This window comes from Harpia harpyja, chromosome Z, assembly GCF_026419915.1.
Source record: "Harpia harpyja isolate bHarHar1 chromosome Z, bHarHar1 primary haplotype, whole genome shotgun sequence".
NCBI lineage: Eukaryota > Metazoa > Chordata > Aves > Accipitriformes > Accipitridae > Harpia > Harpia harpyja.
In genome coordinates, this window is record NC_068969.1 from 72,580,008 (window position 1) to 72,707,438 (window position 127,431).

The window sequence follows — 127,431 nt, forward strand, 5'->3', positions numbered from 1 at the left end:
CTCACTACAGGAAAGACATTGAGGTGCTGGAGCGTGTCCAGAGAAGGGCAACGAAGCTGGTGAGGGGGCTGGAGCACAAGTCTTATGAGGAGCGGCTGAGGGAACTGGGGTTGTTTAGCCTGGAGAAAAGGAGGCTGAGGGGAGACCTTATCGCTCTCTACAACTACCTGAAAGGGGGTTGTAGCGAGGTGGGTGTTGGTCTTTTCTCCCAAGTACCAAGTGATAGGACAAGAGGAAATGGCCTCAAGTTGTGCCAGGGGAGGTTTAGATTGGATATTAGGAAAAAATTCTTCAGCGAAAGGGTTGTCAAGCACTGGAACAGGCTGCCCAGGGAAGCGGTTGAGTCACTATCCCTGGAGGTATTTAAAAGACGTGTAGATGTGGTGCTTAGGAACATGGTTTAGTGGTGGACTTGGTAGTGTTAGGTTAATGGTTGGACTCTATGATCTTAACGGTCTTTTCCAACCTAAATGATTCCATGATTCTGTGATTCTTAGTAAAATGTTGCTTTATGTTTTGTACCGTGATATACTTAGAAGGTCCAAATGAGAGCAGGACCAAAAATATTAGACACTTAATAAATATGTAATTAAAAAAATAGTATAAATCCTAATGAACTTGTATTTCAAGAAAACAAAACATAAAGAATAGGAGAAAAAAAGCGTGAGCAGTATATACAACAGGAAAGTGAGAAACTGTAAGACAGCATTAAATTATTGGTAAGGCTTCTGTGTGATTGAGTTACTTGTTCTTAGCAATATATCTACTTCTGTATATTTATTTCTCTAACCTAATGAAGATTTTCCTTAGAATGGTTCTATCTACCCTTACTGCAGTTAACAGTTGTCAAAAAGGTCTTTCAAAATAATACTATTATTACCATTTCATGTAGCATTGCTATGAATTCCAAACAATTATTAATTCATATTATGATCATTAATCGAATGCTACTTGTAAATGTTTAGTTAGTGTTTTAAATTAGCTGGTTTTCATGCTTAGACAGATTAACTTGTGTGGAGGCTTTGGTTGTTCTTGGGTTTTTGGGGGGTTGCTTTTACAGTTTTAAGAAATACTACTGATATGGGGATTATGGCATTAACTGTACTTCTGTTAGTGACTGTGAGCATACCAGATTTTTCAAAACACATTATCCTGAATAAGGCCTGTGTTGCAACAGAAAGGGATAGCAATGTCAGCAAACTAGGAATCATCTTATATTGACAAAATATTTGTTCTTTGAATGTAAGTTTTGCAGTCCTTGAATCAGAGATGGTATACAAGAATCACATTTTTAGCCAATATCTTATATTCACCAAACCTTCTGGTATAGGTGTAGTCCAGTTGTTGCATTTTCTTGATTTCCACCAGGGACTATTAAGTGCAAAGGCACAACTGCTGGCTGAGGGGGTCCACGAGCCCAAGACTGCTGAAAGAATCAGAGAGGTTGCACTATATGCTTTCCATGCTACCCTCTGCAACCAGTACGAGACATTTTCAGGGACAAAATACTGAATTACATGGGCTGTTGATGTCAACCTTTACAGGCTTCCTGTATTTTTGTTTATAGAAAAAAATTATTAAAAATTTCATGTAGTTGCCCTAGTATTCCAACATAAGTTAATATTTGAATTCTTGTGTATGAGTTTATTTTGTTTACAAATGGTTTTCTACACACTGGAGGTGTGGAAAACTATATTTCATGTTTACCATATCATTTATATATTTTTAGTAATGTATTCTGAGAACTCATTAGGACACATGGGTGGAAAATTCTCATTTAAAGTAGAATAGTTGTTAAGCAACTTTAAAATTTAATTAGAACCCTTTACTGCATTTCATTATGAGGTTATTTCATAATTGCTCAGCAGGTCCTAAGTATTTACTAATGCAAGAGTGACAGTACATGATACTGCTGAATTATAACTGCACAGCTGGAGAAGATACTTAGAGAAATAAAGAACAGATAAATGCATCATTTAAAAAGCATCAGGGGAAAATTCAGCATTGAGCATCCTTTCCCCCACCCCTGCCCTTCACAGTTGTAAATAATGCTACAAAATCAGCATCGTCTGTCTTGTAATGACTTTACGAGCCAACCAAATAAAACCAGTTGGTTCTTTACTTACACAACTTACAGGAATTGGGATATTACTACCTAGAAGAAAGCTATACTCCTAACCAGTGGAGAGATGGGCAAACTGCTACAACTGGCCCTGTATTCACTGCGTTGAATTTAGTGCAGCATGTCAACAGGATGGGGTAGAATTGGGTTCAAAATATGCTGAGACACACTACTTGTTTTCTTGGGAAAAAAATTCTAAACCTACAATTCCTTTTGCTTGAGTAATACCTGCATTGCACACCCTTCCAAATTCTGCTGTGAAAAATGAAGTTACTACCATTTTTCAAGACTGTTCAAAGAAAACAGTAATATGTTACTGCCTCTCAGAGAGATGAAGACATTATTATTATGCAGACATTATTTGTGCACTCATTCACAGAAGTACAGTTTATATTTTAACACTTCCAGACATAAGAAATTAAAGTTTAATGAAATACCTATGAGAAAATAATGATTTGCTGTGCCTTCCTTTTTCTTTTGACTAGGAAAATTCCAACAGGAAACACAGCGTAAATACTAAAGCCTCTCAAATCAAGCAATTTCTTCCAATTATTTTGCATATCTTCACTGGTATCTTTAGTCAGTATAAATACGTATGTTTTTCAATTTTAGCTTCTCCTGCAGTTGAATTGGGCTTTCTGCAATCACTTACTCTTTTTCAATGTTCTGGACAGCTTTGAATTTCTGTTTTTTCCCTCCTCCTTTGTTTATTATTCTTTACTGGTCCTAACAAAGCCATTGTTTGATTCATGAAAGAAAACAGAGGATACAGTAAGCTTTTTCTCATTGTGACATTCAGAGCTCAACTTCTTAGCTTCCTTCCCTTCTGTTCTTTACCTGGCCTCTTCCTGTATTTTCATCCTGTTTTCCTCCTGCTGGTTCCAAAGGAGGCCTGTTGCTATCCATCAGCAGAATTGCAGCTGTGCCTGGGGTTTCACATGCGTTAAACTAGCATATGCAGCTCTCCATGACCCTCCCCTGCTTCTTTCCACCCCTGCATCATTTCCTCCTTTGTACCTCAGGGAATTGATTCAGGCTAAAACCCAACCCAGCAACTAAAGAGAATTTTTAACTCAGCAGCATTATGGTGATGTTTTTCATGGTTTTTAAACCAGCACAAAGAAGATGGTGTGCAAGCATGAAAACAGGGGCAGGAAAGGTCTAATAGCTTCTTTTAATGGCCAAGCTGGTTGATATAGATCTAAACCAAATGCAGAACTACTGTATGAAATAATCAGTTCCTTAATTTTTTTCAGTCAGCTAAATTCCACCTAAATCTTAAGGCACAATATGGTCAGTATTTTATTAACTGGGGTTATTACACAGCTTCTGCAAACTGGCACAAATTCTACCAGTTTAAGCATCTTTATACCAATAACACAAGTCCAACAATTGTCAGTCTGTGTCAATTGTATCACAGGTAATGTAGTTGCACTGAACCCATCCGCCATAAAAAAACCACAAATTCACTTTCTGTCCCTGAAAGGCATCAGGTTACCCCAGACATCTGAATGGTTTGTAGACTTCTTCCATCGAACAAACATATAAGTTTTTGCTTCCAACAATATGCAGGATGAGACAGTACTGTCAAAAAAACCACAGTAGCCTTAAGCATGACACACAAAGTTTTTAAGTACTATGGGAAATTAATTTTTGTGTGTATTAAGGAGTAATTCTTGTAGATGAGTTGTGCTATGAGAGGGTCCAATGAAAATTTTGCTACTGATTGCTCTGTGCAGACCACTAGCGCAACATCAAATACACTGTATGTGTTAATAACATTGCTTCCTTGCCTAGAACAGCAACCTTAGTTTAAATATATTTTTTTACAGAAACTGATTTAAATTAAAACCAGCAAATGATGCTTGTTTTTTTAATGTTGTTTTATTTAATCTTTTACTTTTTTTCTCTACTTAAGGAAACATCTTGCTAGAATAAATACACTTCCTTTAAGATACCTTTCTCATCAACTACCCCTTCCTTTTCCACTAACAAATTCTCCTCCTCTAACAATCTCTTACACTCCCCAAATGAAGTCAGAAATGCAGACACACAATTACCCAGTATTAGACCAACACAAAATCTTAGCTGACAAAATACTAAAACATGCCTTCATTGTGATAAAAATTTGGTTTGCTTACTTCCATCACAGAACATCTTACTTAAACTTTTACATCCTTGGTATAATACAATATGAACAAACAATGGATTTCTCAGAAAGATCTAAAGTGGTAAATTACACTGAAGACATAATTTTGAATTTTTAGATTCAAAATTATTCATTTCACAAAATAATGAATCTTCATAAATAATGTTGAATTGCGCATTTAAATCAGTTTGTTAAGATTATCAAAGCATTAATATTTTTTCTTAGCACACATTTTCATGTACCTGCAGCTGAAAAAATCTTTTTTAAAAAAAGCTTCCCTCTACAAACAAGTGGCAACAGAGGCTGTATTACGTAACTCCTATCTACAAGACAGTGGTTTTGTAAGAGCTCCATCAATATATAGTATACTGTTGAAGCACATCACATTCTGTGTCACAAGAATAAATTGCTATTAGAAAAATATATTAAAAATGGATAAATACATAGCCACACTGCATTTTGTACATTTACTTCTGTCAGTGCACACTGATTAACTCTACTTACATATGGATAAATAGTACTTAGCTGTGAGTATTCACAATTATTTCACTTTTTAATTTTTGCACATGTACCCAGGGCCTAATTTACTGATTGTTCTCAAGGCCGCTATGAAGGTATCATTAGATCAAACTAATTCCCAGTTCTGTTTTTTGAATAGCAGAAATTGAAGGATGATCAGTAAATGCAGCTGGGAAAAGAATACCACCTAACTAGTATTACCTGACAGAAGAAAACCTGACTTTTTTTTTTTTGTCTCATGATTAGTCAGCTACCATCACCAATACTAGAGACAGTAGATATAGTATTTTGCTGGAGACAGAGGATTATTTCACACCATTCTCTCTTATTTTACTTTTAAAAATATTATAACCTATGTTCTACAACACTAGTGTTAGAAAATAAGGTCATAAATAAAAGCTAATGTAGTTATTAAAAACATAACGTAGCATCAACGTCATGTCCCTTCATGAATAGCAACAGACCCTATAGGTAATACATCTCCTTTTCTCCTGTTTTGGCTTTGCCTGCACTATCAAATGTGATTACATTACAGTATTTAACAGCTGATGCCTGTCAGCTTTGTATCTGACCACGTGTGAAACAAAAAGTAAAACTTATTTCAGTGTCCTTGCATACCTTAACATATATTTTAAAATGGTATAACATTTATTTTATATAGGCCCTTGCTGCACACATGCTTGGCAGCATAGTCTTGGCAGCTCAAGGGTATTTTTCATCAATGTTTGCATTCGAGTAACCGATTTGTAAGTCAAATTTTCCAGGCAATACACATGTGTTTTCACAAAAATGTATCTATTAAATGATTATTTGAATGTTTTAAAGTGCAAGTAGATCCTTATTTACACTTCCTATTTAACGGTATTTTCTAGTTTGGAGAAACTGCTTGAGGGCAATTACACTAATAGCTGGTACCAGGGGGTAAATTACTTAGGCATGTGCTTAGGTAGCCAGCAGTGCTGGGGATGTTAAGTCTGTTTTTCTTTACAATAAATGTCAGATTTGTGGTTTAATAGCAATAATGCTTGCCAATATTTTATATATAGTACACATCTGTTAAATGATTATTGCCTTGTAATTGTAAATATTAAAAGAAATTGTCCTAAATGCAGAATAGTCAGTTGTGAATATTTAGCTTGTAATTACATTTATTTCCTAAATGCTGTTAGTGGAATAAAGTATTTCCTCTTAATTATCATAAATCATACTCTTTTCCATCACAGGTTCTTTGAACATATGCATATTTTCACCTTAGCATTTTAAGATTTTTTTTTAATCCAAAAGAATGCTTTGCAAAGATTGTGATTCTGCCAGTACTTCAACAGTGAGATCAGACCATCATCTGCTGCAGTTAATGCTACCATTGCCTCATACTTGTCCTGTAATTATCAACATCATTAAAGAAAGCCCTTGACCCTTCATGCAGAAATAATAATCTGCTTTTTTTTTTTTCCCTATAGCAAAGGCTGTTCTTATCCAAGGACAAAATTCAAAACTACCAAGGATGCAAACACAAAGAAGTTGCTTAACATGTCAGGGTGGCCCATACCAGCCAAGTTAACTGTATAGGCTCTCCATGCAGCCCGTGCAAGGATTTAAGTGCTTCTAAAAAGGCTAAATCGCTGGGCAGGGAGATGCTCATTTAGCTAGTAAGAAGCATTAAGTGCTGAATGTCTCCCAGCTCCTACCTCCGCTTACAGATAAGGTGCTTAACAGAGCTGAAAATTAGATGTTTTCAGCCACTTGGAATGAAATTCCTACTGCTCTTTGAGTAGCCACAGAATTGAGGCAAAATTCTTTTTCTTTGCTGCAATGACATTGTGAGAGCTCCCTCAGTAAACAGGGACATACCCTCATCCTGAAAGGCCTCTAATCTGTAACTCCTTCTATGAATCTCTCTCTCTCTCAGTTCATCCAACTCAGTTCACCTTTCTGGTTCATGCTGTATTACCAATACAGATGGTATTCAGGAAGCCTGCATTTTGCCCTTTTTCATATTAATGGTACTTTGTTGAAATCAATGACAGTTTTGTTCTTGAAAATAGTCTAAAGATTAGATTTTCATCTGCCACAAAATAGGCTGTATCTTGCTGTTGCTTTTTAAGTAGTATTGTCCCGACAAACAAGTTATGCTCTTCCACCATCCACACTGCCAATATAGTAAAACCAGTGTTAACTGTGACTTGTATTCCAATATGAAACCTATGACACAGTCCTTCTCCTAAATAACTTACAGCTTACACAGGCAATGCAGATACCAAAAGAAGCAGGTGATCCATGAGCGGATGACAGGAAAAGCCCTGCAGGACCTGCCACTCATAAACAAGAAAGACCTAAAGATGGAAAGGTTAAGGGCAGTCCTGGCTGCAGTGATCATGACATTGTGTTGTTTTAAATGGTTAGAGAAGTGAGGAAGTTAAATAACACATCTCTGAGCTTCAGGACATCTGACTGCAGCTTATTTAGGGATCTACTTGGATCCAACTAGAGACTGCCCAGGTAGGCAGAAAGGCCCAGGGCAGTACATTGCTTTTCAGGATAACCTCTCTGAAGCACACGAACACTGGACAGTGCAGAAAACCAAGCTGTTGTGGTAAGACGCCAGCATGGATGGGCAGGCAACCCCTGACTGAACACAGATGTGAAAAAGGAAGTACATGGAGGGAATTTCAAGAAGAATATAGAGACACTGGTCAAGCACATAGGGATGAGGACAACAAACAGGGCTTTTGTAAGTGCATCAGGAGCAGAAGGAAGACTGAGGAAAATGGGGTTCACTGTTCAGTGAGAGAGGGGACCTACTGACAAAGGACAAGGGAAAGACTTAAAGTGCTCAATGCTTTTTTTTGCCTTGGTGTTCACTGGTTAAAGTCTCCTTCCTGGCCTCCCATTTCCCCGAGCCTACTAACAGGATCTGCAGAAAGGTAGTACAACCCATGGCAGGGGACGGGACAGGGAGTGCAGCGATCCTGACCAGAAAACCATTACACATGGAGAGGTCAGTGACCCACACCATGCTTAACCTGAGCAGGTGCAGGCCTGCGCTGTGCACGCCCAGCGTCGACTTCAGGCTGCAATGCGCCGCACAAATCCCTTGACTGCAGGACAAGCTCAGGCAGTGCATGGTGCTGGAGGAGCTGATGGGCAGCTCCCGCTTGGCACCAGAGATTATGCCACCTGCGTGGCCTTGCCTTTATCCAAAAGCGTTAGCTCTAATAACTAGCATTTTAAATGGTACTTTAAAGAATCCGAGTGTCTTTCTTACTGAGGTGGTCCATCCAGCTTGGAGGTGTTGCCAAGGTTAAGTCAGCCTACACCCTGCCTTAAAACCACTTCCATAAAGAAAAAAAGACAGGTCATTGTCATAGGAGACTCCCTTCTGAAGGGAATAGAAGGCCCAATATGCAGACCAGACCTGCTTCTTAGGGAAGTCTGCTGCCTCCCTGGGGCCGGGGTTAAAGATGTGAAGAGAAAACTTCTGACCCTGGTACAGCCCTCAGATTATTATCCATTATTGATTTTTCTAGTAGGCAGCAATTAAGTTGCAACAAGAAGTCCAAGGGCAATCAAGGGAGACTTCAGGGCCTTTGGACAACTGGTTAAGGGATCAGGAGCACAAGCAGTGCTCCCCTCTATCCTTCCACTTGCAGGGAATGATGAGGGAAGAAACAGGAAGAGCCAGCAGATCAATACCTGGCTCTGCGCCTGGTGTCACTGGCAGAATTTTGGGGTTTTTGATCATGGGTTGGTCTACACAACACCAGGCCTGCTGGCAACAGATGGGGTACACCTGTCTCAAAGGGGGAAAACAATCTTTGCACAGGAGTTAGCGGGGCTCATTGAAAGTGCTTTAAACTAGATTTGAAGGGGGAAAGGGACAAAACCAGGCTTGCTAGAGATAAGCCTGGGGGTGGCACGCCAATATTTGAGGGATGGTGCGCTAGCAAGGTCCTTTGGTCTGCCATCTCAGTGGAGGTAGGGGATGGAGATCCATGTGGCAGCAAAGACACAAGGGTTACTGATGTGTTAGAAACCATGGAAGCACCTGAGAATGGTCAGGTAAGAATAAGGGCTTGTCGCCTCAAAAAGGTGGTGGGATCAATAAACCAGCTGAAGTGCATCTACACCAATGCATGCCGCATGGGCAACAAACAGAAGGAGCTGGAAGCCATTGTGCAGCAGGAAAACCATGATATAGTTGCCATCACAGAAACATGGTGGGATGACATGCACAACTGGAGTGCTGCAATGGATGGCTATAAACTCTTCAGAAGGGATAGGCAAGAAAGCAGAGGCGGTGGGGTAGCCCTGTATGTTAGGGAGTATTTTGATTGTCTAGAGCTTGACGATGGTGATGATAGGGTTGAGTGTTTATGGGTAAGAATCAGGCAGAAGGCCATCAAGGCAGATATCATAGTAGGAGTTTGTTATAGACCACCCAACCAGGATGAAGAAGCCGATGATATATTCTATAAGCAGCTGGGAGAAGTCTTACAAACGCTAGCCCTTGTTCTCATGGGGGACTTCAACTTACCAGATGTCTACTGGGAATACAATACAGTAGAGAGGAAATAGTTGGGGTGGCTTGACCCTGGCTGGACGCCAGGTGCCCACCAGAGCTGTTCTATCACTCCCCCTCCTCAGTGGACAGGGGAGAGAAAATATAACAAAGAGCTTGTGGGTTGAGATAAGGACAGGAGAGATCACTCACCAATTACCATCATGGGCAAAACAGACTCAGCTTGGGGAAAATTAACTCACTTTATTACAAATCAACCAGAGTAGGGTAATGAGAAATAAAACCAAATCTCAGAACACCTTCCCTCCACCCCTCCCTTCTTCCTGGGCACAACTTCACTCCCGGATTCTCTACCAACCCCCCCAGCGGCACAGGGGGACGAGGAATGGGGTTTACGGTCAGTTCATCACAAGTTATTTTCTGCCGCTTCATCCTCCTCAGGGGCAGGACTCATCACACTCTTCCCCTGCTCCAGCGTGGGGTCCCTCCCACTGGAGACATTCCTCCACAAACTTCTCCAACATGGGTCCCTCCCACGGGCTGCAGTTCTTCACGAACTGCTCCAGCATGGGTCCTTTCCACAGTGTGCAGTCCTTCAGGCACAGACTGCTCCAGCGTGGGTCCCCCACGGGGTCACAAGTCCTGCCAGAAAACCTGCTCCGTGGGCTCCTCTCTCCACAGATCTGCAGGTCCTGCCAGGAGCCTGCTCCAGCGCGGGGTTCCCACGGGGTCACAGCCTCCTTCGGGAACCCACCTGCTCCGCTGTGGGGTCCTCCACGGGCTGCAGGTGGATATCTGCTCCACCGTGGACCTCCATGGACTGCAGGAGGACAGCCTGCCTCACCATGGTCTTCACCACGGGCCGCAGGGGAATCTCTGCTCTGGTGCCTGGAGCATCTCCTCCCCCTCCTTATTCACTGACCTTGGTGTCTGCGGGGTTGTTTCTCTTACATGTTCTCACTCCTCTCTCTGCCTGCTGTTTTTCTGTCTGTCCCAACTTTTTTCCCTTCTTAAAAATGTTATCACAGAGGCGTTACCACTATCGCTGATTGGCTCGGCCTTGGCTGGCGGCGGGTCCGTCTCAGAGCCAGCTGGTATTGGCTCTGTCAGACACAGGAGAAGCTTCCAGCAGCTTCTTACAGAAGCCACCCCTGTAACCCCCCCCGCTACCAAAACCTTGCCACACAAAGCCAATACAAGAGTCTAGGAGGTTCCTGGAGCGTGTGGAAGATAACTTCCTCACACAGCTGGTGAGTGAGCCAACTAGGGAAGGTGCCCCGCTGTACCTGTTGTTTGTGAACAGAGAAGGACTTGTGGGTGATGTGATGGTTGGAGGCTGTCATGAGCATAGTGATCATGAAATGATAGAGTTTTCGATTCTTGGCGAACTAAGGAGGGGGGTCACCAGAACTGCTACCTTGGACTTCTGGAAGGCAGACTTTGGCTTGTTCAGGAGACTGGTTGACAGAGTCTTTTGGGAGACAGTCCTGAAGGGCAAAGGAGTCCAGGAAGGCTGGACATTCTTCAAGAAGGAAATCTTAAAGGCGCAGGAGCAGGCCGTCTCCATGTGCCCAAAGACAAGCCAGCAGGGAAGACCACCACCCTGGATGAACATAGAGCTTTGGCTGGAACTCAGGAAAAAAAGCAGACTTTATGACCTTTGGAAGAAGGGGCAGGCAACTCAGGAGGACTACAAGGATGTTGTGAGGTTATGCAGGGAGAAAATTAGAATGGGCAAAGCCTAAGTAGAATTTAATCTGTCTACTGCCATAAAAGACAATAAAAAATGTTTCTATACATACATTAGCAAAAAAAGGAGGGCTAAGGAGAATCTCCTTATTGGACGTGGGGGGGAAACATAATGACAAAGGATGAGGAAGAGGATGAGGTACTTAGCGCCTTCTTTGCCTCAGTCTTTAGTAAAAAATACCAATTGTTCTCAGGGTACCCAGCCCCCTGAGCTGGAAGACACTGATGGGGGGCAGAATGAGGCCCCTGTTATCCAAGGGGAAAAGGTTAGCAACAGGTTACACCCATTAGGTACGCACAAATCTATGGGGCTGGATGGGATCCACCCAATGGTACTGAGGGAGCTGGCAGAAGTGCTCACCAAGCCACTTTCAGACATGTATCAGCAGCCCTGGCTAAGTGGGGAGGTCCCAGTTGTCTGAAAGTCAGCAAACGTGGTGCCCATCTACAAGAAGGGCTGGAAGCAGGATCCGGGGAACTACAGGCCTGTCAGTCTGACCTCAGTGCCAGGAAAGGTCATGGAGCAGATCATCTTGAGTACCATCACACGGCACGTACAGGACAACCAGGGGATCAGGCCCAGTCAGCATGGGTTCATGAAAGGCAGGTCCTGCTTGACCAACCTGATATCCTTCTATGACCAGGTGACCTGTTTAGTGGATGAGGGAAAGGCTGTGCATGTTGTCTACCTGGACTTTAGTAAACTCTTTGACACTGTTTCCCACAGCATTCTCCTGGAGAAACGGCTGCTCATGGCTTGGATGAGTGTACTCTTCTCTGCGTAAAAAACTGGCTGGATGGCCGGGTCCAAAGAGTGGTGGTGAATGGAGTTAAATCCAGTTGCCGGCGGGTCACAAGTGGTGTTCCCCAGGGCTCTGTACTGGGGCCAGTTCCATCTAGTATCTTTAGCAACGATCTGGACAAGGGGATTGAGTGCACCCTCAGTAAGTTTGCAGATGACACCAAGTTGGGAGGGAGGGTTGATCTGCTCAGAGGCAGGAAGGCTCTACAGAGGGATCTGGACAGGCTGGATCGATGGGCCGAGGTTCAAGAAGGCCAAGTGCCAGGTCCTCCACTTGGGTCACAGCAACCCCATGCAGTGCTACAGGCTTGGGGAAGAGTGGCTGGAAAGCTGCCTGGTGGAAAAGGACACGGGGGTATTGGTCAACAGCCAACTGAACATGAGCCAGCAGTGTGCCCAGGTGGCCAAGAAGACCAACAGCATCCTGGCCTGTACCGGAACTAGTGTGGCCAGCAGGAGCAGGGAAGTGATCGTCCCCCTGTACTCAGCACTGACGAGGCCGCACCTCGAGTACTGTGTTCGGTTTTGGGCCCCTCACTACAGGAAAGACATTGAGGTGCTGGAGCGTGTCCAGAGAAGGGCAACGAAGCTGGTGAGGGGGCTGGAGCACAAGTCTTATGAGGAGCGGCTGAGGGAACTGGGGTTGTTTAGCCTGGAGAAAAGGAGGCTGAGGGGAGACCTTATCGCTCTCTACAACTACCTGAAAGGGGGTTGTAGCGAGGTGGGTGTTGGTCTTTTCTCCCAAGTACCAAGTGATAGGACAAGAGGAAATGGCCTCAAGTTGTGCCAGGGGAGGTTTAGATTGGATATTAGGAAAAAATTCTTCAGCGAAAGGGTTGTCAAGCACTGGAACAGGCTGCCCAGGGAAGCGGTTGAGTCACTATCCCTGGAGGTATTTAAAAGACGTGTAGATGTGGTGCTTAGGAACATGGTTTAGTGGTGGACTTGGTAGTGTTAGGTTAATGGTTGGACCTGATGATCTTAACGGTCTTTTCCAACCTAAGTGATTCCATGATTCTATCACATGTACTAGCACCTCCTCGTAATACCAGAGTACTTTACCCTGCAAACACATACAACTCTCCATGGGACCAGACAGGGTGCTGCTGAGGGTCCTGGCTCGTGTCACCACAAGGCCACTCTCTATTATATTGCAAAGGTCGCAGCAATTAGGAGGTTCCTGATGACTGAAAAAAGGCAAGTGTCACACCCATCTTCAGGGAGGAGGATCCAGGGAGCTAGCGAGTGGGCAGCCTGACTTCAGTCCCAGAGGTCAGAGCAGATCCTCCCTAAATCCATAGCCAAGTACATGAAGGAGATGATGGTGATTTGGAACAGCCAGCATGAGTCTACTAATGGCAAGTCATGTCTGCCCAGCCTGATTCCCTCTAGGAAAAGGTTTCTGATTGCATAGATAAGATGCAAGCAGGGGCAGGGGAAAAGCTACCAGACATGGCAGGGAGGGGCAAGGTGAAGAAAAGGAAAGAAAGCAGGCAGTGCTAGAGAACCAGTACCACATCAACTGGACACATGTACTGATAGAAAACTCCTTAAGTTCAACAAAGGGAGATGCAAAGTCCTTCATCTTAGCAGAAATAACCCCATGCAACAGTATGGGTTGGGACCCAACTCGTTAGAAAGCTTTACAGAGTAAAACCTGTGTGCCCTGGTATACAGGTTGAACATAAGTCAGCAATGTGACCTTGGAGTGGCAATGACCAGCCTGTATAAGAGCAGCAAGCAGGTCCAAGAAAGCGAGCTGCCTTCTGTTTCCAGCACTTGTGAGACTGCATGTGGAGTACCGTGTCCTATTTAGAGTTCCCTCGCACAAGAAAGCCACTGACATAGTGAAGCAGGTGACCAGTACATGGCTGCCAAGGTGGTCAGGGAGCTGGAGCACATGCCACTCCCTGGAGAGGATGAGAGAAACGGGTTTGTTCAGCTGTAAGGAGAAGGCTAAGAATCAGAAGCAAGACAAATTCTTACAGCTACACTATGCAATTTTGCCCTGCTAGAAAACCCAGTGTAAATAGGGAAAAAAAATCCTTAAGGAAAAAAAAGATTTAAAAGTGACACACTGATACAAAAGTATGCTACGTATACACTTAAATGAGAAGCTGATTTGTAAGAAACTTCTAACTTTCTGTTGGATTAAAAAGAGTTGCAATGTCAGGCTGCCCCTAACCTCTCATTTGCTGTCATTACTGTTGTCATTCTGTTCCTTCTAGGATCATAATGCAGAGAATTGGATCTGAAGTGAGAGGTACTATTTAAAGTCCTTTTGGGCCTTTCCTCCCAGGTAAATACATTTAAGCTTGATTGCAATCAGGTAACTCAGAAATACTGTACTATAAATCACTCTTCCCTCCCTTTGACAAAAAGCTTAAAGTTATTACCTTTTTATTCTGAACAGAAATGCTTGACATTATATTATAGGAAGACACTATTAAAGAGGGCTTTATATTTAGAACTAAATGTTATGTTTACTGTTCTATCTAATCATGTTCCATAGTCAGCTACTGTGAAAATTCCTCCTACAGATATAAGCTGAAATACATAATTCTTTTAGTGTGAAATCACACTACTGGCACAGTACAGCACATCCTTTAAGAAATCCCTTAACATTCCTAACTGATATTTTAAAATGATGTTATCTCAGCTAGCTGTTGCTTCCTTAGGACACTGCCTTTATTCAACAAGAAGGAAATTGCTGGGTTACAATGACATGCATGCATCATTGTGGCCAAACTAGTATCCAGCAGGATTAGGCTAGTCCTCAAGTTGTTCTTGCCAGCCTAGTTTATTTGGAAACCTGCCACATTCTTTGGTCTAGCCACTGCCTTGTTCTACAGTTTGAGAGTGAATACCTTTAAAGGAAGTAGGGCACAGCAAAGTTTCTGAGAACTTTCTTTTTTCTGCTAGCTTGCCTTAGTGACAGAGCTTTTAAATGGGATATTCTGATGCAGCTACCTAGCAGCACTGTAGCCAATTTATTGTTTTCATTTTCTCTAATAAATGTAGGAAAGGCAGGAAGCGCAAACTTTCATCATCAATATAATAACCTCCAAGTCACTGTGAGAACATAGTAGGTTTCATACGTTAAAACTGAATTAGTTGGAAGTTTCCACTGTGATCATCAATGAAAAAAGGCAGTTTATTTTTCCCATTAATTTGAAAACATTCCTGAAGAATACAGCTTCTGAAACTGCACGCAGTCAGATACACTGCAGCTAAAACAATGTTAGCCAGAAAGTTTGTAAAATAGCATGGAGAAGAGATGATAGAAAGAGCAGCAACTGCTTTCTTCTAGAAGGCTACAAGTAACTCGTGAGAGCAGCTGCCACGACAATTGCCTTCAGCAGCTCCTACAGGAATTCTGTTGCACTCCCTAGCCAGAGTGTGGCCGTAACTCTGCTCCGAATCACTACCATGGTCAGTTGGGGTTGCAGCCTGTTCTCTGAATTCAGCCTCTAAGAACTCTGATTACATGAAGGACTGCGACATGCACCACTGCTTGGCACACGGAGGCAAAATACACACACAATATATACACGCAGCACAAAAGCATTAAGAATGGCAATAGATAAAGTTGGTTCTGAGAGCCAATAAAGTCGATAAGGCATGAACCAATGACTGGTACGCACATATGCCATTTTCTGTTTGACATACTGCTCTTAACTAAGCATGCTTTCTCAAAATCACTTTATTTCATTCATTTTCTTGTCTGAAAAACTATGCAACACTTTTCATTAATTCTAGAAGCTTAAACACACATCTGGAATCATTATAAGCCAGAAAATTGCACTGAAATACCTCCAGAGCAGTCAAGCTCTAAACAGCTAGCAGTACTGAGATTTACCTTCTTGCTCGCACTGGAGAACAGGCACAGGAGTAGCCTTCCAGGAAGAACATCCTGAAAATGAAGACAAGGACAACTGGGGGAGGGGGAGAAGGAAAAGTCAGACAAATAACAGTACCTTTAAGGTGGTGGTGGGGGGAAGACGACAGAAGACGCCCGAACTTCTTTTAGCAGAGATGACTAAACCTTAACACAAATGCAGAAAAAGAGGGGCAGGTGTGACTTCATCAGCTGAAACAAAGACAACACTTAATTTGTTTCCACACTTTGAATGATATCCCTCTTGCTTTGCACAAGTAGAATAAAATCTGTGGATTATTCGTTTAGCTTGCACTTTAAGGACTCCTTTCACACGGTAAGGCCAAAACTTCAAAGGAAGCTTCCATAACTCATCATAAAAGAAATGTTTCCATAAAACTGCAGTAAAGGTTTGCAGTCAGCTGTACTACCTTTTACAGGGATTACATGCAATGAAGCTTGGTCAGTTTCCTTCTAACAAGCAATTTTTTCTGAAACTGTAAATAAAGATCCAGCAATATAGCTTCCACACCAGCAAAAGCTTTTGCTGTTACAGTTCTAAATGATGCACAATTCCCAACAACCTCAGAAAATAAACCCAAAGATGACTCATGGGATTATGGTTTGCTCAGATTCTTTTCAGAGAAGGGAGGGAAGTGGGAGAAGAGGAAGGAAAGGTACACAGGAATTTAGGCATTTCTAAACTGTATAAAGTTGAGCCTAAAAAAGCTCATGCCTTGAGCCTGAAAAAGCTCAAGACTGCCTCCTCCACCTTCCTCCGTTTTTACCTTACTTAGCAAATTACCTCTAGTTTTCCTTAGGTCACTTGGAGTCTCAAAGTCTCAACTGGGGACGGTCACTTGGAGTCTCAAAGTCTCAACTGGGGACAGGGCAGTAGGGCAATACTGACAGTCTCTCACAGCAATTCCCAACAGTCTAACAGACATTGTTCAGAGAAAGAAAAGGCTCTGAAAAAAGATACTGACAGTCCAACTGAAAAATTCCTCTCCTGGCTACCAACTTTACATTATTTGCAAACACTATCAACACTGCAGACTTCTGTTGTTGGTCTCCTACCCCTAGCAGAATTTTAATTCTTCTGATTTCAAAGAAAAAAAAAAGAGAAGGGAAAAGGATGGGAAGAAGGAAAAGGAAGAACAAACACCCAATTAAACCATTTCTGATACTCTATACACTCAATGAGGTGTGTATTTTTCTTTTAAAGTGACTAAACAGCTTCCACCAAAGTTTAAATGAAAACATGAATATATTTATTTTTATACATTCTAAAAGCAGAAATGAAAAAAAAATTAAAATTAAGACCAACATTAAATATACATATACAACAGGTTTGTAGCACAAGTATTTGACTACTCTGTGAAAAGGTTAGACAAGTAATCGTAAGAGTTAATGAATATGGTTGCCTGTGGGTTCAAAACTATTAGCACTGATTAACATTAACATGACAAAAAATAGATTCCCCATATGTTATAATCAGTCTTTTCTGTTAATAAAAGATTTTAAAATATTTGGCTTTTTTTAATACTTAAAAATATGTAGCTTTTAATTTCATTTATGTATAGGGTTGGGTTTCTTTTCTTCCCCCACAGCTGAACATTTAGAAGAAAATCTTTCATTTCTCTACACTTCAGGTTCTTGCACAGTGAATATGTATTCGAGTTTTCAGGCTGGCATAGTCAGAAGTCACTGCATTTAAACAATAATTCTTTGTTTAAACTTACTCAGCTGCTTTCCTCCAAGAAAAGACTGATAGTCTCCTATAGCTACCTTTTAAAAATCAGGTAAGTAATCATCCTTGAAAAAGTATAATGAGATGGTTGGTTTGTTATCCATTTCCTGACAAATTCTGCTACTCCAGATCACCAGTCAAGGACACAGAGGATTTTGCAGAATGAAACTGATACATCAGTATTTTAAATCAAGACAGAAATATTTGAAAGCTTATTTCAATACTATCACTGTAAGAAACAAACTGCTAAGTTTCACTCCAACAAGTCATCTCCTTCTTCCACTTTTCCATTATTTTTCCTGAAAAGAGAAAAGACATACCATTTAACTTTAAATTTTAACTTTCAACAGTCCTTCAGGGGAAATCTGACTTAAATGTTTCCTAACATACAGTCTGCAAGTTTGCACGTGTTATTTATTCAAACGTTTCTTCAATTGTTCTAGATGCCTCGCATTAGCATCCTGGAGAATTAATACAGTGGCTTTAGACTGAAGTGGATTAAACTCTATAGTCATCAAACAACAGAGATCTATCAGTTCTTTTTGACATTTCTCTAAACCATCTTTAAGCTTCAGGTGTAAAGCTGGATCTTTCTTCAGTCTATTCATTTCAGGCACTGAAAAGCCAATCAAACTTGTTAGAATATCATCAGCAAAATCTACTTCAAGATAAGCTGAACCATCAGAAATTTTTGCCTTTACACCCCAGGACCCATTGCTGCTTGTGAGGTTTCCAGCAAGAGTAACAATAAAACACTTAACTTTAAGGACCGTAACAGTTTCTGGTTTTTTTGCAAGGAGAAGGGAAATATATGTGAAAGGTGGAGAATCTAAATCTAAATGTGCCTCTACTGCTCTGCAAGGAAAGGTCTGTGAATCATGCTTCTGCTGGTCTGCTTCTGGAACGTTTTTTGAGAAAAACACAGGATCATCATTTAACAGCCTGCTGTCCAAAGTACGCTGAGATTTACACCTGCTCTCATCCAGGCCTGTATCATTCTGCCTTTTTTCATGAGGATTTTCCAAAGACAAATCTGCAGAACTGCTGATATGACGTATGCTCTTGTGCTTTGAAAAGCTACTCATACTATTTCCATCTCCATCAGATACTGTTCTTTCAGAAGTCTTTTGCTTGCTGGTAGCTTCTACAGGCTTATCCCTTTCATTCACATCACCTTTTTCACAACTGGCATTTAAAGATAAATTGCAGGAGCTTCTAGATGTATGTGGAAGTCTCTCAGTAATTAAACCTATGTTTCTGTTCATGACCACTGGTGGTGCATCCTCCAGCTCTCTTTGCACCTCTTCTTCCAGAAGAAAGTCATCTTCTAAAGGAAAGTCATTTCCATCAACATATTCTATGGGAGGTGAAACTTGTTCATCTGAATGAGGCAAAGGACTTCCAGATTCCCGTAGCAAAACACTTCCATTGTGTGCAGTCAGTGAACCTGAGGCTGTACGAAAATCGTTGCTTCTACTGCAGTATCTGCTTTCTAAAGATGTTTCGTTATTTAAAGCAAATTCATTATTTTCACCAAGACTGGCTAAAAGCTCTTCATCTGAAGGGCCTAGAGTTTGTTCTAATTCATCCACAGGCCTTGAAACAACTTGGTCATGACCAGCTCGTTCAACAGAATTAGGGTTTTCAGGTTCTCCAATTAATCTAGCAAGGACTCTTTCCTGAGAATACTCCTGAAGAAGAGCATCCACTTCACCCCCCAACAGTTTCACATTATCTGGTTTAAGCAGAAGGACTCCAAGACGATATGCAATATTACCCTGTACAGTGATTTTTGTTCCTGGTGGAAGATTACTGTGCAGGACTGGCACTGGTTGATACTCCATCCCCTGAATTTGATGTATCCCATCAGTTAGTTCCAGCATGAGCATTCGAGTAGGCTTTGGTTCCCAGGGTTTCTGGAATGCCTGAGTACTCGCTGTTACTTCTTCATTTACAGTATTTTTCCCTCTTAGCTTCTGCAACTGGGAATATGCTGGCTGGCTAACATCAACCAGTGAATCAATCTGTATGGAGTAGAAGCCTGACAACTCTCCTTTGGGAGCATCTAAGATGCAGTCAGGCAAAATGGGATATTCCAAATCTCTTAGATCAGTAAGAAGCCATTGCTCAAATACCTGCCTGTTAATCTGAGCTTGACTTAAGTTACTACCACTGTTTTCTTCCTGGATCCAACTAATACATGCTTCCAGCCATGTCAAAGGAACTTTAACATGCCATGTGGATGAAAGCCAAGTTTCCACTCTTGCTGCAATGTTAGATGTAGGCATTTTCTTTTAAGTTAAGACAGTGAATTCCCTAGAACAAAACCCAAAAAGACATATTTACTCTTCTGACAACAGCTAAAGTTATGACAAGTCTCTTGCTTGTATTATACAGAACTTCGGTCTCAGTTTAAAGTTCTGTTATTCTAAGTGTGACAACCTGGAAGCAATTTAAATTAAAAACACTTCTACAGACGCTAAAAATAAACATGCATTTCCAATATTTGAAGTTTCAAACAGCATAAAAATTATGGGCAGTTGACTCATCATGGAGTATCAGGAAAGTATGGAGACTTCTACAAGCAACCTGCTTGTTGACTTCTCCTTTTCTGTTGATTTAATTAGAAACATATAACTGAAATCCTTTTGTTACTGATGGAAAGCTAACGGACAAAAAAAAAGGTAGGTTGTCCCCTATTTTTTTGGTTTTATTTCTGTGGGTGCTGCTGTTAACACCCAGTTTACTTTAGAAATTGACCTGAGAAGTTATTCTCCCATTTCATCAGCACTTTTATGAACAGAAGTATGAGAGCCCATCTACAACAGAAGCAAGCTGGGATCCGTCAGCACTTGTATCACAGGGGTGACTTCAGCACTGTAACTGGATGAAAGCTTTGTACCCGGCAACAGGAAGCCAGCTTGAAACATCATTGTTATCTAGAGACCCAGTCGAGGTTTTGGCTGCAATAGCACCAAGGCATCGTCTCAGGAACATTAGCGGCTAATAAGCTCTGGCTCCTTGTTAATTTAGGAAGTAGCTATGCATGAATGGAATAGAACAGAATAGAATGGAACAGAATAGAATGGAACAGAATAGACTATTTCAGCTGGAAGGGACCTACAACAACCATCTAGTCCAACTGCCTGACCACTTCAGGGCTGACCAACAGTTTAAGCATGTTATCAAGGGCATTGTCCAAAGGCCTCTTAAACACGGACAGGCTTGGGACACCCACCACTGAGAAAACACCGTGCAGTTACTTAACCAAAGTAAGGCGCCAGCCTGCCACTCCCGCGGCGCTGCCCCCGCGGGCCGGGGCCCTGACTGAAGGGCGCTGAGGGGAGGCGAGGGCGGTGGGGGTCACACCCCGCAGCCCCTCACAGGGGCCGAGCCCCTTCCCCCCGCCCCACCTCACCTCACCTGCAGCTGAGCCACCCGCACTTACCGGGGCGAGCAGGCGGTACCGGTGACGCGCTACCGGCGGGGCAGCCCCTGCCCTCGCCACCACCGCGGAGCTGGGGGGGAGGGGGCGCGGCCGCTCCCCGAGCGCAGGTCCCCAAAAACCCCGCGCGCCCCAGCAGCCAATAGGAGGCGTGCCTCGCGCGCGCTTTTATGCATCGCGAGAGGCGCGCCCCTCCCCCGGCACCGGGCAGCGAGCACAAGGCGGGGTTTTCGCAGGCGCCATTTTCTCTTCTGGCGACCCAGGTCGCTCTCGCTCTCCTTCGCCGCCCTCGCTGCCTGCGCCGCTTCTGTCGCGGCTCCCACCGGGCAGGTAAAAAGACCAACCGGCGGCGGCGCGGTGCGGATGGCACGGCTCTCCTCCCCACCCGGCGGCCGGGCCTCTCTCGCCCTGGCCCTCACGGAGGGCGGGGCGGGAGCGGGGGGCCGCCCCCCGGCCCTGACGGGCAGCCGCCTTGCCCAATGGGGCGGCGGCGGGCCCGCGCAGGGGCGAGGCGGCGGGGCCAATCGCCTGGTGGCGCTGGTGGATGTGCGAGTTGGCGGTGGGGGCTGCTCCCCTTTCTCTCCCGTACGCGGTGGGGCCGGCGGCGGGCGCAGGTACGCGCAGCCCGCGGCGGGATGTAGCCAGGGCCGGCGAGGAGGAGGGGGCGCTGCGCCCGCGGCGGGGGGCGGGGGGCGACAGAGGGCAGGCCGGGCCGGGCCTCGCTGGGGCCAAGGGAGCTGCCGCCGTCCCCCTCTCGGCGCCGTTGCGTGACACAGCGATGCGGGAGGCCCGCGCCTCCCCAGTCGCGGGGCCTCAGCCCCTGGGAGCCGCCGCCGCGCCCCGGGACTCCCGTGAGCTGCCGCAGGGAACGGCGCGAGCGCTGCGTGGAGGAAGAGGAGAGCGGGGTGTCGCCGCCTCGGCTGATGCTGGGGGTGGCCCCTCAGGCGGCTGAGGGCCGTCTGCGGGCCCCAGGGGCCCCTCCCGCCCCCAGGGCAAGGCTGTCTGTGCGGGCGGCCCTGGGCCCTGTGGCCCAGCCAGCGTGGCTCCCGGAGGGGCGGCGCGGCGCAGGCCGGCAGCGCTAGCGGGCGCTTTCTGAGGGTGGGGGAGCGGCCGCCGCCACCTTCCTGCGTCCGCCCTTGGTAACTCTGTGCCCGGGGCGAGTTGTCGGGAATTAATGGCGGGCGGAGGGGAGGGCGCTCTCGGCCGCGGCCTGCGCGGAGGCGGCCGCGGCAGGCCGATTAGGGAGCGCCCCGCCTCGCGGCCCGCCGCTTTCGGGGGCGGCGGCGCCCCCTCGGCGGCGGGGCGGTCCCGCTCTGCCGGCGGCGCTGCGGCTCGGGCCGCCGGGCGCCTCCTTTGTGTCTCCCTGGGCGGAGAGGGGGGTAAATCTCTCTGCGGCCGCGTGGTGGAGGTGGCTTTTCCGCTCCCGGCTCCGCCTAGCAGCGGGCAGGCGCCATTACAGCGGCCGCCATTTCTGCTGGTCCCCGCCGCCGGGGAGGTGAGGCGAGGCTGGGGCCGCGGGAGTTATGTAACGCCGCCGCTCCCCCGCCCGGGAGTCAGACCGGCGGCAGCGGAGGTTGTGCCGGCGGCGGGCGGCTGGGCCGTAGCGAGAGGGAGGGAGAGAGGCGGGAAGAGCCGCTGCGCCCCGGAGGGAGCGGGGCTGAGGCGCGCCGGCATTTCCCAGCTCCTGTCTTAGCTCTGTGGTAGCTGGCGCCGCCTCCCGCCTTTGGTGGCCGCTTTATCCTTTCGGTGTTTGTAAAAACACAGCATTAGTCAGTTTAATCGCGGGAACTCGATTTTCCCAGCGGAGCGGGGTGACTTGAGAGCATCTTAGGTACACGCGGCTGGGGGAGGTTTGGCTGGGCGGGTAAACACAGGCGACTAGGGGAGACTAAGCCCTGATCAGCGTATTACGGTTCACTCCCCGCAGCCTTAAAATTATTAGGATGGTTGGAAATAGAATAACCGGGGTCCGAAATGACTATTTAAACCATGCAAAAGTCTGCCCGACCTCTTCCTACACCCCCCCGCCCCCCCCAACAGCGTTTTGGCAACTCCTGGCTGAAATTTCGCTATCATTAGGTCTGTGTGTGTCCGTTACCCCACTTTAAGTGTCTGGAAAGACCAGCGTGTGCTGGGAAAGCAGTGCCTGCTGTTAGCTTGTACAAGCAGGGCAACAATTACAAGTTAACAGCTGGCTGAGAGTATGTTTAAAAAGCTAGATGCACCTCATCTTATTTTTTCCTTCATGGATACCAGAATGAATGGCTACCACTTGTTGAGGCAATGGAAATTAATAAAATACAAAGGGGGAAGCACATGATTATTTTGCTGTGTTATCTGTAGAAACACATTTCTGAAGAGAATAAGTTGCAAAATTATTTCTTTTGCCTAGACTTATCTCTAATGTGACTTAGTGGTATTCTGAGATCAACTTAACAAAAGCATGTCACAAAAGATACCTATTTCAGAAAATCATGGTGAAGTTAAGCTGCTTTTGAGGTTCCTGGCTGTGTGTGTGCAGAGGATTACATGTAACTACAGAGCGTGGTATTTTTAAAAGATTTTTTCCAGTATGGCTAGAAGCTGTAATCTGTCTTTTGTTCATCTATTATACTTGAGTGGAAGGCATGCTAAAATGCCTGGGAGTACATTGGCAGACAGTTTATGAAACTAATGCTGACAATTACCATAATAGGACTTTCTTTTGTTTCAGTTGTTTAGAACTAAACAGCAGGAGCAGATCGTTACACAGTGTCCTTTAAAAAATAGATCCAAGGCATGTGTCATAAAACGTGTTGAAAATAGGAGCTTGGATGCATGTTCACTTTAAATATCTGAAAATAATTTTTAGTAAATGTGGTTCTGTAAAACTAGCATGTGCCCCAAAACTATAATTCAGACAGTAATTGTTTATCTGTAAGTTTCAGACTTGTCTTTTATCTTGTCTTAGTGGTATGTTTGGCCTGGGTATGCTTTCTCTTTTATAAAGAAAACCTTTGCAACAAAAACTCAGCTCAGACGTCTGGGTTTTGGCTGTAGTGAGAATCAAAGCTGTAAGTGAGCAGAGTCACAACTGATACGTGCTGTTTTCATAGGCTGTTGGATTTTGATCCCGCCCAGAATACTTGAGTTTTTCTCTGCAAGGATATATAATTGCGGTAAGTTCTAGAAGCGGGCGTTTCTTTTTGCTTTTTCCCTTTAGCACAATGTACAGTTTGCCTTTTCACAGAATAGATGTACCAGCTTTTTTATTCTTCAACAGGTTTTGCCTGCCCACCTGAGAAGAAAAGGCAATGGAGACTGAACAACAGGAAGAGACCTTTACCAACACAGAGACAAATGGTAAATTTTTTAAAGGACTATTTCTTTTTAGAAAGAGCCTCTTTAAATTTAAATGTTTCTAAATATTTTCTAATGCTTTAACTGCATCAAATGTTTGTATCTGCAGTAATTTTGCGTTCTGCATTAAATCTTCTCGTTTTTAATTAGAACATATAATTACATATGCTTTTGAAGCATAAATGCATAATCTCTCCGTTGGCATGTTAGACATGGGATAAGTAGCTGAAAGTTACGGCTAAGGATTTGAAAATATTTCATAGTTAAATATTCAGTACTTGTGTGGAGAGTGTGAATATGTAAGAATACTACCAAGCATATCCATTAATTGCATTTTGTTTATTGCAGTTTTTACATGCAGGAGTATAAATGTGAAATGCCTCTAAAAAGCTTAATGAAGAATTTCTTTGGGCATAATTAGTGAGGAAGTTAGGGCATTAGTGTCGTTGATTCATGCCAGTTTTTTCCAAACAGTATTTGAAGTGCTACTTTAGTATTATTCCACCAGTATTTCAGTGTTGGACAAACGGCATTTGAGCTTTTTGTCTGAAAGGTTTTTCCCAATTTTAAATGATAAATAAATACTAAGTGGGTGATGCTGCCCTGCTTTAAACAGCGTGTCATGGATTTCTGCTGGCTGTGTGCAACATTCTCATTTAAACCATAGGTCATAGATTTTAAATGGATTTTCTGCAGTTAATTGATACGTAAGCTGATGAAGTAAAGACCTGTTTCTGTGCTATGGATGCTCTCAGAGTGGGCGTCAGTAATTAGTGTTGGGCTAATAGGAAAGAATGTGTTAAGAATACAGAGCATGAATTTCTCATGTGTTCCATTTTATTACAACTTGGAAAGTTAAATAAATGTTTGTGTTTCCCCCCTATGGACCTCTCTACAGGCAAACGTCCTGCAGAAGATATGGAGGAAGAGCAGGCCTTCAAAAGATCTCGGAACACAGACGAGATGGTTGAATTACGCATCCTGCTTCAGAGCAAAGTATGCTTTTTTGTTTTTACTGGTTTTGCTTATAGTGTTACTCAAGACAGTGGTGACAAAGTGTATGTTGGGGTATATATTTAGAAAGAATATACACTTTATTTAATGTGAGAAAATTCACTAGGAATAATTTCAAGTGTGCATGAATGGTGGTAAAAGTGTATTGCAATGGAATTATCTTCAGTAGTTCTTTTAAAGGGTAAGTCCCTAAGGATCAATACAGTTATTTTTAAAAGATGTACTTGCTGAAAAAACAGAGCGATAGAAATTAAAAGGTTTTTTTACATTTGAGTGGAAGGTTGTTATTTTGAGGGAAATGACTGTATTAGTCTTTGGAAAGGAAGCAGTTTAGAGAATGATCGGTTAGTGATTTTAAACTAAATATGAGAGTTAAGATGAGAACTTGCTTAGGATTTTAGTAACTCTCCCAAACAGATCTACTAAACTTGTTCAAATATATCAACGGGAAGAAATGTGGGAGCAATGCTTCAGGGATTGCAATGGTTTTGTTGACAAATGTAAATAGTTACAGTAAAGTTGCTATGTATGAGTTTCCTCAGGTGTTTCCAGTAGTTACAGATGATTTGTACTTTCTGAAGTATCTCAGTCTTTTGTGTTGGCATGGGGGAACGTTAACTCTGTGTGGCATTTCTGACCAATAGTCAAGTTACGTGGGGTACCGTGAAATGTTTTGCGTGCCGTTAATATAATGTATGATTTGTGTAATAAAAGCAATAGTTCTGCATGTAATCCTCAAAATAACCTGGTAAAAATATAGGTTTGCAGTTACTGTTCTTGACTGTCTGCCAGTTTATTCCTGTTGATGTTAGAAACTTGAAGTTGGTGGCTGTTAACATTGGCTTTAACCATTTTCGGAATATACTGCCTTGAGAAGCCAGTTAAGTTACAGAGGTATAAACCAAAATTAGCACTTGAAGTTATGAAGAAATGTTTGGAATGCAAAACTGGAATTTGCAAACATACTCCTTAAAAAAATTAAGAAAAAGCTGATAAATTAGGGAAATCATTGACCTACATAACATTCATACAGTATATTTTTTTGAGAGCTATAGTTTATGAGATTGCTTTAACATAGGCAGAATTGCCTAGAAACCTCCATATGGAATTAAAATACTAGTTAAAAAAACTGAATATCCTTCTCTTTCCTAAGTTCAGTGGTAAGAGCTGTTGGTCATTTTTTCCATGGACAAACTGTATCAGTTTGTTTCAATTTGATCTGCACCTTTCAAAAGCAGTGCCCGCCTGCCCCCACCCCCCAGGCCAACAGGGTAATGCAAAAACAGATTTACCATTCTTAGTCTTGAGCTCAAAAATGTAGTCTGTGCTGTGTTGGCATAACATAACTTCTGAAAACTATTTTCCAGAATGCTGGAGCAGTGATTGGAAAAGGTGGCAAAAATATTAAGGCACTTCGTACAGACGTGAGTATATATGAGTTTGAACTAATTTAACACCAATTCTTTCAGAGCACTACATCGAAAGCTTGATTGCATTTCTAGAAATGGGAGCAATTCAACTCTAGACATCAATAGTCTAGTTACAAGCCATTTGTATTGATCATTAGAGTAGATGACTTGGTTCTTCAATTTCTATTGTAATTAAAACCCAGCTTGACTCATGGAAAGAGAGGTTTATATTAAATCTCTTCGCTTTTGAATAGGATTCCACTAAATTACACACTTCAAGTGAGTTAACATCCTAATTAGAAATATTGACAAAGCTTAAAACCCTTAATTGTGCCATTCCCCATATGTATGAATCAATTACAGTACTACTGAAAGCATTGCAGGTGGCTGGCTTAACCCGGTGATAGAGGAATTCTTTAACTTCCTTTAAAAAAACCCAAACAAACAAAATGGTCCATCTGTTCTTCAACAGCTTGCACATGAAGCACAAAAGCATTAATATTAAGGTTGCATGATTTAAATATGGGTATAGAACAGTAAAGGAATGTTCTATTCTGTTACTTGGAAGCATTTTTAAATGGTCATGACTTGCCTATTCACATTTTACAGTGGGTTGACTCTTGTGATTAGACACATGCTCAGCGTTAATGTTGTGTATTTATAAAACTTGGCAACGCTTCTTAAATTCCATATGTTTACACTCCTGTACTTAACATCAGCTACAATTTCAACAGTTTTTCTGATCAAGACTCTGCTCAACACAAGATTTGGCAATATTGCGTTACAAACCAGTTCCAACTAAGTTCATAAACTACCGCAACTAGAATTGAGGTTTAAGTTGAAATCGTCAGGAATCATACATATGCTCACTAACTTTGGCAGCTAGTTGGTTTTTTTTTTTTAGGGTGTTTTTTTTGTGGCCTTTTTTTTTGTTTGTTTTTAAGTGAATCAATATGTCACCTAAGTCCAAATAATTTAGATTGGTCTGGAAAACTATCTCTCCCGATTTGCCCAAGGTTCTAGTAATACCGGTCTCGACAGGTTTTGTGTCTACCCTCATGAGCCAGCCTGCTACTGAAACATCACATGTTAAAAGTAAAAAGTAGTTTAGTCAGATCAAGGTCCATACTGTTAAGCCACAGTCGCTGTAGCAATCCGTTATTGTGTTAGTCTTCAGAACAACTTAAGCTTGTTTCATTAATTGAGAGTAATGAGTATAGTTTGTATTAAATTAAAATTTATTGCTTTTCCCCCTTTTCCCTCTCCTTGTTTTTTTGGCCATATATCTCCGTTGCCCATGTACTGGATCGACTTGCCCCTGCGTTGCCCACCATGACGTTGGCCCATCCGCCCCTGAACGCCCATGTGAAAACCCTGGTTGGCTATGCCCAAAAATGTGCTCGTTGCCAAACGGGTACCATACTTGACAACTTCCGATTGAATGCCCATGCCCAATGCCAACATCCACGAACGCCAATGACCAATGCAGTACAATGCCAGTGTTTCAGTCCCAGACAGCAGTGGCCCCGAGCGGTATGTCCCAACAGTTTATGCCTCACTGCCTGATTAGAAAGAGAGAAATGTATTTTATTACCTGCCTTTGATATAATTAAATAGTATCCCCTTATAGACGGTGTATTGTTTTTTTTCAAGTTTTCTGTCTTATTTTCCCCATTAAGTCTTTTTGTCACTGAACTTTTACGTGAGTTGCCCACCCAAACAATCCACTAATTTTATTTCAATGGAAGGAGCACAGCTTCAAGTGTTGCATATTTGCTGCATTGTAAATCAAATTGTTTCAAAATAGTCTCTCGCTCTGTCTTTGTGGCCCACCTTGCTCCCCTCAACATTGCCTGTTCATAATTATTTCTGATGAAATGCTAACTCTGGTTCACTTTCCTTCACTTCTCATTTGTTTTGTCTTTTTTTTGTCTTGCATTTGTATTTGTTTTCTTGCAGAGCCCATTAGTAATCTGATTTCTAACTGGTCTCATAACCTTACTCCAGATACAATGTTCACCACTTGCATATCCCCACTTTTTCTATGAGAAGGTGTGCCAGTTTTACCAATGTAATAGCGAGGGTATCCTAAATTAGTGGTGGCGGGGAACATGAATATTCACTTCTGCTTTCAGTTCTGCGTCAATTTCTTGCCCACTTAATCTGAGCCCTTCCAAAAGCCCATTCTGTCTCTCTCTCTCTCTCTCTCTCTCTCTGCAAGACCTACCTAATCTTAAATTTATCATGCATATATATTGGGCATAAACAAAGATGCATGTGTTGTAAATTGAGCAAACAGGTTTACTTTAAATGGGGAATATTAATTGTAAGCTCTTCTGTGTAGTAAATCTTGTTAGAATTTTGTGTATGATGATGAAAAAAATTTACTTCTACTTCTTCTTTTCCACCTTCTCCATATTGTCTGGCATTATGGCCTCCAACAGCATCCTGAGCATAAGTGCAGATATAGAGACAATTGGAGAAATCCTGAAGAAGATTATCCCTACTTTAGAAGAGGTATGTCTCTTAACATTTGTTTCTTTTTAGAAGTGAAAGATTAGCTCTTGAAACTATACGGTTCTAGATGATTTGCTGCTTTTTAAATATAGGACATTGGAAAATAAAAAACAAAAGCCTTTTAGAGAAGGGTTATGGCTCTCAAACTACATATTGGCATTTTTTTTGGTAGAGGTTAGAGACAGGTTTCAAACAGCCTCCCCCTTTTCAAAATACTTGCCTCCTGACTTTTCATCCACATTTTGAAGTAGTTGTATTGTAACTTGTGTCCTGCATCGGCTTTGTAAGTAAGACTGTTGCACTGTTTTGATAGATAATGTTCTTAAATCTTTGTAGAAAGTTGTGCAACGTAATATAATGAATAAGGAAAACATGATCTGACATCAGTTTATGGTGAGGTGCTTAAATAGTTGTGATCTTATCAAAGGAAATACAGGATTACAATTCAGCAGTGTCATACCATTATGCTTGGAGGAAAAAACTTAAGAAAACCCCAATATTTTAAATTTTTATGTGACTAATATTTTATTCTTTTCTTTGTATGCATCTTTCTTACAGTATCAACACTACAAAGGCAGTGACTTTGACTGCGAATTAAGACTTCTCATTCACCAAAGTTTGGCAGGAGGAATTATTGGTGTTAAGGGTGCTAAAATTAAAGAACTCAGAGAGGTACTTGTTTCCTGTTCTTCTGAGATTTGGGTTTTTTCAATAAACAACTTAGTGTTTTGTGTTCATAAGGGACAAGTGTAAGTATCTTCTGTGCAGGAATTCCTTCAGAACATACTGCATACATGATTTCAGTGTTCTGAGATGGATCTGTGAGTTGCAACTTTCTTGCAAACCCTCAGAAGTAAAGTCATTGGTGATAGAGCCTAGGACTTGTTACCAGACTTCTGAAAAATACTTGTGGTAGAGTAATGTTTTTAAAAAGAAAGGATTTTTTTAATTAAAATAGCATTTGTCACTCCTAGAACAAACTACTGCATGGAATAGATTTATTCGTGTGGTTGGACCTGCAAAATAGTTTAGAGTGAATGCACCTCCACAAACTCTTATGATGGTAATTCAATAGATGTCTGAATATTACTGTAAAAGGGCTTTATTTTTTTTTTTCTTTTTAAATTCTACCTCCTAGAAGACCATTGTTTTCTTTCAGTGAAGGAATGAGATTTTAAAAAGCTAATGGGCTCTCTGAACTTAAAACACACCTCTTTTTTCTGTCCTTTCTTGGCATTGTGTCAGAGGCAGTTTCAGGTCAGTTAAGGTATAACCTGTTTGTATGGGTTGAGAAAGGCAAGGTAACCAGACATAATCCCAGCAACATTACTGTCTTGCATCCAAAGCACGTTTTCTTGACATGTGAAGGTTAATACATGCAACTCGTAAGCTCGCAATGGATATGTGGTCCTTTTGCTAGTTTTTAATTAAATGGTGGTGTAGATGAGCCATAATTTAAAGAGGAGAAAATGGAACTTTTTTTCCTCTTTATACAAAACTATGTCAGCACAGATCTTAAAAAAAAAAAAAAAGTCATCTTAACTGAGAAACAAGCACGCACTTAAAATCGCTGGGAATTTGTCTTTCGGATTGTTTCTTTAAAAATGTATTAATGGGTTTATAAAGTTGTTAAAATACTTACATTAGATAATCTTCGATTTTTTTCTTTTTTTTCTTCAACAGAACACTCAGACCACCATTAAGCTCTTCCAAGAGTGTTGTCCTCATTCTACTGACAGAGTGGTGCTTATTGGTGGAAAACCTGATAGAGTCGTTGAATGTATCAAGATTATCTTGGATCTTATCTCCGAGGTAATATTTATTAACTTTATTTTATTCTTTCATTGGCATCCATGAATGTTAAGGATCATTTGGATGAAAAGCATCTCTTTCAGTTTCTATTCTGAATTTAGTACCTCCTACTTTCCCAGTAACAAAGTGATTGACTGGTACCACCTTTTGAAACTGTTTCCATTTTCTAGAATTGGGGTGCACTTTATGGGGGAGGGAAGCAATTTTTCATACTAGTGGGCTGTTATTCATGCTTTGCATGTCATTAAGATGCAAAAATTGAAGAGGAAGGGGGACAAAATTTATTTGCCACTGATAAGTAACAGCAGTTTCTCTATCATAGTTAAGTTCATGGGAAACACATCATCATCTCCTTTCTTAACAGCTTTGTGAAATCAAGAACATGTTCCAAACGCATAGATCCATTTTATACATTTAATATATTAATTTAATTAAATATGCCAATTGTAATAGTCCTAATTGGATTGGGGGGGGAATTGTTTTTTCGTTTGTTTGTTTTAGTCTCCAATTAAAGGACGGGCCCAGCCTTATGATCCCAATTTCTATGATGAAACATACGACTATGGTGGCTTCACAATGATGTTTGATGATAGAAGGGGACGTCCAGTAGGCTTTCCGATGCGTGGAAGAGGAGGTTTTGATCGAATGCCCCCTGGTCGTGGTGGACGACCTATGCCTCCATCAAGAAGAGATTATGATGATATGAGCCCTCGCAGAGGACCTCCACCACCTCCACCAGGTCGTGGTGGTAGAGGTGGCAGCAGAGCTCGTAATCTTCCTCTTCCTCCTCCACCACCTCCTCGTGGCGGGTGAGTTGTTGCATAAATGCATTATACAAAACTCATGTTGTGTACAATCTCCTGAGTCATGTACATCTTTCCAATGTTTTTCCCACACTTCCATGTTGGTAGTAATTATGCAGGATTGCATGTGTATTAGATGAGAGTATTTTGAAAAGTACTGGAATTTAATTATTGCTGCACTGCAGTAATCTACCAGGACTGTAGTCAGTAGTTCTGAAACTTTTATGTCACTCAGTACTTGGTTAGAGTAGTTTGAAATTTTAAGTTGTGTGTGAACCATGAATGTGAAAATATAACTTAGAATAGCTAAACTAGTTTATAACACAATTCACATGCTGCTTTTTTTTTCATTTTAGAGATCTTATGTCCTATGACCGAAGGGGCAGACCAGGAGACCGTTATGATGGCATGGTATGAGTTTAAAATTTGCCTTGTCGTGTTTCATAAGCACAGTTAGCATGCTGCCTCAAGATACCGTTGCTGAACACATGCGCTTAAGTGTGGGACATACATGGTTCTGATGATACCACCAAAATGTTTTGTCTATACAAATGGTCCCTCCTGTGGAGGAACGTTTGGGGTGTAAGTGGTATCTGAGACATGATCTGTTTTCTTTCTTTCCTCCCTGCCATCAAAAATGATATAGAAAGTTTGACTGTGCTCCACCCTGCAGGTTTTCTTGCACTGACCATCTTTTAGATTTTTTTTCATCAGGATGACAGAGATAGGAATTGGTAGGCCTTTCAGATAAAGAACGCGTCAGAACAACAGCTCTGAAATCCTTTGATTCATACAAGCATTCTTAACATTAATGTTGCAAAAAACAAGTATAGGTAGAATAATACAGATTAGAGAATAGTATCTGTGAAGAGCTGTAGTTGATCTGGAAGATGACTGCTCTTTTGAATAAGTTCTTGTCTATTTGCTGGTTTCTCTGCGAAAATTCCACTGTAATTCCAAATGTTTGGGAGCTAGGGCCACTGCTAAATTGAATCCTAAATTAAATTAGGTACATTTGACCGTATTAATACTAATACTTGCTGAGGAAAAAAATAATCTCATAGCATATGGAAGCTTAAAAAATGGCTTAAAGATACTCTTCCATGTTGTATTCTGAAATGCTACTTCCCAGCAGTCATCTGCTGTTGTCCTAGATTCCTCTTTCCTGGGAAGAGAAATAAGGTGTGTCTGGGAGGTAAATCTCTATAGTAACAATCTTCTTTTCTCCTCTGGCTTTGTTTGACACCTTCTTTAAGATGACAGGTGAGACAAGATTTGTTTTCTGGGGTTTTTGGGTTTTTTTTCCTCATTTAAATGAATGGAAGAGAAAGGAATTGGAGGAGCTATGGAATGGGCTACCTAAATGGGCTTTACACATTTCCTCCTTCTTGGGAGTAAGAGTTACTGGAAATATGTATTGCAAGAATGTCACATGCTTACTAGAAATACAAAAAAAAAAAAAAGTGTTACCCATGCTACTGTATATGTTAAGAAACTGCAAGAATTGAGAAGTACACCTCCCAAGATTCCTTACATGTATTTACACGTTTTCAAAGCTCAGGTTTTGTGTTCTTGTATTTGCAGCTAATAAAGCCCGTGCTAGAGCATATAAACTGAGCGGCCTGCCCTTATTTGGGTATTTGGTTGAGCACAGTCTTCTTAGCTTGACTCTTGGGCAGTAGTGTGTTCTATTTTTATTCCATTCCAGCTAGAATAGAAAATCCATTTTGACTTCTATTTAGCCTGACTTTTGTCAGGTTGACCTTTGATTTCTTGACATGAGTTTCTAAAAATAAGTGGAGTCATCTCTGTTGGTTTTTTTTTTTTTTCATTCCAAAAAAGCAATTTTATTTCCACTTCACAGTGAAGCTGCTCATGGCTTTGACTCCTTTATGACCAAGTATAGCTTGGTGAAAGTGAGGACTGCTTCCCAACAACAACTATTTAATTTCTAGTTTTTGTTAACCATGATCCTAGTATCCTCAATAGTGTAAACAGATAGGAAGTTTCCATGTGAGGCTGGAACTGGAAATGTCATGCCAGAAGTGTAAGGTCATCTTATGCTACCCTTCGTTTCGTATAGAAACCATTCTCTAACAAAACATTTAAACTAGAGTAAACCAACATCATTGTGAACTAAGTAATGCATGGGAAAGGCTGCTCTAAGAGAGCAAAACTGCTCTTTCACATAGATTCTATTTTACATAGATGTAATAAAAGGCAAGAATAGATGCTTTTCTCAGAGGAATGTCTTGAAAATCATGGAAATGTTGAATGTATATAAACAATCTCCTTTTTTTGCCAGTTCTCTTTTCCAGTAAAGGCAGAAAGATTGAGTGGTTCAGGACCTTTAAAACTGGATGCTGAACTGTGAATTTTCTGGAATTCCAGAAATATGACAGTATTGACAGCCTTGTAAATGCTGAGATGAGAAAAAAACATTTTGATTTTAAAAGACAGGTTAATTCCTCTTGCCCATGTGGAGTCACCCACTTAAGAAGATACTTGTCTGTTAGCCTGGCTTACAGTTGTAGTTTAGTTATGCACTGCTGTTGAAAGAGTCCATTTGGTTTATCATCTGTGTTCTGAAGCTTTTTCCTGAAGGACAGACTTGTATTGTTTCTCTGTTAACAGAGCTATGTATTTCAGTGTGTAACGGCTCCAAATCAAATGCCCATGGACCATAAGGGCTATTCTGACAGTTGAAAAAACCTGAATGTATTTCCAGTATTTCTTTAACACCCTCATCCTCAGGGGTCTTTCAGATACACAAAGGCACACAGATACCAATGGGAGGGGTGGAAAATAAAGTGGACAAGAATATAAAGTAATTTTATCCCCTCACCTCTTTTTTAATTAACTGATCAAGTACTAAAATTTTCAAAGTACTCAAAATTTTTAAATCTGAGTTAATAGAGACTTAAATCAGAATGTCTCCTGTTAAGTGGACTGTCTCCTCACAGACTTCTGTGAGTGTCTTCAGACTTCCAGTGTGCTTTTGCTCCTTCAAATGCTTCCTAATTCTTCATCTTTTTTTAACTTATATATGTATGTGTACATACATATGTCTTGACATACAAATGCTTGAATAAAGGCACATACACTTAAAAAACCCCAAAACATTATTCATGCTTAAGAGATGGGACATTAACAAGCATGTAAAAAATCAGTAAAGGAACTGATTCCCTACTGAAAAAGTAGGGAAACTTCCCTATTTATCCATGCAGATGCTGGAAGAAAGTAACAAAATTTCACTCTCCCAGGTCACTGTTTAAAAAACAGGGAAAATCATGATAAAAGAATTTGACATCACTTAGGACTGCATGCATTTTCTTTGATTAGATGTAAAAGTTAAGTTCTTTGTCTTACCCAGCCAGCGTGTCATCTGGTTTCTATTCTAGTACCAGTAGTCACTAGCACAAATGAGTTCATAGAGCAGAATATTCTGTTACATATGTGAAGTTACCCTGTTTGAGAAGCTGGGTTAGAGTGCACAAATGAACATCAGTTGCTGAAATTGTAGAACTCTGAAAGAAAGAAATGCTATATATCACATTTTAAAAACATAATTAAATTTCTAATATAGTTAGGCAGCAGTAGATTGTTAGTCTACTTATTGGCTATATGAGGTATATGGAAATGAATTGGTAGAACAGGAGAGGCAGTGTCCTTCCTCCTTGACCTGCTGTTGGCATAGTCACTGACAGTTACTTGTTTCGATCTTGCTAAACCTTCATTTTCTAACACATGGAAGAAATAAAAGATTTTTCTAACACATGGCAGAAATAAAAGATTTTGATATATAATACCACTTAAGGGTCTTCTAAAAGAAAAAAAAGCTTGTTCAAGCTTTGCTCTGCCATTAACTCCCTGACCTTTTTTTGTTAGAAGAAAAATCTGTTTACACACAGAAAAAGGGGGAAAAGTGTGTATGACCACTTACAGTTTCCTCAAAGTGAAATTAAAAGGGAGCAAGTCTTGAAAGTGATCTAAATCACATACTTTTAAGTCCTTGTTGTAGTATAAATTGTTTCTCTGTACCAGTATGTATTGTATTTGCTTGCCAAGTTACCTATAAGTCTGCATGACATGGACTTAATTTAGATTTCTTTCCTCTTTTCCTCCTATTATGTTGTGTCTGGAAGATGATGCAGTGTCATGTGGATGCCTGTGATGACATGCAGCCACCAGAGTTGGTGAGTGTGCTCAACCTTTTTCTGAAAACTGCTTTATTGAACAGGTTAAGCGATAACGGGAATTCTTGATCTCCAGCGTAGTCGTTGGCAACTTGCACATATTCAAAATCGTAAAACTGTCCTTTGAACTTAGCATTTTTTGGCAGTTTGTCTTAACGGTGTGGCCTGTGCAGGCAGGTAATGTTAATAGAAATGTGGAAGTATGCAGCAGCACAGCCAAAAGAGAGGAACTTTTCTGTACCTCTTTTTACCTTTTACACCCCGTTTTTGTTTTGTAAATAGTAACTTTCTCCGTAACTGATGCACTGCAGATGCGTGCATTTAGGTTATATATTTTGCATGAACTTCATGATGTTGTGTTTTCTCATATTTCAAACAGCAGATATTAAAAGTAGCCTCTTATATTTGTGGATGAACTATTACGCTTTACTTACCAATGTATTTGAAAATACACCATTTGATCAGATAGGTTTTGGGAAGGGAAGTTACAAGGGTTCATCGGGTGTTCATGCAGTCTAGAAGATGGCAAAGTGCTGCCAAATAGTAAAAGTCAGCTCTTAGCTTAGATAAACACAGCAAATGTAATGGCTTAACTCATCTGCTGTCAAGTTCATTTGCTGTCCTGTAGTCTGGGGAGGCAGAAATGATCAAGTAAAGGATTGTTCTTTAAAACAGATGAGCCCAAAAAGGGATCCTGTGGCAAATATTGATGGGAATATGTCTATGTGTGTGCAGTATGCTGCTCTGATCAGCCTCTGAATTAAGTTTTAAGCAGAGTCCTTCATTCTCTTGTATTTTGGACTGCACTACAAGCTCTATTATGTTATGTTACAATCTGTATTGCTAAGTAAAGTGGCTACACAATATAGGTTGCTTAGAGACAGAGAATAAGCTCAACTCCTTGGTCTGAGTAGCTTCCATTTTGATCTGAAAAGGTAGCGGGTAAACAGTATTTTGGGAAAAGTTGTTGCGTTACAACATTCTCTTGCATTTTGGACTGCACTGCAAGCTCTATTATGTTATATTACAATCTGTATTGCTAAGTAACGTGGCTACACAATATAGGTTGCTTAGAGACAGAGAATAAGCTCAACTCCTTGGTCTGAGTAGCTTCCATTTTGATCTTCTGAAAAGGTTGCAGGTAAACAGTATTTTGGGAAAAGTTGTTGCGTTACAACTTCTGCAAACAAGTAGTGGTGGTTGGTTGAACTTGGCTGGCTGCCAGGTGCCCACCCAACCACTTTCTTACTCCCTCTCCTCAGCAGGATCAGGGGAGAAAGTACGGTGGAAAAGCTTGTGGCTCAAGATAAAGACAGGGAGTTCACTTACCAATTACCATCATGGGCAAAACAGAGTCAACTTGGGGAATATTAATTTATTGCCACTTAAAAATAGTGTAGTGAGAAACAAAAGAGGAAAACTAAAAACACCTTTCTCCTACCCTTCACTTCTTCCCAGGCTCCACTTCATTCCTTCATTCCCTACTCTTCTAATTCCTCTGCCATGAGTGGTGCAAGGGGGATGAGGACTGGCAGGTTGCAGTCAGTTCATCACACTTTGTTCCTTCCTCCTCACATTGTTCCCCTGCTCCAGTGTGGGGTTCTTCCCATGGGACACAGTCGCTCACAAACTGCTCAAATGTGGGCGTTTCCAATGGACTGCAGTTCTTCAAGAACTGCTCCAGCCTGGGTCCTCTTCATGGGGTACAGTCCTTCAGGAACAGACTGCTCCAGTATGGGTTGCCCACAGGCCCTGCTAGGCACCTGCACCAGTGTGGGCTCTCCACAGGCTGCAGCTTCCTGCAGGGCATATCCACCTGCTCCCAGCATAAGGTCCTCTATGGGCTGCAGTGTGGCTATCTGCTCCAGCGTGGTTCTCTCTGTGGGCTGCAGGAGAAGCTCCGTTGCAGCACCTGGAGCACCTCTTTCCCGACCTTCTTCAGTTGGTGTGTGCAGGGTTGTTTCTCTCACTTCTTTTGCCCTTGCTAATCTGTAACAACCAGTGCACGCTAGGGGTTTTTTTACCCGTTCTTAAATGTTATCACAGAGGTGCCACCATCTTTGCCAATGGTCTCGGCTTTAGGCAGAAGTGGGTCCATTTTGGTGTTGGCTAGAATTGTCTTTGCCTGGCACAGGGCAGCCCCTGGCCTCTTCTTGCAGAGGCCACCCCAGCAGTCTCCCAGAAGCTGAATTCTGCACAACTGTGTATGTATATTCTCTGCTTCTATAGGAAAGTATAAAAATGGGGTCTTGTGCACTTAGAAGGCGTTAGATGAAACGAAGCACTTGATGTCAAATACTGGTCTACAAAACTAAAAATAAAAAGAGGCCAGGAGTGCTTGTTGCAGTGATTTGGATTTGGTGTGTGGTGGCTTTAGAAGAACGGAAGTAACTCATGTCATGATTATCTGTTCTAAGATAGAAAGGATCATAGCATAGTCTGAATCAAGAGACAGGTTAGAGCTATTCCTAATAGCTTTGGTTTTTTTTCTGAAGATGTTGATGAAGTAGGAGGATTGACAGCCACTGGGTAAACTTTTTGTCCCAAAACTGGAGACTTGAGTCTCTCCTGAGCTGTATGGTAGCATTAATAAGGCTGTACTCTGATCTTTTTGTTTGAATGTAGTTTAGTCCAAGGGTCAGGAGTAGGTCAGCATCAAGAGCTGTCTACCAGCAGCTGAATTAGTGAGACTGCTTGGTAAACTGGTATAGCTGGATCCTTTATGTCATTTTATGCCTTACTTCTAGCTAGGTTTTGACAGGGCAGGCTAAGAGGTTAATGAGATTTCCCCACCCACCCCTTTTGTTTCTGGTCTGCCCTCTGCCTCAGTATGCCTTTGATGGCACAACATTGTTGTACTTACAGTAAGGTTGAGGGTTGAGATTTTTGCATAAAATAGGCTCAAAGTTAACAATATGATACTTAAGATGAAAATAATGTTAATGAAGCATGGCTATTCACTAAGGTTTTTTCTCTTTCTCACAGTTTGAGGGTGGCTCTGGATATGGTAAGTGTTTATACAGAAGCTTTGCATGTACTTAATTATGTAGTTATTAAAGGGCTTGATGCATACGTTTAAATCAGACTATTCTTATGCAGGGGGGCGTGGTTCATACGGAGATCTTGGTGGACCCATCATTACAACACAAGTAACGATCCCCAAAGATGTAAGTAAAGTTGACTTGCTTTCAGCTTGTGTTTTCTCTTAAAAAAGTCACAGCCTTTTCTATACTATATAAGTAAATCAGAAGTATCGAGGGTGCTTGATGAGTACTTCTAATATAAAACAAGTGTTTCTAAATCACCAAAAGTCTATTCTTCGAGTGTTTGTGTCTTCCCTTTAGAGAGACACTAAACAATTTTACTAATTGTTAATATTCAGTAATAGAGATCGTCTCTGTAACTTGTTTTTTGCAAATGAGTAACTTGTTCTCCCACTTTTATCCCATCTGTGCTTATACAATTAATATTGCAGGGGGGGGTTGAGGCTGTAAAGTATGCTTCCATTGCAACTCTTTAAACTTATGGAAGCTACTCAAACACTGCTGTGATTTTCATAACTGTTTTTAGAAAGGAAGTTGTATCAGGAAATGACTGCTTTGCTTTCTCCCCTAGTTGGCAGGATCTATTATTGGAAAGGGAGGCCAGAGAATCAAACAAATACGCCATGAGTCGGGAGCTTCGATCAAAATTGATGAACCGTTGGAAGGTTCAGAAGATCGGATAATAACTATTACGGGAACACAGGACCAGATACAAAATGCACAGTATTTACTGCAGAACAGGCAAGTTAAAGTTTATGTCCCTACTGTCAATTTTAAACTGACATGTACATTCTAAGGCTGCTCTTCTCTGTGATAGTTTTTAGAAGGCAGGTTTTAAGTAACTATTTGAACCTAACTTCTGCAGTGGTAGTTCTGCCTTGATTATGTTGATTCTGTTCTCCATTCTAATTAAAATGAAGACACCCTCAAAACTAATCTTGCTGGAAGACACCTTAACCAAGCAGTCCTCTCATTTCTCTGGTGAAAACTGCTGCAAAAAAACTACTTGTAATAAATTACATAGAGCCTGTAGAAAATATAGAAGATTTCATTGGATGTTGGTCTAGTTCTGTGTGGAAGACTAGTGATTTTGTTGTTTTTAGATAACTAAATTGACAACAAATCACAGTCTGCCATATGGCACAGACCATGCCTCTACAGGACAAGTTGAAATCGATTTGGGGCTGTTATGCAGCATTTCACACCTTGTTGACATCACTTTTGTCTTTTCTGCCAAATATTAACAGCTTCAGATCTAATTTGTTTAGTTTTGCTTTAATAACATGTTCGCTGTCATAGCAGATTTTAGCATTTTAACTTGAATGTTTGGCTTTAGACTACTAGTACTTAAATATGCCTAAAATATATTAATATACCTGTAATTATTAGCCATTAATCTTTTAAAATTATTTACTTTAAATGTATTAGGAATTTGTAATTTAATCTGTTCTCTAAGAATGTCATTGTGAATGTTGATGCAAGATGTATGGTTCATCATTCTAATACATGCTTTTTTCTTTTTCTTTTATAGTGTGAAGCAGTATGCAGATGTTGAAGGATTCTAATGCAAGATTATTTTTTCTTTTTTATAGTGTGAAGCAGTATTCTGGAAAGTTTTTCTAAGACTAGTGAAGAACTGAAGGAGTCCTGCACCCTTTTTTTTTTTTATCTGCTTCTGTTTAAAAAGCCAACATTCCTCTGCTTCATAGGTGTTCTGCATTTGAGGTGTAGTGGAATCTTTGCTGTCCACCAGATGTAATGTTTAGTTCCTTACAAATATTTGTGGGGAGGGAAAGGGCGCACAAGACTAACACTGAAATTTTGAAGCAGCAGCAGAGTGAATACTATTTTTGTTCATTGTTGGTGGTAAATTGTAATGTTTTTCTGTAACTGTTGTGAACACCCTCTTTTTGTACACTGTATTTTTTTCCAAAGAGGGGAAGAGTACTGGTAGTCCGTGTGTCCCTGGCATCCTTTGAAGGCAGTGTGCAGGATGTAGTGCTCCTTTGTAAGAACCATTTTATCATTTTTGAATAAATTTAGTGAACTTATTCTTGGTGGTTATTTTTCTTCAGATATACGTATGGTAATATCCAAAATGGATACACCCTTTTTTTTCCCCTGCATATAAATGAAATTGCAGTTAAGCTTGCTCTTCTGCTTCTTTGATATAGATGGAGTTACGTGGGGTTTTTTGACAAATCAAAGAAACTGTGTGAAAACAATGACTCTGCTTTGCTGTTTGGGGAAAAAACGCAAAAATATTCATGCAAATGTTGTGTAAAACTTGGCATTTTTGCAAGTGTTTGGCCCTCTTTGCAGTACATATATATATTGGTGACAGTATATAAATAAAATATTTTAAAACTTTGTGATGTCACTGAGTAAACAGTGGTAAAGTACACCTCGTTAGACAGCTCGCTTAATGCAGATAACACTGTTAGAAATGACAGTTGCTGTACCATTACTGAATGACTTATAGTTGTTTTCTGAGCTTTCATTTGTATGAGGTAGAAATTCTTATGAATTGGCAAATTGACGGTATCTTAACTCTGTAACTTGTTTTTATTGTATGCAAAACTTAAACTTGGTTTCCCTGTTGTATGTTGAATTCCATAGGAGTTACTTGTGAGAAATGAAAAAATATAAAGCCTCTGGATATCTCATGTAACACCTTGGCATTTGTATTTATAGTTTACAAGTTTAATTTCACTTCCTGAATAAAAATGAACGCGAAACCACACAAGTGTGTTGCACATATTGATACAATGGGTCCAGACTACACGTGGATTCTTTTACTCTGGTGGGTTGGTTTTTGGGGGGGGGGGGGGGGGGGGGGAGATGTTTTTTACCTGGGGTTGTAGAACATTTTGCTTTGCTCTTTTAATGGTGTGGGGCAATTCCTGTCCTAGTAAGCAGCTACTCTTAAATTACCGGGCAAGGGAAGGCACTGGAGAGGCACCGGGTGAGGCTGAGCTCCCTGGTAGAGCTGGAGTCAATCCCCCACGGAGAAGGAAGGGCTGGCGTGGGGGAGGCTGCAACCAGGGCAGTGCCAGTCAACTAAAACATGGGTGCTGAATTTTCCTGCGTGCGTCCGACTTGTGTGCGTGCAGAAAGGTGGGGTCGTGGCTGGTGCTTTTTTTTTTAATCGAGAGGAAAGCTCCACAAGTGTCAACACACACGTTTTTTGTTTGCCCCTTTGTCTTTTCAGTGATGTGTATGTATCTTTTGGAAAACTTCCTTACCAAGAAGCTGAGCACCTGCGCAGCTCCAGCTTGGCAGGATTGGGGCCGGGGGGGGCGGTTCTGAGAATAACCGTCCGTGATTTTGGACGCGTCGCCGGCCTTCCTGCCGGCCAAGGACCACCCCCGCGGCACCTCCCTGCCCTGCTGCCCCCCAAACGCCGCCCGGCCCCGGGGGGGGGTGGTGCCGGCAGCCCAACCGGCCGTACCGCACCCGCCGCTGGGGAACAGCCCCGCGCTGCCGGCCGCAGCGGTGCCTCCCGCGCGGGGCTTCCCTAGAAAGGCTGCCTCGCCGCGCGGGGGCGGCGGGGTGGGAGGCCCCGGCCCGGCGGGGGCCGTCTTTCTGTGCGGCCGTCGGGAGGCGGGCTGGGCGCCGCCGCGGCCGTCGGAGGAGGAGGAAGAGGAAGAGGAGGAGAGGGGCGGGGGGGGCAAGGGCCGCGCTTGCAGCTGGCTCGCGCAGGCCGGGCACGGCAGCGTCCTGCCGCCTTCAACCGACCGGGCCCGGCCCCGCCCCGGCTTCCCGCGCGCCTGCGCCCCTCGCGGCGGCGGCCGCGCGGGGCGGGGCCTTGAGGGGCGGTGGCGGCCCCGGCGGCGGTTAAGTGGGGAGCGCGGGCGTCTGGGTGCTTCGTGCCGCTGGCTGAGGCGAGCGAGGGCTGGCAGCGGGAGCGAGGGACGCGCCTCTTGCCGGACCCGCTTCCTGTCGGTGCTCCGCGGGCTAGCTGGGGCCGGGCCGGGCGGGCGCAGGACGGAGGGGCTGGGCTTGAAAGCGGGCGTGTTTCCTGCCCGCGGAGAGACGGCCGAGCATGGAGGTGTTCCCGTCCCCGCTGGAGTCCGCCAAGTTTATAGCCGACAACAGCAAAGACGTCTCCGTGGACGAGGAGGGGGCGCGGCGCGTGGCCGAGAGTTTGTTCGACAAAGCCTCGGCGGCGGATTTCGGGCTGGCGGGGTGGAAGAGCCTCCACGAGCTGAACCCCCAGGCCGCCAGCGAGGAGGCGGTGGACTGGGTGTTCCTGGTGGACACCCTCAACTTCTCCTTCTGGTCCGACCAGGAGGAGCAGAAGTACCTGGTGAAATACAAGGGTAAAACGCACAGCGGCTACTGGTCCCTCTGCGCCGCCGTCAACAGGGCCCTTGACGACGGTTAGTGAGCGCCGGGGGCGCGGGGCTCCCGCCGGCGGCGGGGGGGGGGCCGGGCCTGGCCTCGCCTCGCCCCGCCCGGCGTTCCGCGGGCCCCCGCGGAGCAGCCGGCGGCGGCGGGGCGAGGGGGGGAGCGACGGAAACGGAGCGGCGAGTATAAAGTAAAAGCGCTCTCTCAGACACGAGGACCGTCTCTGGAAACGGTCGCCTGCTGTGTTGGTAAATCCGCGGGTGCAGGCCGTCCCCGTAGAGCTTGGGGGAGGTGACTGGAAGTGCTTGGCGATACTTTGTACTGAAACGATGCGACTTGTGGCTCTGACTGCGTTAGCTCGTTTCCATTAAAAAGGCTTCAAGGAATGTCTGTAGCCAGCTGTTCGCGACTTCTGTGTGCTCTTAAGATAGATTGAGTATTTCCGTGAGAAAATGAGGTTTAATCTGAGAATCCTCCGGACTAGTCTAGTACCGAAGCGGCTGCAGTAAGTCTGAAAACCCGTATGCCTCCAAAACCAGTGTTTTAGCGCTCGCTCTTGTTGCTGTCATTGGGGAGAAAAAAGGTATCTATTCGTAGGTATAGGTGGAGGCTTTAATTAATTTCCTACGTGCTTGTTTGTAAATTAAGGGAAGGTTTGCGTTATGATACTTCTTGTAAATGCACAACGCGATTAGGAGCTAAGGGAAAACAGGCCTATGCGGACTACTAACTATATTTGCCAGTGCGCTAGGTAAACACCACACTCAAAGACTAAACAGTTGGGGAAAATTACCTATAAAAAGCAAGAAGGGTTCCACAGCTGTATGTTGGAAATTGTTATTTGTAGAAGCAAGCACTCTGCTTAAACACAAATTTAATTTTAAGCAGCTGTGTGAGTGTGGTTATTACTGAAGGCTCAAGGCGATTCTAAGAGTCGATAGATTATTTAGATCTTACATGTAAATGTGCTCATCTGTAGCAGGCCACTGCATTAGGTCTTAGGAGGATATGTTATGTGTGATAGCCTAAACATCTTGTTTTTACTTTTCTGAAGGAATACCTATTACCAGTGCATCATATTTTGCCACCATGACCCTTGACCAAGTTAAGCACGTATTTCGCTCTGACACAGAAGTGCCCATACCTTTGATTGAAGAAAGACACCGGCTGCTGAATGAAAGCGGAACAGTTCTGTTAGAGAAGTTTGGAGGTTCTTTCCTCACCTGTGTTAAAATGAGTGAGAAAAGTGCCCAGAAACTACTACATCTAGTACTGCAGAATTTTCCTTCTTACAGAGATGAAGCTGTATTTGAGGTAAGCTAGTTCTGACACTGCATTTCTTATGATAAGAATTTACTCCTTACTGTGTGACTTTAAAAGATAGCTCTTAGGTTGTCTATGTAAATTTTTCTGAGAGGATAGTCAGTTCAGAATTGATCTAATATCTGTGAGTTGTTGGGATTTTTATTCCAGGAAACGGAAGGTGAATGGAAACGTTTGTGTGGAACTCTGTGTTTTGACAGTAAAATTCAAGGGAAGTAAGAAGGAAAGTTACTATTGTTTTAATATTTTTGCCTCAAATCAGTAAAGATATTGGTTTGTATAATGAAAGGAAAATCAGACTTTGAAGCAGTTGATCTTAGTTATGTAAATTGCTATGAGTCACACAGGTAGAGAAGGTGGTTTCTTAAATGATATTCTTGGACCACAGTATACTTTTCTATTAAGCTGGGGTAAAATTACTGAGATTTCATTTCTCTATCAGTCTAAACCTCTGAAAGCAAAAATCACACAGTTTATTAACAGTGAAAGAATCTCAATCGTCTTAAGTCCTTCACTAGTAAGGAATGTATTTCTAATCACAAGAGTAACTTTTTTTCCCAGAGGAGGGCCATTTTCTTCATGTGCTGTCTTGGTCTTCATCACTTTATTGTAATTTATTTTGATATACTCCAGGCTTCCAATTAGAGCATGACTCCTTTGTACTACTTACGAATGCATAACATTTGAGATAATTTCTGCCTGAAAAATCAGAATCTTTTTTCCTTACCCCCCCCCCCCCGCCTTGAATTGCTACCACCCCCCCTCCCCCCTCTCTTCTTTTGCCTTGAGGAGCTCCACAGTTAATGAAAGAAATGAAATTCTGGTAGAATTGTAAAAATGTACAACTACTGGGAATCCACACTATGTAACTGTTGTTGATTCAACAGGTGTTGCACAAATGACTACAGGCAAGAAGTAACCCATACTTTTGTCAGGGTCAACAGTATACTGAAGCTTTTTGGAGCCGTTTTCCTGAAAGAAACTGGGAAGTAAACAGAGACGATCTGGTAATTTCTGTGTCTCTGGTTTTGCCTGTACAGGCATGATCTTTATTTAGTATCAGTGACATATGTAGCTGCTCCTGTGCTCGGTTCCATCTGCAGTAGTATTCAGCTGTTATATCATTATGTCCAAAAGTCTTTATTCTAGTGACAGTGTAGCCTATACTAATAAGTCTGTGCAGTCTTTTCAAGGTAACTACCTGGAACACCAGTCACTGGAGCTTTGAACCTATTGCATTTATCACTTAAATCTGCCCTCCAGTAGGTGGCATGGTTTTATCTTCCTTTGTCTCCTGCCATGAAATAAGGTATGTTTACATGAAAAATCAGAGGTTCTTCCTAACCTTTGAAGCTACTGGTTTAATGTATTAGGATTTTTTACATATAAAGTAACTTTTTGACAATTCTTATGATCAAAAAGGCAATATTTTCCAAATAAAGTGATAAATAGAGTGTTTTCTTATCTTTGTAGTGACTGTATTCATTAACGTAATGTCTTTCATGAGATGATGCTGAATGCTTTATAAAGCAAGCCTCCCTAAAAGCAGCAGCGGACTACAGAATGAAAAGATATTCCAAAAATGATCCCAGACTGTAAGCACTGACATAGTAGTAAAGCCTGTTGTGTGAATATGGAAGCTGTTTTTCTGCTTTCACTAAGATGTGTATTTTGAAGGTGGGTGAAATAATGTAGACCAAGTTTACACCCTACTTTTTTTTTTTTTAAATCTGTATTGGCACCTAACGCAAGGTGACATGGATCACATTATCAACATCATTTCTGTGGCAGCAGGTTGAGCTCTCACAAGTAAGACTGCCTTCAGTGAAGGGTTAGGAGGGAGCTGAAAAGATGGTGAGATATCCAATAGGAAACTAGTGTTTTTCAGTAACTCTCCATAGTAGAAATACATATGATTATAAAATAAATTCTGCTGTAGTAGAATCGGACTATCACAGACTGTTACAGCTCTCCTACATTCTGACCTTGTAGGGGAACTTCTGAAGTTAACACAGTTCTTTGGCTATATGTTTTTCCAAACATATACAGGAAATATTTTTCATAATTGCACATTACTGAATGTAATTATAGAAATTGCCAATGTTCTTTTGCTTCTGGAAAGTGAATTGCAAACCAAAACCCAAATCCCTGTCCTTGTGTGAATAGTTCATATTTAGATGCTGTGCTGAATTTGAATCCTGACAGAAATTTAAATATTTGACTGTTATACTTGCATACCAGGGTTTTCATGTTCTGACATAGACAGTGGAGTCCTTTTTGCGCTTCCAGTCACTGACATTGCATCTTTTATTTCCCATCACCTGGGACTGAGGTTATAAAATTCTCATGATCCTCCTATTCTTTGCTTTTTTACTAGCTGTGCTATCACATATTGCTCTCTGCCAACACAATACTCCTTCTTACTTTTAATATCAGTAGGTCATAATTAGTGATGTCGCTTGATACAGGCTCATTGTAGTGGAGAGGAGGCATGAGTGTCACTATATGTGGTAGCTTCTCCTAGAAAGTAAGGGTGCTGCAGAAAAAAAAAGTGTAGTTGTATTGTCATCTGGTAAAATGTTCCATTTTTGGAAAAATTACGCTATCTTTGAGACATAGTATCATCCACCTAATTCTTTCCTTGCTTTCTGTTGAAAAGAATGGTGGGAAAATTTACTAGAAATGCTCAATAGTCTTTTTCATATTGATAATTTTACATAAATTTCAGAAGCTCTGTGCAGCATAAAAATTAACAACAATTGAAACAATGAGATCATAAATTCATCTGCTCAATGACAAGTCCCAGACAGTATTTTTCTTCCAAATTAAATTGCAGCATGAAATGAAAAGTTCCATTTGAATTTCCCTTCCTCTGGTCTTGCAAAATGGTGTGGTGCTAGAGACAATCAATAGTTCTTTACTATATTGGAAAAATCTTCATGCTGTAAAAGGGCAATGTCCTTGGTTTCCATTAGCTTTGGGGCAGTAGGAGCTATGATGGGATTTGGTCTATTAATTATGTACTTCCTGTTATGATGTTTCAAGTGGTATTTTATTATTTAACAATTTAACGTACAAAATTGTGTATGTTCTCTAGGTAAGTTTGTGCATCTATGTCAGGTATAGAATGAAGCACAGGGAAAGAAGAAGTTTTCAGGATGCTTGCAGAAGTTCTGTGAAATGTGGACAGACATCTTCTCAGTGGTTTTGGAGAACAGCATTTAATGACAAAAAATATGCTTTGCTCTCAGAAATAGGTGTAGCATCTTGGCAGTGAAATAAAATTAAATTAGCTTAAAAAATGCCATTTGTAAATTGTGGTGATGTGAAGGGTGGCAGAATAAAACTGGAAGTAAGTTGAATCCCCACCTACTTGTACTTCAGATTAGCCATTCCAGTTACATAATGTGGTTTAGCACACATTGTCAAAAGTTGAAAATCTCATCTAGCCGTAAAGGGAGGAAAAACCCCCAACCCACTAATACCATTTTTTTCTTGAAGGTGCAGATTTACATTCACACACTGTGTTCATCATAGAGTGAAAACCTCAACAGCATACAGATCGTAGCATATCTCTAGTTTTTCCTCTTGTGAGTAGTCACAAAAGCATATAAATCTTTGCAGGATTAGCACCAGCAAAAAAGTTATGACAAAAATAGAACCATGCATAGTATCTAAGAAAATACTGAATTTGTGAATACACCTTCTACTGGAATTAATTTTCGTCTCTTCTCTTTAACTAGCAAGATACACTATACAACGCAGAGGAGCATTCATTAAAGTTTTCACTAGAATTTTATTTCCTTAACATTACAGATAAATGGATTAACGGTTTGAATTGTCTGATCCAATACATGCCTTTTGCACTACTCTCCTCAAAATAAAAGGTTGGATGAACTCTAGGGTTTCTGAAAGAATGTTTGCTGGACTTCAACTATGGTGTTTGCAAGTGGAAGTAAACCAACATTAATGTGTTAGGAGATCCGAGCTGAATCTAAACAATTTCTATTCCACTGCAGTGACATCAATTTTGTTTTTCTTTTATTTCAATTTATTTTTGAGCATTCCACATTGTCCTGGGTTTGGTTGGGATAGAGTTAATTTTCACAGGACAGCTGACCTGAACTAGCTGAGGGGATATTCTGTACCATGTGATGTCATTCTCAGTATATAGGTGGTATTGTACCAGGGGAGGTTGGCGGAGTGTCAGGTTGTGGTGAGCAATTGCACTGTGCATCATTCGTTTTGTATATTCTTTTACTACTGCTACTGTTATTATTGTAACTTCTCTCCTTGTGTATGTCCCAGTAGACTGTCCTTATCTTAACCCATGAGGTTCTACCTTCTTCCTTTTTTTTTTTCCTCCCCCTTTTTCATTCTCCTTATCCCACCAGAGGGGGCATTGGGGGGGGAGGGGGTGTGTGTGGAGTGAGGGAGCAGCCTTGTGGGCTTAAACCACAACACATACGATGCCTGTTTGGTTCGATATTGTTTAGATTTTGAGGTGTTTAAGACTCTTGCACTTTTATTCTGTTTTAGTTAACTAATACGTTTGCTTAACCAAATGATAGTTTGTTTCATAGAACAATGTCAACTCTTACCTGTCTCTGTACATGTCATTTGCTGTATTTATTGATGTTTCAGGCACTTAAATAATTTGTAATTTTCTTTCATCAGAAGAAAAAGGTGTCTTTCTACAAACGGGCACAAATACTTGTGGCTGATACATGGAGTGTATTGGAAGGCAAAGGAGATGGCTCTTTTGATGACATTTCTAGTCTGACTATATTTGCCGACTACAGAATTCCTCAAGTTCTTGTTCACTTAAAAGCAATGAAGTATTCTGAAGAACTAATGAAGAAACTACGTGAAGGTTTGTTTCTCCTTATAATATCAAGTAATCTTACCTCTTGACACTGTAGACTAAAGCTACTTTTAAATTTAATGTTTTGTCCATGTAAGGGTTGTGCGTGGTTTTTTTTGCTCCAGGGAACAAGGACTTCTTACATAGTGATGAAGTAACAGGAAGGAACTTACCCTCTAACAATGATCTTGAATGAGATCTTAAGGTTTACAAAGATCTGACTGTTGGATTAAATATTGATAAGGGAAGGATTAAAGAGACTAAGCCAGTTGGTCTCTGAGTTTCTGAAGGTCTGCTGTTGCCAAAAACACTTTGCAGTATTAGTATAGTGGTGATTTTTGAGGTTTATATAAAAGGAACGATTTCTGCATTAGTTCAAAGATGACGTAGAAGCATGGGATTCGTCTTTATCTGTACTTAACTGCTAGTGACAAGCAAGGTAATATTATAAGCATCCATTAAAAAAAAAAAAGATTGCTTTAAATGAAGTTAATTGCCTAAGTCTACAGTCTCGTTTTTAAGCACGGTTCCATCTTCCGGTACTTATTAACTATGAACTTCAGTGAATAAAAACATAAACCAATCCCTTTTCTACTGTAAAATCACTGTATTTAGAGGTAGGACTGCTGTTACGCAATTCTAAAATTACACAGGAAGATAAACAGATGAATGCAATTATCCATCAATCTTAACAGAAAGGCCATATGTGTATATATATGCATGCCTAAATATATTAAACAGATCATGTAGACAATTTCTCTTTTTTCCATGAATCCTAATAAGGACATTCCCATCCAAGTCATTCAAACAAACGGGTCCCTTCATATTTTTTTATATAGGGTTTTTTGTTTTGTTTGTTTTTTTAATTTTTAAATCTTAGAGTTATCCTGGCAGAAAATACACTTTTTCTGTGTGTAAATTCTCAGAATTACATTTGACTATCCTTTTAGGCCCCACAGGCAAAGAAATAGTCATATAATGTGCAGTATAACCCCAAACACCTGTTCTTTTCTTAAACCACTGTCTCAGAATACAGAATGTTGTTTTAATTGAATGGAAGGTAAACTTGTAAGTGCAGATGGTAAAATTAAAGTAATTGTTAGAAAATGTATAACATTTTTAGCAGTTGTAGTGTAAGTCGTGAAAACTGCAGTCCTAGAATAGAATAAATGGGGGGGAGAGGGGGAGGCAAATTCAGGCCATCCTGTGGCTTCTGTTTCTTGAACATAATTGGATTGCTGTTGTGTCCTGCAGGAATGGTTTTCCACTCTGGAGATAAAGAGGAGGTGGAGATCCGTGGCTGTTCCATTTGGTGTTGTGCATTGATTTGTAAGCACCTGCTGGAGCTCTACGAGAAGAAGGGTCAGGACATGCGTGAAAAGATCAATGCAGTTTTACTCGATTACCATCTCTGGGACTATGCCAGGGATCATAGGGAAGAGATGAAAGATACTCCGTTTCACCGAGTACGATGTATATATTACTAAGTCCAGCCTGATAGCTATCATACTGATGTGTTATCTCTTGAATTGCAGTTTTTTTTCATACAGTGGTTTGTCATATACTAGTTTGGAACTGGCTAAATCAAATGCTCATTTTCTGCTGATGTATTAACAACTTGCTCCCCCCCCCCCCCCCGAATCTTTCACTCTCCATGACTGGCATTAATGGTGTGTAAACTTTGCTGGACAATCCTTGTTAGTACAGGGTTTATTACTCCCGCTTTAAGTTCCGTATTTGCGTGTGTACGTGTGCTTGCACAGGTAGATGTGCGAATGGATGTGTCTGTCTGCATCCCAGCCCTCTGGCCTGCTGTACCTGCCCCGTGCTCCCCGCCCCTTCCTCCTGTCCTGCCGATAGCTGCATTGACACTGAATAAAGCGTGCAGTGACGCCAACCGCACGGACCACAGCTGCCTTTTCTCGGGGGCGGGGCGGAGCGGGGGCAAGCGCTGGCGTCAGCCTTGGGGGGGAGGGCCGGCGGCGGCGTGCCCCGGCCTCCTCCCGCCGCCGGGGGGCGCTGTGGGCGGCGGGGCGCAAGGCGGCGCCGCTCTGCGGCGGGGGCGGCCGCCGGACGTTGCCGCCGTTGCCTAGCGAGGCGCCGTAAACAACGGGGAGAGACCGGCCGCTGCCGCCGCGCCGGCTGGCTCCGCCGCGGCCTGCCGCCGTCCCCGCTGCGCCCCTCCGCCTGGGCCCGGCGGCGAGGCGCGGGAGCCGCCAGACAGCCTGGCGGGGCGCGGGAGGGCGGGCCGCGCCGGAGCCGGAGCGGGGGCTCGGCGGCTTCTCCAGCCCGGGCGCCTGGATTCCGCGGCCCCGGGCGTTTCCCAAGACCCAGGCGTGATCCCGTTCCCGGCTCCTCTCAGGTTTGGAGTAAAACGTGCACTTCGAGACACGGCAAACGTGGGAAATGTACCGGCCCGCTCTCAAAATGCCCCTGCCAGCAAAAAGCCCTCCGGCGGGTTCCCTCCTGGGGCCCGGCAGCCGAGAGCGTCGGGTGTATCGACACCAGAGTTTCTGTAGCTTCGGCGAACACCTGTTTCATATTCCCACATTTCTTTTATGAAACAGTGAACGGGATTCCCCCCCCCCCGCCGTGACTTGGTTTAAATTTTTTTTTTTTAAATATAATTTTAAAAGGGAGGGGGAATGTCAGCACTTTAAAGGAGTGCTCGCTAGGGGTTAGAAATAATGCACCTGGATAAATAAAACCAGAAATCGTTCAAAATGTGTTTTGAATCTGTAGTTAAGAAGTTTATATAGCTGTTTCTGATTGCCACATCCTTTATGATATGAGTCTGATTTCAGCCTCATGCTTTGCTTATGTGTTCTACTTCTTCTCACTTAACAAAATGGGGCTTTTCTTTTTTCAACCCCAGATAGTTTCTCAGCTCTGGGTGGCCAAGTTCTCAAACTAAATGGAAAAAAATGAAATGCAAAAACTCTTCTCTTTGCAACCACACGACAACGACTGTTTAAAGCTGTTCGTTTTCAACAGACTTGAATTTGGGGGGCTGAGTTGATGAGTTCTGCCAGCTTTCTTAAAGGCGATGTGTGGGAGTTTAGCAAGCAGGAAGTTGAGCAAACTTTCCTTTGCACTGCAAAGATTCTTAAAATCGGCAAAAAAAAACCCAACAAAAAAAGATGTGTTTGGGATCCAGCAATACCTGTGGTAGTTTTTGAATGTTCATGAAAGACAGCTGTAAAGAAAGGCTATTCCTTGATATTTACAGTTGTACTACTGTACAGTGCTTATGTTGTAAGAATTAATAAGCAGGGAGCAGTATAAGGAACCATGGTTGCTAAAATATATAGTTAATAAAAAATATTTATATATGTGCTTAAAGATGCAGGTTAAAATCAGAGGAATCCTTTATGTGTAAATACATTTAAAATCACACCTGCTTCATAGGCAACACAACTGCTTTCTCTGTGCTTGTTGAGTTACAAATGCTTGGCGCTTCCTAAGTGGAAGAGGGTTTTAAAACACGTGTGTGTATATACACATAACTTTTGGAGAAAAAGACTTTGACTGATTTATGTTGCCTGTGCAGCATGAATGCAGCAAAAGGAAAATGAGAGGATTCATTGTAAGCAAATGCTTTATCAACAGTGTCTATTAATAAGCTCTTATGATATTGTTGCTTCATATGACTGCGTTATGTTCAAATAGAACATCAGGCAACTTTCAGACTTAAGGCTAAGTCTGCTAGCTTGGAAATTAATAGAGGCAAAGTTAATTTATTAATTGATTTAACAGTTATTAATATAGCTACTTTTAATTCAGGTACTTTTCAAGAGTGTAATGATGCTTATGTATTTAGGGAATGTCAACTTTGTACTTCAGCGGGAGATTAATTCTTATTTATTAGATAACATGGAAACCTTTTTTTTTTAGTTGCAGACAACTGCAGATGAGGTGGACACAGGAGTGGTAACAGATTTCTTGTTGGCTATGTGAATACTGACTGGGGAGCACAGGGATGGAGTCTGGCATGGAGGAGATCCCAGTTAAAGTTGCAGTTCGAATCAGACCTCTGCTTTCCAAAGAAGTACTTCATAACCACCAAGTGTGTGTGAGATTAGTCCCAAATACACAACAAATTATCATTGGGAAAGACCGTGTCTTCACTTTTGATTTTGTATTTGGCAAAAACTCAACCCAGGAAGAAGTTTATACTGTTTGCATTAAGCCTCTTCTAGTGTCTTTGACTGAGGGATACAATGCTACAGTGTTTGCATATGGACAGACAGGTTCTGGGAAGACTTACACCATCGGAGGTGGCCACGTTGGTAGGTTGTAGAAAGTTTGGGTTTTTTTTTAAACTGATGAACAGTGTATTTGTGCAAGTTAAATATTTAATACAGAGCAGATAATGCTGCAGAATTTTTAAAGGCTAATGAGAAAAGGTATAGTAAAAAAAAATGCTTCCAAAATTTGTGTGATAATTAAACTGTTCTAAAAACAAATTCTCTATAAATTAGGCTATAACAAAAATAAGAAAAAAAAATGTATAAAGTGCTCTTTCTCATTCCCCATTTTAACGTGCAACTTAAACTAGAATTTCTTCCTGAAATGCAGTGTTTTGGAGAGTCTTGCTACATTTATCTTACCTTGAAACTGTCTGCTTTAGGCAATTAGTTGTTTGCTTGCTCATTCATTGCTGCTTTTTTTGAGAGAGAGACATTTCTATGACATCTTAGAAATTTATGATTTAAGTCTTCCAAATGGATATAAATAGATTATTCTAAATCTCTTGGTAGGTATTAAAATCTTCCTTTTATTTCGAATCATAGAATCACAGAATCATTTAGGTTGGAAAAGACCTTTAAGATCATCAGGTTCAACCATTAACCTAACAGTGCCAAGTCCACCACTAAACCATGTCCCTAAGCACCACATCTACACGTCTTTTAAATACCTCCAGGGATGGTGACTCAACCACTTCCCTGGGCAGCCTGTTCCAATGCCTGACAACCCTTTCAGTGAAGACATTTTTCCTAATATCCAATCTACCCTGCACAACTTGAGGCCATTTCGTCTTGTCCTATCGCTTGGTACTTGGGAGAAAAGACCAACACCCACCTCGCTACAACTTCCTTTCAGGTAGTTGTAGAGAGCGATAAGGTCTCCCCTCAGCCTCCTTTTCTCCAGGCTAAACAACCCCAGTTCCCTCAGCTGCTCCTCATAAGACTTGTGCTCCAGCCCCCTCACCAGCTTCGTTGCCCTTCTCTGGACACGCTCCAGCACCTCAATGTCTTTCCTGTAGTGAGGGGCCCAAAACTGAACACAGTACTCGAGGTGCGGCCTCACCAGTGCTGAGTACAGGGGGATGATCACTTCCCTGCTCCTGCTGGCCACACTGATACAGGCCAGGATGCTGTTGGTCTTCTTAGCCACCTGGGCACACTGCTGGCTTATATTCAGCCGGCTGTCAACCAGCACCCCCAGGTCTTTTTCTGCCTGGCAGATTTCCAGCCACTCCTCCCCAAGTAGCGCTGCGTGGGGTTGTTGTGACCCAAGAGCAGGACCCAGCACTTAGCCTTGTTGAACCTCATGCAGCTGGCCTCTTAATTCTGCTTACTGTTACAACTTCACTTGTCTTTCCTCTACAGTTATTTAATGTTCTTGTCAGTACCATTGCTAGCCAGATTCTTTAAGTAGTGGATGTCACAATCTAAGGCTGTTCATAGCTCAACAATTTTAGGTTTATACATGTATTTACTGAATTCATAGTTAGGTGTGAGCAACCCTTTATATTTTTGCTAAAAAAGATTCTTGATGTCCTCTATAGACAAGTGGTTTCCATATTCTTTAATAAGGAACACAAATTATTTATGGAAGCATTGTCCTATGCTGAATGTTAAAAACATAAAAACAGAGTTTGGCATCAGTGTTCCATATCTACTTTGAAAAAATAGGAAATTACTGTAAATGTTGGTCATAAATCTTGTGTCACCAAGTTACTAATGGTTGTTGCTGTATTTAAGTGGAATTTACAGTTTCTCCAGCCCTTGCAATGTCATTGCCAACCATAATGAGTAGGAATAAAGAAGAAACCTACACTGTAAGGAGTATAGATTCAAAGCAGAATCCATAGTGTTTGTAACTTTTGTCACTATAACATTATGTAATTTTGAACTTAACTTTGAATCCTATTAATGGGTGCAAACAAATATTCTGAACCCCAGAAAAACAAATATTTATAAAAGTCCTTGGGAACACTGAGCTCTTCGGATTCCTTAGTATATTGAGTAGCAAATCTCACAGACTTCTCTCAGTCTTCATTCTTTGTAATTTATGTCGCAGGATGACTGCAAGTTTCTGTGACATCTTTGCTTGTGTTTTAGCATCAGTTGTTGAGGATGAAAAGGGCATAATCCCACGGGCTATTCAGGAATTATTTCAGCATATTTCTGAAAACCGTAACATTGACTTCCATGTGAAAGTATCTTATATAGAGGTTTACAAGGAAGAACTTCGGGATTTATTGGAGTTGGAGACCTCTGTGAAAGAATTACATATCCGAGAAGATGAAAAGGGAAATACAGGTAGGATTTCAGCTCTAAAATTTGGTGTGTTGTGTTTCAGTTGTGTACCCAAGTTATTCTTGCCTTCTCTTGAAAGAGCTTATTCATTACTAATACTAGAAAAAAGTTAAATTTTCAGAATATAAACTCAGTTTAGCTGATTTGAAGCAGTTTTGGGTTTAGATGCCTGTGAACAATACAGATGTTCCATCAGAAATGGCAACAAATGATAAAGTAGAAATACAGTTATTGCTTCCGCAAATTCTGTCTAGGAACACAATAGTGTGTGATTATTCACTTGAATAAGTATTTTAAGGTTAAACCTTTGCTTCTCCCTTCAAAATTGTAATTGTTAAGCCACTTATACTGTAAATATCTGCCCCCCTTTCACTATGAAATGAGTGGAAGAGAACATTTCATTAAGAGTAGCATCTGATACTCTTTGGAGGCTTCAAAATTAACACTTATCCTATAGCTCTCCTGTCCTCTACATGAAAATGCTAGAAGAATACACAGCAGAGGTATTTTATTCTGAAACTGTATATTTTGGGTTTTTTTTTTCTTTATTCTTTATATTCAAATTGGTATGTTTGCTCTAATATCAATATACCATTGTATTGAGCTGGCATGGGGTTTTTTGTCTGTAGCTGGAAGAAGGCACTAATTTAGCACAAGTCTTGTGGACAATATCATTGCTTCATAAGGATCCCACAATATTTTTTTAACTATTTCACTTCTTCAGTACGGTTCGAGTCAGCATCAGTAGACTGTGCTAGAACATTTTCCATCCTTCATTAAAACAAAGGACAAAAACTATGCTTGGCAGAAGTACACTTCCACATTACTAGATTACTAAGAGATACTTGTCCAAAAGGCCCAACTACCTGAGCTATATAGAATAGAAATTCTGTTCTTGCCATAGGCTAGGAATCATTTCTGCTACAAACTTTTTTTTTTGTCCTTTTTTTTTTTTTTTAAACTGGCAAAGTATGTTTTGAGTTGACTTTGCTCATCGTTTTTCTAGATAGCACTAGATTGCATATTGCATATGGCAATGTGTAAATGAGTAAAGCTGTGTATTGTGTTTAAGGTATTGTTTCAAATGCTATGACACAAGACACCCATATATTAAATATCTGCAGGTTTCAGATATGTTGTACCTCATGCTTTTCACATATTGATGTCTTATTTTTCTATAGCTATATGCTATGACCTCATAATAATGCAGGCTTGTATGTTTCTCTAATATATGTTTATAGTTCGACTATTCCTAATTGCTGTAAACTTTTGCTGAAGAGTTTAGAATTAATTGAATTATTCTTACTTTCTTTGGTTTGGTGTTTGAAGTGATTGTTGGTGCTAAGGAATTCCAAGTAGAATGTGCAGATGAAGTGATAAGCCTGTTGGAAAGTGGCAATGCAGCTCGTCACACAGGCACAACACAAATGAATGAGCACTCCAGTCGATCTCACGCCATTTTTACCATCAGTATTTGTCAGAAACAGTCTGCAGAGTCTCAAAGAAATACTGATGCTGCACAGGATTCATCTTGGAAATCAGTCCAGATGATTGCTTCAAAGTTTCATTTTGTGGATTTGGCAGGATCAGAGAGGGTGACAAAGACTGGAAATACTGGTGAACGCTTCAAAGAATCAATTCAGATCAATAGTGGTCTGTTAGCCTTGGGAAATGTCATCAGTGCTCTTGGAGACCCAAAAAGGAAAAGCGTACATATTCCATACAGGGATGCTAAAATCACTCGTATTCTGAAAGACTCCCTTGGAGGAAATGCCAAGACTGTCATGATAACATGTATAAGTCCATCCTCATCAGACTTTGATGAATCTTTAAATTCCCTCAAATATGCCAACAGAGCCAAAAACATTAGAAATAAACCAGTTGTAAATTACAACCCTGATCAAGACCGAATTGATGAAATGGAACTTGAAATCAGATTGCTTCGAGAAGCTTTGCAGAACCAGCAAGTCAGTAATCAGTGTTCACATGAGTTAAATCAAGAAAGAACTCGTATCACCTCACTTGAGGAACAGCTCACCCGGCTTCAGGTTCAGTGTTTCAGTTATAGAAATTGTATAGATGAAGCCTTCCCATTTCTGGTTGATTTGAATGATGATGTTACCTTAAAAAGAAGTCAGAGGGACAGGTTGCAGAGCTGGATCACTATGGTACAGGAAGTAAGGAAGGAAGCTCTCACCATGCAGGAAACTGACACAGGGACTGGGACCAGCCAAGAGCCACATCACATCACAATTCTTCAGCTAAAGAGGGAACTAAAGAAATGCCAGGTATTTAATTATAAGTTGATTATTTAAATAACTATGTGAAAGAGCAGTCTGCTAAAACTTGAATTCCATTTTGAAAGATGTAAAACTGTTACACTTACCTGTACTTAATTTGACAATTTAAATTTAATTCACAATCTTGTATAATTTTGTTTGTCTAATCCCTGGGACATAGCTTTATTTTAGTGGATGATTGAATAGACAGTCATCTTAATCGTGATAGAGATAAGTAAAGTAGTGTTATATTTTGGCTAGTCGGTTTCGAGATGATTCCATGAGGCTGAGCTGTTTTATCTGTTAGATTTTTGTTTTTAGCTATGCTAGTGTGCTAGGTCTAGCTAGAACAGAGTTAATTTTCTTCATAGCAGCTCGTAGGATGCTGCTGTTTAGATTTGTAGCCAGTACAATGCTAATAACACAGCAATGTTTTAGGTCTTGCTGAACAGTGTCTGCACAGCATCAGGGCTGTCTCTGTTTCTCCCTCTGCCACCCAATGAATAGATTGGGGGGTGCACAAAAGATTGGGGACAGACACACCCCCCCAAACAGATGACCTGAATTAACCAAAATGGTATTTCATGCCATATCACATCATGCTCAGCAACAAAAAGGGAGAGGAGGAGGTTTAGGGAGGTTAGCCATATTTTGCCTGGGAACTGGCTGGGCATCAGTCAGCCTTGGGAGGTGGTGAGTGATTGCCTTTGCATCATTTGTTTTGTTTTCTTTTCTTTCCTTCTTCTTCCACTTCACTTACTGAACAATTTCTATCTTGACCCACAAGTTTTCTTGGTTTTATTCTTCCTTTGCTCTTCCCCCATCCCACTGGGGTTGGCGGGGGGAAGTAAGTAGGGCTGTGTGTGCTTAGCGGCCTACTGTGGTTAGCCCACAACAGTCCTTTTGGAGTCCAACATGCATCTCAAGGCCTTCAAGATAGTAACAGATTTGATTAGAGTGTGCTAGATTAAACTTCTAGCTGTTATACCTGTTTAGTTCAGTTGTTACTTGAGTGGCTGTTGCAGGTCATGATGCTGGCATATTTGCTTTGGGTGCCGATTCATGTGTTTCCTCAAATATTCCGATGCTTGATTCCTTTCTAGCTGTACAACAGACTCCAAGAATCATTAATGACTGTTTTCAGATTTTGCTGGTTAGTGTGTTGTTTATCACTTTGTTTTCCTTTGCTTGGGAGAGCTATGATGAAACCACTGGCCTTCAGCTTAGTCTGGTATGTGGGCCTTACACCGCAGGTGTCCCAGTACTCCAAGAACCATCTCATGGACAAAACCAGCAACTATACCTTTCCCCTTTTCTCCTCTGAGAGACATTTTCTAGAGAGAGGAAAGAATGGCACCTATCCCTTCCTCTCCTCCAGGATAGGTTTTTATAGCCTTGATGTAATGGCTTTTCAGTTCCTTTGATAACCTTGTGCAATCAGACGGTTCATACTGGTGTGTGTTGTGATCCTGATTTTGATTATTGTTCATAAAGTTAAACAACTAATTGGGGATGCCACACAGGAACGTGCTCCAAGGCGATTGATCCCTGGGGTAGCAGGGAGTATGGGAGGAGTTGGGCAGGTGCGTAGGGCCAATATTGCCTCTGACGGCTTGGGATTTCATGCCTGAACAGGCTTGTAAACCCATCAAACTAATACATCATTTGAAGGAGGGGAGGTGAAACACAGTGACTTCTAAAGCTGTGTTGGGACCTGGCCCATGCCTATCAAGCCACTGTCCAGTGCCCTCAGAGGTGCAAGAGGGTTTCGCGATCTAAGAGCCCACAAATGGGCATTGGAGAAGGTCTGTTGCTCTGAGGCCACACAAACAGACACTAAACCAGAGACCAAACCCTCAACTGTAATAGTTGCTCCTGTAGTCAAAAAGAAACAGTGGAAGCAAAGGTCAACTCAGTTAGTAAGAGAAGAAGCAGTTCCTCTTGAGAGCGGGAGAGAGGAAGAATCAGAAGAGGCAGCCTATTCTGCAGCAGGACAGGGGAGGAGAGAGATAGAAATTGTAAGAGGTGGAAACTACCTGGTCCCTATCCGTGACCAAGCTGCAAGATAGGCGGAAAGATTTTATCTGTCAGCAAAATGGGTGAATTGCTACCTGGTTGCTCCAATGCTGGGATAGTGGGGCTAACAGTCTGGAACTAGAAGGTAGGGAAGCACAGCAGGTGGGATCCATTGCTAGGGACTGTGGGACTGACAGAGGGATCGGAAAAGGGGCAGCCACCTGCAGCCTCCAGAGGTGGCTCTTGCTGAGCATGAAGATAAGGTACCCTCCTAAGGAAGATACTGTAATCCAGTGAGGCAAGTGGACTGCCACAGAAGAAGGTATCCAATGTCTGAGGTAATTAGCGGTGGTGGAGGTGGTCTACAGTGACATGGACGATAATCAGGCCCCCAAAGATCCAAAAGACATACAGTGCACATGATCTGTGTGGCAGAAGTCTATACAGAGTGCACCGATGTCATGAGACAGCAACCTAGCAATGACAGATTGGGCTGACATCAAAGCACTAGCTTTGTATAGACTGGTCACCCAGCTCTGGCAATTCAAAGAGAATCTCTATTCCCCCTCCCTGCTGTGGGCCTATATCTCAGCTGTGGAAAGACTGTTCCACAAGGTCCGGCAACTTGAAGAGAATGTGGATAATCTCTCTCCCTCCTTGCCCCTGGAGGCCAGCATCTCAGCTACCATGAGTCGGCCTTTCTCTGATCAAAGGAAAGGGATCCGTGGGAACATGCCACGTGCCACCCTGTGCTTCTATCGGTGTGACTGTGGGGAGGATAGGGAAGGTGCACCTACCTTGGTCCTGGAAGTCTATTCCCGAGATGCAGTAGATGGTCTGAGGATCCCTCTCCTCTTTCTGATACTGATCCAATGGACTTATGTCCTTGTGGGATTGAACCCCACGCCTTCTACCACAGAAGGACCATGCTGGTCTGTAGTAGGATCACACCTGTGAATAGTCCTTGTAGCATAGCCTGGGCAAGAGAGAGAGAGATGGACTTCTTTCATGGTGTAAAGACTTCTGGTTTGCAATTACAGGAGTCAGGTAATGAATGCTCTGATTGGGAATGGGGGGGGCCTCCCTCTGGCCAAGCGGAGGAAATGGACAATTGGATTTACTTTGATTTTGGTGGACACCAGTGCGCAGTGTACCCTAACGCCATCAGGATGCAAGGGGGCAGAACACATCTGGATTTCTGGAGTGACAGAGGGATCCCAATCATTGTCTGAGGTGAGCCTAACATGAAACAAGTGGCAGAAGCATCCTATTGTCACCAGTCCAGAGGCCCCATATATCCTTGCCATTGACTGTCTCAAAAGAGGGTACTTCAAGGATCCAAAGAGGTACCATTGGGCCTTTGATGTAGCCACTGCAGGTTCAGAGAAGATTAAACAGCTGTCTACCTTCCCTGGCCTCTTGGACGATCCTTCTGTTGTGGGGTTGCTGTGTGTTGCAGAACAGCAAGAGCCAATTGCTACCATAATGGTACACTGGCGTCAATATTGTCCCAAGTGAGACTCCCTCATTCCCATCCAGGAGCTTATTCATCAACTCCAGGGCCAATGAGTGATTAGCAAGACTCACTTGCCCTTTAATAGTCCCATTTGGCCAGTGCAAAAGTCTGATAGAGAGTGGAGGTTTACAGTGAACTATCATGGCCTGAATGAAGTCATGCCACCATTAAGTGCTGCCATACTAGACATGCTAGAATTCCAGTATGAACTGGAGTCAAAGGCAGCCAAGTGATATGCCATAACTGCTATCGCCAATACATTTTTCTCAATCCCTTTTTCAGCAAAGTGCAGGCCACAGTTAGCTTTGATGTGGAAGGGTGTCCAATCTGGAATCAACTGCCACAGAGGGGTGGAAGCACAGCCCTACCATTTGCCATGGACTGATCCAGACTGCACTGGAGCAGGGCAAAGCCCTGGAAAGCTTGCAGTGCGTTGATGACATCACTGTGTGGGGCAACATAGCTGAGGAAGTGTTTAAGAAAGGGAAAAGAAAATCCAGATTCTTCTGAAAGCTGGTTTTGTCATAAAACAAAACAAGGCCAAGGGACCTTTACAAGAAATCTAGTCTTGGGGAATAAAATGGCAAGATGGGCGTCATCACATCCTAGCAGCTGTGATCAATGAGATAACAGCCATGTCCCCAGTAGTTAAAAAAAAGGAAACCCAGGCATTCCTAGGCATTATGGGATTCTGGAGAATGCATATTCCAGGTTATAGTCAACTTGTAAGTCCTCTCTATTGAGTGACCTCAAAGAAGAACTTTTTCAACTGGGTCCCCAAGCAGTAATAAACATTTTAACAGATCAGTCAGGAAATTGTTCATGCGGTAGCCCTTGGGCCAGTCCAGACAGGACCAAGTGTAAGAAGTGTGCTTTATGCTGACACCAGGGAGCATGGCCTCAGCTGGAGCCTCTCGCAGAAAGCACCTGGAGACATCCAAGGTCAACCTCTAGGGTTTTGGAGCTGTGGGTATAGAGGATCTGAGGCTCACTACACCCCAACTGAGAAGGAGATACTAGCAGCAAATGAAAGGGTTCAAGATGCTTCATTCTGAAGCTCAGATTCCCTTACCAGAAAATAAGAAACAATATGCTCTGTTTACTGATGGGTCCTGTCATATCATGAGAACCACTGGAGGTGGAAAACTGCTGTGCAGAGTCCCACATGACAAGTTGCAGAAACTGCTGGAGGGAAAGGTGAATCGAGTCAATGTGCGGAAGTGCAAGCCATCCAGCTGGCCTTATATATTGCAGAACAAGAAAAGTGGACAGTATGGTACCCATACCACCACCTGAAACACTGTATGGTACCCATACCACTGCCTGAAACACTGTCCTGGGCCTTGAAAAGCAAGTTCTGTGGTGACATGGCACCCCAGGAAGCATTGAGTCAGACAACGGGACTCATTTCTGAAACAATCTCATAAGCACCTGATGAAGAAATCTGGCATTGATCGGGGGTATCACGTTCCCTATCATGCACCAGCCTCTGGAAGGATTGAACAATACAATGGACTGTTGAAGACTATACTGCAAGCAATGGGCACTGGGACATTTTGGCAGTAAGAGGCAAATTTAGCAGAAGCCACTTGGCTAATTAATACCAGAGGATTAACAAACTGACCTGGACCTGCTCAAGCAAAACCCCTGTGTATTGTAGAAGGACATAAGGTCCCTGTAGTGCATGTAGAGAGCTGCTTAGGAAAGACAGCATGGGTTGTTCCTCCCTCAGGAAAGGGCAAACCTGTGTTGTGGACTGCTTTTGCTCAAGGACCCAGGTACACTTGGGGGGTGATGTGGGAGGATGGGAAATCTGATGCGTCCCTCAAAAGAGTGAACCTTGGGGGAAAATAACCTATGATTTGAGTTGTATATTTTAGGAAGTACTACAGCAGGAATCACCTAAACCAACAGAGAACAAGCCTCGCAAAAAGCCAGGCAAGGGCAGCAGTGACCCAGCCTGCGCTGGTTTGATGTCCAGTAACTCAACACAACATGCCTCTCCTGTCCTGAGTAACCACCATAACAGACAGAACCCAAGTCATGGACTAAATGAACTCAGTGGACATTTTAGGAACATTTTACAGATATTTTACAGGAATGGCCCATAGACTAAAGGGATGATATCTGTGTATAAATCAAAGGACAAGAAGGGAGGGATGGTTAATGAGGTTGTATTGGATGGTGTGGGACTTGAGCATGACATAAATGGTATGGAATATGGAGTGGAGATTGTACTGGGTCTGGCTGGGATGGAGTTAATTTTCATCATAGCAGCTCACAGGGTGCTGTGGTTTAGATTTGTGACCAATACAATGCTGATAACACACCAATGTTTTAGGTCTTGCCGAACAGTGCCTGCACAGCATCAAGGCTGTCTCTGTTTCTCGCTTTGCCACCTCACAGTGAATAGACTGAGAGGTGCACCCAAGGGGGAGGGCCACAACCAGGGAGATGACCCAAACCAACCAGAGATATTTCACACCATATGACATGCTCAGCAATAAAAAGGGAGAGGAAGAGGGCTTAGGTACATTAGCTGTCTTTTCTCAGGGGCTGGCTGGGCATCAGTCTACTGTGGGAGGTGGTGAGTGATTGGTTTTGCATTAGTTCCCTTTGCATTACTTGTCTTGTTTTCTTTCTCTCTTCTTCCACTTTGCCTTCACTTATTGAATGATTTCTGTCTAGACCCACAAGTTTTCTTGGTTTTATTCTTCCTTTGCTCTTCCCCATCCCACTGGGGTTGGGCGGGGGGTGTGTGGGGTGGGTTGGGAAGTGAGTGAGCAGCTCTGTGTGCTTAGCTGCCTACGGGGGATAACTCACAACAACTACCTTCAGTTGTCCTGTAAATGCAGAAATTGTGAATCCTGCAAATAAATTAGTCTGTCAGAAGCATTACAGATATAACTACAATGCAGATATTTTCACAGATATCAGTGTACTTACAGATAACCCATGGGCTAAGTTCTGCAACTTATATCTAATATTATCTAATACTATGTATATAGTATACTAGTCTATCTAATACTATGAAGTTGCAGATATCTCATCTCTTAAGTAATTTCCTAACCTGTATTTCTTCAGGAATGTTCTCACCAAGAACTCCTGCATTTCCTTTTCATTATCATGCCTTTAGCTGAGTTTCTAAACTATTTACAGATTTCTCTGTCTCATCACTTTTATAACACTTGCTTTTGTGTTATATATCAACTTTCTGCTTTTTGGTAGCATCATACTTCTTTACAGTTTTCTAGTTGAGGTGAAAATTTAAAACAAGGTATGGGATTCTTAGCATGCAGATATCCCATGAGGATCCTGTCATGCCGGTAGGTGTGATTAGCTCTTTCTCAAACAGCAGATAATAGTGCTAGACAATGACCTATGGGGAGAAGAGCTCTCAGCCTTCTCAAGCATGGTAATGTCTACTCACAGAACTGACACATGATCAAATAAATAATTCTTTTGGGGAACATCCCCATATACATTTAGGAAGTGCATATTTTGAATGTACTGAGTTAAAATGTTGACTACAAATAACAAAACATCCAAAATAATGCAGATAGTGTACAATAAACAGAACCTCAAGTGAAAATTAATTTTGTAACTTAAAATACCTATACATTAGTTTGAAACTGAGCAAAGTTCTGATGTAAGATGAATAGCTCAGAAAAACTAATCTGAGTCTGTCTCGTAGTAGAAGGAGACAGTGCTCCGACAAGTTAGAATTTTATAATATCAACCCATTTTCAGTTTGCATACCAAACTGTGATAAGCCTGTAGAATGTTATCAGGCAATTGCATATATAAATTCTGTCTTTTCTTTGTTCTCAGTCAATCTAAATCACAGCTTTTTTCTTACTTCTTGATTTTCTTCTGTAGCGTATTTTAAACTCTATTTCCCAGGTTCAAAACAGTGTAAGAGCTGAGTTTAAACTTAAATTTCCCCAGATGAGTATGCTATCCACAGCCAGGAGGAGATGGTTACGGAGAGGCTAAAATTAACAAGACAGTACAGGCTCTATGAAGAGATTTAATAGCTAATAGTGGGCCTGCTTTTGTGTGTACATACATATTTCTTTGCTAACACCTATGATTGCCTGGATAATGCTGTCTTGCACAGAATAAAAATACTGGCATAGTGGGTTAGCCATAGCTAACAGCCAAACTCCCACCCAGCCACTCATTCACCCCTCCATCAGCAGGACTCCAGGAGAGAAAACAGGAAGAATAGGAATGAGAAGTCTTGTGGATTGAGATAAAGACAGGGAAATTGCTTATCAATTAAAAAACAGTCTTGAATTGGGAAAAAATTATTTAATTTATTGCCAATTAAAAAAAAAAAATTACTCATTTGGGTAGTAAGGAACCAAAAGACAAACACTGAAACAGCACCTTTCCTCCCTCGCTGTTCCGGGCTTATCTTCACTCCTTCACTCCGTACTCGTTGCGGTCATTGCTGAGTGGTGCAGGGACATGGCGGGGTGGTTTATGGTCAGTACATAGCAGTTTGTCTCTGCTGCTCTTTAATCTTCACACCATTCCTCTGATTCGGCATGGGCTCTGCATGGGCAGCAGTTCTTCCAGGAATATCCGTCTGCTCCTGCGAAGGTCCTCCCCAGGCTGCAGTGTGGGTATCTGCTGCTCCACTGTGGAGCACCTCCTCCTTCTCCTCCTGGTGTTCCCTCTGCTCTTTCTCACTCTTTTGGTTCCTTCCCCTTCTTCCTGTCTCGCACTTTGTGCCCTTTCTTAAATATATTATCCCAGCAGCACCACCACCTTGGCTAAGGGGCCCAGCTGTTCCCTGCGGTAGGTCCACTGGAGTCACCTGGAACCAGCTGTGTCCAGCATAGGGAAACCCTGGTCTCTTCTCACAGCCACAACCCCTGCAGTTACCCCCACCAAACCCTTGACACCTACACCCAATACAACTGAGCAAATATATTCTGATTTTAGTTATGTATGTTTAATACAATATGGACAATATGCCACTTAATTTTCTATCACTTCATCTTGCCCCACTTTGTCACCATGCTAACATCTGTGCAAGCTTCTTTTTTTCTGTAGTTGGCTCAACTCTGCATAATGATATAGCACCAGCGTGGGACAGGATACTCTTGTCAACAATGTTTAGTAGAAACATCTGCATTGGTACCTAGACTTTGGAAAAAGTTCTATTCTCTAAAAAGACATCAGATTCTTGACTGCATTCTTAAAAGCTATTAAGAGGTGTCTTTTTTTGGAAGAAAGATGTAGGTAAGCTAGTTGCACAGAAGTATCTAGTTTTAGAACAATAAGATGTGATGTTTCCATACTTCGTATTTGGTTTCTAAAGGCTTTCTGGAAGAGTAACAACATTTGGAAGTCTCCTTCAATCAGTATTGGGTTATTTATCCACAAGAACATCTGAGGAAGCATTCTTATAGTTTCGTTAATCTTTAGGCTGTTAAACGAGTTGCAGAATGAGGACAGCTGTCCTTATTTTTTCATTTGAGAGGTGTATTAATCGTATGGTTGATGCTGCGATCTTGTGGCTACATCTCACAGTACCCTAAAGAGAATAATTGTATTTAGATATCTACTTCAGTAAAGTAGCTTTGGTTATGGGTACATGATCTGCTTTGGAAGAAAGAAATTTGTCAGAAGAAAATCAATAGATGAAACAGAAGTGAAGAAATAACTGATAGAAACCACAGATAACCACTTAGACAATTTTCCATACATACCTCAAAACTTTGCAGTTCTGACCACATCTTTTAACAACAGCTGAGGTCTGGGGTTCGTTTTTTTTATCATTTTCCAACTGTAAGAATAATAATGTCCCCTTTTCCCCAGCTGAACTTTTCTTTTATTATCTAGCAGGCTCTAGTTATGGATGAAGAAGTATTTAGCCAGAAGGATCATGAACTGCAGATACTGCAGAATCAGATAAAGACATTACTACAGGAAAATGAAGAACAACTGGAATCTTTAAAGGAGGCTCAAGAAACACATAGATTACAGGTATTTTTCCTCTGGTACACATTACATATATCTGTATTGAACCATCCTTCCACTGTGTGAATTTATTCATTATTTCAAGACAGGTCTCAGGACTTTTTTGGACATAACTGCCTGTCAATCCTATGGGCATTTTGTTTGAATTAGAGCTGTATCACTTAATGAGTTGAGTTCATCTAGTGGATGAAGCACAATAGTGTGATTCCTGAAGTTTGTATATCAGCCTAGCTGTGCCATGGCCTTCCTGTATAACACGAGGTGAATCATTCACCCTCCCCATGCTTCCTAAAGCATAACACACATCCCTCTCCAGAGTATTATTAGCAATAATACACCTCCCCAGATGTGTATTATTGCTAAGTCGTTTCAGGACAATTAATGAATTAGGATTTGAAAGGCCTTTAAAGATTCTTTAGAATCTAAAAAAGACTATAAAGAATCTATAGAATGCTTTAATTGAAAGGTTGTTGTCCTAGTTTCAGCTGGGATAGAGTTAACTGTCTTCCTAGTAGCTGGTATGGTGCTGTGTTTTCAGTTCAGTATGTGAAGAATATTGATAACACTGATGTTTTCAGTTGTTGCTAAGTAGTGTTTAGTCTAAAGTCAAGAATTTTTCAGCTTCTCATGCCCAGCCAGCGAGAAAGCTGGAGGGGCACAAGAAGTTGGCACAGGACACAGCCAGGGCACCTGACCCAAACTGGCCAACAGGGTATTCCATACCATGTGACGTCCCATTTAGTATAGGAACTGGGAAGTGGGGGCGGGGGAATCGCCGCTCAGGGACTGACTGGGTGTTGATCGGCGGGTGGTGAGCAATTGCACTGCGCATCATTTATACATTCCAATCATCTTATTATTGCTGTTGTCATTTTATTAGTGTTATCATTATCATTATTAGTTTCTTCTTTTCTGTTCTATTAAACCATTCTTATCTCAACCCACGGGTTTTGCTTCTTTTCCCGATTTTCTCCCCCATCCCACTGGGTGGGGGGGAGTGAGCGAGCGGCTGCGTGGTGCTTAGTTGCTGGCTGGGGTTAAACCACGACATAGAAAGATATTTTGTTATAGCTTTATTAAGATTTAGAGTATTGTTCCCTTTTGACTTCATAAGACAGAATTTCACCCTAATTTTCTGAACGTTTACTATTAGAGGAAACTGGGTGACATAGTGGAAACACTGCTTGCCTCCTTCTTTTTTAGATCTTGTGCTTGCTAATAAAATTATGGTGGGTAGTAAGTATATAACATTTCAAGATCCAGGAGACTGTAAATAGAATAGTTAATATTCTCCCGGTGTTGCCTGTCACATGAATGATAGATAAATTGTCATCTGACTTTTTAAAAGAGAAAAGCATAAGCATGGCTAGCTAGTACTCTTCTCCTTATTCTACTTTTTCTCCTTTTTCCTCTTCTTTGCTGATGGCTTGGGGAGAGTCAATGAATGAAAGGTAAGTATTCCCTCTGTCACTTTCTTTCTCTTCTGTCACCTGTGGCTAGATTGATTTTTTTTTTTTTTAAACCTGTACAGCATAGTGTCAACTTATTACATAGAGATAATGCTTATATAAATTCTGGAGGATACAAGGTAGAGGTAATGGACAGAAGCAGTCCCAGTGTAGGTAAAAGATCATGATTGTCTCAGTATCAGAGACAGGAGAGAGGCTTCAGAGCTCTCAGGCACCATTTTAGTATTCAATAAACTAAACTGCCACTTTTATTTAAAAACATATAAAACAGGTAGAATAATGAAAAGCAAATGCATCTGTCAAATATTTTAAGTTGTATTCACAGGAATATGTAATTTAGTGATACATGATAGAATAAGAACTTCAAAAGTAGCAGGTACTAGATACATATTTAATGTTTATACACATATGTATTTATGTAGCAGGTGTTGCACTGTGGGGTTGTATGTACAAGGGTATCAGGGACAAAGAGTCTTCAACGGGTTAAATAATACCTTCAAGGTGGGTCAGCTGGCCTTTACTGCTTCCAAAATCATAACAAATATGGTATTCATATATATATTCTATTTCTTATGACACAGGCATGTTATGTATTTTATTCCAACAGAATGTCAATTTGCAAGGCATTGTCTATGTGTATTTGGAAGGAACTTACAGTCTAAGAAAACAAAATATAAAGAATGAATAAAACTGTATTATTCAAAGTAGGAGAATGCAAAATATCTTTAATTGAATAATTTTGGTTGACTATCACCAGCTATTCTTCAACTTTCCTGTTGTTACTAGGCCAGATTTTAAAGGTACTTAAAAAAGAATTGAAAGGAATAGAGAGAGTTGAAGATGGATATAATCTTGGCCTTATGGATGAATCAGTGTAGGTAAGATAGGTAGTTTTGAACAATCTACAGACACTGCTGCAGGAGAAGCAGATAAGTAAGTTCTCCAAACTGGCATTACCAACAAAGTTGAGGCTGGGTAGAAGAAAAGAAGTAGCCCATACAAGGGATCCTGGGATCATGTGCATGTTTATGTTTGTTAATACAAATAATTTTTAAAGTGGAACTGCTTAAAGAGGAAGAGGAAGCCTGTATACATGTTTAATTAATTAGATTCAGACCGTGTGTTTCATTTGAACATTTTTGTTGAATTCCCATTTTATTTCTCCATAAACACACATATAAAGCAAGCACGGGCTTATAAGTATGTCATCTACCTCTCACTAGATGCCTAGATAAGCTAACGTAACTTACCTGGGATAGGTCTTTCTGGACAAAAACGTGTCTAAAATTTATTGGTGTGGGGCTGTGTGTGTTAGATTGATGATATGTCATAGAATTTTCAGTTTGTTGCAGAATTTGCCTGTGCACTACAGAAGAATTTAGGGTCAGTGAGTGATTTACAAGATTCATCACCTTTGTAAGGAATTGTAAGGAAATGGTGAATATGATACAGAGCTCATGATCAGCAACAGTTTTGCTTTGGTTTTTTTTCCCCATGAGAATGAGAAAATGGTGGAACAGCAAATGCTTATTGATCAGCTAAAAGAAAAATTAGAGAAGTTTACAGATGTGAAAACGTTGGACTTCTCAAGTGCCTGTGGAGATGGGCCAGTCATTGTGGCATCTGCAAGGAGGCCATACAGTGTCCCACTCACAAAGAGTCTGCTACACTCCCTTCAGCCGCCTTCAGGGACAGAGACCCGAAAGGTAAGGTCTACCCAAATGTTACATTTTTTTTCCTTTGCTTTGTAATGGTTGTAGTTCAAGAATTAAACTTGACATGACAAATTATGGTGGCTTTCTCAGATGCTGTTTAGCTTCCCATTGAAGACTCTGAAAAACTGCTTTTTAATATCTCGCAACATATGTTATACCACAATTGTCCAAAATATTCAGGCTTAAAATTATCACTTTTAAGTGCTAAAGCTGTAGTCTTTTCTGGTGTTTTCCTGGGGGTTTTGAGAGTTCAAATATGAAACATTATCAAAAATGAATGATTATTCTTACTGATGTATTGAATATGTTGGATGATGACTTGCTAGCAGTGACTCCTTTCACATTTGGAACAAGTGCTCTAAGCTCTTGCAAAACCTTTTGTTACAAAGGTATTCAGAGTTATTATAGAAAACCTCTGTAATTCTGCTTACAAGCTCAGGTGATGACAGACTTTTAAATTGAAATATTTTCTAAATATCAATAAAGAATTGCTAATTTCTTGCAAGAGTTTTTACCCATCACTTTTTTTGTGTGCTTTTTGACAGGTTTATACAAGCCCCCCTGCCTTCTCCCTGGCCCGGGTAATGGCAGAATTTCGTGCTCGCAGCCAGATGATACTGAGCAACATAGAAGATCAGGATAAAGTCCTTCACTGCCACCTCTCTGATCAGAGCGATGAAGAGGAAGAAAATACAGGCAGCAAAAAGAAAACCTCATTTAAGTAATTTTTTTGTTATTTTTTAATTTTTATTACAGACAAATGTATAGCAAAGGTAGTATTATTGCCTAATCCTGCCATAATACAAGACCATTTGTGATGTTATTTATGGTAAACTTATGGGACCAACTGGGCATATTACAAAATTAGTTTAATAAACATAGGTTTTTGATTTAATAAAGATTGCATAATCCTTGTTTTGGGGCCAGAATCTACCATGAAGATTAGGGTGGGTGGGGAGGTAGAGAGTAGAGGGGAAAGAAGGTACAAATGCTTATGTGAGTTTGGGATTTTTCTCTGTTAAGATCATGGACTTTGCATGAATCTTAAAGAAAAAAAATCCCTGTGTGTTTGGAATGTAGCATGTTTTTCATTCTTCCTTAGGCATTCCATAAACCGAACATGGACACGAAAACAGGCTTCTCTGTGCTTTCTTCCTGATCTAAGTGACATGAAGTGTCAAGTAGACAAGTCTGGTTTATCCAATAAATCTGCACTACAGACTGACGCAAGCACAGGTAAAATTGAAGTCATGAGAGCAAATCTTATTACAGTATCAGAATATCCAAGAATGTCTTTAGCACATGTAATTATTTTTCCTAGCAAAATACGTGTATTTGATACAATTTTTTTTTTGTTATAGTTCAATGTAGGCTTTTGAGATTCTCTTCTACTTCCCCTTTCTGAAACTGATCTAAGTGACCTTAATGTTTAAGTAATACTTATTAGCCAGAAAACACTTCACACATCAAAAAGCTGTTTAGATATACATCTTTAGTACTGCTTCAGTGAAAGAAAATAGATGCTATTATCTTATCAGAGTCGCACTGAAATGGTTTCAGGAGTATTTTTCCTCCCACTTAGGGTCTTGAAATGCTAGTCCATACCATCCCTTCTTTTCCTGTTTAGACACATGGCAGGGAAAAGACTCTTTGTGCTGTTTTCTCCTTTTGATTCTTTTACTTCATATGGAAGGACTCCACACATAAAATGTTCCAGAGCACTATCTTTTGGATACAGAGTGTATTCCACATTTTTTATCTCCATATTGCTTTGTTTTCTTTCAAGGTGAAGAGATTGACAGCCTTCAGAAAAGTCATGTTTTTAACATGCAGAAGTTAAAGAATTCAGAGTTGAGACTCACTGAGGCCGAGCAAAAAATGAGAGAACTTGCACTTAATATCAAAATGAAAGAGGAACTTATTAAGGAATTAGTAAGAACAGGTAACTGGCTACTGTAGGGTAAATCAGAATGAAGAAGTTCAGAAACAAAAGAAAAGGCACAAAACTTCTGAAGTCCTGCATGTCTTAGTTTTTATGTAATTCTTATGCAAGAATACTTTTAATAATTTAAAGATTCATAACTTTAATTAATTACTTGCTATGATTGCACCAAAGGCTGTAAATTTTGATTACAGCTTACTCTGCTATGATATGCAGATGTATTTGTTAAAGATTTTTTGTGCTTTGCTGATTATTGCTTTTATCCACCAATAGTGTAATTTTTCATGTATGCTTAGTGCTACTGATCTCTTCGTGGACATGTGTTTGTCACATGGTGTCTGGGATAGGAGAGAAGATACAGCACTGTGCTGAGAATGTAAGCATTCCCAGCACTGCAGTAGAGAAGCAGGAGTCAGAAGTGGATGAGGGAAAAGGTCAGTGTCCCTGTTAGCTTACCTCCCTTACACATCTGTCCTGGTATATATATGCCCACCAGAAACTAGCCTTATGATGACAGTAAGGATCTCTTTGCTCAACCCCTTCAATCACACTCTTCTCCTGTGCATATCTTCTCTTGAGGTTGTCTTTTGGCACTGAGGAAGATTGTGTGTCCCCAAAAGTAGTACTTTGGGAAAGATTGCCCAAAACAGGGCAAGTCAGAGAGTAGAAACACAATCCAAAGTTGTTTACTGATTGTTAAGCTGAAAGCTGAGTAATAAATAAGCGGCATATTCTTCTGGAAAAAGCAAAATTTATGAAATACCGGAGAGCCATTTTGGCAAAAAACTGCAGTAGGCAGAAGAATTTCACTTTATTTGGCACTCAGATGGCACTTTATTTGGTGACATCATGTGAGTTATGACAAATTCAGATTTAAGACTTCTTCCTTTATCTCTATTTCAGAGTTAGAAAGGAACTGTATGTTCCTTTAGGGTTGGAAAATGTCTCAGAAATTATTGGTTTAGCTAGAACGAAGTAAGTAATGATTCAACTACAGAATTAAGTACTACATTTCAACTGATTATCCTGCTGTTTTTAAACTATTTGGATATGGTGTCCTTAAGGTAAGGATGCTCAGTCTGTAAGCAGGCAGTATTCTTTGAAGATAACTAAACTGGAGCAAGAATCTGAGCAGGCCAAAATGGAACTGGCTGAAACACAAAAGCGGCTTCAGGAGCTGGAGAGTAAGGAGCTGAGAGACATTCCTGAGAAAGCCAAGTTACAAAAAGAGTTCCGGAAGAAGATGGATGCAGCTAAGTTGAAAGTGCAGGTATTTCTGATCTGACCATTAAGATTTGCAAATCTCTGTCTCACTATCACTTTGAACCTTAACACTCTGCTTGTAAAACTTAGGAGTTTTACACATTGGAAGCTGGTTGGATTGAAGTAGCTAATGAGAAACTTAATACTATTATACTCAGAATGCTATTCAATGTATATGTGGTTAAGCACATACAGTATTTTCTTGGTAGATAAGAGACCAAGAAAGAAGTGGGTGATATGAGATGCTCATACGCCATTGTATGTAGTACCATAAAAGAACCTACATGAGGAGACTATTACAAGTTTATTACCTGCCATAAATAAAATTTATGTTTTATGAAAATACTATATAAATTCCAGCTTTAAGCAAATCAGGGTGGTGGTTTGCAGGACCAGGCCCAATACAGTCATATTTGTTTGGCACTGACCGTCTCCTTTTAAGTTCTGCTATACCTACATTCAAATTCTGTGTAGGGCTAGCTTAGGTGCTCTGTGCCTCTCAGTTCTAGAATGGTGGGTGAGACAAGCCCCTTATAGAAAGGTATTGGCTTGAGGTCAGGACCAGCATTCTGGCACCATTATGTCTCTGCACATTTTCCAGAGCTGTGATTTCTGTTAGATTTTACTAGTTTCACTGTATTGCCAGGCATGAACTGTATCTTTACCTTTTCATGTTGCTTGAGATTAATTCTACCTGTGCCAAATTTACCACACAGCTCAGAAACCACAGAAATAATGAGTGATTGTTTGGGCAGAAGTTAGTAAGTCTTGCTGACTCTAGGAATTCAGTGAAACAAAGAATGAAGTTGAGTCATGGTTTTAAGTTTTCAAGCTATTAAGCTGAAATTTGCGATTAACATTCAGGCTTTACAGAAGAAGCAGCAAGACACTAAGAATCTGGCTTCATTATCTAACCAAAGTGAGAGACAAGCAACAGAACTTGAGCAGAATGTGGCTCAGATGAAGCATCAGCAGACCCAGCTACAGAAGAGACTGTGTGAGGAGAGTGAAAAGAAGAAGCAACTAGAAGCAGAGATTCAGCGGGACCAGCAACAAATTAAAGTAGGATTCTTCCTGTTTCTTTATGACAAAGAATGAGATGAGCCAATTTTGCCTCTGCTTCCCCAAAGACAATAAACTGTAGTGCCAGGCTTTCCGTACTTTTAAGTAATGACTTTCTTGACAAATGCACTGAAGAAATTGTTTATAAACATTTTCACAGAAGTCTTCAGTTTGCCTTTCTCTTCAGCTTTTTTTGTTTTATTTTACTGCATGATGTCTATCTCTGAAGTGCAATTTTACATGTAAATTTAGGGTTAGTATTTTAGATGACGTACTTGTGTGGATTCTGACATTAAATGCATTTTAAAGACTGACTGAGGCAGGAAGAATGGGGCTTTTTGTTTGTTTATAGGAACTTCAAATAAAGATGGAGCAACAACAGAAGATCCTTAAAGTTAAGGATAAAGAGATTGCTGCGTTTAAAAAGAAGAAAAATAACTCAGTGGGAACTTCACAGAAGCTACAGGTAGCTAATCTACTCCGAATCTGTATAGGCCCTGAAAAAAAATTTTCTTTCTTCATCCCTAGTCATCTTTGTAAAATGTTTGGAAGAAGAGTACTCCATCATAGTTTTGTCTTCTTTTTTGCTGTAGCAAAACTTGGGAGTATAGTCTAGCAGCTCTTGTACTCTTTTTGAGTGAAGGAAAGGAGAGGATCTAATGTCTTTTGTTTCTATGATTTGTCAAAGATACTGATTCAGGGACCTGAAAATTCAACAGGTTTGGTTGCCTGGTAGGTTTGAGGGTGATCCTGATGAGCTCTGTTATAAGTGTTCCATGGTTTGTTTGTTGTTTTTTTTTTTCTCCTCTGACATAAATGACAGCGGTCTATGGTTTTGGTTGTTCCTAACAGGGTTAGAAAAGTAGGTATCCTATACAGCAGTGCTACCTACATTATTTCAGATGTGGACATTGGAACGTGAGAGTTTCATGAGTTACCCAAAGTCTTTAAAGGTGAAAAGAAATTTTAAAATTTAAATGAAGGCAACTTTGTGGCCTTACCAGGAATATATCCACTGACAAACTGTGTCTTCAGAATAAATTTATAATGGATAGCGCTAGCAGGATCAGAGTTCTCATTTACTGTCTGTCTGTCTTTCAACATCATAATTTCTTGTCACTTAATGTTTTTCCACAAAAGCTGGTCTTGGGCGACTCTAATGCAATGAGGACGGGCTAGCTGAATTCTTGAGGTATCTTCCAAACCTAGTTACTGTGATTATATAGAAGACATCTATTTATATAACTGTTCTGAGAAAAAGAATACATTTCATTAAAGGCATTGGGTACAAATTTGTTTATACAAGATGTAGCAGTGTAACATTGCTGAGCCTCTTTTTAAGTCAGTCCAATTTCTGTATTCTTCTGATTCTGTTGCAGAATTAATGTCAACATTAGAACTGTCAATTTCTTCTACAGTTTTATCAGTTATTCTAAAAAAGGAAAAGCATAATCATAAAATTCTGACCCAAAAAGTCCTGGTTAATGCTCTCTGGATCTCTCTTTAAACTTTAGAAATTAGAAGAGCAAAAGAAGTGGCTGGATGAAGAAATGGAAAGAATTCTCCAGCAGCACCAACAGTTAGCAGAACTAGAAGAAGATTTAAAGAAAAGAGAAGCCATTGTAGCCAAAAAAGAAGCATTATTGCAAGAGAAAAGCCACCTGGAAATCAAGAAACTGAGATCTAGCCAGGTGATTTAAGAAAAAACATTAAATTCACCACAGTTATAGTGCTGACTGAAAGACTGGGGTGGGGGGAAGGCAGATAGATGGCAGAAGAGGCTCAAGCGACGTGACCTCTGTCTCTACCACTGCCATGAAGTTATTGTGTGGCTTGAGCAAATCAACTTTTAAAATATGAGTAACACAGAATAATCATTTTTATTCACTTTTTCTCCCCAAAATTCCAACAACAAAACCCCCCCAAAAAATCTGAACTGTGGAGTTCTGTTATTGCAGAGCATTAAATAATACAATATCTAAAAATGACTCAGTCCTTTTGCAAACTGGAGAACATGACAGGGAAACATTTTGCATTATTTATTTTTCAGTAGCAAAAGTGAATAGAAATTGAAGTATCATCGTCACTTATAATGACTAGCCCCCTTAATTTTTACTATGTAGAAAACTACACGTTAAGTGTTTCTGTTTTCCTTCATCTTTTGTGTAAATAGTAAATTTTATAGGTAGCTGTCTACTCAAAATAAATGGGGTCCCATTGCAAGAAGCAGACAAGTCTTTCACTACAGAATGTGATGATCTCACCTACATTTTTCTTACTCGAAGGAGTATCTCAGTTTTATATCTATGGTTGCTGTGGTTTTTTTAGGCTTTAAACAAAGATAGTATGAAATTGTCTACTCGCTTAAGTATGCTGGATCAGGAACTGTGTGATAAAGGTATGCAGCTTCAGGGCAGTACCACTGAAGACAAGACAGACATTTTGGAAAAAATTCAGGTTCTCCAGATGGAAAGGGATCAGCTGCTCAGAAGAAGAAATAGTGTGGATGAGAAACTGAAAGATGGTAAAGTGTTGTCAACTGAAGTAAGTGAGCACCTCTGAGATACATACAGGTTTTAGGTAGTGTTGTATAATAAAGCATTCCAATCAGAATATAAATTGTCTCCAAATATTAGATAAGCTAGAACCAAGGAACTGAGGTTGAGTGCTTTTGTAAATAGCAATGTTAAAATACTGCTATGATAGCACTACTTACATACCAGTGAATAAAGTTTATGTTCAGAGGGACTTAATTCACCTAGTGCCTTGACAAACTCCAGTCACCTAAGGATCATATAACCAGAAATAAGGGAACTAGAAGTTCATCAGTTTATTATAGGCAGGTATTTTAATGTCAGGACATACAACAAGGCAATGTACTCACATAGTGATGCCCTTGACTTTTTTCATAGGATTTTGTGAAAAAGCAAACTTCACCTGAACGCCTCCATATTTTTACAGCAAAAACAAGTCATATTACCTGGATATTCCACACTTTAGTTGATCAGTATAATTACGTTGAAGATATAATAAATTCCTATAAAATGGACAGATTATTTTTAGGTCTTAAGAAGCAGTATGGACACATGGCTGAGGTGATAATGTGCCAGGAAGAACCCTACCTGCCTCACTCCTCAAAATCTTCTGCAGTGCTTCAGGCCATGCATTTCTGCCACTTCCCTACACAAGTTACAGTCACCAAACTCCTTGCTGACCTGATTCATTCATTAATCCAACAGAAAACTAGCACAACCAAAAAAATAATAGCAGCAGTCAAACTGTGGGGAGGATGAGAGAAGGATAAAAAGGGAAACATGACTTCTGGGTTTCTGATCAACCATTTGATTGACCTCTGTATCATGGAAGGGGCTACTATTGCAGAAAAAGACAAGTGTTCTAGATTTGTACTCTACCTGTTATTTTCCCCATTCCATTCTCTGCACTACTACTAGTTTGTCTTGCCCTTAAGTTTAGTTTCACTCTTGAGGATAAAGTTAAGGATGTCTTATGTATAGAAAGATTAATTCTACACTTTTTTTTTAAAGATCTCACTCATGTGTTTCTCTGTAGGAAGAACATGTGCTTTTCCAGCTGGAAGAAGGAATTGAAGCCCTGGAGGCTGCTATTGATTACAAAAATGAAAGTATTCAGAATCGCCAGCACTTGCTTAGGTCATCTTCTCAGGTTCTTTCACAGAGCGAGAATAATGTAATAGGAAAATTAGTTTCCTTGTCTGCTGCTGAGCTCAGAGCTATCATCTTCAAATATTTCAACAAGGTTTGTTTTGGGTAATGAATAATATTTTATCATATTTTCTGTTACTATTCTAGATAATGAAGTGAAATGAAATGAAATGAAATTAAATGAAATTAAATTAAATGGTGTCAGGAAATAAAAATAAATTTTACAAGCTTTTGGTGAAAATCTCTTCAGGTTACAAAGATCTGCTATGAATTCAAATATTTTTAATTTTTACATTAACCTAAATAGGATACTTATGTGTTAACTTTGTATATTTTATTTTGGGGTCATTAGCTTAAAAGGTGCTGCAAATCTGGAAATTTCCTTGGTCCTTTCCAGTGCTCTGTGTTACTAACTTTTGGAGCAGCAATATATTTAAATAGTAGTGTTGTATTGAAATTCTTGCCAACTGCAGGCTTCATAAAGGTCGGGCTAGTATTCCTATTTTTTTTTTCTAGATCCAGTATACACTATTTTTGCATACACTGCCTGCAGTGTGTACAGCCACATGCTGAAGAATCATACTGACATCTGGAAACATAAAAATGAAGTGCATGAGGACATGGTGTGTCTTTGTGGCTTTGTGAACAAGTTGTCTGTGGGATGCAAGTTGGAAGTTTTCCAGAATCAGGAAAACACTTTTGTTTCAGTTTAAATTCTGCACAGGTTATTAAAAAAATCCACTAGTCCATGTGGTGAAAATGTACAGAGCTCATTTCTAAAGTGTGAACTTGCAGCAGCGGGCAAGTCTGTTTCCCATATAAGCTTATGGCTTGTAGAGACCATTGCTTTTGTATGCTTTAATCTATTAAGCAGAAGGGTAAAAGCTTTTATTAAAATGGTTTGATAAATCAAAAGAAGCCTATGTCTTTCTTAGATTGTTGGCCTACGTGAGTCTGAACATAAATTACAACTGCAGATTGAAGAACGGGAAATGAAGGTCATAGACCAGGATAACATAATACGTGAATTAGAATCTGCACTTGAACACGTCAAATTGCAGTGTGACAGGCAGCTGACCCTACAACATAAAGAACATGAGAAAAAACTACAGTTAATACTGCATCATTTCAAAGGTATTTGCTGCTTGGGGGGGATTGTACAGCAAGTATTATCTTCAGTCACTACTGAGAAATACTATATTCCAACTGAAAAAAAAAAGAACAACAAAACATTCAGAGATATATTTTGGCTGTCACTAATTCTGATCTTGTGTAGGATGCTGAGGAACTGACACATGGTGTCTATATGAACGGAAAATTGAATATTTTTTTAAAGCAGTATCAGAATTGTTGTATTTTCATATTGAATTTGCTGATATTTGCTGATAGTTGAAAGATACCAGTCCTGCTGGTCTTGATCTTCTAAATACTCCTATTAAAACTGACAGGTGGCGTTGGCATGGCCTTTTTGGTCCTGTGTCATACTAGTTAAAATGTACACACTGCAAGCAAAGTCTCAGCAAGATACACGACATACTCTGTCTAGTTGGGCATCTTGATTTTTGGCACAGAGATATTTGGTTCTTAAACTAGTTTTATTTGTCCTAGAACAAGATAGTGAAGGTATTGCAGAAACCTTGAAAGGGTATGAAGTAAAAGTCCAGCAACTGGAAAAAGACTTATTTTTCTATAAGAAAACCAGCAGAGAGCTGAAGAAGAAATTGAAGGGCCTCTTTGGAGAGTCATCCCATCAATTATTGGCATCCACTAAATGTAAGTATATTATCTTAAAATATTTATGCAATTGTCAATAGACCATTTGAAGGGTGGTGAACACAGAGAAGTATATCAGATAGACAGAAAAACCATATTTTTAATGAACTAACTGTTCTCCACGAATATATTGCACCTCTCCCCCAGTTTCAAAGGAGAGACAACATTAGTTTGTAGCTGTAGCAGTGGTATACTGTGGTTTAAATTCTTCGTCTATTTTCTCTGGATTCTAGGATAATTTCAGCATCTACAACCTCAAACTGTTGTGATTAAGAGAAAGGAATTTTACTGTCTGAAAGGGTCTGAATGACATTTTAACTAACAGCTTTGTCATATGCCATGCTTATAGACAGGCTGCTCCCAGCACTTGATTTCATAAAAGTTACTGGGAGACTCTCAGTGAAGAATTCCATAATTTCAGTTACTAACTTACTTTAGTTACTTACTTACTAAGGCTAAAAGAGACGATTTACACACTTCTAGGGGAAAAAAAGAAAAAAAAATAGAGCTTTCTAATCCAATTCTGTGCTTTGACACAAAAAACCCAAAAACCAAACCAACAACCAACTGCTACTCTAAGTTTTCAATTGTTCCATGTCCTACTTGCCAGAATCCAAACCTACAATAAAGCTATTCAGGTGGAGGAGAAAAGAAGGTTCAATTTCTGTCACCATTTTGGTTGTCTCACACCTCTTGATGACACCGCCAATACCTCACATGCACAATACAGCCTTCTTGGCCCTGTGTTTCTTCTTAATGCTCAGCATGACTGGTTTTTCCTCCCAATGGATGCTTCTGTTTCTTTCCACTTGGGCAGTGCCATGCTTTACTAACACCTATATGCTGATCACATACCTGCTGCTCCGAGAGTGAATTAAGGCTCAGCACTTGCCCTCTAGGCAGGATAATGAGCCAACACATTCATTACTATAAAGTACACTGTCAAACTGTGAACATAAATATTCCAAAGGCTGGATTATAAATGAGCGTGGGAAAGACTGTTCTGTGTCTAGTATACAAAGAAGCATGTAATTCAGGACATGTATCCCTGTGGGGAACACCCATCCTAGCCAAATGGTAGCAAGGAGAAGAAGTGAGAAAATCCCTGTAAATTTCCAGCTTTTTCAAATACGTAAGTTTGTAAGTTTTATAAGAAATACTCTGTATTTAGCTATTCTTCTTTTGATTACATTTTGAGGCATGCTGCAATACAATGCGATCAAAACACTTTACAATTTGTTGCTAGGCTTTAAAAATAACAAAAGCCTTGTGTGTACATTACAGTCAAATATGCAGAATGTGTTTTGTGTGTTGTGCTAGTGTAATTGCTGACTGTTTTTCAATATATGAATATCAATATTCAATATGAATAATTTCATATTTGACTGTCATGGTTCAGTTCTTTTAAGACTGCCTACTAGGATACATTACAAGTTAGAATAGTGAGGCTTGTATTACCAGCACCTTGTCAGAGGAAAGTAACAGCTAATACCTCTGATGGTTTTGTAGATGACAAACTTTTTAACAGAAGGGACAAAATGTGAGGTGCTGATGATTTTTTACCACGTTCACACTACAAGTTACTGTATTGACTAACAAATATTTCTTGATGGCAGGCACTCAGAAGAGTTGTAACTTTTAGCTATTTATGTCCTGATAAATGTCATTTTAGATAACAGTGCTGGTGACAAGGCATCCAGTCAAGATGAAGCAGAAGTTGCTTCTGAAGAATTCAAGTCAACACTTAACCCTGAAACCAGTAGTCGACCAGGGAAAATAAAAGGAACAGACAGAACAAGTATTTTAAGAGCACAGCAGAATTTATACAAGCTTGGAGAAGATGTTTCAGAATTTGGGTGCAACAAAGAATGTTTGTTGAGCACCAGTGATGACAAAACAGGAATAGATGAAGCTCAGCCTTCAAAATCTCATCCTCAGCTACCTTCTGTCATCCAGAGAAGAGAGACCATAACACAGTTTCAAGGAGTAACTCCAGTAAAACTGTCTCGCCGAGAGCTACGTCATATTCCTCCCTCTGAATTATATTTGAGACGCTCAAGCCTTGGAGTTGGTGTCAGTTTTATTGCTCCAGATTCCATCGAAATGGACAAAAAGTCTAGTGTCACTAAGACATAGTTACTCTTCATTGCATTTTTAATAGCTGTTGCTACTGAAGCAACTGTAGTAGATTTCTTTGTTCATGGTCTTGTTAAGTATCAACAATGGATAAATGAGTAAGTGTTCTTTAGTTCTTATTGCTCACTATCAAGTTGTTAGGTGTTATGTTCACAGTTTCAGTGAATCTGAGATGGATTTTAATTAACGCAGTATCTAAGAACTTTTCATTCAAAGGCCTTTTAACATTGAAGAAATTATTTGTATTGGTTTGGGGTTTTTACAGTAACTTCAAAAAATATGTTTTTCAAAAATTGCATTGTGAAGTGCACTGCACTTGTGTAACTTAGGTTTCCTAGACCAATATTGTACTTCACTTTCTTAGGTCAGAAACAGGAACAAACTATTTAATTTATCTGGATATATAGCTAGAAAATGTAGTTGCCAGACTGTCACCTAGTATTGATAATGACTGGCTCCTGTACGCTTTTTATCTAAAAACATTTTATATGAGCCATGTCTAAGATCAAAATTGGTACCTAAAGTTAAATTTGTTCCTGAAAAGGAACATACAAGTACTTACTTTTTTTTTCTTCTTGGTATCTTATTTATGAAGTTAAGACAATTGCTTATTTCGCTTTCTGTTTTTGTTTGTTGGGCATTTAAAGAACTGCACTTGGCAAAATGGAAAAAAAACAGAGGGCCAAATTCAGCATCCTCTAGGTAAGCCAGATGGACCGATATTATTTTATTTGTACTAATTAGTCATGTCCTTTTACAGACAAAATTTCTTCTGGATTCCATATCTGTTTCAGAGCAAGGACTACACATAGCCTTTGGTTTACTGCCATACTGTTGCTGGTAATGCATTCAGGATGAAAAGCAAATCTTTTTTGTAAGAGGACAGTGGTCACTGAGAAGCATACGCTTAACAGCTGCACACGCTTGAAGGCAGAGACCAGAATGTCCACATTTAAATGAGATTAACACTTCTAACCGTAACTCTCTCCTACATAAAAAGTAGCAGTACTGAAAGTAAGGTTAGTTTTACTGTAGTGGTGGACCTCAGCCAGTTATGTTTGAAAATGTTGTCTTGGATTATTAGATGTACTTAGGAAAGGAATTTTTGCTTTCTGCTGTTTTCTAGGCAAGGTCTTGTGTACAGCATGTGTGGCTACAGGTATAAAAGAACTGCATTTTTCCACGCTGCAAGCACAGTTCAAAATTGTCCACACTATGGAGATGCTATTACAGCATGATAAGTGGACCTATAGTCTTGTGGCACATCTTAAAATTTTCTGAGCAGACTACAAAATATTTCATTCTAATCAGATAGATAAACCACTTAACATGTCAAATGATTGTATCTTTCACAATTATACCTAATTATTACCTATTGTTCAGCTGAATTGTGAGATAAGGATTGGGGTCTTTCTTGATTGTTTTTGGATTGGGCTTGATTGTTTTCACTGTCATGGAAGTACTGAGCCTTAACTAACGTTAAGTTTAATATTAGTGTATGTATCATTCACTTAATGTTTCTAGTCAAAAAGCAATAAACAGAAAAAAGTAAATACAGTTTCAAATATGTTACTTATTTACTACATCTCCGTATTAGGTGAAGGAATTGTTGAAGGCATTTCTAGTCGAGATAATGCCGTGCATTATCATACACATCATGCTACTATATAAATAAACATGAATTCCTCTTCTTTTGAAGTTTTCCACAAGTGAAAACCCTGTTCTTTATGGATGCAAAATAAGCAAGGGAAAATGTAGGAAAGTACAGCTCCATCACTAGTAGATGTCAGCTGGTAGTCTGGAGGTTTCTGTAGCTGTGACACTGCAGATTAAGCAGTCATTCAAACATTAGATTCTCTATGCCACACACCCATTTCAAGATGTAACTGTAATGTCACCTAATGCTAAGGTAGATAAATGCATCAGACACATTTGTGATCTTTGGAGAAGTGGAAGAATTGTTGACTGTGAGAGGGACCTAACATAAGCAAACAAATGAGAGAGGCCAGTAAGGCAGTCACACAGGCAAGAGAAAGGTAAACAGTGATTTATGTTCTCATTTATGTAACTCTAATAGAGCTAACAAATAAAATGGTTTTACCTCTTTCAGACAATATGTAGCTCCTCTCACTTCTGCTAATTAAACCCAAGACTTTATCCAGTAGGCTTTTATTATCGCTGCCTTTACTTCCTTGATGTTATTCACTGGCATTTATGGCCCTCATTGACATTTAGTTGATGTGCAATGTGGGGGTAAAAACGATATGGAGCTAATTTGCAGTGATCCACCATGCCATTATGTCACTTACAAGCAGCTGTTTCTCCTGCTACGTCCTGCTAAAACCAGCTACAAGAAAAGCACCATGTGTATAATCTGTTGTGTTGTCTAGCTAGTAACTGTGAATATAAATTAACAACTTATGATCTGAATTCTCTGTTATGATTATCTGAACACTGTGATGGCTGCATTTCTAGAATAGACTCTTGCCCTTTCCATTAGTGACTCTTTGCTTAGCACTGCACATTAAGGGTGGGGTTACCCTATACAAGTAGTTTGCAGAAGTGATTTGTATAAATATTAATTGCACCACCTTTGAAAAGCAAATCTGGCTTTTAGTTAAGTTGGTGGAAGTTTTACTCCATCTATGCCGAAACAAAGTATCGTTCTTAGTAACTTAAAGGTGAGATTTTAACAGGTATTGATACTCCAGCTGTGAGCGTGTGGTGGGGGTCTTTGGTGCCGGCAAAGCGGTTTTCAATCTGACCGATTCAAAGGCTCGAGCTTGAAAGCGCTTGTACTGCGTGGCCAGTTCACAGCACGTCGCTTCTTATGTTCAGGATCGGGACGCTGATTAAGCCGGTTATTGTACGTCAGGCTTCCAAAGAATCTGAAAATATTTTGTAAGAAAAGCTCTTTGCGGGGCATCACTTCAACAAGGGCACGTTTTACGCGTTTGTAGTATTACATCATTTTTACCTAGCAGCGAACACTAAACATAATACGGCAAACTTTGTTGTGCTGCAAAGGGCTGCCTCGTTAACCTGGGTGATGTACCCTACGCTCTGTAACCGTACAGCCCAGGGAGAGTGCACTGGCTGAAGGAAACAGTGCGAACGAACAGAGGACAGACATGGGGTTTTGGGGGGGGGGGGGGGGTTGTTGTTGGTTTTGCTAGACTGACGGGGTGCCGCCCTTACCACGTACCGCGGCGCGGCGCGCCCCCGGTTGAAGACCCGGGGTAGCCTACACGGCCGGCGCTTCTGGCCTGCGGGAGCTGCCGAGCCCAAGGCCGTCCGCTCCGCAGGCTCCCACGGCGCGGCGGCGGCACCCCGGAGCAGCGCCGGGCGCCGCTTCGCGTTTCGTGCCGGCTGGCACCGGGCGGCTGTCCTGCGGCTGCCGAGGGCCGGGGCCGGGCGCTACCCACCTCCCGCAGCCACCCACCTCCCGCAGCCACCCACCTCCCGCAGCCACCCACCTCCCGCAGCCACCCACCACGGCGGCCTCGGCGCGGGCGGCTCGGCCGCGCACCCACAGCGGGCCGCGCAGCTCCGCCCCAGGGGGACGCCGAGGTTTCGCGCGTCCCAGCCCCGACCTCCGGCGCGCCACCCCGCAGTTATTTTGATCCCGGCAGGAGCCCGTACCGGCCGGCGGCGGCCGGGCTGCCGTCGTAACGCCGCCGTGACGCAGCGCCAGGAGCGCAGCGCGTGCCCCGGTGCCCAGCACCCAGCCAACCAGCGGGCGAGGGACGTAAACAAACCCGCCGGCCAGCGGCGCGCGCGACCGCGACGGCGGCGTTGCCCGCCCCGCCCCCGCCCCCCCCCCCCCCCCCCCCGTTACAACCGCCCGCCCGGGGCAGCGGCGCGGCCGCGCTCCTCACTTCTCCTCACCTCACTTCTCCTCTCCTCTCCTCTCCTCGCCCCGCCGCCGCGACCGGAGTGAGTGTCCCGCGGGGGGCGCCCGCCCCCCGCTGCCCCTTCCGCGGCGGTCGGGGCGCCGCGCCGCTCCGCCTTGCGCTGCGCTGCGCTGCCCTGCCCTGCCCTGCCCTGCCCGCGGTGGGAAGCGGGCGGCTACGGGCCTGCGGCGGCCGCGGGGAAGGAGGGCGTCCGCCGGGGGCCGTGCCTCCTGCTAGCGGCTCTGTCCGCCTGGGCCCCGGCGGGAGAGCGGCGCCCCCGGCCCGGGGAGGGGGTGGCGGGGCGGCAGGTGTCGGCCGCGGGGCGGTCGGCCGGCCGGCGGCGGTTGAACGGCCCGGGCAGCTGCGAGCGCCGGGGAGGCTGGCGGCCGCTCTCCCGGAGCTGCCCGCTTTAACGCCCTCGGCTCCTCCGGCACGCCACCTTTGCTCCGACCCCTCTGCAGGGAGGGAGCCGCCGTTCCGCCCGGCCTCCTGTGCCCGGTGACCGTGTCGGGCCGCCCGTCCCCGCCGGTGACCGGGGCAAACTCACGCTGTGCTCGAAACTTGGGGGTGCGAGGGGGGGTCGTGTCGTGTCTGCCTGAGCGGGGAACGCAGGCGCCTCTCCCCCAAAAAGTGAGTCTACCTGTTTGTTTATCGCCAGTGGCACAAAGAGGAGGCTCGCCGCTTCTGGTTGTGCGTTTTGAAGAGAGGTGCGCTGATGGAAAAAAATTCAGCGACAGCGAAAACGCTGATCGTAATTAGAAGCCAAAACGTCATTGGGACGTTTTAGTTATTTACTGACCACTGGTTATTTGGTTATTTAAGGTTACCAATATGTATTGGTACCTAAGAACGCTAGTGGGGTTTGTTGCATTAGTCGCGCAGGGTAAATTGAGCGTGAAGTTTAAAAGTTTGTTACATAGACGTTCCTAACTTTAAAGCTTAACTAATTAACTTTTTTTTGAGGAGGAGGAGGAGGAGTGGGAATCACGGGAAGAAAGGCTAGCAAGGGAGGTCACATTGTCAGTCAGCATCCTCTGCTCAAACTCAAGTCAGACTTGCCTGGTCGCTTTTACATTTTAATCCTGAGTTTAAAAAAAAAGTTTTAAAAAACAGTCTTCCTCAAAAACATTAATTTTTCCAAAGCACAGCAGTAAATTCACCATATTCCCCTTTCAAACTGTGCAAGGCCCTTTACCCACCATGGGTTTATTGCTGCCATGTGTGCCAGCACGGCAACTCTCTAGATTTCTGAACCAGTTTTTTGTTTGTTTGGCTGGGTTCTTTTGTCTGTAGAGTAACTTGTGAAACTCATCAACAAGCTGATGACTTGACTTTAAGTAATTTTAAAGATTTAGAGAAGTTTAATGCAGCTTTGTAGCTTTTGATCAGATAGCATAAAACAAAAGCAATTTAAATGGAGAGAGCTGGTACAACAGGGAGGACCTCCTGTGCAAAGCTTCCTGTAAATGCACCGATAAGGAAAAGTAGATGGAGCTTGCTGTGGTAAATGTATAAATGGGCGAAGATCAATATGCAATGTGCAGAAAGTGTGAAGGTTGATCAGTGCCAGTAGGGAACGGACGTGTTCCTTCATTTACAGATGTATATTGTGTATGTTGGTGTTACTTCAGCTTTACAAGCACGTGCTGAAGTCAGTCAATACTTCAGGTGTTTGCTAAGAAGATAGATTGGTTGTAGATTATCATAAATATGTATTTTAGTGGTAGAAACAAGTAGATTGTATGTGGGAGGAAGCTTTAGCATGACAATACCCTATTTTCAAAGTTTTCTAAAATCTGCATCTTTTTTAGCAGTTTATTTGATGACAAAAGTGGTTAAATAGGAAATGGGTTATGTTTTTGGGCTCTTCAGCCCGTTATCCTTGAAATAGGAAAGCCCCACATTTAAAGCTATGTGGTTATTTCACAGATGCTTAAAGGTGTACTACTAGCATCAGACTAGAGGTTCCTAAATTGTATGTACTGCTCACTTCTTAGAGGTGCTTGAACACTTGCCAGGTAAATGGTAACTCACGCACACGTGCAAAGCTGCACACAGGCCAGGAAGCTGCTGATGCTCAAACAAAACATGCTTGTGGATGTGTGCGAAGCTCTTCTTAGTATACGTATTGGACGGTTTACAGTAGAGCTTTCAAAACTTAAGTATTCCAAAAGCTGTTTCACCTGCAACGTGTGGGTAAATGTAAGTAGCTGATACAAAAGGGATTTCAAGTTACGGTAGCACCAGATGAGCGTGTTACTTTTATTATTGCAATCTTTCTTACGTCATGTCTAAAACGAGACCGAAGCTCTTCAGGGCATTGATGGATCTTATGTTTCTGAATATACTTAGTAGGCTTCAGGGAACTGAAGTTAAAAAGGCAACCTTTTCAGTCATGTCACTCACAGTTTAACTTTCTAAATATGTCTCCTTGTTTACCGAGAACTTAAGGTGGAGTAAGCGCTTGGTGTTTACAAATGCCTGTATCGGACATGCTAAAGTAATACATTACATGTTTCATAAATGGGACAAACTTGGTATATTCTATTGATGCAGTATCAAATTCCAAAATAATCTGTTCATGTAGGCTGACATGATTTGTAGAAGAGTATGACCTAAGAATGAATAGAGCACCAAAAAAATTACTACTAGCTAGCCATAAAAAATGCTTTTGTGTTGCCTTGAAATTATATGGTGTATCATACTTATTTTATGTTGTTGATATATCAATCTGAGTAATATGTAATTTTGGTTGTAGGAGCTCTTCTCACAAACTTTATGGTTTGAAACAGATTGCAGAGACAGTTGAACTAATAGTCTGCTAGTGATTTGCAAGCAGAAAGTTTTGAAACTGGGTCATGTATTGGTGCCAGCTGTGTATTGATGCCATATTGATGTTGCAACTTTGAAATCCATTATCAGTGATCTTTTCATTAACATAAAAATGGAGGGTTAATAACTTCCTTGGTACATTAGAGGAGGTCTTCTCAGAAGCGTATGACTAGTGCTAATGCATGACACACATGGAAACAACTCCCAAGTACTGATGTTTGTTTGTTGGGCTGTTTTTTTTAACTTGCAATCTCACTTGGGGTATTAATGAGCTCTGTAGATGCCACAAGCACGCTTGCTTCCTCCTACTCCTCTTGGCGATTTTTGCTGTATTCATGTCGTAAGGAAGTGAATTGACTTGCATTTAGATAGGCTTTGGCCAACTGACTGTTTTGAATACATAACATTTCTAGGACTGCCAACTCTTGAAACCACTGTAAAGGTTGAAATGATTTTTCAGATCCTAGTTTGATCTGTGGAATTACAAAACACTCTGTGGTACTTGAGTGCTTTTATTGTGTGATCAAAAAGCCTCTGTGAGCACAGCCTCAAACTCAAGAACGTCAGTGCTTTAATTTTATAAGACTGTTCATATCTATAACAATAAAGAACACCACAAGTCATAATTCTCCATTAAAGGAAAAAAAAAAGTCTTGTAAAAGGGGTGGCAAGCATCTGAGCTTAGCTGAAAGCTTTTGAGATCAGCTTATTGGTTTCCTATGGGGAGGGGAGTCAAATCTTGGAACTAAAATATTAGGTGCTTGGTAAAATTTGGCTGTCAGAATTGTAGGTGTAGTATTAAATAAAATGTGAGGCATGGCATGGTGGTAGGCCTCAGTGAATTACTGGATCCATCTTTAAGTGTTGCAGAAGTGTGATGATTAGATCCTGCTGTAATATGCGTAGCTGTATTGAAATGTCCTACTAACTGAGTTAGCAACGTTAACAGCTTTTCTAGACTTAACTGAAAAATAATCTATAATCTCATGTATTTGCACTTTCCTCTACAAGGTTATTACTATCCATTTTTTCTGTTCAGTGGAAACAAATGCAATTCAGGAATAAACTTTTGTAAATTTAATTTCATGTTGTTACTGAAGTACTTCAGTGATTTATAACAGCAGAATTCCATGGGTAGTAGTTGCTTAATATGCTTGTCAGCTGGGCACTTAATTGCATGCCAGCTACAGTCAGACACCAAAAGTATACCTGTTGCATTTTTGTTGTATTTGTTGAAAGGGGAGAGAGGAGTTTGCAGCCATATTTCATAGTGAGGAAGAGCTTCAGCTGCTATGGCTGAGTCCAACCTCTTTTCATCTTTCTTTATCTCTTGTTCTAGAGTGACTAATAATTGTATCTTGATGTTTTATCTTAAATTGTATTTCCAAAGAAACTAGCTGCTATCACTGCAGCTTGAAAATATGAAATGTTTTCAAATTGTATGGGCAAAAAAAGTATTTGGCACCATTAGCAGCTGTCAACTTAATAAAGACTGTGTTGTGCTGTTTATCTATTTATATGAGAACCCAAATATATCACAGTAAGTAGAGAGAGACTAGAAATGCCAAGCTTTTGACTAACTAGAGCATCCTGTAGTGCAGTGATTTTTTTTTATTTTTTTTTTTAAGCCAAATACAGGAGAGAGTTTACAAACTTCCTGTGTTAAGACTGTTGTCTGGTGTAGTGCCAAGAGCACCATCCAGTAGTGTAAGTTCATGTTATAGCGTGGTTGAGCACTTATCTTTGGTGCTGCTTTTCTGTGAAGATATATCTTTAATGTTTTCTCTGAGTTTCAGGTTTCAATGTATTGCATGTTCAGGTAGTAAGAGCATAACTCTCTCTGCTGTAACTAAGCGCCTAGGCAGGATAACTATAGTTATTATTAAAATGCATTTAAAAATATACACATAAACCCAGGAAAATCCAAGCTTACCCTGTTACTTAATCATTTAAAGAGAGTAACAAGTGCTAATTACTTACAGTGTTTTAAATGTGACTGATGTGGGGTTTTTTAGATCCATGGTTGTGGTCTGATCAGAGTCTGAACATCAGCATCAGGTGGATTTACAATTTGATGTCAAGTTTGTTTTATTCTTAGGATAAAACCAGCTTCATCTGATCAGCTTTTTTTTCCTTTTTTGAGAGAAATAGAGTAGGGTAAATTTTGTATGAGAAAAATGCTGTTCACTGTAACCTTTGTCTTTGGTAAACTTGAGTAAGGACATTGTTAGCTTACTTGTTCATTCTCTTTCACCTTTGAGAAATAAAATGTAATACTCGTTTTTAATAATTCTTTTGGGTAATGGTCACAATAGTGACCATTTACCATGGCATTGGTAATATAGCATTGTTTCATGTTGGTATGTCTGAGCATCTTTAGAGCACCTCTGCAGGTTTGTCCTTGAGAAAGTCTGGAATTTAGCGATAAAAACAATCTTTTGAAATTTCTGTAGATTCTCATGTTCTTCTGTAATAGTAGTTAGCAAGCAACCCATTTGTAGACCATCTAAGCAGACATTCAGCTTACATTCACAGTTGCCAAACTGTAAGGATTCCTTTCAAACAGCGCTTTCAAAAAGTATGTATTATTTCACTACACCTCTGTATCGTAGTACATCAACATAGCTAGATGTTTTCTATGAAATTTATAATGACTGATGAAATAACATCAGTTTCAGTCTTCTAATTCGCTAAACTTTGCGTGGAAAAACTGCAATTAGCCAAATATTCTTATGCCAAAATTTTAACTGTTACAGTAGATAAATGATTTGTACTTTGGAATGGTGTCATGGGGATATGCACATTGGTTATAGCTACAGGGGGCAACGGAAGGCCTAAGTGTGTTTCCCAGTTCTGCCTCCCCCCAACACATCCTCTGTCTTGTGCTGTAAGAACAGGTGAGCCTGATGTTTGAGAACAGTATCAGCCACAATGCTGGGCTTGCCTTCCTGTGGAGAAAACTGCTTGTTGAATCTCCAGTGGCTTGGGAACAAAATGATACTACTTGTAAAATAAGAAATAAGGCTGCTTACCCAAAACTGCAGCCTGCATATGCATAATATCTACTTGCTTACTTTCTCAAACCATATGTTTGTCAGGCTCCAGGGATGGCAGCTGAAACAATTTTGGAGCACCACACTATTCCTGTATCTCTTTCCCTGCTCTGCCCCCCCCCCCCCCCCAGTTCATGAAGGACAACTTCCTTCAGAGCCTTCTACTTGTTTTTTCCATCAAACATAACCTCTCAGGAACAAATATATTAGCCTAAAATTACTGTTGTTCTATAGATTATTCTTTCCTTTTGTAGTTCTTGTTGGAATACTTAAGATAATACAACTTAGTAAAAACATAAAGAATTATTACTGAGTTTTGGAGTTTTTTATACTAATACTGCAGCTGACATGATTGATTGATTGTTTGGTCAAACACTGTTTTCATTCTTATTTCTGTGCCACTTTCCTAGGAAACGTAATAACTAAAAAGAAGCCAGCTCAGTAGAATTTCAGATGTGGCAATGGCATCTACCGTAATCAGTTCAGTTCCTACCACTGCATCTCGTTTTGCTTTACTACAAGTTGAAAGCAATTCTGATTCGGAGCCTGGAAAAGGAAGAAGTGGCCAAGGTGCCAGTAAATCTCAGGCTTCAGGGGGACGATCTTCTACAAGTGAGAAAAAAAGAAAGAAAAGGAGAAAAAAGAAAGAACAGCAGCAGAGTGAGGCCAATGAGGTAAAGGGATTATTTTCAGTAGTGGGTAAGGTTATCTGATAAATAATTTTTGCTGTTCTTGACAAGTCATTGTTTTGTTTTTTCAATGAAAGAAATGCTACTTAGTCACAGAGACTGCATTTTTTTTTTTCCTTGCTTTATTAAGAACTCTTTATATAAAACCAGGATACTCTCTATTATACAAGTTGAAAATTTTTAATGAGAATAAATTGCTAGGTTTTACTTTCTTGACAGCACCACTTGAATAATTAACTTCTGATGAAGGGCATGACCTTTCTAAAAAGTGGTTGATAGGAAACAACTTGTTTTCAGAGGTTTGCAGGTAGTCAGTTCTAGTTGCCTGCTTGGACAGCCAGCATGTTAAAATTCAAAGGTGCTTTCAAGGGTTTTTTTTGGTTTTTAGGAGATAGTTAGGCCTACCAACTCTGTCTGAAGAGCTTTAAAATCTGGTTTCTTAAGTTGTAATTTTCAGACTTTTCTATCACTCCAGCCCCTTAACCTATTCAATCCAGAGCAGACCCCCCTGCCCCCCTCTTTTTAATGTGAATTGGGGGGCAGAGTGAAAAACAGTGGTGATTTTCTGACACTGGGATTCTTAAACCTCAGATGAAATGAAAATTAAGAAGTGAGACTGAAAGAATTGTTCCAAGATTCTGGGGACAGGAGTTCTAGATTGCTGTGTCTGACAACTGATCTGAGATAATCTTTCTGCCTCAAACTGTAGACATCTCTTCTGAAATTCAATGTGTAAACCAAGCAAAACCCCCAAACCCATGCCTTTTTCTTTTAGTATCTATTAAACTTAAAATCTTAAAAATTTTAGTAGTAGCAGTAATGCTAAGTGATTTTTTTTTTTCCAGCTTTGATGCTGTTCTCTTTAAGATTGTTTTCAGTGAGCATACCCTGATGTTTCTTTATGCCTGCCTTAACACCATCAAAACTTTTAACACCGTCAAAATAATTTTGTGTATGCATATGCATTGCATATATCTACAGAAATTCATTTGTATGGAAATGATACTTATTCTTGTGATGGCAGAGAGGCCAGTAAGGGCTGACTCATTTTTGTCACCCCAGCATGTACTATGTCTATGGCTATACTCCACTGAAATTATAGATCAGAATGGTCTGCACCAGTGTTCTTGGCCAGCACTGTAATCTGAAGGGGGAAGCAGGGGTTGTAGTGCTGGTGCAGGCGGCAAGAGAGACAGTAGTGAAGCAAAAGGCAGTATGACAAGGGACTATTTGGAGGGAAAGGAAAATGGTTCTGAAGTATCTGCATTATTGTCTGATTTTAAGTAACTTTAAGCTAAGATGAGCTGCCATTTTTGAGAAGGAGTTATGATGCTCAATAAACACACACTAAGGGGAAGACTGTTATTGTGCTTTGTTTCTCTTTGTTTCATCTTTCATCTGATAATAGCTTCTTTCTCCTTTCCAGGAGCCTTTATGTTAAGGAAATCCCTGTCTCTAAATTGATAGTAGGTTATATTGATGCCTTTATTTTCACTCCAAGGAAGGACCAGAGTGTCAGTTAATGTTTAAGCTTGAGCACTGAATGTTTTCAAGCTGCCAAATTTGCAGGTTATTTGTTCACTATCAAATTTTATAATTATGTAAGGTATTCTTAAAATGACACTGTTGTATCCATATGGTGCAGTGATTAAAAATAATTCTTAATGTAGGTTCTTAAACTGTGACAAACTTTAGATTGTTGACAAACTGTAAGGACTGTCTGCATTGTTCTTTTTCTACCTTAACCTCTAGTTCCTCTGTTTGCTGATGCCAAATCTGTGTATACCACCTTTTCTTTGGTGTTATATTTAACTTGGGTCATGTGTGAGCACACATAATACCTGATCCAGCATGAAGTGTCACAGTTACCTCTTCAGATTTGTTGAAAGTGTTTTCAGCTGGCAAAATATGTTTACTTTTTCATTGTTTTATGTTACATGGCTGTGGTGTTTCTGATCCATGGTATTCCATAATTTTACATTATGGTCTGTGTATAAATGATTAAACAAAAATGTATCCCAAACTACAGATTAAGGCAAAGCACATGGATGTCTATTTGCACGTGTCTGAATACCTTTGTTAGTCCATTAAGACTGTTTCTCTATACTTGTAAAAATTTTGATTAATGTTAAAAATAACTGTTTTTCAGCTGAGAAACCTTGCTTTTAAAAAGATCCCTCAGAAATCCTCATATGGAGGCTGTCTATCTCAGCATGAACAAAAACTGCACACTGCAATGCAGAAGGACTCTCAGGAGGAAAATTGGCAGGAGTGGAGACAAAGAGATGAGCAGGTACAGTTTACTGTATTTAGCTGTCTTTGAATTTCCTGAAATATGTTACTTCATGAAGTTAGGTCTCATGGATAAAGAGAGATGGCTGGAGAGGAAGTAACAAAATACTGCCAAATAGAAGGAAAGGTTTCAGTGGAAATTCAGGCCACCTCTTCTGTCATGTATAGTTTAGAGCCAGCATGTGCTGCTCTTTGCACACCTCATAGCTGGACAGTGAATACTGGAGTATGGTAAGAGGAATTTCTATCATTTCGACAGCAAGTAGAAGTAATACCATGGAAGGATGGTAAAACGCTGTGGTGGGAGCCAAGCTGGGGATGTTTTGGTGGAGCAGTATACGGATATACAGTACGGATCCCTAGTAAAGCAGATTTGGTAAGTTCTGTTAGGCATGAAATAACTAGTTCCTTTCTAGGTAACAAAGAACACTTGAACTCCAAGTGCTGACTTTCTTTAGCACACTAGGGTAGTCCTATCAGTGTAAGAACCTCTCTTTTTTGATGTTAGAACATCTTTTTGGTAATTATATTGTTAGTAAGGTTCACTAACACTTGAAGAATACAATAGAGACAAAGCAAAGACTGACTGCCTGTATGAAGGCCAATATAATGTTTTCACTGTGTTTCTTCTTGCCAAAGCTACCACAGACAGAAATTACACAGCAAAATGCGCTTAATCCAAAACAGTAAAATAATCTTCACTTTGAAAAAATACATTAGTTTGCTGTGCTTGTGATGTCAGTTAGGAAGAGTACTTACAGTTAAAACTAGCCCTTTTGGTTCTTTACTTGAGTTCAGCATGTAAAATACTCCTTTTTGATACCAAAGAATGTATAGTGATTTTCTCATATGGTGTTTTAAATTATATGAATGTTATGCGTTGTTTGCAGTACTTCAACTATTTTAGGCCAAAATAGCATAGATGGACAAAGAAAGAATTTGAGTGGATTTTTTTGGATGGTGCTTAAAGAAATGTTTTGGTAAACTTTTTTCTAGATTCCTTTTAAATAATTGTGTGCTATGCACTCATTCACTGTGGATGATAGTTTGGGCTGTCTTGTTATGCTTGAAGATGCCCTTCAGAAGGTCTGCCTTTGCAGAAACTTTTTCGAGGCAAATTGCTATTACGTGACACCAGCTGGTATTACAAAGTGTTTCATGAAGCTGTTGAACTTCTATGCTGGCACCTACTAGGGTGTTATTTTCTTTTACAGCAAAATTTTCGACTTAGTCTCACCAAAAAAGGTGGGATTGAACTGCTTCTTGTTCTAGTTAAGACATGACACAGAAAGCCATATTGACAAAAGACTGCATTTGGATACTGTCCTTGATTTTTCTGGGTGGCTAATGCTTTGGTATAGGTGCCTCCTTAAAGAGATTATAGCCACATTCTTAACTTTCCAGGCTACAAGGTGGTTATCCTAGCAGTGGAGTAATGACCTAATAATCCCTTTGAAAATTTCCAGAGCTAATTAACTTCAGAATTACTTTTTAAGGTACAGATTTGCTTTGTTCAGTACTAGCAGGTTTTTTATTCTGTGTGGCATGAAGCAATTATTTCAGGTAAAAAAGAATTTTATAGTCTAATTCCTGGGTGGTGAAATGGTCAGAGAAAGTAAACTTGGGTATAAACAATCCTTATTAATTTTGATCTTACTGACATACAGGCTGTGAAGTTACTGTAGGATTCTCTTATTTTAAAAATAAATTTAAAGCAATTACCATAACTGTAACATATGGTAGTTATAGCTCTAAAGACATCTCTGTCCCATTTTTATGGGAAAAAGGAATAGCCAAATGCTGTCACAGTTCCTGAGGTTGAAGAATAGACTGTTTTGCAGCATAGCTACATTTTGAACAGCTTTCTGTGGTCACACTGGACTGAGCATAAAGAATAGAGGTACAGTGTGGACTGTGAATATTTTTCCAGCAAATTCTGTGTTAACTCTTCTTTTGCTACACTAAACTTTTAGTGAAATGGTTGACACTGGCATGATCACTGTTAGATTGCAGTGTTGGTATTCTGTAAATGTGAAATAATTAAACTTGAAACAAAGTTATTGGTATGACTTTGACACTATAGGTTTTGAGGCAACTAGAGAGGTTACAGGGAACTTTTTTGCTTCATAAATGGTTTAAAGTATTGGGGTTTAGACCTCAAAGTGCCAAAAAGTTGCCCAACTGCTTTAAACTTACTTTTAACTTTATCCAGAAACTCTGAAAAATGTGAATATTTGAATCTGATGGGTGGAAGAAGAAATTGCTACTTGTGATTCCTGTCTTAGAACAACAATCAAAATGTTTGCCTTAGCTCAAATTATATAACATGGAGTGCATGTCTTGTTAGGATATTCTCAATAAATTATGCATAATCAATAAGATTCCTTTTAAAACTCTTATTCCACTGTTTGTAGATGCTGCCCATGTATTACAGCACTGGCAGGCATTGAATTAGCTTGTTTTTTCTTGTATGAGGGGAAGAAAGGACACGAATGAAAATGGTGAGGAATTTAGTTTAATTATGGTGTATGCATTTTTAGGCTTTTAAGGAGAATCTCTAAAAGCCTGTGAGTCCCCACCAATTTCCACAGTAGCCTACTAACAAGGCAGTAGAGGACTTGTGACCCTGAAATAAAAATTAGGAAGTAAAGACCAGTGTCACACAAAGAACCATGAGCCTTCAATATCCACAGCTATGCTTTATTATTTCTACTTAATATTACCACCAACAGTTTCAGTAATAACTTGTTCTATTGTCTGTAATCTTGTTGCCCAAATTGTGATAACAGTTCCATTTCAGGATATGCATTCAATGTTACTTTTTTGAAGTAATGAGTTACAGTCTTTCTGTATCACTCCTGTTAAATTATTATTTGTTATGTTCTGTAAGACTACAATTTGAAGAATCCATGGATAACTCTGATTTAAAGAATTGTGATCTTGAGGTAAATTTAATTACAGCCACAAGGTACGAGTATTAAGAGATTTGATGCTTTGAGCCTAGTAATAAGTGAAGAAAAGCACGTGCTTTGGAGTAGGTCTGAAAAGGCAAATCTGCTGAGCAATAATCTGTCTAGTTGATCCGAGCACAGGGACTCCAAACTTATACATTACCGAGGGCCGCAGGTAGTTTTTCCTCACACTTGTTCAAAACATGGCCCATTCAGTTGTATTCTCTAAACAACCCAAGAGGAGGTGAGGCAGGCAGTTGTCTAGCTTCTGTGTAGTTTAATTGTTAAAAAACTTGAAATAAAACCTGGGATGTTCATGCTCCAAGCTCTTCTCTTTCCCTTCCTATGACTGTGCCAAAAGCATGACTGCAGGGTGATTTACATCTGCACCATTGCATCCCACTGAAGCTGCCTTTCTTCTGCTGAGGGATGTTGCACGGTACACATATGTGTATGCAGCAATTACCCTACCCAAGTGTCTTAGCCATTTAGCAGTGAGGTCCTGCCCCACTCAGCCCATTGAATCTTGAATTCTTACAGAGAATGGAGCCTCACGTGGAAGATGTTAAAGTCCTTATCAGCTGTTGCTCATGTACCAGCTTATTATATCATTACTGCCACTTTAGGAATATAAACTTGATAGGTTCTTTGTATAGCTTTTTAAGAAGTTGTTGTATTAAAGGCAGATACAGAGAAAAAAGGTAAAGAAAGAGAGAGAGATGCCATGCTTATGTTGGTGTGGTGTGTGTTAAAGGAAGAATCAGTTAAACTATCTTGAAGCCCACAGTAGCACCACTCTTAAAATTAGCAAGAGATGGTAGTTAAAACTTACAGGAGGTACCTGTAGTAAGAAGCAAAGGCAAGATATTCTTTTGAGATGGAGAAGTGCTGGAAGCTTATGAAAAGTCAGATTTTTGTTACGGGAAAGACAGGGGACCAGCTGCAAATTGTGTTCAGCAGACTTGAGAATGTAGAATTCCCAAACAAAACGGCATTATTCCACATCTATGACAATTTTTCTGAAAGGTCTGTTTGACAGAATACCTTGTTTAGTCAAGGTTTTGTCAGATGTCGATTAGTGTTCTTAATTATTCTGCTGTCTCTGTGTTGTTTTTTCATAAAGCCATGCTGACTGTATTGTAAGATTTAATAAAAGCATCTCTTCTCCGAGTTGGAGAAACTGATAGGCAGGAAGGTTCAAGCTGCAACTGGCACATGCTTATCTGAGAGGAGACACATGAATTTGAATTCTTCAGATGCAGAAGGCATGAAAGCCTCTTGGTTCCGTAGTTTCCCTTGTCCAGTAATACAATATTGATAATGAAAAGGTAAATTTTAAATGGTATACTGCAAGGGATGGTGATATTCAGCACCGGGTGAGAAACAGCGTCTCCCTGCTTCCACAGAGGTCAGCTCCCCAAGGAGCATCTCCCAGTTCATGAAGAATTCCTCTTTTCATATTTACCTTCCAAATTAGCATACTGCCTGGCACTTTCCTTTTAAAAGATAGTCAACATTTGTCTTAACTACGGAGCTGTTCCGTAAACAGCGTGGTCGGTCTTCAGCAAAGCTTTTAAGAGAGTCACTGTAAGAGCTTTGTGCATGGATCTCAATTTCTTACGACTATTAGGTGTACTCCAGAACCTGCCTATTGGTTGTGTGCTCCCAGTACCTAAGCAAACAAACCGGTGATTTCTAGATTTCTGGATAGGTTTAAGTGGTAGTGAACCTATAGCTAGCTATCCTGAGACAGTCAGGCTATGCATAGAAGCAGGACTGAATGTGCTTGGGAAGCTATGGGGGAGATGACTGGCTTTGAGGATACTTAGGTCTAAAGCCCTCAGTTCAGCTGCTGCTTAGAAGTAGTGACCTTTGTATAGCCAGCTTCAAACACTCAGTCTTGTCCTGAACTGAATGACTGCTAGGTAAGTAAATTATGATAGGGGTTATTGTACTAGAGATCACATAATGCAATTTTTGAGCACTTGTTTAATAGTGGTAGCAACACTGTGGTAGTACTAATTCTTGATAATTATTTAGGAGCTCGTGTGCTAAATTAGCACTTTCAGACACACAAAGGTAAAAATCCTAAGTTTGTCTTTCTTGTGATTTCACTGTATTTTCCTGTGTTAATTGTTCTCTTTTTGGTAGCCTGTTTTTTTTGTGTGGGTTTGTTTTTTTTTTTAATCCCCATTCTCTCCTTTTTCCATCATGTTCGTGTTGAGTTTTTCAGTGTAGTAGACTACAAGGCCTAATTTTTGATGGGTAACTATCATTGTCAGATTGGAGTCAACAGTTGTGGGCAAAACCAGTTCACTGACTTTTGGGGAATTTCAGTCAATTTAATTTATTGTCAGTTATCAAACCTCTAATTACTAATTCTGATACTGAAAGAAAACAAACAAGAAAAAAAACCCACCTCTGGCTGCTGCAAAACCTCTCCTCCCCCCTCTTTGTGAAGCTGTGGGCAGCATAGGAGGCGGGGGTCCATTTGCAGAGTCCCCTCCACCGGCAGTGCTTTGCTCCTGCCCTGCCGCTCGCCGCCCCTGCGTGGTTCCAAGGCATCTCCAGCCTGGCTCCTGCCCTGGGTCTGTGGCTCTTCCCCGCCTCCCTTGCTACAAAAACCTTGCCAGCGAGGGCCAGGGCAATTGGTCAATGCCAAGCTTGAACCGCAAACCAAGTGCAAAGCTGGGAGTGACGGGACCCTGAAGTCTACATGAAATCTTGTAGCAATTTATGCTGAGAGCACTATTTTACTGCATTTCAAATAACTGCTCAAAAAGGGCTGGTTTACTGTGGTAAAAACTAGAAGCCACTCCTTGGTTTTCTCTTAAGCAAGACTGATCATATGAATTGTTGAACAAACAATTAGGAAGAATGCGTGTGCTTTTACACCGTGCAATAAATCACTTTTAGGCATATGTAAAGCATATGAGAACTTGCAAGGTTCTTTTCAGAACGTGGTTCCTACAAACAAAAAAGCTAGTGTGTGTCACGCAGCCCAGTTTGAGCAAAGTACATTAAGACCACGTAAGTAATTTATTCACTTTAACAGCTATCGTAGTTATTCTGGGGTGAATGAAAAGGACCTCAATTTGAAATTCAAAGAACAAGAAAATTACCGTTAAAGTAATTATTTTTACTAATTAATATTTCAGTTAAGGGCATGAAAAGGAGAGAGCTATGATGAAGAATAAGGCTTCCATTTGGCAGCACATCACACAGCGGATTGTAGTGATTCCTTAAGACAGCAGACCTCAAAGGAACAGAGTTTTGCATTCAGAACAACTTAATCTTGGTTAACTTTGCTGTAAATAGTAACTATTAGCTGTTTACACAGTTAGCTTACCCACTATCTACCTCAGCTATAGCATCTATGTCCTCTAGGTAGATCTCTTATTTTGACTCCATTGAACTGTTGCTGGTACTGGTCTTCTCAATTCAATCCTTCAACCTTTTATGCAGCAGGAGCTGGACTTTCCTGCGCTTTCCTATTTTCCTGTAACACAAGAAAAAAGGAGGTATCCCATCCTTCATTCCTGTTGTGTTGTTCCTAGCTCTTTTTCTTAATAGCTCACACCTAGAACCTTCAAATTTTCTTTGCATCTCCCAAGAAGACTTACATACTTCCTTTTCTCTGAAATGAAAGAGAAAACATCTTGGTATAATTCAGGTTTTCTTAGTTCTGCTCTCCTTTTAAGAAGAAAATAAAGTGTGCTCAACCTAATCTTTTCTGTGCAATGGATGAGCACTTAGACTTTCTGATGGTCTACAATGACCATTTTCATCCTTTAACATCCTCTGGTTTTCATGCTTCATACTAAAAATAAAATTATTTTAAAGAAATCTTATGTAAACAAATCATTAAGATGGTAACTGTGTTATGTAAAGATGTGCACAACTTGTTGTATGCTTACATCAGTCACAAAGTTTAGTGAAGCAAGATACTTTATTACTTATGGTACAAAAAGGTGTATTAGCTGTTAATAATGCCATATGTCACATCAGTGAAACTTAGCTTTTTGGCAATTGTAGCGATATGTGTATTGAAACTGAAATTTTAGCATGGTCTTAGTGGTTTTGTCTGCCTTTTTTTTAACAGCCTAGTCATATGAAATATGTTAATTTTGTTTCTTCAGCTGACATCTGAAATGTTTGAAGCTGATCTTGAAAAAGCATTGCTGCTAAGCAAACTGGAATATGAAGAGCACAAAAAGGTATTTGCAGGATTCATCCTAGTGTAAAAGCTGTACAACAAGTTTGAGGCTTGAATTTTAAAAATAAAGCAAAAAGCCTCCTAAAAGTATCATTTTCTTCATGTAAATTGTTTGCTTACACTCTTCAGATGCTTAAGAGTTCAGAGAAGTATTGGACTTGAAAGAAACCATATATAATAGTATGGGGGGGGTTAATTGTCCTGTAAAGGTGGAAAATTAGTTTTACTTTTTCAATTTTCTGGCATATAAATGTGCTGAAATTTTTTAAGAGTACAACAAGAATTCCTGACCTTCTTCAGAAAAAATCCAGCACACTTGAAGAGTAAGAGAATCAAAGCACTGACTTCTCCTTAGGCGTTAAAGTGTTAGTTATGGTTGAATCATTTGCATTTTTGCTAACATCTTTTCTCTGAATGTTAATATTTTAGTTCTAATAAGCTGTATATATTTTCTTAGCTGGTCAGGATGCTGTTTTCTGAGTGGTTCTTGCGAAACACTCAAGAATTGTTCTGAAAAAGTGTGCTTAGATTAAATTTTTATTTCTAACAGGAAGTTGCTTTGTATTTGCAATAAATCAGGAGCCAATGAAATGTCACGAAAATATGTAAATTTAAAAATAATTATGCATCATAAAGAAATAAAAATTGCACATGCACTTTTGTGCAAATATCTTTGTACAATACTTCAGTTTTTTAAGGGCAGGAGTACTGTAGTTCTTGAAAACCTAGGATAAATTTTTAACTTACATACTAAATTTTTTTTTTAAAGTGAAGACAACCTTCAGGCATAGTGGCATAGCATTGTTTGTAGACTTTTTGAGAATTACCTCTGAATAATTTAAAATATATACTATATATTCAAAATATACAGTACATAAGTATGCTGAACAAATCTTGTTTCAATGGAAAGAAAAGCACTCCATTTTCATCTTTGCTTTCTATATAACAGTTTTTTTCTTAAGATTACTTAACATTTAAGATTTAAAATAATCTTAGTTAAAATATTTAATTAATTAGTATTTAATATTATTTTTAACAACTGGGACATTGATAATTTGCTAAGAATGTTAACATAGATGTGTGGGTAGGTGGGACTCCCGTTCAAATGGCTATCATGTCTGATTTCACTAGGAGTCAATTGGTAGAGCATTGCTGCACACTAATAGCTCTCTGACTTCTACTGAATGAGTAAGAATATTTTGAGACTGAAAAGAAGGTGCAGTAGACCTCTGTTTTTTGAAGAAGGTAGTAACCTGCATTATATAGCACTCTGCCTTCCATTTGACTACAGTATATTCTCAGTTTATAAGTTTCTGGATAAAATGTGACATAGGTGATTGAGGAACAGTTTATAAGTTTCTGGATAAAATGTGACATAGGTGATTGAGGAAGCATTAGGCAGGTAGTTCATTTGCTGTTTAGTGAAGAGCAATGCTCTACTTCAGAGAACAGAATTGATGCTTAATTGCTGATATGTCTTGCACTCTCTAAACCAATCTGAAGTCTGCAAATTACTGTTCAGGCTAAAATCTCCTTTAGTACATTATCGCTACTTTTTTTCCTTTATAAAGCTTCAGGAAAAAATATTTGGGTATTGAAGAAAATTATACCAGTGGGACTTTATTCTTCTAGGAATATGAAAACGTTGAAAATACTTCACCTCAGTCAAAGTCTGTGAATAAGAAAAAGAACCAGCAAGGAAAAGACAAACCTCTCACTGTGTCTCTGAAAGACTTTCAGTCAGACAGTAATATAGGTATGCCTTATCATACCATATGAGCTGTTCTGCTTGGAATTTTCATAGTGTGTGTGCTAACAGCAAAATGCCCTTCTGTCTCTGTTCATTAATACTGTGTTTAAACAAACACTAAATGAGTCGCAGTTAGTGTGTCCTACCAAGTCTAAAAGCTAAGTGTTTGTTATGTAATAACGGGCTAGTTAGATTAGAAGGAAGAAAAGAAGAGGTTAAGGAAAACATAATTTCATGTAGTATCCGTGGGGTGGGTGGTGACTCACACACTCTTAATGTGACTTCTTTTTTTAAATCTAAGTGGGGTTTTTTGTTTTACCAAGTTTGCACTCCTCAGGCAACTGAGTTTCTCTGTTTCCTGGGTAATAGCAAGTCATTGTTTGCCTTTCTTCATGATACTGGCTTTTATTAAGTAACTTATATATATTCATTATATGCATTATTTATATGTTTAAAACCCCTTCATCTGTGTCTATAGGGCAGAGATTCTGAATTTTAGTGAAGAAATCAAGGTAGGTGCTAGGAAAGGAAGAAAGTAATTTGTTTTCTAAGTTTTTTCTTTTAAGGATGTTTTTATCTAAATCTACAATATTTATTAAATGCATTATTTCCAAATAATCTGAATAGAGGAAAAAGATTGAAAGCACAGCAGTCTGGAAGGCATGGAAGACATTCAGGTATACAGTGAGATACATGCTATAAATAGACTTAAAAAGAATCAAACCAACAAGTTCCTTAAGTTTCTTTACCAAAGACATTGCCTTCCACTTTAACTGAAGCGAACAAATATGGGATGCTGCTTTTGATTAAATAGTCTGAAAGATCTGGAAGAAGATGCAAATACAGGCACTGATGTAATACATAGTTTATAATCTTGGCTTCTAATGCTTTAGTAATGACTTTTTTTATTGTGACTTGGAGAGGAGAGTTAATGTTGAAGAACTCCAATAGACGGGTTTTTTCCCCCACTTTTCAAAATGTCTTGTTTCAATAGCCAGCTGTACAAGATCTGAGTAACTTATTGATGTCATTTTTTTCTATTCTTTTCAGATAACCTTGCTAAAAAACATGAGGTAAGTCCTATTCAAACTAGTTGAATTAAAAAAAACCTAAAACCTCTTATGTTTAGAAGGTAATTATTTTTGGCACTTTCTGTAGCAATAATCAATTAAACATTCTGAAACTGACTGATTGCCATTTGGAGAATTTTTACAGATGCAGATTTAAGAGATGTATGTCTGCAGTTCTTGTATCTTGAAAACTTCGTATTGTCTTTCTTAGAACTACTTCTTGCTTTAGTTTTCAGATAGTCTTTGATGCAACTTCAGATTTAAAAGCGAGTTAAAAATACAATTTGTAGTACAAAAAAGAGAAGCAAATTAGGTAATAAAGTACTGTGATGCTACTGTGTTGTGGTACAGTCCACAAATATTAAAACTCTTAGGGGGAATAATAGTTAACAGTGAAATAAAACATAAATTAGTGTAGTCGTAGGGCAAAATTATTAAATTCCAACTTCGTGTTTTTGTGTAATCTTATCAGTTAAATATTAATTCATTTCTAGGCTCTTCAATTGGTATCATATTCTTTAGGTGGAAGTCACAGTATTCTCAGGATGTACAACATAAAACAATATCTAGATGTAATGCTTTTCCATTACTTAAGCTATTTTTTTAAACATGTTGATTTCTAGCTCAATATTAACTTACAGGTAAAGGAACATATATTATAGTACTTATTTTTGACAGGAACTGAACTCTTCCCAGTCTTCGTTGCATGATGGAGGATTTTTCAACAGGCTGGAAGATGATGTTCACAGAATACTTGAAAGAGAGAAAAGGAGAGTCCAGCTCACTGATTACGGTGAAACAGATAACTGCACGTCTCGTGAATACAACCAGGCATGTAAAACAGCAGTCATTCTGAAGTGAAGAAGTTTGCCTAATGAAGCTTACTCAATGATCAGAAGGGAGCACCTGAGTAGAAGAAAGCACAAATCAAAAGCATGATAATCTTAAAGAATTAAAAACCCCACAACACTGTAATATTTTTATCTCTCTGAAGAGGTATTTAAATGACTTAATTTTTCTAACACAAAACATTTGTGATTGAAATAATTTTTGCTCCACAGACAATGCCAATATTTATTACTGCGTTTCTTATCCTTTTTGGTATCTATTCACATATACCTCTTTAGTTTCGATCAGAAATTCTCTTCTCCAGTAAACAAATAAGTTGCCTTTCCCAAGAATTGAATTCGCATGAATAAATTTAAGACGTGATGTTTTCTTGCTTACAGGAGAGTGTTTTGAAAGATGGAAAAACAGAACGACTAAAGCTTGAGCTTGAAAAGAAAGATGCAGAAATTGAGCAACTGAAAAATACAATAACTCAGTGGCAGGTATGTAGCTGATAATACCTTCAAATAGTAGACAAAACTTAAAGTTATTAAACATTTGAAACAAAGTATTTATTAAAATGTGACCAATCTGTAGAGATGCTTTAGTCTGGCCACAGATTATGTGTTTACAGAGTAAATTATTCTTTCAGTACCACATGAAGCAGTCTTTCTTGGTAAGTAAGTTAAGCATCTAAAAATAATCAAAAGAATCAAGACAAAACATCAGGAAATAAACTTCATATCTGGTATATCAGTCACTACTTGTTTTCTAGTATTGCTATTTTCATGGTCAAAAAAAATAAAGGTGTAATCTTAGGCAAGAGCTTGAGCAATCTGATCTGCCTTGGAAATTAGCTCTGCTTTGAGCAGGAAGTTGGACTTTCTTGGGTCTTTTCCAACCTATTTATTTTTTAAATTCTGCTTAGCTTCTCTTGCATGTAAGAACTACATGGTGTTGGGATTTTTTGTAGATTCAGTCCAACATTTGAAGTGGTTAAAGAAATCAATGGATATTTTGTCAGGTTTGAGAGAAGCTCCTTCAAAGCTGCAGCGTAACAACAACGGAGTCCTGTATTTTGTTGTATCTTTTCCTATTACATGCAAGTGAAATTGGAAATCAGATTTGACATATGCTAAAACACACCAGGAAGAAAAGATTTGCTCATTAATAACTACATGGTATTGCTATATACCAGAGTAGCTAAGGAAAATTATCTGTCTCGCTGTTTTCGGTCCATGTTAGTGTTGTCTGGATAGTATCTAGAGCAAAAAGGGCAAAATTTCCATGAGGAGCTGGCATTGTAACAAAATACAGTCAAGCAGTATAGAATTATTTTAAATTATTCTAGTACTATTTTTCTTCATTGCTTAAGGTAGACTGAGCAGGTTGACAGATTGGGAGTTTTCTGATGCTTCAGAGAAGTACTTTTACTTGTTAACAAAGTCCATGTCTTTATCACTACATCTGTTTCACTGTGTACTAAAGTTGGAAACCCCAGGTGAAACTTTAAAGTATAAAACCATTCATATTTTCCGCTGTCAGCACTTGCTTGACAGTATATACATGATGCATAAGGATACTGGTAAGGTGATGGGCAATGATACAGCTGCTTAATTTTATGAACTTGTCCAGAGACATTAATACAGGTTTAGGCAGCCATGAAAGGTCTGGCTTAAATGTAAGCTAATTATCCTCAAGGACTGGTGTGATACTCAAAGTGGAAGATAGTAGCTGCTTTATTGCAAAAAAAAAAAGTATGACTGAAATTAAACCATTTTCAAGAGCCTACAAGAGCAAACTGTATGATGAGACTTGTGACAGGAAAAATAAGTTTACAGCTAAGATACATGGCTAGAACTGACATTGGTGGCTAATTAAGGAAAAGACTGACTTACGAATAAAGTGTGGTGATATCAGATAGGTTGGAAGAACCAGCAAAAATAGGTTCTTGAGTAGTAAACTGTAAAGAGTTGAAATAAACTGTAAAATAGTAACACTAACTGCTGAATAAAATAATCTGTAGAGCAGTGGGGTCTTATCCTACTTGACAAGTAATATGGCAAACTATTTATATTATCACGGTATCTAGAAAGTGCATTTATAATTGTTGTAGTTTTTCAGGAGAGAAACCACAAAGCCTTCAATACAACAGGCGTATATACTTCAGGCAGACCTGAATGGTGGTTCCTGCACTGTCAATGCACTGACATAGCTTTGTTATTTTAACTTGCTCTAAGCCTTGTGCTTGCCTCTTCTTCTTGACTCTGTTATTAATCCACTTCTCCTGTTGTGTGTTCCTTACTTTGGCTGTGGTTTAATTAAGATATAGATGATCTTAAAGGCCTTTTCCAGCCAAAATTATTCTATGATTCTGTGATTCTATGATTAGATTCTCTGCAGAAGTCATCATTTTAAACTCGAAAGTCACGCTTAGTTTATAGTATACTTTTTTTTTAGTAGGGTATTCATGTAATAATTCAATCTCTTTAATGCAGACAAAGTATAAAGAAGTAAAAGCAAGAAATGCACAGCTTCTGAAGATGATGCAAGAAGGTGAAAGTAAGTAAGAGTTTTATCAGGAAACTTAAATGTTCTTTTTAAAACATGGAAGGAACTTTTAAAGCAGCTTTTTAAACATAACTTGTTGCAGTGACAGCTATAAAGAACTAAGAAGCTATTAGTTTACAGCAACTGCAGTGAACTACAGAATTTGGTGGACCACACAGTGCTGCATTTCTGTTGTTACATAATGAAATAATCAATTGCATGTTGAGCTAATACAAACTTTGAAATACAAACTGTTCAGTTACATTTTAGGTACAGGGATTCTCTGAGTTAGACTTTCTTTTGCTAGTGACAGCTATCTGTTCTGGCCTGATCTCGTAATACCTGTTTAGACACACTTGAGGAAACTGTTCAGTTCTTGCATGTTTGCAAGTTCTGCTTTGAACTGTTGGAAACATTCTACACCTAAGCAAGTCTTTTGCCACACAATGAATAGTGATAGCTAAACCACAGGATTATATATGCAACTGTGTGATAATTTACATCTCTTATAATACTATTCAGAATTTTTATGATTCAGAGTTAGTTGTCAAAGTTTGGGGGAAAAATTTATATATACACACACACACATATATATATGTCAATATCCTAGTATCTTTATACTTGTTATGCATAGTTATCCTTTAATATTCCTGACCTTGCTTGATGTTATTTTGAGTCTGTGGTGCTAGCCTCACTCACTTTGTTACAAAATTGCCTTTGCTTTTCCGTTTCTTAATGTAGCTCTTGAATGTAGTTTCTTTTCCAGGCTAAATTTTCAGCTAAAAGAGAGCTCAATTTTTTTCTTTTTAAGTACATTTACAAAACCCATGTCTAAGCTAGTTCAAATGTTCATAACGTGATTGATCACTGCAAATTTTAACTTGGAACTTTATTACTTCAGGTCAGTGTCTGAGCGAAGACAAAATACTTCCCTCTTGAGAGGAAAGAGGTGAAGTTCTGAAGGTTGTTTTTCATTTGTGGAAGAGTAAGATACTATAAAATGAGCGGGTTTGTGTTCTTCTACAGACTGAGTATTCTGTGTTTTGGGGAGAAGAAAGTTCATGGCAGAACTGAGCCTCGAAAAAACTTCATTTCTTCATATTGAGAATTTTAAGTTATCCACAGATATTTCACATACACTAGCTAAATAGTTTGACCATCTCCGTATTTGAATAAACAGAAGTTTCCACAGCTAAGACTGAGCTTGTATATGAAACTTACAATCCCCAAAACTTGATCCATTGCCAATATTCAGTTTTCTGATGGACTTTGTTCACAATGGGTACCTCTAAAATCCATGCATCTCACAGGGTTAAGTGTGGGGTAAGTAGGGCAAGGCTCAGGTTTCAGCTCCAGAACTTTTCAAGCTGCTACTAATGGCACTGGTAGCGAATGGTTGGTTTTGATTTACAACATCTACTGTTCTTTTGGTGAAGATGGCATTATTTACAGGTAACAAAATAGTGAAATAAAGAGATGTCACAGTGCTATTGCAGGTGAAGACCTGCAGATCTAGAAGGATCCTCATGCTGTATCTTTCTCTCTCTGTAGTGAAGGACAAAGCAGAAATACTCCTACAGGTTGATGAATCTCAAATTATCAAAAATGAATTGACCGTACAGGTGAGCAAGGACTTCTAAATCTAAAATTTCATGGGTATTTCAAAGATGCTATTTATTTAAGGCAGTGATGGAGGTGGGGGAGGGAGGAAGCTGAAACAAAAACTTGTTTGAAGCAAAAAATGTTACATTTCATCTTTAGCCCTGCACTGTGTGTGTCAGAGGACATGTATGATGTAAATCTCCAGTATGAATCACTTAGAACTGTTTCTGGAAAGACAGCAGACCTCAGCATGCCTGAAATGATTTTGCCCTGAACAGCACCTTAGGAATATCATTCTCTGGTAACCTAAGCTAGGAAACTCAGGAAAGTGCTTCAGAAGAAGCTTCTTTCCTGGGTGGTTTTTTGTTTTGTTTTGTTTTCTAGTCTCAAGTTTATGAACAGAAGTGAGCTACAAATTACTTAAGACATGTCAGTCAGCTACAGATTACTTAAGACATGTCAGTCAGCAAGTCACTGTAGTGGAGAGCATGCAAGACTTTTATGCTTAGTTTTTGGTCCATGTGCGTCTTACATATAACAGTACTATTTTTTGAGGGTGATGTAATAAGCTTATCTGTGTTGCATAATACTACATCAGTTAAGTGTTTTATGGAATAAACTAAGGGAGAGTCCAAAAGTCGGAAGAGTTTCTAACTTTATAGCTCTTCTGTATCATTATACAGGTAAACCAGTAAATGTTGCTTTGGAAGTAAAAGTCATGAAAGAATTTCTTGTCCTTTCAGTTCATGTACCATGATAGTGGTAGTCACTCTTGAACTCAGCATGTATTACCTGTTCGTCCAACACAATACTAATGGAGAACAGCACTGGCTTGATAAACTCACAGACATTAAGGATATTTTATAAATTCATATTCTGTATGTTTTTAGGTAACTGTACTTCATGCTGCGTTAGAGCAAGAAAGATCCAAAGTGAAACTACTGCAGGCAGAATTAACAAAATACCAGGTAGTTATTTTCTGTAAGTTTACCTGTTCTTGACGTTGCTGAGACTATCATGAGGTAACGTGCTCTGAACTAACCCATTAGCTCTAATTTTTCCAGTTAAAAAAAATTAATGGTTCATATTGTAGGAAAAAAAATAGCAAAACTAAGGCACAGTTGTGGCAAGTTGAAGTCTACCACTTGTTTTGTACTTGAAAACTTCTTGAAGTATGCTAGTCAATAAACATACTTCAAGCAACAAGTTGGTTTAACTGTGTGTAACTGCACTAACTGTAGGCTTCATGGCTTTTTTTGCCATGTTCTTTCTTTGGTTCAGTATCTTAGTTCTGTCTCTAGCCAAATCTTTATAGGAGATTCACAACAAGTTGTGTCGAAATATGAGTGATCAGATCAGTGTCTTGCTGTTTAGTTCAACTTTGCTGCTAATGCAACTCATGCTAGTGAATTTCAGTTAACTTTTGCATAAATATTATGCTTCTTAGCATTCTGGCTTTTTTGAGGAGCGACAGTATTTGCAAATAAGGATTTATACTTGTGCATGACTTGACACACATTTGGCGTTTTGTTTGTTTGGTTTTGGTGGGTGTCGTGGTTTCAGCCCAGCCAGTAACAAAGGACCACGCAGCCACTCGCTCACTCCTCCCACCCCCCTCCAGTGGGATAGGGAGGAGACGGAGGAGAGAAAAGAAAAAAAACTGGAACCTCGAGGGTTGAGATAAGGGCAGTTTACTGGGACAACACAAAAAAAAATTACCACAACAACAACAGTACTAATGAAAGAATATACAAAAAGAGTGATGCACAGTGCAACTGCTCACCACCCGGAACCCAATGCTCCGCCACCGAAAGTCCAGAGACCTCCCCCCGGCCCGCTCCCCATTTATATACTGAGCATGATGTCACATGGTATGGAATAGCTCCTTGGCTAGTTCAGGTCGGCTGCCCCGGCTATGCCTCCCCCTACCTCCCAGGTTCCTGTAAAAATTAACTCTATCCCAGCTGAACCCAGGACATTATCCACCCCTTATTCTATACCATCTACATCATGCCCAGATCTTACATTTTCCAATCAACTACTACCACTTTCCTTGTCTTATATATATATATGGACACCCCCCCCCCTCCCCCCACACACAAATAGTACTCCCTTAGTCGATGGGCTATCCCTCCAATGTGTCCATCAATTTTATTTAGTCCATGACTTTGGGGCTCCATCTGTTGTAACAGTTCTTCAGGATAAGAGAGATGGTGTGAGGTGTTAGGTTGTTGTATGCTGCCTCTGGAACTTGTGGCTGGTACATTTGGTGCAACCCACACCCTTGGCCTGCAGGTCGAAGAGGCTGATCTTGAGGAAATTGCTGGGCACCAGTTCAAGTTCTATCACTGTTGTACTTGGCTCAGTTTCAAAGTCCATCCTTCAGTCATTTGGGTAATACCCTTGATATGGCATATAGACACTATAGATACAATGACATACATTGGCAGGTTATTTAGTAGTTAAATATCATACAGCCTAATTCACTGGCTATTCTCTCCCAAAATCAAATCTCCCTGAGGTACACATCGAACTTCCCCATCCTTCTGCATCACCCACCAGGTGTACCCAGGTCCCTGAGCAAAAACAACCCCTTGGATGGGTTTGTCTCTGCTTGAGGGGGGACTAACCCAGACTGCCTTTCCTAACATACTTCTCATGCGCACTACAGGGACTTTATCCCCTTCTACAGTATGTTGAAGTCTTGGTTGGGCAGGGCCAGCCCGATTGGCAGATCCTCTAGTATTAACTAACCAGGTGGCTTTTGTTAAATGTGTATCCCAATGTTTGAAAGTTCCACCCCCCATTGCTCTCAATGTAGTTTTCAGCAGTCCATTGTATCGTTTGATTTTTCCGGAGGCTGGTGCGTAATAAGGGATGTGATATACCCACTCAATGCCATGCTCTTTGGCCCAGGCGTCTATGAGGTTGTTTCGGAAGTGAGTCCCGTTGTCCGACTCGATTCTTTCTGGGGTGCCGTGTCGCCATAAAACTTTCTCTTCAAGGCCCAGGATAGTGTTCTGGGCAGTGGCGTGGGACACAGGATATGTTTCCAGCCATCCAGTGGTTGCTTCCACCATTGTAAGCACATGGCATTTGCCTTGGCGGGTTCGTGGGAGTGTGATATAGTCAATCTGCCAGGCTTCCCACTGTTTATATTTCAGCCATTGCCCTCCACACGACAGGGGTTTTAACCGCTTGGCTTGCTTAATTACAGCATGTTTCACATTCATGGATAACCTGCGCGATAGTGTCCATGGTCAAGTCCACCCCTCGGTCACGAGCCCATCTGTATGTTGCATCTCTTCCCTGATGGCCTGAGGTATCATGGGCTCACTGAGCCATAAATAGCTCACCCCTATGTTGCCAGTCCAGGTCCACCTGAGACACTTCAATCTTGGCGGCCTGATCTGCCTGCTGGTTGTTTTGATGTTCTTCAGTGGCCCGACTCTTGGGTACATGAGCATCTACGTGACGTACTTTTACCACTAGCTTCTCTATCCGAACAGCAATATCTTGCCACAGTGCGGCCGCCCAGATGGGTTTACCTCTGCGCTGCCAGTTGCTCTGCTTCCATTGCTGTAGCCACCCCCATAGGGCATTTGCCACCATCCATGAGTCAGTATAGAGATAGAGCACTGGCCACTTCTCTCTTTCAGCAATGTCTAACACTAGCTGGATGGCTTTCACTTCTGCAAACTGACTCGATTCACCTTCTCCTTCAGCAGTTTCTGCGACTAGTCGTGTAGGACTCCATACAGCAGCCTTCCACCTCCGATGTTTTCCCACAATGCGACAGGACCCATCAGTGAACAGGGCATATTGCCTCTCATTTTCTGGCAGTTTATTATACAGCGGGGCCTCTTCAGCCCGTGTCACCTCCTCCTCTGGCGACATTCCAAAATCTTTGCCTTCTGGCCAGTCCGTGATCACTTCCACAATTCCTGGGCAACTGGGGTTTCCTATGCGAGCTTGTTGTGTGATCAGTGCAGCCCACTTACTCCACGTGGCATCAGTTGCATGATGTGTAGAGGAGACTTTCCCTTTGAACATCCAGCCCAGCACTGGCAGTCGGGGTGCTAAGAGGAGCTGTGCTTCAGTACCAACCACTTCTGAGGCGGCTCGAACTCCTTCGTACGCTGCCAATATCTCTTTTTCAGTTGGAGTATAGCGAGCCTCGGATCCTCTGTATCCCCGACTCCAAAACCCCAGGGGTCGGCCTCGGGTCTCCCCAGGTGCTTTCTGCCAGAGGCTCCAGGTAGGGCCATTCTCCCCAGCTGCACTATAGAGCACATTTTTAACATCTTGTCCTGCCCGGACTGGCCCAAGAGCTACTGCATGAACAATCTCCCGCTTAATTTGTTCAAAGGCTTCTCGTTGCTCAGGCCCCCATTTAAAATCATTCCTCTTCCGGGTAAGTTGGTAGAGAGGGCTTACAATTTGACTGTAATTTGGAATATGCATTCTCCAAAAACCCACAACACCTAAGAAAGCCTGTGTTTCCTTTTTATTAGTCGGTGGGGACATAGCTGCTATTTTGTTGATCACATCCATAGGGATGTGATGACGCCCGTCTTGCCATTTTACTCCTAAGAACTGGATCTCCTGTGCAGGTCCCTTGACCTTACTTCCTTTTATGGCAAAACCAGCCTTCAAAAGGATTTGGATTATTTTCTTCCCTTTCTCAAAAACTTCTTCTGCCATGTTGCCCCATACAATGATGTCATCAATGTATTGCAGGTGTTCTGGAGCTTCACCTTTTTCCAGTGCAGCCTGGATCAGTCCATGGCAAATAGTGGGGCTGTGTTTCCACCCCTGGGGCAGTCGATTCCAGGTGTACTGGACGCCCCTCCAAGTGAAAGCAAACTGTGGCCTGCACTCCGCTGCCAAAGGAATGGAGAAAAATGCATTAGCAATGTCAATTGTGGCATACCACTTAGCTGCCTTTGATTCCAGTTCATATTGAAGCTCTAACATATCTGGCACAGCAGCGCTCAGCGGTGGCGTGACTTCATTCAGCCCACGATAATCTACTGTTAGTCTCCATTCCCCATTAGATTTCCGCACGGGCCATATGGGACTATTAAAAGGTGAGTGAGTCTTGCTGATCACTCCTTGGCTCTCCAATTGGCAAATCAGCTTCTGGATGGGGATCAGGGAGCCTCGGTTGGTGCAATATTGCTGCCGGTGCACCGTCATGGTAGCAATTGGCACGTGTTGTTCTTCAACCTTCAGCAACCCCACAACCGAAGGGTCTTGAGAGAGACCAGGCAGGGTAGACAGCTGTTCAATCTCCTCCGTCTCCAATGCAGCTATACCAAAGGCCCAGCAGTACCCTTTTGGGTCCTTGAAATACCCCCTCCTGAGATAATCTATACCAAGGATGCACGGGGCCTCTGGGCCAGTTGCAATGGGGTGTTTATGCCACTCATTCCCGGTTAGACTCATTTCAGCTTCCAATACGGTTAGCTTTTGGGATCCCCCTGTCACACCAGAGATACAGATGCGTTCTGCCCCTTTATAACTTGATGGCATTAGGGTGCATTGTGCACCAATGTCTACTAGAGCCTTATATTCCTGTGGGTCGGACGTGCCAGGCCATCGAATCCACACTGTCCAGTAGACTCGGTTGTCCCTCTCCTCCACCTGGCTGGAGGCAGGGCCCCTCTAATCCTGGTTAGAATATCCGTTACTCACTTTTTGCACACATGAATCAGAAGTCCCTTCAAGAGGATCAGAAATGGCATCAGCCCATCTACTGCATCTGGGGGACTGCTCACGGGAAACTGGAGCAGCAGCTTTCCAAGAAGAATCCTCTTTTCTGGTTGCTTTTTCTCGCAACTCCTGTACCCGTGCATCCAGGACTGAGGTAGGTTTTCCATCCCACTTCCTCATATCCTCTCCATGGTCACGCAGGTAAAACCACAGGTTAGCCCGTCGTGTGTACTTTCTCTCTCCTCTCTCTTGGGCAGAGGAGTGCTTACTCCCAATAGCTGCGATGCGGGCCTGTACAGGTGGGGAGGAGGACATATCCACTTTGAATTGCTGGAACTCTTGGGACAATTCCTCTACAGCTGAGACACAGGCCCGTAGGGAGGAAGAGAGACTTCCTTCGTATTGCCGGAGTTGGACAGCCAATTCATCCACCGTTTGTCCATAGCCTTCTTTCCAGGACATTACTGCCAATGAGTTGGCATAGGTTGGTGGTGCACTTCGTAGAAACTTCCGCCACATCGGTTGTGTGCATTGGACTTCATCTGGATCTGTGGGTGACTGCGCATTTTCTGGATCATTATAAATCACCTCCAGCACAGCTAATTCCCTCAGGTACTGGATACCTCTCTCCATGGTGGTCCACTTGCCTTGGTGACATGTAACTTCATCCTTGAAGGGGTATCTTTCCTTTACACCTAACAGAAGTCGCCTCCAGAGGCTGAGGACTTGTGTTTTTCTCCCAATCGCCTTGTCGATGCCCCCTTCCCTAGACAGAGATCCCAACTGCTTGGCTTCCTTACCCTCTAATTCCACACTACTAGCCCCATTATCCCAGCATCGGAGCAGCCAGGTAACAATGTGCTCACCTGGGTGGCGGCTAAAATCTTTTCGCATGTCACGCAACTCACTCAGGGATAGAGATCGGGTAATTATTTCAGGTTCTGCCTCTTCCTCCTGTTCTCGCGATGACCCTGGTTCATCTTCATCTCTCACTAAGCGAACTGATTTCTTTGTGTGTTTCTTTTTCTGTACAGGGGCGACTGATACTGGCACAGGTTGGTTCTCTGGTTTAGCTGCAGTATCTGTCACCGGGGTAGGGGTAGCCACACTGCCTGTTGCTGGGGTAGGGGTAGCCACACTGCCTGTTGCCGGGGTTTGGGTAGCCACACTGCCTGTTGTCCTGTTTTTCATCTTTTCCCCCTTTTCGCCCTGAGGGTGCCACCTAATATCAAGCAGTGTTTGGTAGATACTGGCCAGGGCCCAGCACAGTGCAGCGAGTTGTACGTCTTTGGAATAGCCACAGCATTTTTCTTTCAAATATTCTACCACTTCATGAGGGTTCTGTAGTTGTTCAGGAGTGAACTTCCAAGCCACTGGAGGTGAGAAGTTCTCTAGATACCTGCCCATATCCTCCCACATGCCGTGCCACCCATGAATGTCCAGCTTTGGGGTAGATCTCTGGGTGGTACTCTTAAAGAGCCTTTTTGTAGCCCTAAACAAGACCTGAAACATATTCAGGAGGCATAGCACTAACAGCACACTGGCTTGCGCATCCCAAGGATATTCAGAATTCTCAAAAGCTGTTGTAATTAGTCGGAAGGAGAGAAGGGAGGCGAACGGACGGGGGGAAGTATCCCCCCCTAACTTCCCCATGGATTGAGTGTAATTACCAATAAAATCCGACAGAAGGTGCCCGAAGTATGGAAATGATATCACTGCCTCATACAGATACCAGCTTAACCTCATGACCAGTGATGTAATCATTTCACAAGTCGACATTGCCCAGTACAGCAAAATGATAATCCCAATCACTCTCCCAGAGGTGAGAAACGTGACTACAGGCAATACGTAGAGCACATAAGAACTTACAAAACGCCACCATGTAAACAAATGAATCAACATTGTGACTAACATCTATTTATCTAATATAAGAAATGCGTATGACAAATTTGTTTCAACACGCTCTGGCCAGATCTGTCGTTATCTCAACCCTTCGAGCCCCACGTTGGGCGCCAAAAAGGACTGTCGTGGTTTCAGCCCAGCCGGTAACAAAGGACCACGCAGCCGCTCGCTCACTCCTCCCGCCCCCCTCCGGTGGGATAGGGAGGAGACGGAGGAGAGAAAAGAAAAAAAAACCTGGAACCTCGAGGGTTGAGATAAGGGCAGTTTACTGGGACAACACAAAAAAAGGTTACAACAACAACAACGGTACTAATGAAAGAATATACAAAAAGAGTGATGCACAGTGCAACTGCTCACCACCCGGAACCCAATGCTCCGCCACCGAAAGTCCAGAGACCTCCCCCGGCCCGCTCCCCATTTATATACTGAGCATGATGTCACATGGTATGGAATAGCTCCTTGGCTAGTTCAGGTCGGCTGCCCCGGCTATGCCCCCCCCCCCACCTCCCAGGTTCCTGTAAAAATTAACTCTATCCCAGCTGAACCCAGGACAGTGGAGTTTTTGTTTGTTTGTTTTGACTGTGACCTTTTGCATAGGTTACAAGGAGAGCCTGTAGCATATCATGCAAACTTCTAAGGTAGCCACGTAGTCTTTGGCAAGCTCTCCTATTTCAAGCTGCAACATATTGCTTGTGTTGGAATACTATAATTTTGTGAAAACTGGCTCATTAAGCCATAATTACTCTTTCTGAAGCAACAAATCTTTTCTGATTACATTGAATTCTTTGCCTAGCATTACGTGCGGTTCTGTATGTAATCTCATCTTTTTCTTTTGTCTTTTTCCCCTTGTCACTTTACCGCAGTGAGCAAGTTCCTGCTTAAAATTGTCTTGCAGCAGTTGACAAATATATATGCTTGTTCAGTCCCTTACAGACAAGCTGAGTGCTCCTACCACTAATTAAAACTAAAGTAAATCTCTTGTAAGAACGGTGATGTGAATGAATTTGACAACTTCAGTCTTTCTGTTTTTCTCCTCCCATCTATGCCTTTGCTAGTCTCACGTATTTTTCTCTGTAAATAGAAATTTTTGAGTAAGATAAATTTATCTTGTCGCTAATTGTAATAAACAGGATTAATAGAATAACAGTAAAAAGTTTATAAAAAATGGTCTTTGTTATATGCTTAGGAATTACTGCAAAATCAGCTATCCTGTTGCCCTTTTTTCCCTGCCCTCCCACAGTCTAACAGTCTTTTATCTTTTCACATCTTGCTGTATTTCTTGCTTCATCACTTTGGTTTTTGTCTGGCTGGTTGGGTTTTTACTTTTTTTTTTAACTTTTTTGTGTGTGTGTGTGTGTGTGTTTTGGTTTAGGAAAACTGTCTCATCTGCCTTGCAGGGATTGTTGTTTCTGCTTTTATTATTCTCTCCTGTAATATTGCAGGCTGACCAGGACAACCCTTCTTATATTACTACTTTTTGTGGCATTGTCTTTGATAACATGAGGCCCCCTTTTTTATAGAATACTGCTTTGAAACATAAGGATTGCTTTCAAAAATACTACCAAAATCTGTGGATTAAAAACAAAGAAACAAACAAAAAACAATAAAAAAGCAATAAACCAGTGTGTTTTTATCCTTAGATGTTAACATCTCAGTTATGTATAAGTGCCTTGGCTGTTTTAATTTATATAACAATATATCAAGTTCAGACGAGTTTGCATCCCATAATAGTTGTATAATTTCACAAAAGTATGCAACTTAATTCCTGAGTTTTCTTCTTGTTAATTTATACTACTTTAATATACAAAATAACTGCAGATATAAAGTGCCATGTCTAATATATTAACCAAATATTTGTTTTGATTCTTTCTTACAGAGTGGGAAAAAAGGGAAAAAGCACTCTGAATCTGACCAGTGCAGGTGATCTCCTCTGCCACCAGATTCAAGGCAAAGAACCATAAAATCTTTCTTCAGGGTTTTGCAGAAATTTATATACTTGTTGCACAACTGCTCAACTATGCAGTTTTTGAAGAGAAATTAACAATTACTAGTTTGTTTAACGGTCTGAATAATTGATTTGTTGCACTTTCTGCTACAGAAAAATTAGAAAACTAGTATTCCAGCAGAGCTGAAACTAACTGTAATGCCATTAGTTTTTATCATTCAATAAAATTTACTCTTCCATTTCTCTGTTTGAATTCTTGCTTTCACAGAATTTCTCAATTAGGATGACTTCATTTAATGACTATCAGGATCCAAATGCATTAGTATGCAAATGGTCAAAGTTTCACCAAGTCAAAACTAGTAAGACAGCTTATGCAAAAGCATCTTGCTGTTGCTGAATCCAGATCTGTTTTTTAAAAAAAACAACTAAACAAAACAAAAAACTCCAGTCATTATTTCCTCTCCCTGTATAGGACATCATGAGGTTCACCAAGGCCAAGAGCAAGGTCCTGCACCTGGTTCGGGGCAAGTATCAATACAGACTGGGGGATGAAGGGATTGAGAGCAGCCCTGTGGAGAAGGACTTGAGAGTACTCGTGGATGAAAAGCTGGACATGAGCCAGCAATGTGTGCTCGCAGCTCAGAAAGCCAATCGCATCCTGGGCTGCATCAAAAGAAGCGTGGCCAGCAGGTCGAGGGAGGTGATTCTGCCCCTCTGCTCTGCTCTGGTGAGGCCCTGCCTGGAGTACTGCATTCAGCTCTGGGCTCCCCAGTACAGGAAAGACATGGACCTGTTGGAGTGGGTCAAGAGGAGGGCCACCAAAATCGTCAGAGGGCTGGAACACCTCTCCTACGAGGAAAGGCTGAGAGAGTTGGGGTTGCTCAGCCTGGAGCACAGAAGGCTCTGGGGAGACCTTACTGCAGCCTTTTAGTATACAAAGGGGCTTGTAAGAAAGAGAGAGACCAGGGCCTGTAGTGACAGGAAAAGGGGCAACAGTTTTAAACTGAAAGAGGGCAGATCTAGATTGGACATAAGGAAGAAATTTTTTATGATGAGGGTGCCCAGGTTGCCCAGAGAAATTGTGGATGTGCCATTCCTGGAAGTGTTGAAGGCCAGGTTGGATGGTGCTTTGAGCAACCTGATCTAGTGAATGATGTCCCTGCCCATGGCAGCGAGGTAGACTGAGATGATCTCTGAAAGGTCCTTTCTGACCCAAACCATTCTGTGATTCTACGATTCTATGATCTGTATCCTTTCCATACCTACATGGGTTTCAGCTGACATGTGCAACTACCATGTAAAAAGACTTTTCCTACTTGAGCTTTGAAAAGTGCCCTATGTCATTCTTCAGAGCTTGCCTAGTAGTAAACAATCCCTCTTGTGCTAAGAGATAAAGCTCAAACGTTTTTTTTTTTGTCCCATGTTAACTGTCAGTGAATGCAGTATGGCTATAAAAATGCTGAATTGTTTGTGCAGCACTGAATGCCGTACTAAATCCTGGGATCTTTCTTACTTTGGGATAGTTGTTGAAGTGGAACGTTACAGAAGTACAAGCAGGAGCTGGCTGGCTAGAAATGGCTTAGAAAATCTGTCAGTTACCTGGGAAATCAGCAGAGAACACTGAAGTTGGAGGGAAAGAAGGAGAGAAGATACTAAGGAAGAGACAAAGCAAAATACCTGTAGATCTGGAAATAGAAGACTTTTAACTGAGTCTTTTTTTGAACACGGTGTAGCACTAAGCAATTTCCAAAGCAAAGTATGTGCAAAGACAGCACTTCACTGGGAAGCAGGAGAGGAAAGTGGGGCAAATGCCTTTATCAGTAAAGGTACTATGAATCTGTAAATCTCTTGCAGTTAGCAGTGACTTCTGAAAACTAATACCATGAAGATGTTAACAGTGGAGTAACTTTTCTAAGAAATTAAGACACTGTAGCTAATAGTCCATAATTCTTTAAATTTCATAATAATACTGGAAGTCTTATTGTATAGCTTGACTGATTTGTTTGTCCTACCTCTTCTGGTTTTTTTTGTTCTGGCCAACATTGAAAATAATTTCTAAATACCACATCTTCAGGACGGGACCAATACCACTTTTTCAGAACTGTGAACCCTGTGACCACACATAACTGCAGCATCTTATCCTAACAGATAAAACACTGCTGGTTGGAACAAAGTAATTTGTCTTGTTACTAGTCTGATTCAAAATAAACCCCCTTTTTGGAGGAGGTGGTATGTTTTTTCATTATCTTCTGCCCCACAGGAAATATTACCAGAACATGACCCAAGACTTTTTTCTAATCAAATCAGTGGTGCCTATAACTTCAAGATGTGCCTTCTTTTCCAACGTGTTTGTATTTGTAAGCATTTTTGAATTAGGAAATCCAGAATATGTATCTTTTCCCAAAATCTAATCAGTCTGTTTGAAGGTGTCATTAAATTGCTAAATTATATTTAGAGAGAATAATTCAAAGTTGTATTGAATTCAGCTGTCCAGAAGCCAAAATCCAAAAGATTGACTACCTGCTATCCTATAAATCTGTCTTCCTCTAAGTTTTAATTTGCCCATCTGTCCCTATTTGACATAGGATTTTTTTGTTGTGTTTTGGTGGGTTTTTTTCTTTCAGGACTTGTCAGTAAAAGCTTCCTCCCCCACTCCCAAACACTATAGAACTAACCTGTGTTGTTTATTGTGCTACTGAGTTTGGCATAAATGAAAACTAGTTTCTATAATGCTTGCTGATTAACAGAAGGAATTTTATTAAAATGAAACAGAAGTTGTATTCTAAAAGTGCGTGTTCATGTCCGCATAAAAAACTCATTCAGTTTTTAAGTACTAAAGAAACAGACACATATTTCTAATTTGGGCAATGCTGAATACAGTTCTCTATGCAACACAACTCTTTTCCCTGTTCATCACTTATTATTAGCCCATCCAGTATAAATTGCACAGAAATTCTTCAGCTGGCTGATTTTTCTCCACTATGTTGCTCTCACTCCTAAATTTTTGTGTAACTCTTGGAAAAAAATAAATTATATTTTCTCATATCTAGTTCCTTTTACATTTTAACACCTGAATGGTCATAAAGAGAAAGCTTTTTTTATAGCTATTGCAGCCTGTCTCAGGAGTGATACTCCCAGTATGCTTTCTTCTGAAAATTCAGGAATTGTGTTGCTATTACTTTCCCACAATCGGTCATTTTAGACTGTGAGTGTATATAACTTGGCAGTAGCCAGTTTTGTCATTCTTCTGCCTTCCTGTACAAATCTTCAACAGTGCTCTGTATGTGTCCTAGTTGCTTTGAAATAAGCTGTAAATCATGTATGTAGCAACACAATAAACCCCTTTTTTTTAAAAAAAAAGTTCATTTAAAAAAACAAAAATAAAAAATCATCAGAATCTCATAACCAAAGGTGAGGTGAGAAAGCCAGAGTAGAGAAAGAAGAGAAAAAGGCTCCTATTTACTGAACATTAGAGTTTAGACTGCATAGGCTCTGTACTACCTTTAAACTAGGCAGTTAAAGCAATACTACAGACAAGTTTCCTATGCTGAAATTAGGAATGCTAATGAATGTTGTGGGAAAAAAAAATCAGAAATGAGAGGAACTGATGCCCAAAGAAACAAAAAGCTTCACATGATAGAGGTTAGGGAGACGAAGAGGATGTTGGAAAGAGCAAAGCACAGGTTATGTGCAGAGTGGAGCTGGAGAAAAAAAATTGCCGGGATGGATATGACTAAATACTACTATAAAACTTTAAATGCTACTTTTGTGAATCAAACCAACAAAAGTAGGTAGGGATAGGGCTTAGGTAGTAGAGTACAATTGGAAAATACCTGTTAACAGATCAGGATAATAAAAGTGATTACTTTTTTTTCCTAGACTTCAGAGTGTGTGATTTAGCTAAGAACTAGCAGTCACAATTCAGAAGCTCAGAGCTCTATTCCTGTCTAATGCTACTTTCATGAGGATCTTTAGTGTCTTCCAAAGAGTAAAGCAAACCCCACTGGAAGTGAGAGAACAGCACTTCGCGGCGTGGGCGTTGCCAGGGGCAACCGCGGGAGATTTGAACGCGGCGTAACGGTCAGCAGCGTTCAGTCAGCGGCGAGGCCAGCAGAGGCAACGGTAAGTCGGCGGCTAAGCGCTAGATTGAGGCGGACAGGGAGGTTCCCGAGGCCCGGGAGCGCCGGGGAAGGGCGGAGGGACCCGGCCGGAGCCGGAGGCTCTCGCGGGAGAGGCTGACGCGGCGTGGGCGTTGCCAGGGGCAACCGCGGGAGATTTGAACGGCCCTGAGGAGCGCCGGCGACCAGGAGCGCGGCGACCAGGGCGTGGCGCGGCAGTTTGCGCAGGCAGCTCGAGAAGGCTACTCAAGTGGTGGGTGTCAGCCCAGAGGGAGACCCAGGTATGGTTGCCACTCGGGTGAAAGCCATTGTTAGGAAAAATGTGGCAACGCAGACAGAGGTCCCATGTAAACATGCAGCTGTCCGGGTCTCTGGCTGCAGGGAGTGCCTGAGTCTTTCAGAAATGATGGAGGTCAGCGGGGACACCTCTTGTGTGAGGTGTGACCAGGTGAGTGATCTGCTCAGCCTGGTGGTAGAGCTGAAGGAGGAAGTGGAAAGGTTGAGGAGTATCAGGGAGTGTGAGAGGGAGATAGATTGGTGGGCCCACACCCTACCATCCCTGAGGCAGGGGCAGCAGATGGAGGCTCCGCAAGAAGCGGAGGTTCCCCTGCCCTCCTGCCACCAGGCAGGAGGGGACCTAAGAGATGGAAGGGAATGGATACAGGTCCCTGCTCGGGGAGGCAGGCGAATCCGCTCCCGGTCTCCCTCACCTTCCCAGTTGCCCCTACTCAACAGGTATGGGGCTTTGGAACATGGGGCTGTGGAACTTGAGGACCAGGCCAGTGAAGAACAGGGTGAAGATGAAGCCCTATCTAGGGAGATGCCTAAGCCCAGTCGGGCAACCCCACGCATTCTCACATCCTCTGAAAAAAGAAAAAGGAGGGTAATTGTCATAGGTGACTCCCTCTTAAGGGCGACAGAGGGCCCAATATGCAGACCTGACCCATCCCACAGGGAAGTCTGCTGCCTCCCTGGGGCCCGGGTAAAAGACATTACCAGGAAACTCCCTGGTCTGGTTCGGACCTCTGATTATTACCCATTGCTGGTTGTGCAGGTTGGCAGTGATGAGATTGCAGAGAGAAATCCAAAGGCAATCAAAAGGGATTTCAGGGCACTGGGACGATTAGTAGAAAGATCGGGAGCACAGGTAGTGTTTTCCTCAATCCCTTCAGTGGCAGGAAAATACACTGAAAGGAACAGGAAAACACACCTGGTTAATACATGGCTCAGAGGCTGGTGCCATAGGTGGAATTTTGGGTTTTTTGATCATGGGGAGGCTTACGCAGCACCAGGCTTGCTAGCGACAGATGGTGTCCAGCTATCTCAAAGGGGGAAAAGGATTCTCGCTCATGAGTTGGCGGGGCTCGTAGAAAGGGCTTTGAACTAGGTTCGAAGGGGGTAAGGGATAAAACTAGGTGCACCAGAGATGAGCCTGGGGGCAGCGTGCCGATGTTAGGGGTGGATTCGATGACCCAGCTTAAATGCATCTATGCCAACGCACGCAGCATGGGCAATAAACAGCAGGAGCTGGAAGCCATTGTGCAGCAGGATAGATATGACTTAGTCGCCATCACGGAAACATGGTGGGACGACTCCCATGACTGGAGTGCTGCAATGGATGGCTACAAGCTCTTCAGAAGGGATAGGCAAGGTAGAAGAGGTGGTGGGGTGGCTCTCTATGTTAGGGAATGTTTTGACTGTACAGAGCTACACGATTCTGATGACAAGGTGAAGTGCTTATGGGTGAGGATGAGAGGGAAAGCCAATAAGGCAGATATTGTGCTGGGAGTCTGTTACAGACCGCCCGACCAGGTTGAAGAGACGGATGAATCGTTCTACAAGCGGCTGGCAGTAGTCTCAGAATCATGTGCCCTTGTCCTTGTGGGGGACTTGTATTTCCAGCAGATGTCTGGAAAGTTAAACACAGCAGTGAGTAAACAATCTAGGAGGTTCCCGGAGTGTGTGAAAGATAACTTCCTGACACAGCTGGTGGGTGAGCCAACCAGGGGAGGAGCCTTGCTAGACCTGTTGTTTACGAACAGGGAAGGATTGGTGGGAGGTGTGATGGTCGGAGGCCGTCTTGGGCTTAGTGACCATGAGATGATAGAATTTTCAATTCTTGGTGAGGCAAAGAAGGTGGTCAGCAAAACCACCACTATGGACTTCCAGAGGGCTAACTTTGGCCTCTTCAAGGCACTGGCTGAGAGAGTCCCTTGGGAGACAGTCCTGAAGGGCAAAGGGGTCCAGGAGGGATGGACATTCTTTAAAAAGGAAATCTCAATGGCTCAGGACCAGGCTATTCCCATGTGCCACAAGTCGAACCGCCGAGGAAAACAACCGGCCTGGCTGAATGGGGAGCTTTTGCTAGGACTTAAGAAAAAAAGGAGAGTTTATCATCTCTGGAGGAAAGGGCAGGCAACCTGGGAGGAGTACAGGGATCTTGTTAGATCATACAGAGAGAAAATTTGAAAGGCGAAAGCTCAGCTAGAACTAAATCTGGCCACTATTGTAAGGGACAACAAGAAATGTTTTTACAAATATGTTAACAGTAAAAAGAATCCCAAGGAGAATATCTTTCCTTTAATGGATACAGAAGGGAACGTAGCAACCAGTGATGAGGAAAAGGCCGAGGTACTTAATGCCTTCTTTGCCTCAGTCTTTAGTAGTGAGTCCAGTCATCCTCAGGGTACTCTACCCCATGAGCTGGAAGGTAAGGATGAAGAGCATAACATACCCCCCTTAATCCAGGAGGAATTAGTTAGGGACCTGCTACGCCATCTGGACACTCACAAATCTATGGGACCTGATGGGATCCATCCAAGAGTACTGAGGGAACTGGCTGAGGTCCTTGCCAAGCCACTCTCTATCATCTATCAGCGTTCCTGGTCAACAGGGGAGGTCCCAGAGGACTGGAGGCTTGCCAATGTGACTCCCATTTATAAGAAGGGTCAGAGGGAGGATCCGGGGAACTACAGGCCTGTCAGCCTGACCTCGGTACCGGGGAAGATTATGGAACGGTTTGTCTTGAA

At 41.1% G+C, this 127,431-nt stretch overlaps 5 protein-coding genes across 17 annotated transcripts; 4 read left to right on the plus strand and 1 right to left on the minus strand.

Moving 5' to 3' along the window:
- Positions 1 to 16,985: 16,985 nt before the first annotated feature.
- On the minus strand, positions 16,986 to 21,028 carry RMI1 (RecQ mediated genome instability 1). Its single transcript, XM_052776426.1, has 2 exons — positions 20,936 to 21,028; positions 16,986 to 19,803 (listed from the first exon to the last, which is right to left on the minus strand). The coding sequence occupies exon 2, from the start codon at positions 19,773 to 19,775 to the stop codon at positions 17,898 to 17,900; it is 1,878 nt and encodes a 625-aa protein (XP_052632386.1). The 5' UTR covers positions 19,776 to 19,803; positions 20,936 to 21,028; the 3' UTR covers positions 16,986 to 17,897.
- Positions 21,029 to 21,113: 85 nt separating this feature from the next.
- HNRNPK (heterogeneous nuclear ribonucleoprotein K) lies at positions 21,114 to 41,812 on the plus strand. Of its 10 annotated transcripts, none has more exons than XM_052776429.1 (16): positions 21,114 to 21,262; positions 24,028 to 24,090; positions 24,195 to 24,273; positions 25,157 to 25,267; positions 26,653 to 26,709; positions 28,184 to 28,227; positions 29,139 to 29,211; positions 29,770 to 29,883; positions 30,895 to 31,023; positions 31,525 to 31,832; positions 32,183 to 32,237; positions 35,972 to 36,022; positions 39,008 to 39,029; positions 39,107 to 39,189; positions 39,638 to 39,807; positions 40,598 to 41,812. In XM_052776429.1, the coding sequence occupies exons 3-16, from the start codon at positions 24,226 to 24,228 to the stop codon at positions 40,629 to 40,631; spliced, it is 1,299 nt and encodes a 432-aa protein (XP_052632389.1). In that variant the 5' UTR covers positions 21,114 to 21,262; positions 24,028 to 24,090; positions 24,195 to 24,225; the 3' UTR covers positions 40,632 to 41,812. The 10 variants fall into 10 exon arrangements, with proteins under 10 accessions (XP_052632389.1, XP_052632395.1, XP_052632391.1 ...); XM_052776435.1 differs by having other exon boundaries at positions 21,115 to 21,262; positions 24,195 to 24,274; positions 25,170 to 25,267; XM_052776432.1 differs by lacking the exon at positions 21,114 to 21,262 and adding an exon at positions 21,432 to 21,546 and having other exon boundaries at positions 40,659 to 41,812.
- Positions 41,813 to 42,936: 1,124 nt separating this feature from the next.
- QNG1 (Q-nucleotide N-glycosylase 1) lies at positions 42,937 to 51,219 on the plus strand. The gene is made up of 4 exons (XM_052778298.1): positions 42,937 to 43,448; positions 44,471 to 44,730; positions 49,417 to 49,612; positions 50,858 to 51,219. Exons 1-4 carry the CDS (start codon positions 43,112 to 43,114, stop codon positions 51,088 to 51,090), a joined length of 1,026 nt encoding a protein of 341 aa, XP_052634258.1. The 5' UTR covers positions 42,937 to 43,111; the 3' UTR covers positions 51,091 to 51,219.
- A 679-nt stretch (positions 51,220 to 51,898) lies between these two features.
- Positions 51,899 to 84,549, plus strand: KIF27 (kinesin family member 27). 4 transcript variants are annotated; one of them, XM_052778189.1, is made up of 18 exons: positions 51,899 to 51,965; positions 53,498 to 53,892; positions 55,951 to 56,151; positions 57,478 to 58,436; positions 67,816 to 67,959; positions 70,922 to 71,128; positions 71,683 to 71,858; positions 72,240 to 72,373; positions 72,924 to 73,079; positions 74,144 to 74,349; positions 75,207 to 75,404; positions 75,757 to 75,870; positions 76,919 to 77,095; positions 77,733 to 77,948; positions 78,975 to 79,181; positions 80,023 to 80,221; positions 80,696 to 80,860; positions 82,533 to 84,549. In XM_052778189.1, exons 2-18 carry the CDS (start codon positions 53,583 to 53,585, stop codon positions 82,994 to 82,996), a joined length of 4,233 nt encoding a protein of 1,410 aa, XP_052634149.1. In that variant the 5' UTR covers positions 51,899 to 51,965; positions 53,498 to 53,582; the 3' UTR covers positions 82,997 to 84,549. The 4 variants fall into 4 exon arrangements, 3 of the variants coding, with proteins under 3 accessions (XP_052634149.1, XP_052634150.1, XP_052634151.1); XM_052778190.1 differs by having other exon boundaries at positions 67,819 to 67,959; XR_008233669.1 differs by lacking the exon at positions 82,533 to 84,549 and having other exon boundaries at positions 78,975 to 79,192; positions 80,696 to 80,849.
- Positions 84,550 to 86,802: 2,253 nt separating this feature from the next.
- On the plus strand, positions 86,803 to 120,523 carry GKAP1 (G kinase anchoring protein 1). Its single transcript, XM_052777885.1, has 12 exons — positions 86,803 to 86,932; positions 93,185 to 93,448; positions 95,613 to 95,756; positions 102,846 to 102,923; positions 104,555 to 104,678; positions 105,723 to 105,745; positions 106,421 to 106,573; positions 106,972 to 107,073; positions 109,069 to 109,132; positions 110,672 to 110,742; positions 111,613 to 111,690; positions 120,216 to 120,523. Exons 2-12 carry the CDS (start codon positions 93,236 to 93,238, stop codon positions 120,261 to 120,263), a joined length of 1,098 nt encoding a protein of 365 aa, XP_052633845.1. The 5' UTR covers positions 86,803 to 86,932; positions 93,185 to 93,235; the 3' UTR covers positions 120,264 to 120,523.
- Positions 120,524 to 127,431: the final 6,908 nt, after the last annotated feature.

Bases quoted from the DNA above. Each gene is read 5' to 3' on its own strand.
- GKAP1 (XM_052777885.1), top strand. From the start codon at position 93,236: ATGGCATCTACCGTAATCAGTTCAGTTCCTACCACTGCATCTCGTTTT. The intron at 95,757-102,845 runs GTACAGTTTACT...TTGTTTCTTCAG, and splicing joins GGAGACAAAGAGATGAGCAG to CTGACATCTGAAATGTTTGA. The intron at 110,743-111,612 runs GTGAGCAAGGAC...GTATGTTTTTAG, and splicing joins AAAATGAATTGACCGTACAG to GTAACTGTACTTCATGCTGC.
- KIF27 (XM_052778189.1), top strand. From the start codon at position 53,583: ATGGAGTCTGGCATGGAGGAGATCCCAGTTAAAGTTGCAGTTCGAATC. The intron at 75,405-75,756 runs GTAGGATTCTTC...GTTTGTTTATAG, and splicing joins GGGACCAGCAACAAATTAAA to GAACTTCAAATAAAGATGGA. The intron at 79,182-80,022 runs GTTTGTTTTGGG...TGTCTTTCTTAG, and splicing joins TCTTCAAATATTTCAACAAG to ATTGTTGGCCTACGTGAGTC.
- QNG1 (XM_052778298.1), top strand. From the start codon at position 43,112: ATGGAGGTGTTCCCGTCCCCGCTGGAGTCCGCCAAGTTTATAGCCGAC. The intron at 43,449-44,470 runs GTTAGTGAGCGC...ACTTTTCTGAAG, and splicing joins CAACAGGGCCCTTGACGACG to GAATACCTATTACCAGTGCA. The intron at 44,731-49,416 runs GTAAGCTAGTTC...TTCTTTCATCAG, and splicing joins GAGATGAAGCTGTATTTGAG to AAGAAAAAGGTGTCTTTCTA.
- HNRNPK (XM_052776429.1), top strand. From the start codon at position 24,226: ATGGAGACTGAACAACAGGAAGAGACCTTTACCAACACAGAGACAAAT. The intron at 29,884-30,894 runs GTACTTGTTTCC...TTTCTTCAACAG, and splicing joins AAATTAAAGAACTCAGAGAG to AACACTCAGACCACCATTAA. The intron at 39,808-40,597 runs GCAAGTTAAAGT...TTTCTTTTATAG, and splicing joins CAGTATTTACTGCAGAACAG to TGTGAAGCAGTATGCAGATG.
- RMI1 (XM_052776426.1), bottom strand. From the start codon at position 19,775: ATGCCTACATCTAACATTGCAGCAAGAGTGGAAACTTGGCTTTCATCC.